Source organism: Mustela putorius, unplaced genomic scaffold (genome assembly GCF_011764305.1).
Source record: "Mustela putorius furo isolate JIRA1106 unplaced genomic scaffold, ASM1176430v1.1 tig00000228_pilon_pilon_pilon, whole genome shotgun sequence".
NCBI lineage: Eukaryota > Metazoa > Chordata > Mammalia > Carnivora > Mustelidae > Mustela > Mustela putorius.
In genome coordinates, this window is record NW_025421322.1 from 25597856 (window position 1) to 25724722 (window position 126867).

General features: G+C 37.6%; 1 protein-coding gene and 2 long non-coding RNA genes across 3 annotated transcripts; 2 read left to right on the forward strand and 1 right to left on the reverse strand.

The window, feature by feature from the left end:
- Positions 1–10933: 10933 nt before the first annotated feature.
- Positions 10934–80755, reverse strand: TMEM65 (transmembrane protein 65). The gene is made up of 7 exons (XM_004743523.3): positions 79967–80755; positions 35091–35135; positions 32185–32252; positions 27177–27231; positions 26351–26393; positions 22954–23059; positions 10934–16204 (listed from the first exon to the last, which is right to left on the reverse strand). The coding sequence occupies exons 1-7, from the start codon at positions 80259–80261 to the stop codon at positions 16103–16105; spliced, it is 714 nt and encodes a 237-aa protein (XP_004743580.2). The 5' UTR covers positions 80262–80755; the 3' UTR covers positions 10934–16102.
- A 103-nt stretch (positions 80756–80858) lies between these two features.
- On the forward strand, positions 80859–113975 carry LOC123391465. The gene is made up of 3 exons (XR_006606170.1): positions 80859–81361; positions 98872–99014; positions 112332–113975. It is a non-coding gene; the product is annotated as an uncharacterized LOC123391465 (long non-coding RNA).
- Positions 113976–114941: 966 nt separating this feature from the next.
- LOC106004935 lies at positions 114942–121545 on the forward strand. Its single transcript, XR_001178019.2, has 4 exons — positions 114942–117598; positions 118548–118741; positions 120583–120653; positions 120760–121545. It is a non-coding gene; the product is annotated as an uncharacterized LOC106004935 (long non-coding RNA).
- The last annotated feature ends 5322 nt before the right edge of the window (positions 121546–126867 follow it).

Consider the following 126867-nt stretch of genomic DNA (forward strand, 5'->3'; position numbering starts at 1 on the left):
TTTTGAGGAACCTCCATATTGTTTAGCAGAGTGGCTGCACTAGTTTCCATTCCCACCAACAGTGTAGGAGGGTTCCCCTTTCTCTGCATCCTCACCAACATCTGTCATTTCCTGACTTCTCTTTCTTCTAACACCTCCTTCTTTCCTAATGTTTCCCCGTTCCCCTCCTATCATCCAATCTTCCCTTTAAGCTCTAAATAAAAAATTTCCATTCTTCCAGATCCATCCTAACCTAGTATTCTTTCATTTATCACTGGAGATACCATTTCTGCGGCATCAGGGTGCTACCAACTTCAATATGAGCTTTGGTGTAATTTTGAGAAATAAATTGAGCACACAGAGAGATGGGCTATTTTTATTTGAAGCAAAATCCATCACTGGAACTGCTATCTGAGGTAAAGAAAAAGACTTGGAAAACAAGGCATTCAACTATTCCCATAGCAACAAGGGAATCATGCATTGCTGTGTGGTCCAATAGATGTTTATGGAAATGGCGACACCTACGAAAAGATTATAAAGTGACTGAGCATAGGAATTACAGGCCAAGATCTGGAGGACAGAGAACCACCTCTGTCATTCATTCATTATGACCTTGAAGTTCTCAGGATTCAAGTTCCTTGCCTATGAAATGGGGTAAGGAATACCTGTATCTTCAATGTTGTTGTCTTAGCCAAATGAGATAATCTGTATGAAATTTGTCAACTAGAGAGCTCTAGGTAAATTATGATCACTCCGTTGGGGAAGATAATGCTAAGGTTTAGAGGTGACAGCGACTAAGGATGGATAATCAAGTCAGGAGCACACACACACACCAGGCTTTCTGGACCATGTTCAGGGTGGGGGGAATTCAGAGATAAAAGCCATAGGAGGTATGTGAACCTGCTTCCCACTGCATTTGAACAGTATTCAAGTACCTAGGAGGGCAAAACTTCAGGCACTGGAAGAGAAACCTCAGTCTTTAGACTGTGGAGCTTTTAAGTTGCATGGCTAAGAGAATACAAACTCCTCACACGGTATGATCTACAGCTAGAGTCCAGACCTGTGGTCCCAGCCACCGTGTGGCAGAACCTTGGCACTGTCCTTATGTCATTGCCTCAGCATTCATCAGCTGAAGAAACCAAGCTATCCCAGCTACCTTGTCACCTCAGGGTTCTACCATAAGTCGGTTTGCTTGTCTTAAACTTTCAACTGTAACTGGTTTCTAGGGAGTTTTTCAGAGGCCAGACTCTGAAGGATCAGTCTGGGATAAGTTAGCCCTTACTTTTTAGTAGATTAATAAAGAATACTCTTTCTTTTTCCCCACCTGAGTCTAAACTTTCTGAGTTCAGATAAAACGTTTTGAGTTGAAGATAAAATAGCAGGCTTATGGGAATAAAGGGTTGGGTGGAAATACGGGTGAGGTATACAGTGGCAACAATGAGCTTGCTAGTTCTTCACCCTGGAATTAGGCAGAACAGCTATCAAGTCACAGGCATCTTTGATAAAACTTGGGTCTTTCTGGACAGGAACAAAATGTTTTCTAATAAAATTAACCAGCGGTCCACTTCTCTGCAGGGAAGCAGATGCCAAATTAACCAGCGGTCCACTTCTCTGCGGGGAAGCAGAAACCCAATAAGTAGTGACAAATTCTCCCCAAACCAACCATTGTAAGCAAAATATGGTAGATATATACAACCCAGAGAGGGGAGAAGTCAAGCTAGTAATTGAGAAAGGTTAAGGATCTATAATGAACTCCTCAAACTCAACACACACAAAACAGACAATCATATCAAAAAATGGGCAGAAGATACGGACAGACACTTCTCCAATGAAGACATACAAATGGCTATCAGACATATGAAAAAATGTTCATCATCACTAGCCATCAGGGAGATTCAAATTAAAACTACATTGAGATATCACCTTACACCAGTTAGAATGGCCAAAATTAGCAAGACAGGAAACAACATGTGTTGGAGAGGATGTGGAGAAAGGGGAACCCTCTTACACTGTTGGTGGGAATGCAAGTTGGTGCAGCCACTTTGGAGAACAGTATGGAGATTCCTCAAGAAATTAAAAATAGAACTTCCCTATGACCCTGCCATTGCACTCCTGGGTATTTACCCTAAAGATACAGATTTCATGAAAAGAAGGGCCATCTGTACCCCAATGTTTATAGCAGCAATGGCCACGGTCGCCAAACTGTGGAAAGAACCAAGATGCCCTTCAACGGACAAATGGATAAGGAAGATGTGGTCCATATACACTATGGAGTATTATGCCTCCATCAGAAAGGACGAATACCCAACTTTTGTAGCAACGTGGACGGGACTGGAAGAGATTATGCTGAGTGAAATCAGTCAAGCAGAGAGAGTCAATTATCATATGGTTTCACTTATTTGTGGAGCATAACAAATAGCATGGAGGACATGGGGAGATACAGAGGAGAAGGAAGTTGGGGGAAATTGGAAGGGGAGGTGAACCATGAGAGACTATGGACTCTGAAAAACAATCTGAGGGTTTTGAAGGGGTGGGGGCTGGGAGGTCGGGGTACCAGGTGGTGGGTATTATAGAGGACACGGATTGCATGGAGCACTGGGTGTGGTGCAAAAAATAATGAATACTGTTGTGCTGAAAATAAAAAATAAATTTAAAAAACTATTAAAATATATAGCTCCTAAAGAAATAAATGCCATGAGATGAAATAGCTCCTCCTACCCGGTTTTGAAGAATCCAGTGAACAGTAGTCAGTCCTATTTCACATGAGAAAGGAGGTGTGTCTGAAGTTTACCATTAAATGGAAGTCCCATTTCCACCCCCACGGATGTGTGGTATATGTAAGACAACAGCTGTCCAAATGACAAAGCCATTTTCCATGCGAAGTCTCCTTCCATCTTAAAATAAGCCTGTGAGTACTAATAATAGTGTCTAATACTCAATTTGCAGATGAGCTATATGACCAGGATCAAATAACTAGTAAACCTGGGACTTGGATTTAAACATTATTTCAGTGAAACTACAGGTGTTTCATAGGACCTTATCAGTTTTCAACAACATGCAAGAAAACTATTGGAAGGCCCCAAATCATCATACTTCGGTGCAGTTATTTTAGGGGTTGTAGTGCTGCAAACAAATTCAAAGCCATGTGTTTGATCTTTTGGTTGCTTAACTTCATCAAAGGTGTGTCTGACAGACTGAGATTTCAATACTTAAAGTCACACAATAAAGGTCTAAAGAGAGAGAAAGTGGAACGTTTTCACTCTCACATTCCTCAGCTCAAAAATATTCAAGATTTCTCTTTTAAATATATATGAGTGTGTGTGTGTGTGTGTATAAAATCTCCAATAAATTGGAGACCAGAAAGAGTTCTGAAAACTGCTATCTACACAACAACCATTTACTGAGCACCTTCTATATGCCTAGCATTTCACCAGGCATTATAGAGAGTTTTAATCCTTACAGCCCTAAAGAGAGATATCATTGTCTCAATTTTATAAATGGGAACACTCTGAGACTTCAGAGAGGCTAGTCATCTTGTGTGAGCTCCCACAGCTAGGAAATGATCAGCTTAGAACTGCTGGTTTCTGAGTGACAAATACTAATAGCAAAGCTTCAGAAAAATTAAAGACTTTTCAGCCATGAAAGTAGATCTTCCCATATGACCACTGCCAGGTCTATCAGCAGCAACCACTCCCCTCAGACGTTCAGAAAGCTTAAAAAACACACTGCAAATGGGTGAGTAGTTTAAATCCATCCATGTCTTTTTAATTAGTTTACAACTTCCTTACCAAGCCTTCAGAAGTTCAAAATTGATAGAGACCTAATAAAAACCCAGGTAGAAAGAGGGATAACCCATAATATGGTATCATGATAAATACCAAGGACCCAATAACACATCAGATACGGCCTTTGCCTCAGTGTTGAGGCATCACACAACAGATGTGAAACAATGTGATAATGGTATTCAGAGGGAGCCATGGAATCATGAAAGATTTAACTCACTGATTTAGACTGAATTAATGTCTTGCTCTTTAAGATTGCTATATTTCATTTATATTTTTTCCAAATTGGAAAGATGCAATGTTTTTATTTAGGTTACTGACGTGAAGTCTTACTGCAGAGTAAAGATGAACCAATATACTGTGTCAAGCTGACTTAGTCACCCTTTGTTGAATTATATAAAAACAAAAAAACTAAAATAAGATGCATTACAAGAACTTAACAGCATTGTTGTGACCCATGTGCGTCACTCACTTAGATTTACAGAATTCTAGAACTTGCCGAGTACCCAAGGTTGTCCATCTCCCTGACAGCAGAAGATCCTCAAAAGAAGAACTTGGATCTCATGACTCTCTTAAGCCACTTCCCTCATAATCTGGTTCATTACTGGGCACCAAAGACATAATGGTAAAAGTGAGTATGGAAGACAGTTTTTTCTGAATTGCATTTTGAATTTCTAAATTTTGCAGAGACAAAGAGAAAAGTTGAATCTTAAATTAGTAAGTGAAACTATTTATTAGCCATCTGTGTGGGAAGAATATTGCAGAAAGATATAATTATAAAACCTGAATGTAGCTGGAATCCAGCTTAGACAATTCAGCCTGTTTATAAAATATGCCAGATATCAGAAGGCATGCAAAGGGTAATGTGTTAATAGCAGATAGACGAAACACTAGCTACAATTTCCAGGAAAGACTAAAGAATTTGGACTAAGCTTTTGGCAGAACTGCTCAACAACATACTTTTTCTCTCGAAATCCAATTGCTTAGAAATAGAAAAGACTTGAAGGAAATGAGGAAAGTTTATTTTAAGCACCTTAAGCATTGTTCTTTTTAAATCTTTCATTTGCTACAGAGAAAAACACATACGAAAAGGAGGATACCAAGGATAGAATGTTTACTTAGTAAATTTAAAGCCCCTAAGTTATCCACCCCTCTCTCCGGTTGTCTAGAACAATGCAGTCCTATAAAATTTGAAGAAAAAAGAAGCCTAGAATATGGAATCAGAAGAGTTGTATTTAAATAAAGCTCCAGCTGCTTAAAGAGCTTTGCAACTGTTCTCTCTATAAAACTGGGGACTGTATTACCTTTCCTTCTTTGCCAAACAAACAACCACAAAAAAACAATGCTATGATTATTAAGATATTCTGATGACTCCTCAATGGTCACTATTGGCTTTTGCCTGGAGATTATGATTTTAAATGCTTTGCAATATATCTCTTCTACCCTACTACTGCAATGATGCATTTTCAACTTAAGCTTTTTTTTTTCCACTGACTTTTTATTTCTCCTAGCATCCAGAAAAATTCAAAACTTTTTACACAATGTGCAAAGTTCTGCAATATTTGCAAAGAAAAATACAAAGATAAGTAAGATAGGACTCCTACCTTCAAAGAACTTATGATACAACAGAAAGGATACAGGTATGAAAAACATGCCTGCGATAATAAGGCATTATCTGGAAGACTAGATCATTAAAATAATGGTCTCCGGGGCGCCTGGGTGGCTCAGTGGGTTAAGCCACTGCCTTCGGCTCAGGTCATGATCTCAGGGTCCTGGGATCGAGTCCCGCATCGGGCTCTCTGCTCAGCAGGGAGCCTGCTTCCTTCTCTCTCTCTCTCTCTGCCTGCCTCTCAGTGTACTTGTAATAAAAAAAAAAAAAAAAAAAAAAAAAAAATAATGGTCTCCGATGAATAATGCCGTCCTGTGTCCATGCCCCTTTGCAGTATGACATGGCCATTTTTCACACTAAAGGGATAGAGTCAACTTCTCCATTCCTTGAATTTGGGCTGATTTTGTAACTTGTCTTCACCAAGGGAAGGTAGCAGGAGTTGTCTGGCATAAAATCTCCATTAGGAGACCTCAATGGTTTCTACTTTTACTTTCTAGGGACCCAACTGCCATGTAAGGAAGATTTGGTTAGACCAAGAACTGGTAAGAAACTATGTGGTGAGGGAGATCATAGTCTTCCACCCATCTATGCCCAAACCATCTTAAAACCTTCAGCTTCTGCCAGTTCACCCCTGACTACAGCCACACGACTGAATCTAGGCAAGACCAGCAGAGAAATTGCCCAGCCAGCACACAGAAATATGAGAAATAGTAACTTATTGTTTCCAGCCCCCAAGTTTCAGAATAATGGATAACTGAGATCTCTGATAAGTACTATAATGGACTTAAAAAGTGATTTTGGAACAAAGAATTAGAAACTATTTCCTGTTCAGAAGATGCAGGGTGACAGTTAAAGACAACTGTATAGCAATAACTACTTTTTCCTTTTTTGGGGGGGCTACTTTAATACAACTTTATTGCAAATATTTGAAGTATAAAATTTGGTGAGTCTTGGCATGTGTCATCACCAAAATCAAGATAAAGAATGCATCCATCACCCACAAGTTTACTTTCTAAAGTGGTTACACCATTTTACTTCCCTACCGGGAATGTTATTATGTAACAGTGTCCCACCTCCTCGTCAACCCTTGATACAGTACTTTTTTCAATTTTAGCCATTCTAGGAGTGTGATTTTAATTTGTATTTTCGTGACTAATGACATTGAGCATCTTTTCATGTGCTAATATGCCATCTGTGTATCTTGTATGGGTGTTGGTTTTACTAGATTTTGTCAATTTATTTTTGCATCTATTGAGATGATCATACAAAGAAATTGGGTCTTTAAATGTTCATAGTTTTCCTTCTTCCTCCCATTCTCTATCTCCTCTCTTTGCATCTACACATTTTTAAAAGCATTTTTTGTGCCCACATGCCTCCAAAAGTTGTTACTTTCTTCTTCCTATGCTTCAGTGTGCATTGTTCCCTACCAACCTATCTTGCAGGTCACTAATTGTCTTTTGTGTGCGAATTCACTGTTTTATCCACCTAATTTGTTGTTGATTCCAGATATGGCATGCAGTTATAGAATGTTCATTTTTGATTAATCTTATAGACTAACTTTCTGATGAAAGCCTCAACCTTTTTTTCCCCTGTACCTTTTCTCAAACAAAAATAACAGAGTTATCATTAGATTGTACACTTGAAACTAAAATAAACAACACATGTTAACTATACTGAAATTAAAATTTTTAAAAGAAGAGGGGTCCCTGGGTGGTGCAGTCTAGTTAAGCATCCAGCTCTTGGTTTCAGCTCAGGTCATGATCTCAGTGTCTTGAGATCAAGCTCCACATCAGGCTATGCGCTCAGCAAGTAGTCTGCTAGAATTTCTCTCTCCCTCTCCGTCACTCCCTGCATGCATGCTCTTTCCAAAATAAATAAATCTTTTAATTTTTAAAAAAGAAAGAAAAATAAGTTATTTTAGCGTTCTTGTCAGCTAACTCCATTATCTGGATTAACTGTGGGTCTGTTTCTTGTATCTCTTTTTTCCTTGGTTTTTGGTCATGTGGTCCTATCTTTTGGAATGTCTCAGAATCTTCAATTAATTTCCAGGTGTTAAAAGTTTTCTAGGCTTCTGGTAATATCTTCCTCCAGAAAGGTTCATCCTTCCTTTTGCTAGGACAATATAGTATTCACCCTAATCCAGCTAGAAATCATGATAAATCAAGGCAGAGTTGCAAACACTGACATAAGGCTTCTTCTACCTTTGCCCTGGCCTTCAGAATCTTCAAATGATAACCTAGGCTGTTCCCCAGGTCCCCTCTTCCAGCAGGTTCTGAATGTAATCTTTGTTTCATAAGGCTCTCTGCTTAATTTTGTCTCCTATCCTAAATAGCTCTACAATCTTGCAAATTTTCTGAGAGGGAATTACATATGCTTGAGGCTTCTGATTATATCTCCACCAAAAGCTCTCCTGGTTTCTGTCCCCTAGAAGCAAGACTTAAAATACACAAAACCAAAATTATCAGCCTCCTGACAGAGCAAGAATGGACAAAAGCCCCCAAGCTAAAAGCAACTTTAGAAGTCAACTCACTTCTAAAATGTTCATTCCTCTTTGGAGTCCTGCCTAGACAGGTCTCCACTGCCTTCAACTAGATGAGCTGAGATATGGTAATGGTGGACGTAATGATTTCTAGAAACTAGTGATTGTTGTATTTTTTATTCTTTCCTTTTCTGAATAGAAGTGGTTATTGCATACTTGGTGTTTGGGGCAGATACTTTTTTCATTTATAGAATATCTGATACCAATGACCCAATTTAAAGCCTTATAGAGAGAACAATATATTCCTGGAGTTGAACGCAGTCACTGCACAGACATTATAGCCCACTCCCCTGTGGATGGGTGTTTTTTATGTAGAGAGAAAGGCGAGACATGAATATCTGGTAGCCAAAACGACAGACTGTGATACATAGCTAGTTTCTCCCCAAAATGTCCTTTCCTCCTTTGAATTTATACATTCAGCTATCTAATTTATATATTCAGAGGTATGGCTATATATTCAGCCATACAGATGGGAAGATTTACAAGCATCTCTTTCAGTTCAGTGTTTGTATGACAGAGGTCTGATACCTAAGATGTGTCAATGTGGCAACTTAAAAGTTGGTTCAAGCCCTTTTCTTTCTAGTTCCTTCCTTCTGGATAGACTGAAGATGTGATAGCCAGAGCTAAAGCAGCCATTTTAGATCGTGAAGTGACTACTGAGAACAAAAACTAATTACATGATGAAGCAGAAGGATGGAAATCTGAGCTTTGTTACTTTGTGGTACACAACCCTTATACAAGCCTTGGACAACATACTACAACAATTTTATCTGAGAGAGAAATAAAGGCCTATCTTGTTTCAGCTACTGTTATTTTGGGGTTTTGTTACTTACAGCTAAATCTAATCTAAACTAATTAGGAAAGTTCAGGATGGCAGTTCTCAAAGGATGAAAGCATAGTCTGCAGATTCCTAGGGAGTCTTTGAGGTCAAAAACAGTTTCATAATATACTAAAACCCTATTTTCAGTGTGGTGACATGTTCACTGATATGCAAAAGCTACATTAAGTAAAAGCAGCATTAGAATGAATAAAAACACTAGTATTCATCGTACTCTTCATTACCATGCATTTGTATTTGGGGGAGAGGGAGAAGAAAAGCTTTACTCCGTGTCCTTCAAAAAGCAATAAAAATTATTTATTTTAAATATTGACTGTTGAGTAAATGTCTTTTTAATATTCTGTATGAAATGGCAAATGTGCAAAGTACTTCTGGGGATACCAAAATATGATGGTTGTCTTAGAGAAAAGCAATTATGAGATTGTTTAATGAGATAAACTTGGTTATTCAGAAGTGCATACTTGGCAGACATTTTCATAAACATGAATGGTCACTTCAAGGAAAATTAATGGTACGTGTTTCCAATGACAAAATTTAAGCTTTCACATGAAAATCGGAATTTTGGGAAACATGTTATCTGTCATCTAAATTTGTAAGCTTCCCAATACTTAAGAGGTGCTTTTTAAATGAGATCACTGGTCATATTATACATGATTTTTACATTTTATGTGGGAAATGATTTAACATTGGGAAGATCTGCATGATTGGTGAATCAATAATTTCCAAATGTATGGTGTTACAAAATCATGCATGGGAAAATGTTCAGTCAAAGGGCAAGATAGACCAATAGGTTTTAATATAATCCAGTGCAAAATTTCATTGATACGGTTTTGAATTCTATAGTGCAATGAACTGTTTGGAAATTACCCCCTGTATGTTGTTAGTAGTGTCCAAGAATAAATCTAGTCATATAAAAAGATTATTAAAATATTCTTTTTTCCAATTATATATCTGTGGGAGGCAAAATTTTCTTCATATACTTCAAACAAAATAAATATCAAACAGATTGAATGCAGGAAAAAAATATGGGAATCCAGATGTCTTCTAGAAAGTCAGACATTAAAGAGATCTACAATGCTACTCCTCTCACTAAATTATACTTTCAGAAAATTATCTTCATAAAATGTGTTATCATTCATGTTAACATGAAGTTGTTTTACTACTATTTTAAAATAAATTGTAAATATTTTTGTAATTTGTCAGTTTTAATTTCTAATGCAGTAAATATTTTTATAACCTTCATAAGCAAAAGCTCTTTGAGGACCTCAGTATTTTTTTTTTCCAGAGCTGAAAGGAGTCTTGAGATCAAAAAGTTTTAAAATCTTTGGTTTGTGATACTGAAAGAATTTGAAATACAAAGCTGAACTCTGTGAAATAATGAGAAGATCAGGAAGAATACCAAGCTCAGAGTTGGGTAAATAATGCCCTACTCAGAAAAAAGAGGAGTGCCAATAGGTTCTAGATATTGTAGACTAATACACTTGATATTAATCCTCAAGGGAAAAATTAGTACAGATTAAAGAGAAAATAAAATGGTCACCATTGCCCCCCAACACAAGTTCATTAAGAATAAATCATGCCAAACCAAGTATTTGTTTCCTTGATAACCAGCAGAACAGAAGATACATACATAGTATATTTCCCATCAAGCATTTGGCTATCTGTTTGACCCATTAAACAAATCTACTGTACACCCACCATGTTTCAGGCACTATATAATGCATTACAGACAGAGAAATGAACAAGTTGGATGAAATCCCATTCTTTGTGGTACTGACATTTGAAGCACAGTCAGATCTTTTCCTTTTTATGAAATGTGAGCATGAATTAGTATGGAAGAAAGAACAGTTAAAACTGTTAACCATAAAATGAACTAAAAATTGTCTTTTTATCCTCCCAACAGCATGGGACATTATATGTATTCTAAAAACTGCATTTCCTTTAGTCCGAGGTTGGGGAAAAGAAGAGAAAATAAGGAAGAAAAATGCACTTGAGACCTATGGTAAAGAGATACAGAATAACCACTGTTGTGCAAGAATGGTAATGGTGGGGTTGACATGCAGGAGAGAAAAATTGTTATTCTAATTAAAGTACCCTCAATTTTTTTTCAACTAACTCTCTTAAACTCCATGTATATCTAGCATCTGCTAACTATTTTATAAATAGTAAAGCACTACACAAATGTATAGCTTTCATATTAGCAAATGCCAAATCTTTACTGAACTTCACAATTCTCACAAAAAATTCCTTCATCAAACAGGTTTTGAAGGTTCACCCCAGCTCTCATCAAAAGTAGTTCCTTTGAGTTTAATTCTTGAGTCGCCATTCTCACATTCTATTCCTGTAAACAAAAAGTTTGACTTGTAGTTGTGGGGAAATCATGCAATCTCTCAGGTGCTTATTCTTTTTAAATGGTGTCAATAAAAGAATTTGCTCAAATTTCTTCCATTCATAAATCCATCAATGGCATTAACATGTTTGATGTCATAAATTTTATTATGAAAACCAATATACAACACCATATGGTTCATATTGCTGTCAGCACAAGATCGGTAGACACTAAAGTCCTGAAGCTTCAAAATTAAAATGTTTTATGTCCTTGCTTTAAGTAGTACTTCATTTCTAAAAGTTAAAGAAGAGAAACCAATTTCAGTGTTACAGCTCATATACCAATAGCACTTATTGCTTTGGTAAAGACATGTGATCTGTTAGTAAGATTTCATGATGAGCACACGACAAACCCTAAATAATTTGCACATGGGTTATCCATATACAGTATGAATTCCCAGGCAGCTTCCCCAGGCATCACGGCCATTTCCATCTACTGCTGTCAATAAATATGCAGGGATTATCAATTCTAATATTTAAATATTATTTAGATTTAATCCAGAAAGTCTTAATAGTGCAAAACAAAAAAAAAATTTACAATACATTCCCAAGTGAAACATACCTCACATGTCTGAGATTTCCATAGCATGTATTGTTAATGTCCTCACTTCTTTCAGGTCTTCCCTGACCACTCTATAAAAATACTCTCATATGCACACCAGTACTTTCCATGCCCCTTACCATGTTTCATTTGTCTCTGGAACCTATCACTATCTGCAATAAAAAAATACTTAAATGTATATTTGCCCGACTGATGTTTCCCCTTCCCAGAATAAATTTAAGGAGAATAAGAATGTTCTGGTTTTTCACTCAGTTCCTTGAACAGTTCTGAGCACGTAGTATGCACAGAATTTCTTAAATGAACATTGAGATAATAAGTACCTTTGGTTTTTGGTAAGAAAACAACTAACTCCACAAACCTGAAGGTAAAAAGGAACCTAAGCAGAGAAGAGATGTTACAAAGTCCATTCAACTGATGCCCTATTGCATAGTAACACAGGCTTTAAACTTGGACGAAGTTGGATTCCAGTCCACTTAGTAGTGACCTCATGGGTCTACTACTAACTTTCCACATAAAATTTACCCAGTAGGGGCGCCTGGGTGGCTCAGTGGGTTAAAGCCTCTGCCTTAGGCTCAGGTCATGATCCCAGGGATCTGGGATGGAGCCCCGCATCGGGCTCTCTGCTCAGTGGGGAGCCTGCTTCCTCCTCTCTCTGCCTGCCTCTCTGCCTACTTGTGATCTTCTGTCTGTCAAATAAATAAATTTTTTTAAAAAATTTACCCAGTAAAAAATAGGGACAATAGTAGCACCAACTTAACGTCATTATTTAAAGTGATTAAATGTAGTGAAGTGTGTAAAGTACTGACATGACAGCAAGAAAGTGCTTAATAAAAGGAAGCTAACATTATCATCATTATCACCATCATCATCTCACTCAGGTTCCATAGCCTAATATTTCCCAAAAAATTTCTGGTAAGACTGGCTATCTAGTTGCGAAGTCCATAATGCTGAGAAGTGGCAAGTCAGAGCGAGAAGGCCATTGCCAAAAGCCCAGAGCAGTAAAAAGATGGGAGGAAAATGAAAGTTTTCCTGAGGCACTGCCTTACAGCACAATAATAATGTCCGTGGGAATGGTGCTTAGCCACTAAGAAAAAGATGACATTCCATTTAATACATTCTTTTCAGATAGGAAGAAAATAAAATTCTAAAATTAGGAAGATTTACTTCAAAATGGTTTACATAAACTTTTTGTGTTAATGATAAACTCCCATTACCTTCAAAATTTACTTCCTACAAAAAAAGAGTAAATGAGGCATTTATTTTACAGAAGGCCTGGATATCTCTGCTGTAAAGACCCATCAGTGTGATATATGCCAACCTCTCTAGAGTTATTTTTGACATCCTATTAAATATCAAATTGTCTCAATATAGGATCGTTCTTCTCCCATAATCTGTAATGAATCTCCAATATGGATTTCAGAGAGGTAGTAAATAGCTCCATCTTACTGTCTCAGTGACATTGCTACAATCCTGTAAAATATCTGCATTTATTTATTCTACTTCCTTTAGTGACAGAATAACCAGAGCCTTCTCATAGAGATCAGGAAGAAAGTCAAATTTCAAAATCAAAACCACATTCCAAATTTCTTAAAAGATATTTTTTTTTCAATTCTTTTGTAAAAACATTGGTCACCATTTAACATACAGTGGCAACAAAATGCACTCAATTCACATGCATCAACAAGTCAATAAATCATGATACACAGACAACATGAATTTTAAACAAACAGTACTAAAGTAGCTCATGTTGTATTTAACTATAGTTATGGTGCTTCCAAAAAAGAAATAGCTAATATGAGAAATAAGCTTCCAGTTTCAATCTGAAATAAGGTTATTTGTGACAAGTACCATGAAACTATGGTTTTATGAAGTCATTCTCTTACAGGGAACCATTTTTCAGAAATCACTTTGTGCAAAGCACCAATACTCATGAGAATAAGATCTTGAAAAGATGTGTACCTTAGATAAGGACAAAAGGGCTCCATTTTTTGAAAGTTAATTATCTGAATGATTCAAATATTTATTATGCTCCCAAATTAAAAGATCTTTCAACATGAAGGCTATATATACTATGTTTTGACACCTTAAATAATTATTCAGACATTCAGCTAAACTGAAAGCTTCTGTAGGACTGGATTACTTTCAAGAGCAAAAAGTGAAAACCAATAATTTTCAAAGCCCTTTCTAAACTCACAGGCAAGATTTCTGGATATGGGATTTAATAAGAAGAATTAATTAGAAGAAAATTTAATTAATAATAAGAAGAAATTAATAAGAAGAAAATTTAAGCACCACAACAAAATAGTTTTTAGAAAAAAGAAAGGACTGGCAATATACAAGTCAGGAACAAATGCACTTGGACATTAAAAAAAAGTTGTTTAGGGCGCCTGGGTGGCTCAGTGGGTTAAGCCGCTGCCTTCGGCTCAGGTCACGATCTCAGGGTCCTGGGATCGAGTCCCGCATCGGGCTCTCTGCTCAGCAGGGAGCCTGCTTCCCTCTCTCTCTCTCTGCCTGCCTCTCCATCTACTTGTGATTTCTCTCTGTCAAATAAATAAATAAAATCTTGAAAAAAAAAAAGTTGTTTAAATTAGCACTCTAACCCTATCAGTTAAAATAATTAAAAAAATTCTTTTTGGTATATATGTAGTACTATGTGGAAGATACAGACCAAGATTCTGTTTAAGAAGTCAAGTTTTGGAATTCTAATTTGATCAAATGAGACTATTCTATTATTTGTACACAGTAAGAATGTTATATATTTATTTTTATATGATAATTTATTTTCTTCTTTTCTTTCAAAAATCTATGATTAAAGGATAGCTCTAAGCTATTTTGAAGTGCACAGAGGGTAATTTATGACAAATTGCCTTGTGGGGGAAAAACAGCTCTTCTCAAAATAAGAGGTCAAAGTAAAATGTGCAAATAAATTTTAAACTAAGGTAACTGTAAATCCATCCACTTAAGAAGTTTTCCTTCTTTTGCATCTATTTAGAAATAGTTAAGGTAAGGTAAATAGTTACCTTAATTTCAGTTTTTCTCGTCCATGATGAGTTTACTCTTACAAGTAAGAGTAATTTTTTAGCATTTATATGAGACCACATGCTAACGAACTTTATGACTCATATATAGTTGTACTATATATGTCAGATATGCAAGGCTGGAAATAAGCAATTTCAACCTAGAATATTATTTAAACATCACCAAAGAAGAAAAAGGACCAAAAAAAAAAAAACTTCTCCTCATGTAACATTTGATTACTATTCATAGCCAAAAAGCAAAATATAAAATATTTAGTCTTCACCTCAAAGTAAATTATCCAGAAATAAAACTTCTATGTGATAAGATAAGACATCAGGATTATCAGTATGGAGTATTCAGATTCATTCAGATGAGAAGATGTTTTGGGGAAAAAGAAATCCATCCCAAACAATAGAATTTGTATCTCGTTAAACCTTCCAAACATGACTTCAACTTTACCACTTATACCATAAGCCTTCTCAACAGTTCCTATTTTCTTTTTCTCTAAAAAAGTTTTTTAGCCTCTTAATTTCCAAGTGTCATGTCAAACCCCTTATTTTACCCTAATTCCACAATCCCCATTTATAAAAGACCCTAAAATCATCATTTTCTTGGAGCAGAAGCTACCATGTAATGATTTAAAATTGAGAAATTAAAGATAAGAAAAATCAACTGAAAATAATACACTTACTAACATATATGGTTTTATGTAGTAAGGACATCACATAATTACTCATTCTGATTAACCTCTGGCTCTTGAGACATTGAGGTCAGAAAATTAAAGTGAATAATAGATACTTACTTACACATAGATACTTACACATACTTAAAGTGTGTGTCTACCTTTAAACGACTAAGATTTTAAAAAATGACTAAAATTATATGATTGTAAATGTTCAATGTAAAACAGTACAAAATTGATGTTGCCGAAATAGAGTAAAAAAAACCTTTAACTTATATTACACATCTTAAGTAATGTGGCAAACATCTCAAGGCTGAGTTGTAACCAGAGAACAACAGCAACAACAGAAGATCCTTTCATGCATGCACACACATGGAGTAACAAATATGCAAACCCCAACTTAGTATAGTACATCAATGACTGATACTTAAATGATATTTTGATATACGAATAAAAAGGTAAAATGTTGACTGCCATTGATGAAAAAGCATTTCAACAATTTACACAAAATGGATACTAAACATTTTTTAAAAAGATGTCCTAAGAAAACCAAGCCACAATAAGTTAGTGTTTTCCATAATACATGCTGAATTATTTGATCCCGTATCTATACACTGTTATTGTCTTAATTCCTAAATGTTGTGACAGCATATTTAGTAATTGAGGTACATTAGTTTACATCTTTTTATAGGTATTCTAATAGGGTTAATTTTTCTTTTCCAGTTTTTCATCTTCTTCACCTCCTCCAAAGAAAAGCAAAGGAAACATTCCTAGAATGCAGCCAATAGTCACCCCAACAGCTTTGCCCTAAGGAAACAAAAGAAGACATTTTTTGAAAGTTATTTTATCCCTGGAAGAAGGATCCTTGCCTAAGTAGCTATGATAAACAATTACTATGTACCATAAAACTCAACTGTAATTTCTTCTCTTTTGATCATAGTAACTTACATGTTAAAATAAGTCATATATGACAAAGGACACAAGCATATGCCAAGGAGAAAAGATAGTTTCATAAATGGTGTTGTGAAAACTAGACAGCTACATGCAAAAGAATGAAACGGACCACTTTCTTACACCATACACAATAATAAACTCAAAATGGATTAAAGATCTAAATGTAAGATCTAAAATCATAAAGATCCTAAAAGAAAATACAACCAGTAATCTCTTGGACATCAGCCTTAGCAAAATTTTTCTGGCTCTGTCTCCTTAGGTAAGAAAAAACAAAAGCAAAAATACACAATTGAAACTACTTGAAACTGAAAGCTTTCTGCAGCATAAAGGAAACCATCAACAAATGACAAAGCAATCTACTAAATGGGAGAAAATATCTACAAATGATATAACCAATAAGGGGTTAATATACAAAATATATAAAGAATTCATACAACTTAACAGCAAGAAACAATCTGATTAAAAAATGGGTAGAGGCCCGAATAGACATTTCTCAAAGAAGACATACAGATGGCCAACACATGAAAAGTTGTTCCATACTACTAGTCATCAAGGAGATGTAAATCAAAACCACAATGAGATATCACCTCACTCCTTTCAGAATGACTAAATCAAAAACACAAGAAACAAGAAGTGGAGAAAAAGGAACCCTCATGCACTATTGGTGGGAATACAAACTGGTGCAGCCACTATGGAAAACAGTACGGAGGTTCCTCAAAAAATTAAAAATAGAACTATCATATGATCCAGTAATCACACTACTGGGTATTTACCCAAAGAATACAAAAACACTAATTCAAAAGGATATACACCTCCCTATGTTTATTGCAGCATTATGTACAACAGCCAAACTATGGAAATAGCCCAAGTGTCTACTGATGGGTGAATGGATAAAAACGTGTACACACACACACACACACGAATAGTATTCAGCCATAAAAAAGAATGCAACAACATGATGGATCTAGAAGACATCATGCTAACTGAAATAAGTCAGAGAAAAGCAAATACCATATGATTTCAATCATATGTGGAATTTAAGAAAAAACAAAGGAGGTGGACCATAAGAGACTATGGACTCTGAAAAACAATCTGAGGGTTTTGACGGGGCGGGAGGATGGGAGGTTGAGGTACCAGGTGGTGGATATTAGAGAGGGCACGGATTGCATGGAGCACTGGGTGTGGTGCAAAATTAATGAATACTGTTATGCTGAAAATAAATAAAAAATAAATTTAAAAATAATAATAATAAAATAAAATGATTACTGATTTAAAAAAAGAAAAGAAAAGAAAAAAACAAAGGGGGGGAAAAAAAAGAAAAACAAACCAAAAACAGATATTTAACTATAGAGAACAAACAGATGGTCATCAGACAGGAGGTGAGTAGAACAGGTGAAGGGGGCAAAGAGTACACTTATCTAAATGAGCACTGAGTAATAAACAGAATTGTTCCATCACTGTATTATACACCCGAAGCCAATTTAACACTGTATGTTAACTAGACTGAAATTTAAAATTCAAAAAAAAAAAAAAAAGAAATAACAAATGTTGGTGAGGATATGGAAAAAAGGGAACCCTTGTGCACTGCTGGTCAGAATGTAAATTGGTACAGTCACTATCAAAAACAGAATGAAGGTTCCTAAAAAATAAAAAATAAAAATACCATATGACCCACTAATTCCACTTTTGAGTATTTACCCAAAGAAAATAAAAACACTAATTTGAAAAGATATATAAATAACCCTATATTTAGTGTAGCATTATTTACAATGGCCAAGATATGGAAGCAACCTAAGGGTCCATAAATAGATGAATAAAGATGTAGTATATGTATACATGCACACACACATGCATATACATGTGTGCAGGTATAGGTCTATGCATGTATACATATTTGTGTATGTGTGTATATGTATTATACTACATATGTATATGTATGTATACTACATATATACATTTTATGCTTGCATGTGTATATACATGTTTATGTGCACGCGCATGCGCACGCGCGCACACACACACACACACACACACAGACAATGGAGTATTACTCAGCCATAAAAGAGAATGAAATCTTGCCATCTGTGACAATGTAGATGGACCTAGAGGGTATTATGCTAAACGAAATAAGTCAGACAGAAAAAGACAAATAACACATGATTTCATTTATATGTGGAATCTATAAAACAAAACAAACAAAAAATAGATACAGACTCACAGATACAGAAAACAAAGCGGTGGATGCCAAAGAGGAGGAGATGGAGGGGGTGGGTGATACAGGTGAAGGCAATAAGAGTACAAATTTCCAATTATAAAATAAGTAAGTCATGAGAAAGAAAAGTACAGCACAGGAAATATAGTAAAAAATGTTGTACACTAACTTTGCATAGTGAAGGATGGTGACTACACTTATTGTGATATTTTGTAATATATATAATTGTTGAATCACTATGTTGTACTCCTGAAACTAAATTAATATTGTATGTCAACTACACTTTAAGTGGACATTGGGGAGGATATATCCTATGGTGAGAAAAAAATGAAAAAAAAATTAAATCTACAGTAAAAAACAAAAACAATTTAAAAATAAGCTATAAAAAGGTTCTAGAACAAGTAATATTTAAAGTTCAATGCAACTAGGAAAAACTGTTTTTTTTTTCAAATTGCCAAGAAATAACTCCACAGAAATATTCAAGTAGAAAAATACCTTTTAGAAATTGTACATACATTTTCACTTCTGAAGATAGGGGAAAAAAACCTCACCAAACACTCTTAATATATTTGGATTTGTTCCTTTTTGTATATATTCCTTTTCAATATTTATCCCCATGTATATGTAATTATATGTAGGTCTGATCATTATGTAAAATAAACATAGCTTTGTTTTCTGCCTCAATCCACCCCCCACACCACACATGTTATAATATGCTCTTTTTTTCAAACTGTTTCATAAACTTAATAGAAAAATTCTAAATTCCACTGAATTGATGGCCTATAGTATGTTTAAAGCAGTCCTTACACCACTGAAAGTCACTGCTTTTTCACCAGTATAAGTGATATTGTAATAAACATTTCTGTGTGTACTTTTTCCCAATGATTTATTTAAAAATCAAATAATATGAATATCTGTGCATATTCATAGGGTAATGAATGCTATGCTGTCTATTCTAGACAAAAAAGACTGCAAATACATATATATCAATTGAAATACAGTTGACCCTTGATCAATACAGGTTTGAACTGTGTGAGTCCACTTATATATGGGTTTTTACAGTGCAGTACTATAGATATATTTTCTTTTCCTCATGATTTTTTAGCAACATTTTCTTTTCTCTAGCTTACTTTATTGTAAGAATACTGTATATAATATGTGTAACATAAAATATGTTAATTGACTACATATGTTATTGATAAAGCCTCCAGTTAACAATAAGCTATTAGTAGTTAAGTGTTTGGGAAGTCAAAAATTATATGTGGATTTTCAATTCATGAAGGGGATGATGCCCCTAACCTCCAGTTGTTCAAGGGTCAACGTATATGTATATGTATGTGTATATGTATATGTACACATATATGATATATACATATATATGATATATACACACCAATTTTTATATAATCATACCTATGCTATGAACACTTTTAAAATTTTTATTTTTGTAAATAATTTTTTAAATTTGCATTTCTAGGGTGACCATCTAGGTTAAACATTTTCAATTAAGTTTTATTTCTTCATAATAAACATTTATTGAAAATCTACTATGTGCCAAACTCTGTGCTAAGTATACCGAGACACAGACTAATCAGATGCAGTCTATCTCTCTCTTCTAGGAACTTCCAGTTAGTTATAAAGAGAAAAGCAAATAAACAAAACAAGTTCTATCAAGTATTACTGGTGCTATGATGGCTACATGATCAATGGTCTTGAATAAAATATTTTTTCCTATACATTGTCCATTTATCTATCAGACCCTACAGGTTTTCTAATAAATTTCAAGATTAGACATTAGTGTTTCAACAACAGCTTGCATAAAAATTTTCAACTCTGTTATTTTTGGGTTTTGGCTGTGGTGGTAGAGAGGGTGGTGGCAGTATGTCTGTGCTTTATATAACAGTCATTTTCATCATGTCAAACTTTGAAAGTATCACTCTTACAGAGTTTTAATAAACAGAAGTTTTCTTCATTCCAGATGCCGAAAAAGTTTATCCTAGATCCTTATCTTGACCTTTAAGTTTGTATTCATTTATATTTATTTATATATACAGAGAGAGACTATTTTATTATGGATTCCGGACTTTCCTACATTCACGAAATGTCCGCTGCCGCGTCTGCTTCTCACCCATTCTTCTACTTCTCACCCATTATTACTACTGTCCAGGGAAACCAAGGCTTTCTTCTCTACCTTCCTACTTACTTTAGGATTTCTAGTTAATGAGTCTCAACCCAATTATCTCAACGGGTCATAAAGTCAATAGGGCAGAAAGGGAGGAAAGAAGTGGGATACCCTGATTCAGAACCTGAAACATCTTTCCACTCAAAAATCAGTTACTTATATATTATTACCAGGTCTTATGATATCCTAGGCATTATAGTTAACTAGAACTTAAGTACATTCATAATATGGTTCAGCAAGAAAATATTTTCTGAGTTTCAAATAGCCAAATTATAAATGAGCTTTTAAAATACAACCTATGTCAATAGGAACCTGCCTGTGTATTTGCATATGTTCCATTATGGGTCAATTTCAGAATTAGCTTATGTCATGAATAGACTGCTGATCACTAACTTAAATTACTTCAGGCTATTTGCTAATTGAATTTTATGTTACAGAGTAGATTTCATCTTAACATAAAAGAAGCAGAGTCAACAACTAAGAAATAATATCACTTCATATGCTGGTGGAAGATCTATCAAAATACAAACATACACACACACACTAGCTTAGTAATTGAAGTACTTGTATAATAGGAGAGGGGAATAGAACTGCTTATAATACAGAAAGAAAAACAGAATTATCAACTATGCGAGAAGAAAGCCTAGGAAAATAATCTTCTGTTGATCCTAACTGTAGTGCTAAATGTTAAGCCAAATTGCTAGAATGTTAGGATATCCTGATTCCTCAACAACTCTGGCAGATCTTAGCCAGCTAATCTCACTTCAATTTATCTACGAATTGCAGTATATGGACACCTTTGTATGATTTTTACAAAGAAATAGTTAAGTCTAATGTGGAGCCCGAGATTTGCATTTCTAACAAGTTTCCAGGTAGTGTTGGCCCTGCTGACATTTCACTTTGAGAAGCACCCATCCTGTATAATCTCATTTTCTCCCGTGGTTTTAACTATCACCTTTTCAGTGAGGCCTGCAGACCCTCCTATTTAATCCTGCAAGCTGTCTCCATAGCAGCACTCCCAACCTCTTTTACCCTACTCTGCTTTCTTTTTTTCTTTAATTCCTTTAAAATTTGTGAATTTCTAGTACATTAAGCATTTTATTTATCAGATTTTTTTATTATCTTCTCTCCACTGCTAGAATGTCAGACCCACCAGAAAAAAATATCTTGTTTGGTTAACCAATATATTCAAAACTCCTACATATGTACTACGCATACAGTAAGTAAACAATGAATTTTGTTGAATTATTAATAATACTAATCATCTCTAATTCAGACCTCTCTAACTCTTCACTTTTAATCCAAATGCCTACCAGGTATTACCATTTGAATGTCCTATAAGCATCTCAAATTCAACTTTATCGAATTGAAAACAGAACTCATAACCTTCCCTTACTAACTTGTCCTTCCTCTTTTTCTTCTTGACTTAATTGGTGGCATCGTGATCCATCTAGTTTCCTTCCTACTTAAGTCTTCGCTAGAATGCCATCACCTAAGGTATGAGGTTCAAGCTCCTTAGTAGAGCTTATACAATGTCTTTCCTGTCTGATCCATTCTTACTTCTCCAGTGCTATTTCCTACTGCTGCTTCACTCTTCAACTACTACATTTTATAGTCCAGCAATACCCTAATTTCTTGTATTTCTCTAAACATACCCCGTTTTTATCATGTCTTTCTACCTCCTAGTCAATGTACTCAGATTCTCTTGTTCACCTAGTAAACATCTCATCAATAACACAAAAATCAGCTGAGATCCAATTTTCACCAAGAAATCTTCCCACCAAAAGAAATTTCTCCCCACAACGTATTAATTCTCTTACTTGTGCTATTGCTATATCTAGTGCATAATTCTATAACTGCATATGTTACACTAAATTATAGTTTGTTTACAGATCTGGTTCTTCACCTAAATAATTCTTAAAAATAACTGTAATTTATATTCATTTTATATCCTTCAGTCTCTACTATATGACAGATAGTCCTTAACATTAACTGAATCATATAAAGAATATTCTAAAAATCAAGTATACCTACAAAAAATAGACAATAAAAAATTATTGTTCTTCTGAAAACTGCCAAAGCTTAGAAAATTTTTCTAAAAACGCCACTCAAATCAATTTAGTCTCAAATTTCTCAAAAGAATTGAATTATACATTATCTTATTCTGGCTACCTGAATACATTATCATAAACCATATACAGTACTTACAAAATGTGTACTAACACGTGTTTGCCACATGTCCACTTGCTTTGGTGTAAGATCTGGAATTGATAGGCCTAATCTGGAAGCCAAAGCTTCAACATAACCTGCAAGTCTTTAAAAAAACACAAGGACAGAATATAAGTTTTTAAAGAGACACATAAACATCCTCAGTTAATAAACAAATTGCTCCAAAAAGAAACAAGATAATTTTACACCTGTAACTGGCACTCTAGAAATTGTATAAATGCTTACTTACAATTTCCATTTTTATCGTGCATAAATACACAATTTAAAAACATTTTAATATTAATATTTTCATATATAGATAAACTAATTGACTTAAAGCAAATACTCTTATTTTATTTTATTTATTTATTTTTTTGAGAGAGAGCAAGCAAGGGGGTTGGGAGAGTGGAAGAGGGTAGAGGAAGACAGAATCTCAAGCAGGCTTTACACCCAATGCACAGCCTGACACAAGGCTCAATCTCACGACCCAGATATCACGACCTGAGCTGAAATCAAGATTCAGATGCTTGGGGCACCTGAGTGGATCAGTTGGTTAAGTGACAGAATCTCAAGCAGGCTTTACACCCAATGCACAGCCTGACACAAGGCTCAATCTCACGACCCAGATATCACGACCTGAGCTGAAATCAAGATTCAGATGCTTGGGGTACCTGGGTGGATCAGTTGGTTAAGTGTCTACCGTAGGCTCAGGTCATGATCCCAGGGTCCTGGGTCTGAGCGCTGCATGGGGCTCCCTGCTCAGCAGAGAGCCTGCTTCTCTCTTTACCTCTGTGACTCTCCCTGATTGTGAGGGCACTCTCTGTGTCAGATAAATAAATAAAATCTAAAAAAAAGATCCTTAACTGACTGAACCACCCAGGCACCCCTCTCTCTTATTTTAAAAGATCATTTCAAGGTATAAAAAAAACAAAAACAAAAACAAAAACCTTGCAATAAAATCATAGTCATGCACTCCAAATTAAAAGCAAAGCACGTTAACATATGCTACTAGATGGGTGCGCCTGGGTGGCTCAGGTCGTTAAGCATCTGCCTTTGGCTTGGGTCATAATCCCAGGGTTCTGGAATCGAGTCCCACATGGGCTCCCTACTCGTTGGGAAGTCTGCTTCTCCCTTTCCCTCTGCCCCTTTTCCTGCTCATGCTCTCTCTCGCCCACTCTCTCTCTCACACATAAATAAATAAAATCTTTTAAAAAACCAACCATGATATTAGATTGATATACTAAGAAAAACAGACTAGAACTTTCAGGGCAATCTCAAGTATTTATTTCCCATCAGTTATTGGATATAAACTCATTTTGTCAACTGTAAGAAAGATAAAAATATGGATCCCAATATCAGATATATTAACTTCTAAAAAATCTGCATACCTAAGAGTCAAGAAAACATATTTGTTATTTAATGATATTTTTTAAAGGCAGAGGAGAAATAGTTTTTAAATATAAAGACTCCCAACACAATCTTATCTCTAATCAAAAATAACTAATTAATGATATAATATAAAATTAAATGGCCTTAAAATCTATCAGACCGGAGATGTGGTATATATACACAATGGAATACTATGCAGCCATCAAAAGAAATGAAATCTTGCCATTTGCGACAACATGGATGGAACCAGAGCGTATCATGCTTAGCGAAATAAGTCAGGCGGAGAAAGACAACTATCATATGATCTCCCTGATATGAGGAAGTGGTGTTGCAACATGGGGGCTTAAGTGGGTACGAGAAGAATAAATGAAGGAAGATGGGATTGGGAGGGAGACAAACCATAAGTGACTCTTAATCTCACAAAACAAACTGAGGGTTGCTGGGGGGAGGGGGTTTGGGAGAAGGGGGTGGGATTATGGACATTGGGGAGGGTATGTGCTTTGGTGAGTGCTGTGAAGTGTGTAAACCTGGTGATTCACAGACCTGTACCACTGGGGATAAAAATACATGTTTATAAAAAATAAAAAATTATATTAAAAAAAAAAATCTATCAGACCGGGTGCCTGGGTGGCTCAGTGGGTTAAGCCGCTGCCTTCGGCTCAGATCATGATCTCAGAGTCCTGAGATCGAGTCCCACATCGGGCTCCCTGCTCAGCGGGGAGCCTGCTTCCCTCTCTCTCTCTCTCTGCCTGCCTCTCCATCTACTTGTGATTTCTCTCTGTCAAATAAATAAATAAAATCTTTAAAAAAAAATAAAAATAAAAAATAAAAAAAAATCTATCAGACCACTTAGTTCTATTATATATAAAAAGCTATCATAGTAGCTGTGACATTACATTAACATTAATGTTGAAAATGGGGAAATAGAATGTGTACGGGGTGATATCATTATAGATTTATGTCAGGAATTGGAGAAATATAAAATTTATGCCCTGGTCCAAAAACAAGAAACTCTGTGTTTTAACAGTAGCTTTGGCCCCAAACTCCAGTACAGAAGTCTAATCACAGGGTCAGATCACTTATGAAGCCACCTTTTCCTAGATTATAAGGCTAAATTTCTGGTAGGCCCAAATCCAAATCTCAAAACTTACTACTCTCATGAATCATGGAAGGAAAAAACAGAGCCAAAGACTGAGCAAAAAAGAGTACGTTTATTACAATAATTAATGCCAAGTTGGTCTAACTTATACTTCCCAGGCTTCCTCAAGCTCAGGAGGCAGCCCAGGCCATGTGTTGCTTGGAAGAGAGAATGTAAAATGAGAAAGAGAGAAAGCTGGCCTTTTCTAAGTAGACATTCTCACTTTATTTCATCATTCCAGCCACATAGAATAAAGAGAGCAAAAACTGGCCAAACCCATGTATGCTCTGGCATTATTCCTTCTGAAAGCTCCTCTCTCCAGAAAACATGCCCAGTCAGTATTCCTCATATTTGAACCATATCTCTTATCTTTGAGCTTAATGGGAGAAGAGTGGGGTGAAATAATGATGGGGTTCTTGGTTTTAATTTTTTTTATTTTAATTTATTTTATTAATTTTAATTTAACTTTATTTGGTTTCAATTCTTTAATTTTAATTCTTGGTTTTAATTCTGTCTCACTTTGGAAATGTCTATCAAAAATACATATGAATACTTCAGTAATGCTTACATTACAGTTGTTTTAGAAAAACTTTTAGCATGTATCAATCTCTTGAGAAGATTTTTAAACACAAATTCCGGGTCCCTAAACCTAGAGACACAAGTTCCAAGGCATAAACCAGGCATTTGTATTTGATGCACACCAAAGATTTAGTACTACTGATTTAGAAATGTTAAGTTTAAAACTTTAGTTTGAAAACACACACACAAAAAATGTCCCATATTTTTTATCTTTCTCAATTAAAACACGGGGAAGAGAAAGAGGGCAAGGTCAGAATACACATGCACAAATGAATAAGTGAATGGACCTACCCAAGTCCAGCTAAATCTGACACAAGATTTCCTAAAGCAGCAGCTAAAAAAGTGAGAAGTGGATAAGTGAATTGTTACATGGAAGTCAGAAAAATCATTATAATACATCACTATATCATCAATGAAGCACTCATCTGGACGAGTAATCACAAGTTTCTGAAACTACAACAGCTATGTATCCAAAGTTACTCATTGCAAAGCTCTGAACTTCAAGATTTCAAAATAGAACACAAGTCTTTTGGGATATAATGTTCTCCTTCCATCAAGTAGTAGGCTTTTTCTGTTGTGGCAGCCATTTGGAAACCATTTTGGTTTCAATACCTATACAGTATTTTGTGTACCCTTCATTATATTTAAGGAGATTTGGATATTTGGAAGTTAAAGTAAACCTTTATGCATAGCTCTGAAATTTGAGAAAATCACAGAGAAGAAACGAAGTTTCACCATCATGAAAAACAGAGTGGTAACTAGGGGAAAGAAAGTAATAGAGCCAATCTTATATTTCCTTCTTTGATGTTCCTAAACAATTTGAAAATAAATTAGTAGAAACAAGAGCACAAAGGTTTTGGGGTAACACTGAATTAAGAGAAAAATTTATTTAATATAGTCAGTATAGCATTGTTACTCATTAACATTAAGCACCTAAAATTTCTCAGGAAAAAAGTGCTACATATACAACATTAAGAATCTGAAGAACAGGATTAGGTAGACAAATAGACATTTCAATGAGTAAACTTATTTAAATAAATCATCCTCTTCTAAGTCCAACCTGCTAAAATATTTTATAAATATATGGGCAATGGAATAATAATGACTTATTAAATACCTGCCATAGTTGAGATTCCCAAAATAATTCCAATAGACATCTCAATATGGGTTCCCTGAAAAATGATTACAAAGAAATTAATTTAAAAATTAATGCTGAAGTGACTGTAAAAAAGAGCAAAGTCTTAATGAAAACAGATAAACTGCTTAAGCCAACAGGTTACTACAGCAAAATTATATATATAAAATATGCCAAAATATTCATATAATACAGTAATGCATTTAACTATTAAATATATGCATTCATGCAAAACATCATCAGTATCATTTGATTTATTAAAATCAGGCTTTTATAAAAAATAAAAATAGCAACAAACAATTATAATAAAAACAGCAATATAATTCATTGTTAAAAATCTAGAATTTGTATTTTCCAACAACAAAGATAGATTCTTTAAACTTCTTGGAACACAAAAACCAACTCCCCTAATTTTAAATCTTAATTTAAGCTATTATTTAAGCTACCAAAAGAGTAAAAAAAAAGACTAAACTAATTTCTAGGGCCCCAAGAGATCACAGACTTCAAAAATTCTCTTGTAACACTGAGTACACTTTAACTATTACATAGTGAGACTATATGATACATTTATGAGCAACAACAGTAATTTGTACAATAGCTAGCACCTCAGTAAAAAACAAGGTCCTGAGTTTACTGAGAGAGTTTCAAAATTTCCACACCCATCCCATTCCCTATAGACAAGAGGCACTCGTATTTTTACTTCCATTTTAAAGAGAAGGAACCAGGGGTGCCTGGGTGGCTCAGTGGGTTAAAGCCTCTGCCTTTGGCTCAGGTCATGATCCCAGAGTCCTAGGATCGAGCCCCGCATCAGGCTCTCTGCTTAGCAAAGAGCCTTTCTTCCCCCCCACTCTGCCTGCCTCTCTGCCTGCTTGTGATCTCTGTCTGTCAAATAAATAAATAAATAAATAAATAATCTTAAAAAAAAATAAAGAGAAGGAACTGAAATGAAGAAGATTAAACTAGTCTAATGGGTTACTACACAGAATAAAGGAGAAATCCTATGATCTATTGTGCTGAGCTCTAATACTTAGCCAATGCTGCCATCAGTAGACTTAATTTTCCTCCTGAATACTGATGCTTGAAAATTTCTAAATAAATTTTAAAATCACAATGGTACTTATGGAGGATAAAAGGGAATGTCCTATCCAGTATATAAAAATATTGCATTACTCAATTATTTATAAAACTGAAGAGAAGCTGAGTTAAGTTTCCTCATTTTCCCCTCACCTAGCTCTTTTGGTTCCATCTCTTTAAAACACAATTCTTGGGGTGCCTGGGTGGCTCAATCAGTTAAGCGGCTGCCTTAACTGGAGTCGTGATTCCAGGGCCCTGGGATTGAGTCCCACGTTGGGCCCTCTGTTCAGTGGGGAGCCTGGTTCTCCCTCTCCCTCTGCCTGCTGCTCTACCTGCTTGTGTGTGTGCTCTCTCTCTCAAAATAAATAAATAAAATCTTTTAAAAAATGAAATAAAATTCTTGCTGGATACGGAGAGAACAGCCTGATGCATAAAAGTCCCAGGTATTTAAAATCACAAGGAAGGTTGTGAAGGAACCACATCCCCAAGAAAAGAAGAACAAAACATGCGTAAGGAATAAAGATGTGTATCTTTATATATAGATGGGGGGAAAAAAAACCCACACAAAACACTCCAAAAAAAACTGGAGCACTTATATAGAACGATGGAGCGATGTACCTAACATGTACAGTATATAAAAAATAAATATACCATCTTTAGCAGCAATGAATCACTATCACTAGGAGTGCCCCAGCAAAAATCTGCTTGCTATACATGTGCTTAAAAAGTACTTAGGTGATTAAGCATTTAGTTGAATTTAAGAAACCTGAAGGACCTTCTAATAACATAAAAGCTTCAAATAAAATCAAAGACAGTTTGAGGACAACAAACTACCAGTCTTTACTTTTTCCCACAGTTACATCAAGTTTTATTTTGTACATCTAATACTAGTTATCTTAAATTTACATCTGGTTCATCACCTGAGTACAATTAAATTACTCTAGAATTCTAATAAATCCTATTCTAATTAAATTTTAAGAAACATAATCCAAAAAAAACACTAAAATGTCATAAAAAGCAATCCTAGTAATATAAAAATATAATAAACTATGAAACCAAAGGCTGAGTATGAACAGCAGCCAACAATAAAGGTCAGTCTATTACAGGAAGCTACACAGGAATTTGTTTTGATGACTACAACTAGGATAGCAACCAAGAGAGTACAACAGGGAAGAGGAAAACATCAAATGTCAATGACATAATAGAAAAGAAGAATCAAATATTTCCTTAACTTACTATCTTAAAACAGTCATAGCTATCTCATAATGTTAGGAGGAAATCAGTGTTTTCAAATAATTAAAAGGTGAAAGACATTCTTAAGATAATGATCACTACTTATTTTCCTATGTATAGATTCTAGAGTTGTATTACTTATGTATTTTAGTTTTAGCAGTCTATTTATTATAAAACCTCTTTGGGAAATTTCACTGTCCCTGAACTGGTTTGCAATTATCACTGAATAACAATTTTGCCACACAACTGCTCTTATTCGGGTATTGAAGTCAGTGATTTAAACATTTATTTCAAAAGTAAAAATTGGGGCGCCTGGGTGGCTCAGTGGGTTAAGCCGCTGCCTTCGGCTCAGGTCATGATCTCAGGGTCCTGGGATCGAGTCCTGCATTGGGCTCTCTGCTCAGCAAGGAGCCTGCTTCCTTCTCTCTCTCTCTCTCTGCCTGCCTCTCAGTGTACTTGTAATTTCTCTCTGTCAAATAAATAAATAAAATCTTTAAAAAAAAAAAAAAGCAAAAATTGGTATTATGTCCCTGCAACTGGATTTCAATGTAAACGTCAAGAACAAGTTAATAACTTGTAACAAGTCAATAACAAGTTATTAACTCGGAGTCAACCATCTCAGACCTGGAAAAATAGTTCACTCTTGGTTATACTATAAGACACAGGCCTGAGTAACAGAAAACAGTCAACCACTTTACAATAATTTGACTCTAGAGTGTGTGTGTTTCACTTTGTTCATAGCTGTATTTAGATGCAGATTTTCTGTTACTTCAGATATTTATTTCAAATAAATAATAACACACTGTGAAATGCAGGATCTATGAAGTTACCCAGTTTCCCTATTCTGATCTCTCTTCAAAATCTCTATTCACCCTTCTTTATGCAAAATATATCACCTCAGTACTTCCTTGTAGCAAGGATAGTTTTTTTAGTATTTGACTAAGGTCTGTCTTATTGAGATGGAAAAAAACAAATGAATATGAAGGTGGTAGGTATGGATACCAGCTGTCAATTAAGACAAACTGAAATACTGAATTGTATAAAACTGAAAGAAATACTTGTCACAGAGAAACTTCAACCAATCTATTTAAGAACACATCAAGTCTTACCTACAGCTTATAAATCCATCATAATGGGGTTTCCATTATAATTAGATATGTTTTATTATTTAATAACTATTTAAATAATCTCACCAACTCAAATTTTAGTAATTTCATTGAAAGCGGTGTGGTTCTAAGTTGCTTAATATTCACAGATATATTCTCATATTCACAGATACATAAATTGGCCAATTCTTATATATATATTAGAAAAAATTTCATGATCAGTCAAAAAAACTAGCATTCTGATATTATATTTTAGAGGCGCTTGCCAGGCTACTTTGCTAAAGAACTACACAATGGGTGCTTCCACATTCAAGCTGTGTGCATGCTAGAGTACCTGCTGTGAATATTTAGGCAGCAAGATACCTTCCTATTATATGAACACAGGTGAGCAGCCAGACTTTCTGGATAGCCTGGCACTGTTAATCTGGATATAAGATGAGACTATATAATAGCAAAAAAAAAAAAAAAAATCTTTTCAGATATTCTTTTAAGAATTTTAGATATTCTTTAAAGAAATTTTATAATCATCAGAGACTATGGACTCTGAAAAACAATCTGAGGGGATTGAAGTGGCGGGGGTGTGGGAGGTTGGGGTACCAGGTGGTGGGTATTATAGAGAGCACGGATTGCATGGAGCACTGGGTGTGGTGAAAAAATAATGAATACTGTTTTTCTGAAAATAAATAAATTGAAAAAAATTTTTAAAAAAAGAAATTTTATAATCTACACAATGTAAATTTTACTTTTAGTATAATTTTGTTTTAAAATCGAATGTTCTATTTACATCCATCTGTAGTACATATGACCTCCAAGACCTAAAGAAAACCAAAAAAACCCCCTTGCTCTCATATGTATTTTTCTCACAATGATCCCCAAATCATTTTTTTTTTTTAAGCAGTCTCCTGCACAACAACTACCATTTACATCATTTTTTTCAAGTTAGAGTCAATGAAGAGAGTGGATAGACCACTGGGCAGTTTTAGAAGACTTGCATTTTAATCCACAGATTCATCTCTGACTTTCGAAATTGGACCAATATTGGTATTCATTAACAAAATGTATCACTCAGTGGTAGGAAAGGTAAAGAAGCCTTCTCAGGGACTAAACACTCTTAAGGAACACAATTACATTAAAATAACCACAGAGAAGGGGAACTTTTTTTAACACTACAATGGAACAAAGACACCCTTTAAGACAATTCTCCATGGGAAAACTAAACAAGGAACTAACCAAATAACATATATGTGATGAGAACTGTCAATAAAATTAAAGAACGTCAGAAAATTTTATATACTTTTTCCTTGAATAAGAATGTTTAAACTAGAACAGAATAATATTGACCTAATAACTATGTGTTTATTATGGTCAATGGTTTGCCAAAAGTCTTAATGATTAATACATGTAATGCCTTAAAACTGAACGATAGTCTTATTAACATGAAATATAGTAAAAAGTAGCCTTGTTCATTATGATGTTAATTAAAATCTTATAGCCAGGATATATAAATTATTAGGAAAATTTCGACTACACTAATTGCTTTATTAACTCAAAATAGAAGGGTAAAAGAAAGAACTTACTGCAACAATCATTATTGCATTATCCAAAAAGCCAAACCCTATGAAAGGTATCGCATTGTGGATGAATACTGAAAAACATCAAAAACAGAAAATATATTTTAGGATTTCTATAATTTTAAATGAGAACACAGACCATATGATTAAAGTCTCCTAAACAGATTTGACAACCTTTGAAATTTGCTTTTAATTCCCCATAGCCAAAAGATTCTACTTCTGCTATAAGCTTAATTACTTCCTAAAAGCTACACTAGTGAAACAAAACAAAATTAAAAAATACGTAACATGTAAAAATAACTATGTTAAGATTTCTGGGTTGTTTTCTTACTAGCTACATGTACAAAGAACTACAGTTAACAGCAGAACAAATAAGTAAATACATATTACAAGTACCATGTTTTACCTGTTTAATTGCTATTGATATCAATCTGTTTCTTATACCTAAAAACTGATATCATAAAATTAATATCCATGTTAGAAATAATAAAAAATACCTTGAATCAAATTTCAGGGAAGCTAAATGGTCAATTTTACTCACTAAACAATTTTTTAACAAATGTGAGAAAAATGTGATCATCTCATCTATATTCACCATCTATATGCAGTCTTTTCCCCCCTCACAATATTGGTATCCCTGGAGGCTTTCACAAACTATTTGATTTAAATCAAAATGTAATTTGGCCTTATCCTAACAGATAAGATAAGATAGATAAGAAAAATCTGATCTATCTAATACAGAATCTGAATGAGCTGACATAATAGAAGTGTAACAAGGAAGAACTAGTATCTACATATTAAACATTCAGCCTCACTTTTTTCATATTTGCATCTTCAGCACATTGCAGTATGCATAGTGCATTGCAGACACTTAATGAACATTAGTTAATTAAGTTGAGGACCACTAACCTGGAAAGGAAGAGAATTCCATATTAAGAGAATTGAAGGCAGACTGTGAAACAGATTAAAAGCTGGGAGAGTTAAAAGACTTTATTCTGATTCATCTATAAAATTGCCAAGACATAGCCAACATCAATTCAACTGATGACTTTTTTAGATAAATATCAAACTTGTGAGTTTTATAACATATCCAGCAAATACTTCCTTAAGTGAATTGGTTGTGTGTGTTCAGTGACTTTAGAATGTTTTTCTTTTTAATGCAGTTAAGTCCAAGTGTTAATTAAAATATAATCCAGAAGTTATTAAAGTTTGACATTACTCTAGCAAGTTCTGGGCCAACCCAGGAAAGGCTAATAAGCAGTTAACAAAACAAAACAAAAAAACACTCTACCCAAAACCACTACTGAAGACGAAGGTCACAGGAAAAGGGTATATGTATCCTAGGTCATTTCAGATTTCTTCTTATTATCAAATAAGAATGTTCAAGATAAAAAGTAGCATCTTTTTAATTATAAAGAAAATTATTTTTAAAAGGTATTATTTTAAAAGCTATTAAAGATGGTAAGAATCAAATAGCTGATTAATGAAATGGGATTTTTCAATTGAAGAGTCTAGTCTTGGGGCACCTGGGTGGCTCAGTGGGTAAAGCCTCTGCCTTCAGCTCAGGTCTTGGTCTTGGGGTCCTGGGATTGAGCCCCTCATAGGGCTCTCTGCTCAGTGGGGAGTCTGCTTCCCGCTCTCTCTGCCTGCCTCTCTTGTCTACTTGTGATCTCTCTCTCTCTCTGTCATATAAATAAACAAATAAAATCTTAAAAAAAATAAAGAGTTTAGTCTGAGTTCTTTGATTTTGTCCAAGTCTAGTTGCTTAACTATTAGACATTCAAACTTTTATAATAAGCAACTTTAAAGAATAAAATATATCATGCGTTTATGCTTAGACCTAAATAAATGTGTCCTATAAGTAAAAAATTTATTATCAACACAAAGAAAAAAATGCAATTTTCAAATTGTTAAATAAACATATACCAGACATTCCATCTGGCATTAGTTATAAAAATATGTAAGACTTGGTTACCAACCCTCAAGAAGTTTGGGTATGATAACATACCATATGAACAGTTAACTTTGATCAATAGAACCAAAAAACTGATAATAGCACTATCCATTGTTATGAACATGAATTTGCATGAACCTAGGCTAGTAGGATCAGGAAAAGCTACCAGAAGAAGAAAAGTCTTAAAGAATTCTTAAATGTACTTGGGAAAAGTTATTATTTCTAATATAAATTATACTCTACCTCTTGGAGAAAAAAGAACTGGGTAGTTAATTAAGTTTTTAAAAATCTTGTAAATTTGCTCTCCAGTATCTAATGATCTCCTATTAATTTGTGATTTCTTCAATTTCCTTTGGGAAATACTACTCTCTAACAGAAAATCACTTGAATTCACTGTACTGTTAAAATACTCTCTTCTTTTGTTGTCTTTATAATAAGACCCCACACTGTTTTACATTATGCCCGTGTTAGCCTTGCCTATTTATTCCCATCTTAACAGAGTAAAGAAAGTACACCAGCACCATTATAAGCTTCTTCTTCGTGATGGTCTTAAATGAACTTAACTTTCTTCATCATCACAAATAGCAAGCTGTAAGTATTTTCTCCACCAGAGAACAGTTCTACCTAGCTCAGACTTTCTAGTTATGAAATTATCCAACTTAAATCCAAACTAAAGTAAATATATTCTTTTTTCTGGGAATTAAGAAAACCTATTCAAAAGTATACTTTTAGTTCTAGATGGTGACAACAGTTTAACAATGTTAGATACTATTAACAATATTAGAAATTCCATAATATTGTAATATGTTATAAACTTTTTGTTTCAGCATGATAAATAAGATAACCCACTCTACCTGGAAAAATTAAATTTACTCACTCTTCTATATTAATAGAAATGATACCTTTTTTATGTCTAAAAGACAGATGTACAAATATTTGACAATTATAGAACTATTACCATATCTCAGCTGTCCTGGGGTGGGTGGTGCAGCTTCCAACTTTTCTAAAGGGGAAAGATAGGGTTTAGATCAAGAATTAGTTACTATATCATGATTTCTTTTTTATTACAAAAAAAAATACCAGCAGATTTATAATGTAAAAGAATATCAAAGTTTATTTATAAATTTTTGTACGTTAATGGACCAAAGTTATCCACACAGAAAATAATACTTGGTATGGATTAAATTACAAGGCTAGAAAACAAAACTGAACTTTAGTTACAGGTCTACCATGGAAACTATGACCCTGGGTAATCATTAATTTTTCATTTTTGTGGTAAGTCCTTGCATCTATATAATAAGCCTGTTTACATTAATTACAAAAAAAGTCCTCTGAAATATAGCTATCCTTCTTTAAGATACAGTGATAGATGACTTAGGTGTTATATATACAAACAAACATTGATAGCAGAAAAAAGAATATTCAAATAAATCTAGATATCCTTTAAAAAACAGAAAATAACATTTTCAAAGCAATATATTACAACAATGACTTCACTGGATTGTGTTCTGTTCCTTAATCTCCCTTGATAATGTACTGAATATTTTGAGTTTTGAAATCTATATACTATTGGATAATGCAGAATATTCTACACAATAAAATGACCCAAAAAAGTAGAGTGTTATTCAAAATCATAAGTAACAATAAACAATGTATAATATATAGCATAATAAACAAACTCTTCCCAAGTATAAATCAAAGTATCTTTAAGTACCATCACTAAATCTAAAAATTAACATTATAAAGAAGCAATGTATCCAATCTCATAACAATATAACTCTCTCACCATTTGTATAAGTACAAGAGCAAGCTATGGTAAAATGGCAGAGAACATACTTTCTTTATCCTCATCCAGTCCAAAAGAATTAACTGACAGTCTATGGAGAAGAACCTACACCACAGATCACCCTGTTCTAAAGATTTAGTATAACCATACTGTCTAAAGAAATACATTACAAACTGGATAAATATTTTCTAAAATATTTATTTATAATCTACAACAACATAAGAACTAAAGAATTTAGTTTTAGAAAAGTAAAAAGCAAGTCTTCACTGATAAACTATATAAAAAAAGAAGTATTGTCCATATTACGAATGGTATTTTACTTAATACACATAGAGTACCATAATGGTTTTGCAATAAGAAGTACACTAAAACCTTGAGTTTAATCAATTATCATATTATTCAGAAAGTTCTAAGAATGCAAGTTTACATTTTGTTTTCCCTTTATTTAAATGAGTTATGAAAAGAAGATATACTAATCTTTGCAAAATTTCACATCTGATTAAAATATTCTCTATTTATTGACTAACACCATTACCTCAAAATCGATTTTGAAAGCATGCAAATGGTTTTCCAAATGTTAACAAGGAATATAGGATACCACTGTACTCCACAGAGATTTCTGCTGAAGTAAACATGCAAAAGTGGTTACATACCAGAACTATTTGCTAGTTGTATTACTCTCATCATCACTACAGTTCTGACACTGTGAGGAGAAGTTCTTGTCAGTTGACTGGAACATCTTGAAATACCTAAAAGTTCAACAAGCAGGACCTTCCCAATAGAATGAGAATATACAGAGTCCTTGCTTTTACTTCTTCAAATTCCCTACATATTCATATTGAGCAAAATACTGAAAATATTTACAAGTCCTAAGAAGAAAGGATAAGAGGTAGGCAAATGCATAAGGTGCAGCAAAGAGAAAACAACAAAATAATATAATCGATATTCCTAAACTTCCCTTCCTATTACCCGTAAGGGTTAAAAAATTAAAAGTAATGAAAAGATAAATTTTTTTAAAGACTGAGAAAGAGAAATAAAGGAGATAGAGCAAGGTGGAAAACCATTGGCACAGAGATTAAAGTAAAACCAAAACAGAGGTTCTGCCTCCTGCTTCACAAAGAGCCTATTCAGTAGCAAGAGGAAACATGAAAGAAACATTTCCTAGAAAGTGGAAATCATACTGGAAATTATCCACCAAAAATTTTTAAATCATAAATTGACGTTTTGAGGACGCTGACACTGTAAGTTACCTTCTTAACTGAATCAAAACTATATATGTCAGAAGTGAAAAACTTTGGATGTACAATATACAACAGAACTCCATCTTGGAAACAAGCATCTATAGGTTTTAAAAATCTATACAAAATTTTCTTTTGACATATGCTAAACTATTTGTCCTTATATCAGAAATACATTCTAATCTAATGTTTCATTAAGAAGACTTTGGAATTAGAAAAACTAGTTCTTTCAATTTGTGTGTGTGTGTGTGTGTGTGTAGGTGTTGTGTGTGATATACATCATGCTTTCTTCTTTTTCTGAATATCTTCAAAAAAAAAAAACCATTAAGATTGTACTTCACCATACCATATTTTCCAATTATTTTAGCTTAAAAAAATCTAGTTCTACTTCTACTACTGGCTTAGTAACCTCCTACAATACCAATTCTTCTACATAAATAACTACACACAAACATATAATAACTACTTAAACGTGCTAGAAAATGACCAAAACCAGATTGATTCTGGAAAGGAATTAACACTTAGAAAAAGGAATAGAACTAAGTGAGTTACCTGCTTATAGTAGCTTTTGGCCTGAGGGCAGACCTCAACCCACAATATGTAAGGCAACTAAAAGTCAAACAAAAAATCTTCAGTCTTTCAGGCCTGAAGAAGCAGTGGACAGAGTGCAACATAACCAAAATGCCTGGAAAGTGAAAGGGGAGTCCTGGAAAGGATAGAGTCAGGAAGGAGCCCTAAATCTGTATATACCGCCAATTCTAATATATGGTTGACCTGTGAACTGCACATTTGCAGAGGAAATAAAAAAGGTTAGGTAAGAGTAAAATAACCGAAGATCTGAGCTACAAACAAAAACACAGAGTTTGCAGTTTGAGCCTAACCATCAACTGCCTAAAATAGTAAAAAAAAAAAAAAAAAAAAAAAAAACCAAAACTGGTATTTTTTAGAAGAATAACACAACCCAGAGTATCCACAACATGGTAATTGCAGAATTATATTAAGATATAATCCAAAATTATTGCACAAACCAAAAAACAGGAAAACATGACCCATTTTCAGGAGAAAATACAATAGACAGAATCAATTCTGAACTGATTCAAATGTTACAAGTAGCAGACAGGGGCTTTAAAGCAGCAATCAAAATTATATTCAAAGATATAAATGAAAATATAGTCAAATAGAAACTATAAAGAGGAACCAAACTCAAGTCCTAGAATGAAAAATATATTAACTGAAATTTTTAAATTAATTGGATAGGCTTGAAAGCAAAATGGAGATTACAAAACAAAGAATGAACATGATAGATCAATAAAAATAACCCAATCTGAAGAACGGAAAATAAAAGTATTGAGAAATAATAAATCAGTCTCAGAGACTTGTGGCTAAATACCAAAAAGTCAATACACATATAACTAGAGTTCCAAAAGTTAAAAGAAAGAACAGAACCAAAAAATATTTAAATAAATTATGCCTAATAATTTCCCAAATTTGGTGGAAGACAAAATTTCAAAAGAGTCAAGAAAGTTCAGGGAACCTCTGGTAGAGCAAGAATGAAGAAAATCAGTGATAAAGAAAAAGGAATCTTGAAAACAGTCACAAAAAAATGACACATTAAATAAAGCAAAACAATGATTTCTATATACTTCAAGAAGAAAAAAATAAAGCTGTCCAGTATTCTATATCCAGAAAGATTATATCCTTCAAAAATGAAGGCAAACTGTATCTGAGATAAACTAAAACTATGAGAACCAGCCAACCTACAATATAGAAAAACATGAAAACAAGTTCTTTAGACTGAACAGGAATACCAGTTGGGCAGAAGAATCTTCAGGAAAGAATGAAGAGTATCAGAAATGGTAAATACTGGGTAAATATAAAAAACTACTTTTCCCTAGTAATTTAAAGGTTATTTATTTATTTATTTGACAGACAGAGATCACAAGTAGGCAGAGAGGCAGGCAGAGAGAAGAGAAAGCAGGCTCTCCATGGAGCAGAGAGCCTGATGCGGGGCTCGATCCCAGGACCCTGAGATCATGACCTGAGCCCAAGGCAGAGGCTTTAACACACTGAGCCACCCAGGCGCCCCATCCCTAGTAATTTAATTAGTTAGACCCATCTAAAAATGAAAAAAATTATAACTCTGTCTTATGGAGTTTATAACATATGTAGATGTAATTCATATAACACCAAACCGTAAAGGATGAAGGAGGTTACAAATGGACCAATTTGGTAATTTGGTTGTTATATTTCTACAATGTCTATTACATGATACAATATTAGCTCTAAATAGTCTATGAAGAAGTAAGAATGCATATTTGTAATGCCTGGAGTGATCACACATACAGACAAAATGCAACGAGGTTAATTAAAAAGCTAGTAAATAATTTGAAGAGAATCTTTTAAAAAAGATTTTATTTATTTATTTGACAGACAGAGACCACAAGTAGGCAGAGGCAGGCAGAGAGAGAGAGGAGGAAGCAGGCTCCCTGCTGAGCAGAGAGCCCGATGTGGGCTTGATCCCAGGACCCTGGGATCATGACCTGAGCCGAAGGCAGAGGCTTAACCCACTGAGCCACCCAGGTGCCCCTGAAGAGAATTTTTTTAAAATATTAAGTTAAGGCAAAACAATGCAGGAAATGTGAACAGAGAGACAAACAGCAAATAGTAAAATAGCAAACCTATAACCTACCACAACAATAATTACATTCGATGTTAATGGACTAAACACTCCAAAAAAAAAAAAAAAAGCAGAGATTGCCAAAACAGATAAAATAGCAAGACCCAACTGTAAGATATCCACAAGAATTATACTTTGATAGGTTGAAAATAAATGGATGGTAAAAGATACACTATATAAACACTAAGCTTATAAAAGCTGGAGTAGCTATATTATCATATAAAGTAGACTTAAAGAATATGGCCAGAACCAGGAACATTTCAGAATAATAAAAAGAATTAATTCATCAAAAGGCATAACAATTTGATTATGCCAGTAACACAGCTTCAAAATGCATGATGCAAAATCTGACAGAATTAAAGGGCAAAATAAACAATTCTACAATCATACTTAGAGATATAAAAGCCTCTTTCTCAGCAATTGACAGGAAACTAGGCAAAAATACCATTAAGATAGTTTATTTGAACAATACTACCAATCATCCTGATCTAATTAATACTTAAATGATACCCAACATCTCCTACCCACTTAAGTAGTGGGTAGGAGAAGAATAAATGAAACAAGATGGGATTGGGAGGGAGACAAACCATAAGTGACTCTTAATCTCACAAAACAAACTGAGGGTTGCTGGGGGGAGGGGGTTTGGGAGAAGGGGGTGGGATTATGGACATTGGGGAGGGTATGTGCTTTGGTGAGTGCTGTGAAGTGTGTAAACCTGGTGATTCACAGACCTGTACCCCTGGGGATAAAAATATATGTTTATAAAAAATAAAAAATTAAAAAAAAATGATACCCAACATCTATAGAATAAATATTCTTTTCAAGTGGAGATGGTACATTTATCAAGATAGACCATAAGCTGACCCATAAAACATGTCAATAAATTTTTGATTAAAATAATAAAGAATGTGTTCTCTGATCAAAATGGAATCAATAACAATAAGATACCTAGAAAAAAATTTGGAAAATTAAATAACATCTTCTAAATACAGGGGTCAAAGAAGAAATAAAAAAGGGAAATTAGAAAATACTTCAAACTGAATATGAGTGAAAATACAACATATCAAAATTTATGGTATGCAGCTTAATGAATGCTTGAAGGGAAGTTTGAACTACTTACATTAAAAAGTAGAAAGATCTAAGATAAATGGCCTATGGTTCTATCTTAAGAAGGTATGGAAAAAAGAGCAAGTTAAATCAAGAGTTAAGTAAATAAAAAGAAGGCAATAACAAAAGAAAAGAGCTGGAATTAACTAATAGAAAAACAATAAAAGAAATAGGCAAAGGCAAAAGGTGGTTCTTTGAAAAGATCAACAAAACTAATAAACCTCTAGGTACATGATCAAGAAAAAGAGTGAAAACTCAAATTACTAATACCAGGAATGAAGGAGGGGACATCACTACAGATCAACAGGAACCAGAGTGTTCTGAAGAACTTTATGTCAACAAATTCAACAACTTTGATGAAATGTACATATTTTGAAAAATACAATTTACCAAAACTTATGTGAAATAAAAGAAAAAAACTGAATATCTCTATCCATTAATAAAATTGAATTTGTCACCAAATACTTTTGCATAACATAAACACATAAAGAGCCTCCAGGCCCAGATGGCTTCATTGCTGAAATTTATCAAATTCTTAAAAAAAAAAAAAAAAACACTAATCTTAACAAAAATGCATAAACTCTTTCAAAAAATAGAAGATAAAGAAATACTTCCCAACTTGTTTTATGAGGCCAGAATAATCCTAAAAATAAAAACCCAACCATGAAATGACAAGAAAAAATGTAACACCAATATCCCTCATGAACATGAACAAGAAAATCCTTAACAGAATAATAACTGTTCTATCTTCCCAAAGTGTAAGTGTTTATCCATAACAGTGGCAAAAAATAACAACCAGACTTCCTCACATTTTCCCCTTTCTTAAATATTTCTCATTGTTTGAGGGAAAAGTTGCTCTTAACAGAGTCCTATGTCTAGAAGTACACAGGTTAGGGGCATCTGGGTGGCTCAATCAAAAATCTTTTTATTTCAACTCAAGTCATGATCTTAGGGTTGTGAGATCAAGTTCTGCCTTTGGGACTTGAGACTGTCTTTCTGCCTTTCCCTCTGCTCCTCCCCTCCCTTAAAAAAAGAAAACAACAACAACAAAAAGAAACACAGGAAACAGGAAAATTACCAGCAAGCATTTATGAGAGAATATTTACTTATAGTATTTTTTTCCTTTTGATTCACATTTAAAAGTTTGCCTGAGGGAGGGTAAATAAGAGAAGACAGTTGTTTGCAAATCACTAATTTATACTGTATCAAATTAAAATGAAAATTATTTGAACTGGAACTATCTCTTCCTCCAATCCATCCTTGAGAATTTAAATACATTCACTTATGACAATACATAAATAAATCTTTTTCTAACACAAAAAATCCTATATATTCATTATGAATCTAGAAAAACCTAAGAAAAATACCTTGTATGTTTAAATATAAGATTTTTCAACACTTTCAACATTTTGTTTTGCTTCAGTAACCCAGGAAGATTCCAGAAAACAATTTAAAACATATAAAGAAATTTTACTTTTTTAAAATTAAATGAAACTGTAACTTTTTAGACTGTACAAAGCATGAGGTATTCAATTACTTTTCTAATTAACTGAAGTAACCAGAGACCTGTTGTAGCTTGTAAAATACTGTTACTACCTAAGCAATACTAAAATTTTTTAAATAGGAATTTTTTTGATGAATTAGAATATTAAAATGCATCACAATCATCACTTTAATGCCCAATTATTATCTATTTAGGAAGTAGAAAAATGAGGATGCTGTCACATAAATAAAGAAATCACAAGCAAGTCAAAAGAAAACACAATTAAGGATTTTTTTCCTCCTATTTCAAGAAGAATTTAATCTAGCTGCTTTTTATATTTTGTTACATAAATATAAATATTTAAGTTGTATTTACTTAAAGAAAGAGGAATGTTAGATTAGGAAGAGAACAGCAAAGGGAGAAATGAGAGATTTCAAATGCAGAGGTATTTTTAAAAAGAGAGGGAGGGAGAGAGATTAGTTTAAAGGGAGCCTCAGAGAAGGGCACACAAGGAGATTCCCTAGATCTGGGCAAATGAGTTGCTAGGACATGGGTTTTTTCAGTCCCTCTACTGTGATTCTTTGTTGATCAGCCATCTAATGGTCTAGACTTGGTATCTTTAGATCAGACTCCATTGTGCACACAGATACTCCTAATATACAGCACAATGCTAAACTAAGAACTATGGGAAAAAGAGATGAATAGAAAGCATCTCAGCTGTGCCAGAGGTTCTCAGGTTTTCCTATAAGACATAAGTCTAAAGGTTTCTGTATCCTGCCTCAGTCATGTTCTCAAAATTTGTTTCAAAATAAATTCCTGACCACTTATCATTGCCTTTTTTTTAACCTAAATTGAATCTAGTAGATAAAATTGGCTTATTGTAGGCTCTAACAAACTCATTTCCAGTTAATTTTTTTTTCTTTTTCCTGTATTGGAAGGTAATCAATATTTTCTTATTGGTTAAGATTTGGAAGAACTTCTTCCTAGGACATATATTTGGAACAGTAATCCTACAATCAAGTCTATATTAGTGCAATGATATGACCTCTAACCATAGAAGAACTACTATTACCATTTTAAGACTCACATTTGCTTTACTCCTGGAAAATTCTTACTGGTTTTAACAAAATATCTTAGAATACTTCATAATTAAAAGGTAACTTATGTATTCAAATATTTTTATCAGTGCCATAAGTATACTAAAATTTACGTTTTATATTAATGCTTAGAACAAAGTAGAAAATTCTTTTAAATTGGGCTTTCAGGAATATCAACATGCAAGTTTTAGAACAGAACCTCTGGAAAAAGAACAACCGTCTGCAACCTAGCCATATAATACTTTGTGCCTCTGATTGTGCTTTTCAGTCAAAACTGATTGCTTTAATCAGAATTTACTGTAAACAACTTAAATTAAACAAGCCATATTTATATACACATACAGATGCCTTATGTATACGTATCCATAATTTACACACAAATATTTATTCACATTTATATATATTAAAAACATGAGGATATTGAGTTTGGTTTTTTAGCTTAAGAATTTTTAAGCAAAATGAGAAAATAACATTTAAAATACTAAATTCCTTTGGCTTATCTAAAGGAAGAAGTTACATTTTTCAACTATGAAGACCATACATGTTTACTGTGGAAAGTTAAAGAGATTCAGAAGAACAAAAAAAGAAATTTAAACTACCCATAACTTATCAGAAATAAACATTTTGATGTATTATCCTTCAATCCTGTTTCTAGAGATGTATACATACAATGGTATTCTGCCATTTTAATATAGCATTATTATCTGGTGAATATTTTCCCTCATCTTCAGAATTTTTAATGTAATGATGTTATTGGTGGCATTTTTTCATCATATGATGTATAATAGTTTAACTAATCCCCTATTACTAGATAGATACTTATTCTTTATTCTTTTTCACTTTCACAAAGAATACTAATATAAACTTGTACCTAAATCTTTCTATGTTTCTCTGAAAGTTCCATAGGATAGATTCCTAAGCGGCAATACTAGGTGGAAAAGGAGGAAAGAAGGAAGGGAGGAAGGGAGAGAATAAGGGAAAAGGGGATTTAAGGATTTTTAAAATTTTGCAAAATTTCTCTCAAAAAGAAAATTTCAGATTATCCCCAACTTGCTGCATTTTTATTTTTTCAATGTTACATTCTACTAAAAATATTTTCATGTTTTCATAATATAGGTTAAGTGTCATTAAAACAAATCCTTGAAAGAAAGTTCTAAGCCCTAATCAATTGTCAAGTTATTTTAATTGATAAAATAGTCTAATAAAACAATTAGGAAGGAAATTAGGAAGGATAGGTCTGAGAAGTTTACAATATGATTTTACAAATATATCTCTAGTTAATTATATTTCCCTTTAAAAATAACTTTTATTTTAAAAAACCTTCTTTTTTTTAAAATTTTTATTTATTCATGGACAGAGAGAGATCACAAGTAGGCAGAGAAGCAGGCGGGGAGAGGGGGGAAGCAGGCTCCCTGCTGAGCAGAAAGCCCGATGCGGGACTTGATCCCCGGACCCTGAGATCATGACCTGAGCTGAAGGCAGAGGCTTAACACACTGAGCCACCCAAGCGTCCCAAAAAACCTTCTAATATTAAGAAGCATTTCTAGAATACTGTTTAGGATAAGGTATGCCTGGTGTAATTTTTTTTATTGTTTATTTATTTTAAAGATGTCTTAATTTATTTTAGAGAGAGAGAAAGGGCAAAAAGGAGAGGGAGAGAGAGAATCCTCAAGCAGACTCCCTGCTGAGTGTGGAGCCCAACATGGGGCTCGATCCCAGGACCCTGAGATCATACACTGAGTAGAAACCAAGAGTCAACTGCCTAATTGACAGAGCCACCCAGGTGCCCCATATTTCTTTTTTAAATAAGTTACTCTACTTAGAGATACATCTTAAACTGAAAATCAAAACATTTTGGTTGAAGAAATATAAGTAGAACACCCATAGTTTCTACATTTTCGTCTCTATTATAAAATTATAACATTTGCAATGGTGATTGATGCTGGAAAACAAAACTAGGCCCCTTGACATATAGAAAGAGTTTTAATAGAAACCATAATTTGTCATGCTCATAAACATTCCAACATTAAAGTTAACCATATTTTACGAAGTATAAATTCACACTTGGAAAAAAAAAAAAAGAAAATCTGAAAAACAAAAAGAGAAGTCTCGTTCTCTATTACACTTTCAAGGCAATGATAATTCTAAATGTGGTAACTTATTTTAGTCTGTTATCATGGACATAAACATCAATATAAGATCACAAATCAAGGGAACAATTTAAATCATTTATAATGTACTTAATAAGAGAAGTACCAAAGCAACTGTACTCTGAAATGACATAAAAGGAACAATTTAGTGCATATATTATGTTTTAATTAAAAATAATACTTTAAGTGTCCAATTATCCAGTTTCTGATGTTTTTGACTACCTACAATTTGCTCTAGGCCTCACCCAGCATTTTCTGCAGGAAGTACAGAAAGTAGACTTGGTAACACAAATCACATTTTGACCTAATCAGAGATTTATGATAAGAAAAGAGATGAAAGCACTGGTGTAAGCAACAATTTGGAGATTACAGGTCTTAACCAATTTATGAACATTATGAATAAGCCTTTAGACTTTTAATAAAATCAAAAGTTCTAAAGGGTAAGGTGAAATTTATAATAAATATATAACACAGTAAAGAATACAAACTTAAAATGCAAACTACGTCATATACAAAATAAATCAAACAAATCACATTAAATTTTTAAAAAGCACCAAACAGGAAAAAGCTTTAAAAATGTTGTTTTTAAAAAGCTACAAAGCAATATTTTTAAAAGAAACAAGTTAACATGACTACATAATATATTTATAAAAAATCAATTTTGAAAAGTGAAAATACTCTTTAGAAATAGAAAGGAACTTAAATATTTAACTTGCTAAATTCCAATTAAGTCTTTTAGACTAAAGACTGTAATTGTAAAAGTCATTTTTAATAATTTTTAAAAATAAATGCCTTAAAAAAAATGTATGCCTTAGCTAAGCACAAACACCACCCCCAAATGAAAAAAGAAAGCATTTGAGTCTGATTTTGTAATTTTATTTAGCATTTAAAAGTGTACTGCAACATGCACCTCGTGTAGAAAAGAAACTTCTACCTGGATTATATAATACTATTATCTCTCAACCTCTGGGGAACAGAATACTGGACCTGGGGCTTCAATGCAACCTAGACTGGTATCTAGTCAACTTCAGGGCAACTAATTCATTCCTGGGTTGAGGTAGGTCAGTCACACAATGGCTAAGGACAGGAGTTGGCATAAGGACATTAACAGTACCCAATTAATCATCACATTTCCTAACCTAATTAATGTTGTAACTTGTTAATTGTTTAACTCTGGCTTAAAAAATAATAAATACAGAAGTACAATTATTTCTTTCTCTCTTATCTGTCACTTCATAGAGGTTTCTTTTATTTTATTTTATTTTATTTTATTTTTTAAGTTGAATTAGCCAGGGTGCCTGGGTGGCTCAGCTGATTAAACAACTGCCTTTTGGTTCAGGTCATGATCCTGGGACTTCAGGACTGAGTCCCACATCGGGTTCTGAGTTTGCTTCTCCCTCTGACCCTCCCTCATCTTGTGCTCTCTCATTCTCTCTCTCTCAAATAAATAAAATCTTAAAAAAAAAAATTGAGTTAGCTAACACATAGTACATCATTAGTTTCAGACATAATGTTTAATTATTTATTATTAGCATATTAACACCTAGTGCTCATCACATCATGTGCCCTCCTTAATGCCCATCTCCCAATTACCCCAACCCCCCACCTCCCCTCCAGCAGCCCTGTTTGTTGTTGCCTATAGTTAAAAGTCTCTCATGGGTTTTCTCCCTCTCTGATGACTTCCCATCCTCTGCACTCTTTCTTACATTCCACATATGAGTGAAACGGTACGATAATTGTATTTGTTTGACCTGTTTCACTCAGCATAATACCCTCCAGTTCAGTCCACATTGATGTAAACAGTAAGTATTCATCTTTTCTGATGGCTGAGTAATATTCTATTGTATATATACACCATATCTTCTTTATCCATTTATCTGTTGATGAACATCTCAGCTCTCCACAGTTTGGCTACTGTGAACATTGGTACTATGAACACTGGGGTGCAGGTGCTCCTTTGGATCACTACATGTGTATCTTTGGGTAAATACGAAGTAGTGCAATTGCTGGATTGTAGGATAGCTCTATTTTTAACTTCTTCAGGAAACTCCACACGTTTTCCAGAATGGATGTACCAGCTTGCACTCCCACCAACAGTGTAAGAGGGTTCCTCTTTCTCTGCATCCTCGCCAACATCTGGTGTTTCCCGTCTTGTTAATTGTAGCCATTCTAACTGGTGTAAGGTGCTGTGTCTCTTTGTGGTTTTGATTTGTACTTCCCTGATGCTAAGGGATCTAGTATTCTTTCATGTGTCTGTTGGCCCTCTGTATATCTTATTTGGAGAAATGTCTGTTCATGTCTTCTGCCCATTTCTTGACTGGACCCTTTGCTTTTGGGTGTTGAGTTTGGTAAGTTCATCATAGAACTTGGATACTAGCCCTTTATCTGATATGTCATTTGCAAATATCTTTTCCCATTCCATATGTTGCCTTTTAGTTTTGCTGACTGTTTCCTTTGCTGTGCAGAAGGTTTTTATCTGGCAAAGTCCCAATAGTTCATTTTTGCTTTTGTTTCCCTTGCCTTGGAGATGTGTCTAGCAAGAAGTCGCTGCAGCTGAGGTCGAAGAGGTTGCTGTCTGTATTCTCCTCTAGGATTTTGTTGGATTCCTGCCTCACATTTAGGTCTTTCATTCATTTTGACTTTATTTTAGTGTATGATGTAAGAAAATGGTCCAGTTACATTCTTCAATGTGTAGCTGTCCAATTTTCCCAACACCATTTATTGAAGAAACTGTATTTTTTCATTGGGTATTCTTTCTTCCCTTGTCGAAGATTTAGTTTACCAAGGAGTTAAGGTCCATTTCCGGGTTCTCTATTCTGTTCCATTGATCTGTGTGTCTGTTTTTGTGTCAGTACCCTACTGTCTTGATGATTACAGCTTTGTAATATAGCTTGAAGTCTAGCATTGTGATGTCACCAGCTTTGGTTTTCATTTTCAACATTCCCCTGGCTATTTGGAGTCTTTTCTGGTTCCATACAAATGTTAGGATTGCTTGTTTCTGCTCTGTGAAAAAATTCACTGGTATTTTGTTAGGGATTGCATTGAATATGTAGATTTCTCTGGGTAGCACAGACATTTTAACAATATTTATTCTTCCAATCCATGTACATGGAATGTTTTTTTCACTTCTTTGTGTCTTCCTCAATTTCTTTCATAAGTGTTCTGTAGTGTTTAGGGTACAGATCCTTTACCCCTTTGGTTAGGTTTACTCCTAGGTCCCTTATGGGTTTTGGTCCAATTGTAAGTGGAATCAATTCCTTAATTTCTCTTTCTTCTGTCTCACTGTTAGTGTATAGAAATGCAACTTATTTCTGTGCTTATATCCTGCCACTTTGTTGAATTGCTGTATGAATTCTAGCAGTTTTGGAGTGCAGTCTTTTGGGTTTTCAGCATATAGTATCATGTCATCTGTGAAAAGAGAGTTTCACTTCTTCTTTGCCAATTTGAATGCCTTTATTTCTTTCTGTCACCTGATTGTTGAGGGTAGGGCCTATAGTACTATGTTGAACAACAGTGTTGAGAGTGAGCATCTGTGTTGTGTTCCTGACCTTAGGGGAAAAACTAAGAGTTTTTCCCCTACTAAGAATGATATTCGCTGTGAGCTTTTCATAGATGGCTTTATAATATTGAAGTATGTTTCCTCTATCCCTACACTGTGGAGAATTATAATCAAGAAAGGATGCTAAAGTTTGTCAAATGCTTTTTCTGCATCTACTGAGAGGATCGCATGGTTCTTGTCCTTTCTTTTATTAATGTGATGTCACACTGACTGATTTACAAATGTTGAGCCATCCTTGCAGCCCAGGAATAAATCCCATTTTGTCGTAGTGGATAATCTTTATTTATTTATTTTTTTAAGATTTTATTTATTTGACAGACAGAGATCACAAGTAGAGAGAGAGGCAGGCAGAGAGAGAAGGGAGAGCAGGCTCCCCACTGAGCAGAGAGCCTGAAGCAGGGCTCAATCCCAGGACCCTGAGCTCATGACCTGGGCCGAAGGCAGGGGCTTTAACCCACTGAGCCACCCAGGCATCCCAGTGGATAACCTTTTTAACATATTTTTGGGTCCTTTTGGCTAGTATCTTGGTGAGTGTTTTGGCATTCACTTTCATCAAGGCTATTAATCTATAATTGTCCTTTTTGATGATGTCTTCATCTGGTTTGGGGATCAAAATAATGCTGGCCTCACTGAATAAGTTTGGAACTTTTCCTTCCAATTCTATTTTTTGAAACAGCTTCAGTAGAATAGGTATTATTTCTTCTCTAAATGTTGTGTAAAATTCCCCTGGGAAGCCATTTGGCCCTGAACTCTTGTCTTGGGGGAAGTTTTTGATTACTGCTTCAATTTCCTTGCTGATTATGGATTTGGTCAGATTTTCTATTTCTTCCTGTTTCAGGTTTGGTAGTTTATAAATTTTCAGGAATGCATCCATTTCTTCCAGACTGCTTAATTTGTTGGCATATATATAGTTGTTCATAATATGTTCCTAAAATTATTCATATTTCCTTGGTGTTGACCATGATCTCTCCTCTTTCATTCATGATTTTATTAATTTGGGTCCTTTCTCTTTTCTTTTGGTAAGTCCAGCTAGTGGCTTATCAATCTTACTAATTTTTTCAAAAAACCAGTTTCTGGTTCTTTTGATCTATTCTACTATTCTTCTGGTTTCTATTCCATTGATTTATGTTCTGATCTTCATTCTTTCTCTTCTCCTGGCTGGTTTAGGTTTAATTTTCTATTCTTTCTCCAGCTCCTCTAAGTGTAAGGTGAGCTTGTGTATTTGAGATTTTTCTAATTTTTTTAAGAGGCTTGTGTTGCAATGTACTTCCCTCTTAAGACCACCTTTGCTGCATTCCAAAGGTTTTGGACAGTTGTGTTTTTATTTTCACTAGTTTCCGTGGTTTTTAAAAATCCTTTGTTAATTTCCTGGTTGACCTATTCATTCCTTAGTAGAATGCTCTTTAACCTCCAAGTGTTTGAGTTCCTTCCAAATTTCCTCCTGTGACTGAGTTCAAGTTTCAGAGCACTGTGGTCTGAAAATATGCAGGGAACAATCCAATATTTTGGTACCAGGTGAGACCTGAATTGTGACCCAGTATGTGATCTATGCTGGATGAAGTTCCATGAGCACTCAAGAAGAATGTGTATTCTGTTGCTTTAGGATGGAATGCCCTGTACATACCTGTGAAGTCCATCTGGTCTAGTGTGTCATTCAAAGCCCTTGTTTCCTTGTTGATCTTCTGCTTAGATGATCTGTCCATTGCTGTGAATGGGGTGTTGAAGTCCCCTACTATTATTGTATTATTATCAACATGTTTCTTTAATTTGGTTATTAGTTGGTTGATATATTTGGCTGCTCCCAAATTAGAAGCATAAATATTTATAACTGTAAAATCTTCGTGTTGAGTGACCCCTTTAAGTATGATATAGTGCTCCTCTTCATCTCTAACTACAGTCTTTGGTTTAAAATAATTTCTCTGAGGACTGCTACCCCAACTTTCTTTTGAGGTCCATAAGCATAATAAATGGTTCTCTACCTCCTCACTTTCGGTCTGGAAGTGTCTTTAGGTCTAAAATGAGTCACCTGTCATATTGATGGGTCTTGCTTTTTTACCCAATCTGATATCCCGTGTCTTTTGATTGGAGCATTTAGCCCATTTACAATCAGAGTAACCACTAAAAGATATGAATTTAATCTCCTTGTATTACCTGTAAAGTCTCTGTTTCTGAAGACTGTGTTTCTTTCTGGTCTATATTATTCTTGGGCTCTCTCTTCGCTTACAGCCCCATACTGGCTTGATGGTCACATATTCCTTCAATTTCTGTCTTTCCTGGACGCTCTTTATCTCTCTTTCCATTCTGAATGACAGCCTTGCTGGATAAAGTTTTCTTGGTTGTATGTTTTTCTTTTAGAAACTGGAATATATCATGACCTGCCAGGTCTCTGTGGAAAGGTCTGGTGCCAGTCTAATGTTTCTACTCCTGTATGTTAGGAACCTCTTGTCTTGAACTGCATTCAGGATTTTCTCTTTATCTCTGAAATTTGCAAGCTTCACTATTATATGTCAGGGTGTTGATCTATTTTTTATTGATTTGGGGAGGGGTCCTCTCTATCTCTTGGATTTGAATGCCTGGTTCCTTCCCCATATTAGGGAAGTACTCAGCTATGATTTACTCAAATATACCTTCTGGCCCTCTCCCTCTTACTTCTCCCTAGGCACCCCAGTAATTCTTCTGTTTTTTGTTTCATGGCATCACTGATTTCTCAACGCCTCCCCTCATAGTCCATTAGTTGTTTTTCTCTTTTCCTCAGCTTCCTTCCTTTCCATCAACTAGTCTTCCATGTCACTTACTCTCTTGTCTGCCTCATTTACCCCAGCTGTTAGAGCATTCAACTTAAACAGCATCTCAATCAGAGCATTTTTAATTTGGCCTGATTAGATCTCATTCTGCACAAAGAGATTCTCTAGAGTCTTTTATGCTTTTTTTCAAGCCCAGTTAGTAACTTTATAATTATTATCCTGAATTCCATCTCTAACATTTTACTTATGTCCATATTCATTAGATCTGTGGCAAAGAGTATTATCTCTGGTTCTTTGTTGTGAATTCCTCCTTCTAGTCATCTTGCTCAGAGAACAATGATGAACAAGTGAGTACTATCAAAAATATTAACCACAACCCAAATGAAATACACACTAGAAAAATCAGAAGAGGTCAGAAACCAGAAAAAGAAGAAGAAAAAGAAAACAAAGAAGAAAGGGAAAAAAACATGGAGGGGAGGAGAGAATACAATCTCACAGGGTGGACAAAACAGGGTGCTCTACTTGGTCCTGGTGTATCTTGGTCTGTGTGTTAAAAGAGACTAAATCCCAAAACTGTAAAGAAAGCAAAACTTACATATATACAAAAATACAATTGAATAGAGTGAGAGGAAGTAAAAAATGAAGAATAAATCTATAAAATGGAAATGCAAAAAATGAACATTAAAAAAAGTTGATAAAATAAGAAACTAGTTGAGAAGGGAAAAAAGAAAAAAAGAAATGGAAGATATTAAACTGAAAGGCAAATGAATCATAAGAAAAAAACTCGAATTCTATATACTATTTTCTCCTAGCACTGGAGTTTCACAGTTCTGTGTGGTTCATAAACTTGATATTCACCTGTTCTTCCAATTGGTCTTCTGGGGGAGAGGCCTGCTGCAATGACTCTCAGGTGTCTTTGCCTGGGCAGAGTTTCATGGCCCCTGGGGGCTGGGCTCAGTATAAGCTGTTTTTGGTTGCTCTGTATGGCTTTTGCTCCTTGAAGACTTTCCACACCTCTTTAGAGGATCAAAATAAAAATTGGTGCCCCATATCTCCAGTCCCAGGGCCAAAAGATCACAGTCCCCTCTCTTCAGTAAACCCTCAGGGATACGCAGTCTTCATGGTGTGCACCTACAATGATCTTCCTAGGGGAAGTCAGAAGGTTGCTACATTTCTGCACTTTGCAGGGCCCTGGCATAGAGAACGGTCACCTGTTCATATACGCATCCACTCCACCCTTCCTGGGGGAAAGCAGAAGGTTGCACATTAGTGTTCTTTACAAGGCCATCACCCCCCACCCCCTGTACTGAGGGCTGTTGCCCTGTCGTGCACACACAGGCTCGGCCCCTCCTGGAGGGGCCTTAAGATTCACTTTGCACCTCCTACCTTGCAAAAAGTGGTTGCTTTTCTACTTGTAGAGTTCCAGAAATTCTTTTCTTACACCTCAGGTTGAATTCATGGGTGTTCAGAATAATTTGATAGTTATCTAGCTAAATTCAAGGGACCAGATGAAACAAGGTCTTCTACTCTTCCACCATCTTGCCTCTTCCATTTCATAGAGTATTTTTAAGATAATCAAACATATTATTGATTTGTGGTTACTTTTACATGTCTAACTTGTGTACTTAAATATTCTACATACCACTTAACACAGAGACTATATTCTTTCCTTTCCTTCATGCCAAAGACAGAAAAAGGAAATAATTACTATATATAATGAGATTCCTTTTTTTAAAAGGTTAAGATAAAAACAACAGTACAAATTTTTTTTTTTTTTTAAGATTTTATTTATTTGACAGCAATAGAGAGGGCACGAGCACAAGCAGGGAGAGCAGCAGAGGGATAGGGAGAAGCAAGGAGCCTGAGATGGGATTCGATCCCAGGATCCTGAGATCATGACCCAAACCAAAGGCAGACACTTAACTGACTGAGCCACCCAGGTGCCCCCACAGTATAACTTTTTAAAAATAATCACATCTTCCTACTTATACTTATTACATAGAGACAATACTATATAACTTTAAGAGACCTTAGAAAAATCATATAAATAGGTATATTATACATATATATTATATTATAGATGGAAAGCTTAAAGAGAGCTAGAAAAATACAATAATTCATCTTGACACAATAAATGGTTCATATACTGTGGGTATAGTTACACAGATCCCCAGATGACATTCATTTTAAAATAAAATTGCTTAATACTAGGAAGAAGCAGAGATTTTTCGGTCAATGCATTACCTCTTTCCTTTCCAGTAATTTCTAAGTAAGAATTCTTTCACGGAATGTTAGAGCTGAAAGCATCCTTAGAAACCATCTGCCAGTAGTTTTCAACATAGAGTATACCTTAATCCTTGCTTGGAAATGCAGGGTTGCTTTTGGATGTGATAGTGACTGGGAAATGTTACTGGCATTAGGGAAGCTAAACACCCTGTAATGCACTAGAGAGTCCTTCTTAATAAAGAATTATCCAGTCCAAATGACAGTAGTATACCTACTGAGAAACACTGACTTAATGTTCCACTCTGAAGATGCAGCCTCTTAGGCTCATAGATGTTAAGTCACTTACTCAAGGCTACACAGCTGGATCTAGAACCCAGGTTCTCATTCTCTTGTTCTACTTCTCTTTCAATGAATAAAATGTCAAAAGGAAAACACAGAAAACCAAGAATCAATTATATATTAATACATAATACATATTAATACATAAAACACTGCCAAAACATTGGTCATACATTAATATCTGAAATTGAAGTAAAACTGCAATTAACTAAAGTATTAATATCATTTTCTAATGCTTTTTTCCCCATCCTAAGAAATAATTTCCTTTCAGATAAATCATTTTTCAAAAATCCAACACAGTTAAAAGAGGAGGAAATCAACTGACTTATGCTTACCAAATTAAACATTTTTTGAATGGGAAAATACATGGCTTCCGATTGTTTCAGAACAACTTAATACCCTATAGTCAACCACTAATCTTCTAACCATGAAGAAATTTATCACAACAAAAAGAATGTTGTACTAAAAACCCAAAGGACTCGACACTAATCGTCACTCTGATGTACATGTAACTAGCTGCCAAATCTTGAACATGTCACAAACCTCTAGATCTATTCCATGTTACATAAAATGAGTTTAGGTAGTATAATCCTTTCTAGATCTAAGATTCTTATTCTATATTTCTTCCTTATTGCATAAGAAATAGAGTCTTAAAAAAATATATAGTGCTATAAACTAAATACTCAAAAAAAGCACCCTACAGGGATACAACTAAAGACTGAGTCTCAAAAGGTAATCACTGACAGGTTAAGTTCTACTCTTAATATAGTTACTGTTCAGCAGCACTTTACCTCCTGCTGCTATCTGTGATCATCTATAGAATCATTATCGTTCCTTTTTCCCTATGTTATCCTAAAAATGAAGGCTAAGTAAACAATCTTCAGAATAATTCAAAATTAAAACTTTATTCTTAAAAAGACATTTGCTTTGGGGTGTCTAGAAGGCTCAGTTAGTTAAGCATCCAACTCTTGATTTCAGCTCAGGTCATGATCTCAGGGTCATGAGATTGAGCCCTTTATTGGACTCCACGCTAGGCATGAAGTCTCCTTAAGATTCTCTCTCTCCCTTTCCCTCTGGCCCTCCCACACCCACACTCTCTCAAGTTCTCTATCATCAACAACAAAAAAGACATTAGCATTAAACATTCAACTTCTACATATACACAGACACGAAAACTTTTTAATTTTAAAATTACATCAGAATTGGTCAAATAGAATATACTGCAGGATTTTTTTAAGGAAATGTACTAATCTGTTAATGTATGTATGTATGTATCTATATTGCTCTTAAGTTTTACAGACTGATCTTTGTTCTTGACAATATACATACATTCTAAGAAAACTGAGTTGCATTTAACCTTTATTTTTCCAAAATTTCAATTGTTCCATAAAATATTTTTACATCTTTTCATACATATGTTATACTTCTTAGACAACATATCTATATTAAATAGTCATCAAAATAAATAAAATAAGGACAGAGAGATAGTTATTTTTATTTCTCCTTCCCTTCCCTTATCTTTCTCTCTCTTATACCCACACACATGCACACGCACACAACATAATTCCTCCAACAAGCACATGCAGCACAAGTTAGATACCAAGCTGTATGAAAACTGAGTCTAAAAAAAATTCATGAATGACTTTAAAATAAAATAAGGCTATGAAATATTCAAAAATATATTTTAAAAATGTATTTCCCAGGGCGTCTGGGTGGCTCAGTGGGTTAAAGCCTCTGTTTTTGGCTCGGGTCATGATCCCAGGGTCTTGGGATGGAGCACTGCATTGGGCTCTCTGCTCATCAGGAAGCCTGCTTCCTCCTCTCTCTCTCTCTCTCTCTCTCTCCCTGCCTCTCTTTCTACTTGTGATCTCTGTCAAATAAATAAATAAATAAAAATCTTACCAAAAAAAAAAAAAGAAAAAGAAAAAAAAAAACCATGTATCTCCCTGAAGTTCAGTTACAGTTTCTCCTTACAATATTTTGAAGATTTTCCTGTTTGTGGTCGTTTTTTCCCTACTCATTCATCCTAAAGTAATTCATAATTTTTGTTGCTTCTTATGTCTCACTCTCTTGGTTATTTCAATTTTTTTTTTTTTTTTTGAGAGAGAGAGAGAGAGAGAGACTGAGCACACAAGAGTGAGGGGGGAGGAGCAGAGGGTGAGGGAGAAAATCTTAAGAAAGCTCCATAACCAGCATGGTGCCTGGCACAGGGCTTGATCTCAGGACTCTGAGATCATGACCTGAAACGAAATCAAGAGTCGGATGTTTAACTGACTGAGCCAACCAGGTGGCCCATTTCAATAATTTTTTAAATATGTCATTTATATACAATTATATACAAATGGTTTTGTGTCTTGTTAAGGTTATAAATTTAATCCTTCAGTTAATTAAACATGCAATTATTATTCCATCCACAAAGCCTAGGATTAGATAATAAAAATAAATACTCTACAGATAGTCTAAAACACAGGTGCGAAAAACAAAGATTATTATTATAACCAAAAGATTCCATTTCAGACAGGCAAGAAGTTCTGTCAAGTAGGTGCTTTGTTATTTGCAATAACATCTGACAATGAATCAATATTGTTAAGATTGTACTATACCAAAACTATCAGGGGTCTCTGCTGATGATACCTTCTTTGCTTGCTTCACAATGGCAGTTTCAGGTTTGGGATATCTGCATGCTAAAAATATTATAAAATCAAAATGTACTTAAGTGATAAAGTAAAAAAATATGTATAAATAAAAATTATATATGAAATTTTGAAGTAAAGGATGAATACCCAACTTTTGTAGCAACATGGATGGGACTGGAAGAGATTATGCTGAGTGAAATCAGTCAAGCAGAGAGAGTCAATTATCACATGGTTTCACTTATTTGTGGAGCATAACAAATAGCATCGAGGACAAGGGGTGTTAGAGAGGAGAAGGGAGTTCGGGGAAATTGGAAGGGGAGGTGAACCATGAGAGACTATGGATTCTGAAAAACAACCTGAAGGTCTTGAAGGGGCGGGGGGTGGGAGGTTGGGGGAAGAAGGTGGTGGGTATTAGGGAGGGCACGGATTGCATGGAGCACTGGGTGTGGTGCAAAAACAATGAATACTGTTATGCTGAAAAGAAATTTTTTTAAAAAAATGACAATGCAAGATGAAACCATAAAGCTTTAATACCAATGGGGAAAATTATAATTGTTCTGTGGCCTTTAAATTTTTTTTCAGAACAATAAAAATTCTCTTGCCAGCAGTTCTGAACACAAAGGGAAATTTAAAATAGTAAAACTAATGTATGATCACTTTTCATTTCTTTGCTGTACTTTCATCTTTTTTGGTCAATTCTCTTTTGATTACCCATTTTTTCAAAACATCTCATGGGTTTATCATTAAGAGAAAAGAAGGCAATGCAAACTACCCATCTTGTTTTCTATGTGTGAACTGAACAACAGATTAAGTAGTGACTAGTCACAGAGAGACTGAAAGAGTGATATGATTGGTCATGATCATGATGCACATCTGTTGTTACACAGTGCTTTGTAGATGGCAAAGTTTGCATTTTATACAATTACTCACAGTTAACATACTCTAGTAAATAAAATTTGAACTGTGTTGTTCAAAACTGCTATTATGTAACTAAAACATAGTCACTGAAATTGGTGCATTTGGGGACTATGCAAAGCAAGAAATGCTTGTAATAATAAAAAACTGGATTATTTAATGAAATGGGCATAAATCCAGGGAAAAAACAGGGCATTAGAATTTCATATGTATTAGTTTTTCTATATATATCAGTTAATGGAAAATAAAAGAGAACAGGATTCTCTTCCTTAAAAGTTAAATGTTTTCCACTTAAATCACTTAATTTACTATCATTCAACTATCTGTGAAAGAATAAATAACTAAAGCAAAGTTCAGTGATTGAATCTTATGTTTAATAGAAGTAAAATAATTTTATCATAAATCAGCTGGCAAAACTTTTTAAAATGTGCATTCACTGCTGAAAAAAAAGTTATTAAAAACTACCAAAAAGCAAACAAAAACAATGAAAAACAAAAAAGAAAATAGTCCCTAATCTCAAGGATATATAAACATATATGAGATGATTAGAGGGAAAAAAAAAACCATGTAAGTTCCAAATGGGAAATGTGTAGCCTTAAGAAATGGGAGACAGCCCCCAGGAAGAAGTTTTGAATCTGGCCTTAAAGTACTGCAAAGATTTAAATAAGTGAGGGGAGGGATGTTTCCCTTTTCCTTCCCATACAATTCAGTCTAAAAGCCATAAAGTGGGAATCAATGAGGTAGGCAACTGTGTGGGAGGCAGGACAGGGTCTCAGAGAAAGAAGCTCAAGGGTGAAGGAGGAAGTGTTCACACAGCCAGCGGTCAGTCTGGCACAATCTGTCAGAACCCAAATTAGGTGAGAAAGGCTTCCCTATGGTAAAAGAGAGGGGATGTGGCTCAGGGTGTCAGTGCTATAGCTAGGGTGAGAAGGGCATCTATATAGGAGTATGTTGGCAGTGGTGGTGATGGGATATTGGTGACATGTAGGAAGAGTGATATAATTAATAAGTATATTAAAGATAACAGGAGTCAGGTATTTTTTCATCATAGAATAGAGTTAGAAATACAGGAAGAGAGAAAACTGGGATGTATGCTGTGGAGCTAGGTCAGAATTAAAGAAACTGCTATGAACTCTCATTTTATAATATAGAGAAATAGAAATGATACTATGTATCATAAACACATATGTTTATATATTCACTAGCCCTGTCCACAGTAGGGGTGGAAATAGCAACACCCCAGTAGCTATGAGCACATCTAATGGCCAGATCTTGGTTTGTTTGTTTGTTTTTAAGATTTTTATTTATTTATTTGACAGATCACAAGCAAGCAGAGAGGCAGGCAGAGAGAGAGGAGGAAGCAGGCTCCCTGCTGAGCAGAGAGCCCGACATGGGGCTCCATCCCAGAACCCTGAAATCATGACCTGAGCTAAAGGTAGAGGCTTTAACCCACTGAACCACCCAGGCGCCCCAGATCTTGGTTTCTAAATACCATTCTACACTAAAGAAACCAGGGCTCCTTGTAACAATGGCTGATTCCAGGGCTAGAGCAGAAAAAGTCCAAGAGGAACTTGGAATATCTTATGGTGCCAGAACATAAGGAAAAAGAAAATGTTCAAAGAGTAACACGGATATGTCAAAAAGAGAAAGAAGCCAGTTTGAAGGGGTTTTCCCATTAGTGATATACAGAATAATTAGAGGATCAAATATGAGAGTAATAAATTATAAACCATTAAATAGAAAAAGAATCCATGACTATATCAATTAATTAATTAATATAAATTAATAATTGAATTGATGAGGAATGGAATATTACATAGACTCAAAGTAACTGCACAAAATATTTATTAATTACCAAAAGAAAAATAATAACTTTATAGTAGATAAGTCAGACAGATAGCATTTTCGTTAACTATTTGGAGAAAATGGTCAACCTGGAAATGGTTAACATGACCAGGAACAAATTAAAATCATGGGCAACTGACAGGATGAAAAAGAACATAACACCACTTCTATGACATTCCTGTCAAAGATGCAAAACTGGAATCTATTCCTGAGGAAAGAGACAAAGCTAAATTGAAGTACATGCTACAAAATAACTGGTCTGTAATCTCAAAAGTGCCAAGGTCATGAAAACCAAGTCTAAGAGGGAGGAACTGTTTCAGACTGAAGGAAATTAAAGATACGGAACAACTAAATGCAACATGTGACTTTGTGTTGGATTTTTCTGTTATAAAGGAACATTATTGGGAGAACTGATGAAAGTGAACTACTTCAGAATTCTTAGATGGTAGTACATATTACATTGTGCTATATAAAGCAATGTTCTCATTTGTAGGAAACACAAGCCAAAGTATTCCAGCTGTAGTACACACTGCAATACATAGTCAATCCTTAACTGCTTGAAGTCCTCCTGCCAAGAGACAGCTCTCAGTGGTCAGACATCATAGGAGATGGCCTCAGCCGAAGAATGTTGCCTCACCCAAGGCTCTGTACCCTGTCCATATCCAACAGCTCGCTTTTACAGAGGCAGAGGTCCTGACCACTCACCCAGCTGAGAACAAAAGGGAAGGGTCTTCCCATCTATAGAACTCTCCACAAGGTAAACTGAGGCTTCCACTGAAACTGCATCACTTTACTTGTACCTCTCTGCTCAAACCTACTTCCTTCCCTTCCCTTTCAAAGGTGAGGTTTTCAACAGCATTCCTCAATAAACTTCCAGCATGCTAATCAGTTTCAGAAACTGCTTCCCACAGAACTCAACCTATGACAGAGATGATACGGCATCATGTCAGCAACTTATTCTCAAGTGACTCAGGGGAATGAAAAAGTGGGGGCACCTGGGTGGCTTAATGGGTTAAGCCTCTGTCTTCAGCTCGGGTCATGATCCCAGAGTCCTGGAATCCCTGCATCAGGCTCTCTGCTCAGCAGGGAGCCTGCTTCCTCCTCTCTCTCTCTCTTCCTGCCTCTCTGTGTACTTGTGATCTTTGTCAAATAAGTAAATAAAGAAATCTTAAAAAAAAAAAAAAAAAAGCTTATTGTACCATCCTTGAAACTCTGAGATTTGTTATATAAACATATGGAGATAAATCTGAGATTGTTTCAAAATGTTATTTTTGTTTTTAAAGATTTATTTCTTTGAGAGAGAGACAGCACACGGGCAGGGGAGGGGCAGAGGGAGAAGGAGAAAAGTGGACTTCCACTGTACATGGAGCCCAACGTGGGGCTTGACCTCATGACCCTAAGATCGTGACCTGAGCAGAAATCAAGAGTCAGACGCTCTAATGACTGAGACATTGTGACCCAGGCACCCCATGTTTCACAATTTTAAAAGCAATACAAAATTAAGTAGAGAAAACACAGGAAAAAGAACAGAATGAAGAAAATCAAAAGAAAAAATTAACACTAGGGGCATGGTACACTGAAGAAATGAAACTAACCAATGGACACTATATTCAAAGTATTCATGGAAAATGAAATAAATGAACAAAAAAGAATGCACCATTACAGCATTTATAATCCAAAAGTGATTGTTGTACACTATAAAATCAGTGCTAATGATTTACATTTTTGTTAATGTCTTTAAGAAGCCCCTTTAAGCAGAAAAAAAAAAAGCTAGAATAATTTTTTTTAACTGTAAGATCTTAGTCACAACAAATACAAAAATTCTGCCAGCTCACAAAATGTGCCGCATCTTACATTATGACTCTCACGTTTGCCTGTTTTCTTTCATAATTCAAACATCCACATGACCTCAACTCTTTCCAACCTTAAAAACAAAAACACAAACACCTTCCATAACCTTGCATTCAATGGACCTGTAGCATTGAGATCCCTGGAAACTTGTTAGAAATGCAGACTTTTGGTCCCACTTCAAATCTACTGAAACAGAACCTACATTTCAATAAGAATTCCAGATGATTTTGTATGTACATAAAGTTTTGTGAAGCAGGGCTCTATTTTCCACTGTGGGATACTGAAAGCTACAAAGAGGTTTGCTCTCACCATTAGGGTGAAACAAAGTCACACTAAATTCAAATGCATGACTTATTTTGAACCTATCAGAGAACTCAAGTCTCAGGGCAAATAAGAGACAGGTACCTAAAAGGACAGAGGGGGCATTAGCACTTGCTTAGTTGCGCAGATGCAACCAGATACCATAAGAACACAGCGAGAACAGTAAGGGAACAGGTGATGACAGAGTAAGGGCTGGAAGGACAGTGTGAAGGTACAAGGGTATGCATAAACTGGAAGAATCTGCATGTTCTTGCAGGTTCTTTGACCAGAAATCCCACCAGATGAAAAAAATATTAGAGAGAGCCCTAATAAAGTGTTCATTGTGGTGCAGACCTAGAGGAGGGGAAAAACAGTTGTGTAGGAGAAACAATGAAACTCTATCTAGATCCTTTTTCAATCTATACTATGAGCCAAAAGCCTTAGGGCAAAAACACTATTACCCTTGGGGCAGGTAGGGCGACCAACTGTCCAGGTCGCCAAAGCAACTGTCCAGTTCTCTTAGCACTGAAATTCCACATCCCGGGGAAAAGTGTTCCTCCTATCTCTTGGGCATTTTAATTTGAAAAATAGTTTTCAATCATCTCTTTGATTTCTATGAAAATTTTAATGGAACTGCAGAAAAAATAAAACAAAGATTGTTGATAACATAAAAATCTGTTAACTTGTAAGAATGGGAATTTCTGAAAAAAATGAAATAGCTAAAGCTTTATGTAAATATAATAAAACACAGAATTTCAATTAAGATATATTACAGCTGAAAAATTTTATAATGGTAAAAGCTGGTATCTTGCAGGTACTGGTTCTAAGAAAATACAGATAATATAAAAATTAAATCTATAAAAAAAGTTTCCATTAATAAAGTTTAAACAGGTTTTTTTTTTTTTTTTAAGATTTTATTTATTTGACACACAGAGAGAGATCACAAGTAGGCAGAGAGGCAGGCAGAGAGAGAGAGGAAGGGGGAAGCAGGCGCCCTGCTGAGCCGAGAGCCCGACATGGGGCTCGATCCCAGGGCCCCAAGATCATGACCTGAGCCGAAGGCAGAATCTTAACCCACTGAGCCACCCAGGTGCCCCCCATTAGTTTAAAGGCATAATATACAACACAATTTTAAAACAACTGCTTATTTTTTAAATAACATTTTATTTATTTATTTGAGAGAGGGAGAACATAGAGGGAGAGTGAGGAAAAGCAGACTCCCTGCTGAGCAGAGAGCCCAACGTGGGACTCCATCCCAGGATCCTGGTATCATGACCTGAGCCAAAGGCAGACACTTAACCAACTGAGCCCTCAGGCACCTCAACTGCTTATTAATTTAATCTTATCTTCATATATGTGAGTCATTTTTTTTTGGTATCATCTGAAATTGGCTTTTGGAAATTTGAATTCATATAGCATGAGAATAATGTCCCTGATGGACTAGAATTCTATAGGACTGTCTGTAAGAAATGAGTATACTAGTAACAAATACTTAAATTAAGTTCAGACTTCTGACCTATAAGAGATAATCTCAGATAAACGTAAGCTACTACCCAACATGTCCTGCCCTCCATATCCAAAATTCCCTTTGAGAATTAAATCCTTCCTGGGGCACCTGGGTTGCACAGTCAGTTAAAGTGTCCAACTCTCAGTTTCAGCTCAAGTCTCATCTCAAGAGTCGAGGGATTAACCTGCATGGGCCTCTGCACTTAGCACAGAGTCTGCCTGAGTTTCTCTCTCCCTCTCCCTCTGTCTCCTCCCCCCCAATCCCTCCTTCTCTCAAATAAATAAATCTTAAAAAAAAAAAAAAAAAATGAGGCTGACTCCTTCCTTACTGATTCTCCTTCTTCAACCAACTAAAATCTGGAATCTCCCCACAGAGTTCTTATAAGACTGCTTCTGACAAAGACCTCAGTCTTTTTTATGATTTCAAATCCAACAGACCTCTTCTTTTTCCCAACAGTCTTCCTCTTACTTGACCCATCTAAAGTATCAAATTATTCCCTCTTTTTTGAAATATTCTTTTCGCTTTTCTTCTGGGATACACTTTTTTTTTTTTTTTTTAATTTTTCCTGTCTTTGTGAACATTCCTTCTTGGTCTATTCCTAGTCCTGGTTCTTCTTCCTCTTCCTCTCCAATAAATGTTGGTCATAGTTCTCTCCTGGATCTTCTCTTCACTCTATTTAATCTCCCTGGCCTTAGCTGCTAACTACATGGGTAGGATTTCCAAATTTGCATCTTATCCTGGAGCTCCAGGGTTCACACAGCCAGTTAAATATTGGATATCTTTATATATGGTTATCTCACAAATACCCAATACCAAAGAAGCTAAAAATGAATGCATCTTCTCCACTCCAAAATCTGCTTGGGACCCTGCATAGTCCATTCTATTGTAAATAATATCATTATCTTGTCAATGGTTCAAACCAGAAATCTGAGGATCATCTTTGGTTCACCTTTTTATTTCATATCCCTGTCAGCGAACACATATTCTATTGTCCAGTTAAATGTTTTAATATTTAACTCCTAAATAAACTCTCTTGAATATGTTTACCTCTTTCTCACCTTATTTCCGCTAGCCTAGTTCAGGTCTCCATCACCTTTCTTTGATTTCTACAAAGTTCGCCTAATTAATTTCCTTGCTTCTGTCTCTAGTCTAATCCTTCTACTATCCCTGTGTTGTGCTATATGCACAGTGATCTTCCCCAAATTGCAAACATGATGGCATTATTCATGATAGTTCACCTCCACAATTCTATGCACACACGCCTGATCCACCTACCTCCTACTGAGTTCTAGGTTTCAATTTGAATGTTACTTTCTATAAGGTAACATCATCCCTCTGCATTTCTCCACTCCCTAGTTATCACTCCCTAGTTATCCCTCCAATACTTCAATGCATTCTAAACCCTATTACAACACTTAACACACTGCATTATAATTTCAAACTAAAATATCTCTACCCCCTCTAAAACATAAACTTCATAATTTTAAGAACCCTAACAAGTGCCTCAATAATGTCAGGCAAGTATACAGTAGGACTTCAAATTGTTAAATAAAAAAAAATTAATAAAATGTCAAGCACTAAAATGTCAAAAATTGGCATGAATTTCTCTAAAATTTTACCTGGAGGTTTTGTAACTAGTACTAGTTTCCCAATCAAAAATAACATAAATGATTGTAATGTTGTATAATTAGGTTCCACTGGAAGTTAGAAAGCAAGTGGAAGACACCTCTCTAGCAGTTGAGTTACACTCCTTTCATTGGATTTTTTTTTTTTTTTTTAAAGAGGAGACTTAGTATATGTTTTAAAGTGCACTACAGAGCTGGGAGACATATTAGATAGAGACCATATCATTAAACCCTTGTTATAGTTATGAGAGAACAAGCCTAAAAAAAAATAAGACTTTTGTAAGTAAGGTGTTCCTTCCATTATGGATAATGGACTAGTAGAATTGAGATATATACAAAATATAGTGTAGTGAAGCAAAAATTTCCTGTCCCCTTCTAAGTCCTTTTAGCTAGATTGAGAATCAAATTGACATGAGACATATTAACAGAAGAAAATAAAATACAACTTAATTATGTAGGGGGAATCCACACAGATGTGGTGATTCAGTTGATTAAGCATCTGTCTTTGGCTCAGGTCATGATCCCAAAGTCCTAGGACAGAAACCCATGGTGGGGTACATGCTTAGCAGGGAGTCTACTTCTCCCTCTCCCTCTGCCTGCCACTTCCCCTCCCTTTGCCTGCCACTCACCCTGCTTTTGCTCAGGCACTCTCTCTCTCTCTCTCTCTCTCTCTGTGAAATAAATAAATAAAATCTTTACAATTAAAAAAAAATTCCAAAAATTCCAATGATGTATACATGTCATTCTGAACTAAGAAAAAAAGGGTAGGGGTCTTCAAAGGGAAGGAATGCAATTTACAAAAGATAACAAAGAGTAAACGTTTGGTAAACAAATATTTGCTGGGCCACTCAGAAACAACGGGACAGAGAAGACAGAGCAAACAAGCCTTGCCATGTTCCTCCCTGTCTACCATACCTAGCTTATATCATAGTTCTCTGTAGTGAGAGCTTTCTTCCTGGAGCAGGTCCTCTATCTGAAATATTTTAGGCAGTTGTACGGGAAGTAAAGAGCCTTCCCTGAATCTGCTGGGTTTTATTTGCTTTTAACTCAAAAATAATCTTCATGCCAAAGTGGCCCATCATGGGGCAGTCTGCCCTTGGCCCCTATCACACACACACACACACACACACACACACTCTTCATGTTACTAAAACAATTCCTTTCCTTTATACTACATACTTGTAATTAATGTCCAAAATTTTTAATAAATAAATTACAAATAACTGTAGGGGTCAGTAAGCTAAGGCCTTCAAGCCAAATCCAGCCATCTTTTTTTTAATATAGTCAGTGAGCTAAAAATTATTTTACATTTTAAATAATTGGAAGAACAGCCCTTAACCACTATTATCAAACAATGAATGGTTATGGAAATTACCTGTGGCCATGATAATATTTAAGAAATTCAACCCAAAACAGCACTTACATGTGAAATATTAAACAGTAGTCATTGGAAGACAACTAATATTTGATTCACAAGGAATGTTAAGCTGCTTTATATACTTCCCTTACTGTTAAAAGTTAGGAGGCAAGATCTTTATTTCCACAGAAATACGTAGCTGTTTTATTTTCCTAGCTCAAACCACAATTCCAGCAGCACTCTTCAAACCTCAATGCAAGATCTGTATTTCAAAATCCATTTAACTGTGCAGTTGAGGAGCTTTTACCTACCACAAATTGGAAAGGATTAATCTACAATGTAATGTGTGAAAAGACAAATATCAAGAGAAGAATCTAATAGAATTCCATGCCTTCTAAGCAATCAATACATTCATTTAAAATCATAGGCTTACAGACTTATGCCAATATTTGGAGGTACCCAACAATGTGAAAAAGACATTTTCAAAGATGAAATACATAAAATTTCATTATAGATTGGCATTAACATGTAATATCTGCAAATAATTTTGACAATAAAGAACACTAATATTGAACCCCAATTAAGCTAAATGTTATCCTCCAAAAATAATTCCATCCTCCTCATTAGAAGACCTATATTTAAAAAACTTGTACTCAAGTTATTTATTATATTTTAAATTTGCCAATTAAAAACATCTGTGGAAGGATCTGTACTGAAGGAACTATAGAAGTTTTATGAAAGAAATTGAAGAAAACACAAAAAGATGAAAAACCATTCTGTGCTCATGGATAGGAGAATAAACATTGTTAAAATGTCCATACTGCCTAGAGCAATCTATACTTTCAGTGCTATCCTGATCAAAATTCCACCGGCATTTTTCAAAGAGCTGGAACAAACAATCCTAAAATTTGCATGGAACCAGAAGAGACCCTGCATTGTTGAGGAAATATTGAAAAAGAAAAACAAAACTCGGGGCATCACGTTGCCTCATTTCAAGCTTTACTACAAAGCTGTGATCACCAAGACAGCATGATACTGGCACAAAAATAGATATATAGACCAGTGGAACAGAGTAGAGAGCCCAGATATGGACCCTCAACTCTATGGTCTAATAATCTTCGACAAAGCAGGAAAAAATATACAGTGGAAAAAAGACAGTCTCCAATAAATAGTGCTGGGAAAATTGGACAGCTACATGTAGGAGAATGGAACTCAACCATCCTCTAACACCATACACAAAGATAAACTCGAAATGGATAAAAGGCCTCCATGTGAGGCAGGAATCTATCAAAATCCTAGAGGAGAATATAGGCAATAATCTCTTTGACATAGGCCACAGCAACTTCTTTCAAGATATGTCTCCAAAGGCAAAGGGAACAAAAGTGAAAATGAACTTTTGGGACTTCATCAAGATAAAAAGTTTCTGCACAGCAAAGGAAACAGTCAACAAAACAAAGAGGCAACCCACAAAATGGGAGAAGATATTTCCAACTGACACTACAAAGGGCTGATATTCAAGATCTGTAAAGAACTCCTCAAACTCAACACACACAAAACAGATAATCACGTCAAAAAAATGGGCAGAAGGCATGAACAGCCACTTCTCCAAAGAAAACATACAACCGGCTAACAGACACATGAAAAAATGTTCATTGTCATTAGCCATCAGGGAGATTCAAATCAAAACCACATTGAGATACCACCTTACACCAGTTAGAATGGCCAAAATCAACAAGACAGTAAACAACATGTGTTGAAGAGGATGTGGAGAAAGGGAGCCCTCTTACACTGTTGGTGGGAATGCAAGTTGGTACAGCCACTTTGGAAAAAAGTGTGGAGATTCCTTAAGAAATTAAAAATAGACCTTCCCTATGACGCTGCAATTGCACTACTGGGTATTTACCCCAAAGATACTAATGTAGTGAAAAGAAGGGCCATCTATACCCCAGCATTTCGAGCAGCAATGGCTACAGTCACCAAACTGTGGAAAGAACCAAGATGCCCTTCAAGGGACAAATGGATAAAGAAGATATGGTCCATAGATACTATGGAGTATTATGTCTCCATCAGAAAGGATGAATACCCAACTTTTGTATCAACATGGACAGGACTGGAGGAGATTATGCTGAGTGAAATAAGTCAAGCAGAGAGAGTCAGGTATCAATGATTTCACTTACTTATGGAGCATAAGGAATAACATGGAGGACTTGGGGAGATGGAGAGAAGAAGTAAATTGGGGGAAGCTCAAGGGGGAGATAAACCATGAGAGACTATGGACTCTGAGAAACAAACTGAGGGGTTTGGAGGAGAGGGGGGGTTGGGTGAGCCTGGTAGTGAGTACTACGGAGGACATGTACTGCATGGAGCACTGGGTATAGTGCATAAACAATAAATGTTGAACACTGAAAATAAATAAAATAAAATAAAATGGGGAAAAAATAAAGAACAACAGCAACAAAAATCTATGGAAATTTGTTTTCTCTCTTACATAAATACTACATTAATATCCTCAATTTTGCCTTTTGGTCTACAGTGCCTAAAATATTTACAACCAGCCCTTTAGAAAAAGTTTGCCAACATTGCTTCTGTAAAGAAAGTAAACATTTTTTAATTTCTAAAAGACTAATACTGAAATTAAGACTAAGCAGTGTTTTTAGTAATTCTCTGTTCAACCTATTCAAATATGTCCCCCTACCAAAGAGATATTTCCAGGATCACCAGGGTCACACTTCCTTGTAAACAAATTCTATCTTAATAGCCCTCTCAGCACCATACATCATAGCAGATCATTTCCACATTCTTTACTTCAAAACTCTTTGCTTTTCCTAATTTCACTGGATACCCTTCTTCACAATCTTCTTTGCTGGCTCCTACTCTTCTGACTTTGAAATTCTGGAGCTTCAGTCTCAATCATGGGCTTTTTCCTCTTCTCTATCTAAAGATGGGCAAACAGTTTCTGTAAAGGGATTCTAAATATTTTGGGCTTTAGGGGGCCATTATGGTCTCTATCACGACTACTGAACTCTGCCATTATAGCACAAAAGCAGCCACAGGCAATATATAAATGAATGAGTGTGTCTCTACTGCAATAAACTTTATTTACAAGCAGAAGTGGCAAGCTAGATATGCCTGTGGACCGTAGTTTTCCCACCCCTTATCTAGACTCTCACCTTGGGCGCCCTCTCCCCTATGATAAGTAGCATTTACACAAAACTGTTGATACCCACACTTACATTTGCAGCCTCAATTTCCCATATGAATTCCAGATTTAGCTGAACACACACACACACACACACACCCCTAATCTATTTTTCCCCAGTCTTCTCTCCAGCAGTTAATAGCACCACCTTTCACTCAATTACTATAGGCAGAAACCCGAATCATCACTTACTATGTCCTTTCCCTTAATTACCTGTCCCTTTCTAACTCATCAGCAGTCCTATCAACTCACTCTCAAATATACATCTTGAATCCATCCCCTTCTCTTCATCTCTGTGGCTGCCTAGTCTAAGCCCTCAACATCGCTAGCTCAAAATACTGCAACAGTTTTCTAAGCAGTCTCCTAGCTTATGCATTTGTACCCTCCAGTTTGTTCTCTAAAAGCAGTCAAGTGCTTTTTAAATTCCATTACTTCACTCTGTTTCAACTCAGGAATGGCCTTCATACAGTTTATCTAGAAAGGCCCTGACTAATCTTGCTTTCTGCGGACCTGCCTATCTCATCTCATTCCACGCTCTCCTTTGTTCTTTAAATTGTACTCATGTTTGCCTTCTGTCAATTTCGACATTGTTCCAAGTCTCTTCCTATCTCAGGGTCTTGGTATTTGCTATTCCTCCTTCTCAGAATGCTCTTCCTCTTCCTGTCTGAATGACTGGTTTCTCATCAATCCTTTCTTTTCAGCTTAAATATCACCTACAAAAAGGCCTTCCCAGATCACCTTATCTAAAGAAAGTGTCATTCTGTTATCTAATAGCACACACTATCAATTATCTTGCTTATTTACTTTATTGTTTGTATCCTCCCTTTCTCAAAATGGTAAACTTTATGAAAGTATTTTGCCAAATTAATTCTCTGATATACCCCAGCTAGCACAACGGGTCTATTATAGGTAGGTACAGTAACAAATATTTGCCAAATAAATAAATTTTCAAAGCTGGAAAGCTTTCCTATGAATAGTGTGTTATATATTTTTAAAAAATCCAACAATTCCCTAAGAAAATTTAAGGAAATTAAAATTTATTGGGGGGAGCTGGGGGGGCTCAGTTGGTTGGGCATCTGCCTTCAGCTCAGGTAGTGATCCCAGGGTCCTGGAACTGAGCTCCACATTCAACTCCCTACTCAGTGGGGAGCCTGCTTCTCCCTCTTCCTCTGCTGCTTTCCCTGCTTGTGCTCTCACACTCTCTTTCACTCTGTCAAATAAATAAATAAAATCTTAAAAAAAAAAATAGAAACTTATGTCAGCAGTCTCAAATACTAGTTTTCAGACTCTTCCAAAACTCTCACATATAAACTTTTTATATACAAACTTTTTAAGAGGTTTATAAACTTTTTTTGCATATTGATTTTTACTTTGACTTCCCTTATTTTCAAAGTAACAAAGTAACAAAGTACCATATTCATTTTTCTATTGAATGTTGTATATTGTAAAATATACAGAAGATAGACTAAGGGATGTTAACCAGCACATGAGACTTTTATTGAGCATTTGAGGTGCTATTTTTTCCCCCAATGTGTGTAAAAATCCCAAGTCTGAGTATCCAGAAAGGTGTAATAAAAAACTAAATTAAAAACTACTCTGCCACACAGGTTGTAGGATCTTGGAAACTCTGAGCCTCGGTTTCTAAGTCTATAGAAAAAAAAAAAAATTCTTTCTCTCTCTGATATAAATAAACAAAATAATTACCTGAAAATTCACTAGCTCAGTATGTCTGGCACATAGCAAATACTCCATAAGTGCTAACTAACAGTAGTAAAGATGACATTAGCAACAGCAATAGTGGCAGTAACAGGATGTCTTCTATAAAACATAAGAACCATTATACAACCGAAATTGTGTTACAAAATACTAGACTTTTTTAGACTGTTTTTAAAGTTACAAATGTTTCTAATAACACAGTATATTAAATAAACTACCCTAAAACTCAGAAGACAGAAAATGTAAACCAAGTAAGGGTACATTCTAATTTAAATTTCCCTGAAACTTTAAAAACAGTTAATTTCTCAGTTAACTACCTTTTATGTGCTTAAAACAATAATCCTTCAAACAATCATATCCAAATGTTAGCAAAAAATACAAGATCTTCAGTGTAAGATCTGAGAAGTCAAAAGATCAATAACAACATAATAAATACAATTGGTTAGCAAGAGAGCAGTGGTCTAATGACCTTCAAGTATCTATCAGGAGTAAATCCTATTAGCAAACATAGGGGGATGAAAAAAAGAAAAGAATGAAAGAGAAGGAAAAAAAAAACAAAAAACACTATGGGAGAGTGACAAAGAGTACACATTAGAAACAGTAACAGAGATAGCAAGAAGCAGACCTCCTTTACATAGAAGCAGACCTCCTTTACAACCACAAGGGATGAATGAAAACAGAATTGTCTGAGGGCACCTGAGAGTGGGAGGAGGGGTTTATTAGCCCCACACATTCACTACCACTATGACAGATTCTAAAAAACATGCCAACTGAAAAGGCACAGTGTTCTGGAGGCATTTGGTGTGATGACTAGTATGCCTACAAATAGAAGTAGCCCCAAAGAAAAATATTAAAATATAGTATATAAAGACATTGGCATCTGGTAGAAGCTAAATTGTGCTCATTATACTCTTACTAAGGTAGAAAAAAATGCAATACGTTCAAATATGCCACTACCAAAAGCCATCAAAGTAGAGCTTAAGGGAAATGATGTCTTGTTACCTGTAATGTCCTTTGCCTAGAAGAATCTCTCATTTACCAGATGATTTGGGATAACTAAGTTATTGTATTTTAACATACAACTACTTGTTCTTATGTGGTTGTTAATTAACTTAAAACAGACAAACCTATGAGTCAAAGACAAGGCCAGAGTTCTATAAATCTACATACTAATTAATTCAGCTGAATTGAGCAAGATGCTAATAAAATCTGCATTCAGGGATTTAGTCTCTATTGTTCCAGTTAGCTTTACACAGTGACATGCCAAAGAAAACCAGACAAGTGTGTGGTTATACAAACTCACCACTATTATTTTTTAAAAGATTTTATTTATTTACTTGACAGAGAGATCACAAGTAGGCAGAGAAGCAGGCAGGGAGAGAGGGGGAAGCAGGCTCCCTGCCAAGCAGAGAGCCTGATGCAGCACTCAATCCCAGGACCCTGGGATCATGACCTGAGCCGAAGGCAGAGACTTAACCCACTGAGCCACCCAGGCACCCCCAAATTCACCACTATTTTTAGAAAATCCGAAACAGGGATGCCTAGGTGGCCCAGTGGGTTAAGTGTCTGCCTTTGGCTCAGGTCCTGAGCCTGGGGTCCTGGGACTGAGTCCCTCATCAGCCTCCTTGTATGGCTGGGAGTGTGCTTCTCCCTCTGCCTGCCACTCTCCCTACTTGTGCATGCACTTGCTCACTTTTTTTCTCTCTCTCTCTCTCTGATAAAAAAATAAATGAAAAAAATCTTAAAAAAAAAAAAAGAAAACCTGAAACAATCTTCACTAATAACGGTTCAATATTAGTTATGCCAACGCACAAGATCATCCATTATCTTTAGTTCTACCTAACTTTCTGAATAAGCTTATAAATTGCAGACCTATTATTTTAATTTTCCTATACACAGATTTGTTTATTAAAATCTGCTGCTCATAACTGCTATAAAAAGTAAATAAGTGACTAGTGAGGTGGACAACACCAAATTAATTGCTGGTGAATTAAACTGAAACAGTGTTGAACTTTTCCAAAGCCATATTTTCTAAGCATCTAATATTTAGAATTTCATCAAGAACTTAGGAGTGAAGAAGTAACACAATCAAGGAAAACAGTTATCATAGCACTCATTTATTTGACAGAGAAGTGAGGAGTCTGATAGGGAGGTAATGAGTTACTTCTCTGTCTTTACCAGAGACAAATAAATGTAAAATAAAGCAATAAGCCTGAAGCACAGAGAATACGCAGATGATAGCAAGTATCAATGGATGAGAGAAGAGGAAAGATAAGGCGGAGGACGCAATGGCTCTCCACCAGGGCAACTTTGCTATACTCCTCCCCTTACCCCCAACCCAGACACATGACTGGTTGCACCCCGGGGGGATAGAGGACAGGGATGTTACTAAATATCCCATGTGGAGGACTGCCCTGGCAACCAAGAATTATCCAGCCCGAAGTGTCAATACTGCCAAGGTTGAGAAATCTTGATCCAGAAAAAGAAGTCCTATACATCTCAAATATAAAAGGAATCACTGTACTAGCACTCAGTACAAGAATGAATGTTCAAAAGTCTTGTATGCTAATGGTATCCATTAATAAAGACAAGAGATTCCAACAGAAATGGTTGATTTTTTTAACATACTGATATAAAGGAACAAACTACAATTATTAGGTATGGTTATCTACATGGAATGCTCCTAATTTCCCTTCCTTGAATCTATGCTGGTCTTAGTGATTTGCTTAACCAACAGCATGCAGCAGAAATGACATTCTGGGACTTCAAAGACTAGGTCGTAACAAGTCTATGGTAGGCTAAAGAATGGCCCCCACTTATGTCCACATCCTAATCCTCTAACCTGTGAATACTTTATTTTACATGGCAGAAGAGATTTTGCAGGTGTACTAAACTAAGGATTTTGAAAGATTATCCAGGGTTATCTAGGTGGATCCTAAAAGTAACCAAGTGAGTCCTATAAGGTGGAAGCAAAAAGGTAAATGAAGGAGAGGATGATGTGACAACAAAGGCGGAAATCAGAACGATGTGGCCAGGAACCAAGGACTGCAGCAAGCTGGAAGAGACAAGGAACAGATTCTCCCCAGAGCCTCCAGAAGGACTGAGTGTTGCTGACACTTTTATTTTGGCCCCCTTAAGTCTCATTTTGGACTTCAGATCTCCAGAACTCTAAGAGAATAAACCTTTGTTGTTTTAAGCCACCAGATTTGTAGTAACTTGTTATAGCAGCAACAGAAAACTAATATAAAATCTTACAGCTTCTGGGGCGCCTGGGTGGCTCAGTCATTAAGTGTCTGCGTTCAGCTCGGGTCATGATCCCAGCAACTTGGGATCACGCCCCACATTGGGCTCCCTGCTCTGCGGGAGGCCTGCTTCTCCCATTCCCACCGCCCACCCCCAGCTTCGGTTCCTTCTCTCCTTGGCTCTGTCAAATAAATAAATAAAATCTTTAAAAACAAAAACAAAAAAAACCTTACAGCTTCTGTGTAGCCCTCTTGGAACTTTTTCTCTTTGAGTCCTGACCACTCAATTATCTAAGAACTAGAGTCATCTCAAGAATGTTGTGCTAGTGAGTGAGATCATGTGCATTTACTCTGGTCAACCACTCCAGAGGAGCCCAGCTTCTAGCCACGTCCACCAAAGTATCAGACATATGAGTAAAACCATCCTGAACCCAGTGACCAGCACATCTGCCAGCTATAATTTATGAAGTGACCTCCACAGATACCACATGAAACACAAAGAATCATCCAGCCAAGCCCTGCCTATGTTGCTGATCTCACAAAATCATGAAATGTAATAGTACAGTTGTTTTAAGTCGCACATAACTCTGAACATCAAGGTATATGTGAGTGATGATTAGAAACTGTCAAGTAGCACATATCCATTTTATAATGGAAGGGAAAAAATCCTATTTGTGTTAGCTATTTTCTGCTGGCAGTAATCCCTAGAATTAAAACTACTCCACTATGCCAGTAACTCTAAAATATTCAGAATTTAGTTTGTTGGAATATACTGCTATAATTAGGTTCTTTCCATATTGGTAAAATAACTGATTGTAGCAAAGCTTCATTTAACTTATCTGGGCCCATGACACAGAAGCTCTCAGTTTAAAAAAAAAAAAAAGCGCTCAGCTTATTAGAGATAGTTCATTCTTTCTGAGTCAATTCATATTTCATATCCTTATCCTGATTCTTCCTCTCTTGCTGGGTCTATGGTGAGTTACACCTTATTCCTCTTTTACCATTTCAACCAAGCCCTGAAGTGTTCGCATATTATTCACATATCTTAATTTGGAATATGAAATGTTTTTCATGCTCTCTTTTTATTCTCTTTGAGCAAAAGCCATGATTTTCTCTAATTCGTCCCAGAAACCAATAGCTTAACTGAGCTGCTACTTTCTCACATTACCGTGGGCTGAGAAAAATGAGGATACTCTTGTTAAAGAGTCCAAGATCCCCAGTGAATCAGAACTCAATGAAAAATCTTGTTTTTAAGTGTTCTAAGTATCTACTTTAACATCAGAGTTTAATCTTCCAGCCTTTTATTTTGCCATAGACCTCTTGTTGTATATGGGAAGTTCTCAAAATTAAACATTCTACCTTAATAATCACAAAAGGTGAGAATTAAAAGATTAAGTTTAGAATTACATGGTGCATCTATATAGATGTAGATAAATGGCTTTTAAAAAGCAAATTTAAAACGTACACAATTACCACTTACACAGAAACATAAAAAAACGCAAGCTGATTAAGATCTAACATAACAGAAAAAACTGCTCTAATCACCTCCATATATTTCTTACCTACATATGTAAAAGAAATCTCATTTTAAAAATACCTGGAGTATATGGACATGGCGGTGGGGGGGATGTGCTATGGTGAGTGCTGTGAAACCTGTAAGCCTGCTGATACACAGACCTGTACCCCTGGGGCAAATAATACATCATATGTTAACAAAAATAATTTTTAAAAATACCTGGAGTACACATTTAACAAAAATATTCCCTAAGAACCTCCTTTTTTCAAATCGTATCTTTCACTGTGCCTCCTCCAATGCCAGCTATTATCTCTCTGTGTAATTCTCCAAAAAACATTAATTTTAACACCTTTAAGTAAGTGTGGAAGGCAGCCTCCAAGACGGCCCTCAATGATTTTACCTCCTGGTATCTGCACCCTCTTGCTATGTACCAGGACAAAAAACATGGACTGTCTCTACTAAGATTGGGTTATAAAAGGTTGTGGCTTCCAGCTTAGGCTCCCCCTCTCTCCTATCACTCATTCTGGGAAGACAGCTACCATATTGAGAACACTTAAGCCATGTAGAGAGGCCCACATGGCAAGAAATGAGACTTCCCACCAACAGCCACGTGAGTGAGCCTTTTTGAAAATGGACCCTCCAGCCCCAGGCAAGACTTCAGCTGATACAGCCCCAGCCAACAGTTTGATTCAAACAACTTTGTGCTATACCCTGAGTCAGACGTCCTACTGAGCCTAAACAAGATTCCTGATCCTCAGAAACTGTGAGATAGAACACGTTTGTTTTAAGCTACCATGTTTTAGGATAGTTTGTCATATAGCAATGTGTAACTAATATAATGAGCGTTGCTTATTCTTCAAAATCGAAACTTGTATGTCTCAAAAGTTAAAAAAAAATTATAAATAGAAATAGTAATTGCAAAAATTGGGAGAAAATTTTGTTTTTAAAATCTTTCTAAAATTGAAAAACCACTGTAATGTCAGTTTGCCAGTCCTACTTATAAAAACAATGAACCAACAAAGTACTATCAGGAAACTATGGACTGTTTCTGGAAAAACAAAGATCAGGTTGAGGAGGTACATTCGGAAGGCAGCAGCAGCATCAACTTTTTTAAAAATGAGAAGGAAATCATTTTGTAATTTAAAAATCACAATATCCTATTTAACTTCGATAAGACATCCCACAAAGCTTGCCTTTATCTCTTTAGAATCATGTAAAGCTTTATCTTGTCACAGACCATATCAAATGCCTACTGATAACACATAAGAAAGATAAGCACAAATGTACCAAATCTCAACAACAGATTTCACAGGCATATCAAAGCATAGATGATTTTTTCCTGTAATGTTTCCACACCAAATCCAAAACACTGCTTTCATTCATACAAGCACACTCTCCGAGAATACATAAGATTTCCTATAATACAAAAGTCATTTTAACATAATTTATTTAATTACTTAATTAGAAAATGCATTTAGTACACATACATTAAGTACACGAGTCGAATCAGGTATTTAAAAACATCTAAAAAGTAACAATAAAAGAAAAACGTGGGAGTTTTTCATTTGACTGGGGGGAAAAATGATTTCAGTGATCCCCGCAGGAACTCTACGTATTGATATTGAAGACGATAAGGAACACGAAGACTGTACTAAAATTAAAGCAGCAGCATCAACAAGTATCAGTTGAGTCAACAAGCAATAATTTAGTTATCAATACCGGCAAAAACAGTTTATTTAAACTTCGAAGTTCTTTAGCTTATGAATAGGAGATAAGCATTTAACTACGACATTGGTTTCCTCTATTTTTGCCAGCTTATCTTGAACAAAGAAGACAAATTACTAACTTCACCCTCATATAACTTACATACTTAATAAGTTTATGGATGCTAATTGATCTCCACTGACTGAAGTTTATAGGCCTTTAAAACAATGTCAAATTTAAAATTCTCTTCATTGGAAAATGCAGCAATACTACTGCCTGTGCTAAAACAATAAGGTATGAGGTAAAATTTATCCAACTGTATCACAGGATGTGCTTTTCAAGAACTGTCATAAAATTTTATCATTTGGGCCCTGCAAACTTGTAACGATGTTAATGCAGAAGAATTCCCAAGAAATTAGTTAGATAAGGCCAAATGTATGTTCAAATAGCGTTGTCCATGGAGAAAACGTTTCTAAAATCAATGTTACAGCATATATGACTGGTTATATTGTTTTCCCAGGAGCATATTTTCAGAGCTCAGTTTTTTAAAACCACACAGTGAGTACACACATACCTTACAAATATGTTAGTATTCAATTACTGCTTCATATAATGGCATGATTACACCCTTAAACACTGAACTGATCATGATGTTACATTTTTCCCTTAAAGCATTGTGCACAGACAATATCTGGAATATCCCGTACTGTAAATTGGTCCACAATTCCCTGAACGTAGGAAAAAAAAAAAAAAAAAAAACAGTTCAAAGGCATAACTAAGAAAAAGTTTCCGAAGAAGCAGTATAGTCGGTAAGTCATGCTTATGTGACCTTCCTTCACTCCTGTACATCCGCCAAAGAAACACTTTCAAGTGCGCCTGACAAATAAATGCCATGTTCCTTCCAGTCAATGTTCTCTAAACTTAGGAATGTATGGGATGTTTATGTACCTATCAACTTTGGGGAGGGAGGTAAACTTTTCTTAAAAATGTCAAATACATCAGAATGTGACATACAGCAGCCATGTATTTTGTCTGTATTATGGATTTCGCCTGTACTGCTGTATTTAAACTGCAAAAATATTTGAAGGTGGCCTACTCCTTTCATTCCTTTTGATTTTCCAAATTCTTAGCTTTTTTCACCTGCACTCAAATTCAGACCTACAGCATTCTGCACTGGTTTTAAAAATACCCTATTTTAACATGTTAGCTTAAAAATAGCCTTGCTGTCTCCCTTCCACATTACTTTAAAGCAGAAGTCCGATTCCCAGAAAAACACCTTCTTATTTACTTCATTCTTTCAACCTCTGGGGAAACAACAAAAACCGGAGTTTAACTTGTGCAGCGCCGAACCTACAGGGGCTTGCAAATTATGTATCTGCAGTTGCTGGTCTGATCCATTCTTTCCATTTCCCAGGAAAATGTTTCCTTCGGCTGCTTAGTTTCATACAACTAGCCGTGTGTGCAAACACACAGCTGAGAGCATCTCGGCCTGAGCAGCAATACCCCTTCTTCTGACACCCATACACCTCGGTTTGATAACCTTTCAAGAAAGTTTCTTCCTGCCCTCGGGTTTGCAGCCCTTCTCAAGCAGGCACGGCATGCCACCTGCGTGGCTGCACGTGCACAAGCAAGCAGCAAGGGCCTGGCCTGGGGGACAGGAGGGCTGGGGAGGGGAGGCACACACCAAATCAAAGCACAACCAACACAGTATCGGTGCACGATCTGGGCTGAAGCTCGTCTTCTGAGACTGGGAAGGAACCAGCCAAGCGTCGGTCGCGGCTGCCAGGCACGCCCCGCGCCTGTCCTACCTGCCCTAGGGGCACACAGGAGACGGGAAGTCTCCCCCCCGCCCCACCAACTCCCGCCCCCAGGCCCGGACATCCCAGGCTCAAGGCCAGGTGGGCGATGGGAGCTGGGGGCAGGGGTCCCGGGCCGAGGGGCCGAGGACTCCCAGGGCGCCGACGGGGGGTGGGGACGCCAGGCCCCCAGGCTCGCCCCTCACTCGACCCCCTTACCTTGCGCGATGGCAATGGACTCGAAGCGGTGCAACTCCTTGAGCAGGCAGCTCCTCTCCGTGGAGTGCAGGCTGTAGATGAAGTCGCGCGCGCCCTGCGCCGTGTTCAGCGCCTCTATGGGCTCCTTCTTGGGGTGGGTGCCCAGCCCTCGGGAGCCTCCGGGGGCCGCGAGCGCCAGCAGCCCCCGCCCGCAGCAGCACCAGGACGGCGGGCGGGGCGCGGCGGCGGCGGCGGCCGGGCCCGGCCTCAGGCTGCGTGCGGTCCGGCTCCTCAGCAGCGGCAGCAGCCGGGACATGGCGGGCTGAGGAGCGGGGACCCCCGCGGCAGTCCGGGAGGGCGATTTCTGGCCAGGCGCGGGGAAGAAGGAGCTAGGCTCGGCCGGACCCCGCCCCGATGTCCTCCTGACTGGCAGCCGAGGCGCCGGGCACCATGCACTCCCCGGGCCCGCGCGGCGATCGCCTCCTTTTCGATCCCCCTTCCCTTCCGAAAGGCCCGCGGCGGCGTCGGTCCCTCGGACGAGAAAAACTTTCTGTGAGGCGGCCGGGCCGGGAGAGGGCGGGTAGGCGGTGCGGGCGGGCGCCTCCCGGTTGAGGAGGGGCGGCGCGGGCGGGCGGGCTTGGCTAGGGTTTGTCTCTGTCAGTTTGATCTTCCAGAGGGATGAGTCAGCCACGCGCCGCCCTCCTTCGGCGCCGCCCTCCCCTCCTGCCGGCTTTCCCACCCTCCTGCCTGCCCTCGTCGGCACTCGGTAGGGCTCCCGCGCCCTCAAAGCCGCCGCGCTCCCAGGCCGCAGCCGCCGCCGCTACCCCTAGCGGCTGCACAAGGGCTAACAGGGCGGGGCGAAGGGACGGGGCGGGGCCGCGCAAGCGCAGTCCCCGAGGTCCCGGGCGGCCCTCCCACGGGAGTTAGGAGGGTGCGCAGGAGTCCCCACCCCTCCCCGGCGTGATGGTGGAGGAACAGAGAGCGCGCATCCCCTCTAAGTGCTGGCGCCACCTTTAAGTCCGACACGGGGAACGGGGAAAAACAGCTCTGGACTTCTTGCTTGGTCGTGGTCCGCTCCGCCCTAGCACCAGGACTAAGCCTGGGGAGTGTTCCAAACAGTGTCCCAGCGGGAGGCCCCGCCTCGCCTGGCACGGGCCTCGTGGCCGCTCGGAATCTCCCTGAGGGCAGCGTCCTGCTCGGACTTTTGGGGACTGAAGCGCCTACCGTGGCCTCGGCCAGGCACTCGGGTCTTTGAGGCAGCCGCTCTGGGAGTTCCAGAGCGAGGGCGAGGCCAGGAGTTTGAGACTGAGGCCTTGACCCGGAAAACACCCTTCCTCGTCCTGATGCCAGCAGCTTGCAGCCCGTTAATGCTGGAGCGGGAGGCAAGAATGTCGCCTTCTCCCGGTGTTTGCCCAGGTTTGTTTTCGTTTGTTTTTTGTTTCTTGTTTTTTCTCTTTGCCAGGGCGAAAAGAATTTTGTGATTCTACACTTCCCACGTGTCCGGGTCCCAAACCTTTTTCAGGGCCACGCTCGAACGGTCTCCCGCTCCATCCTTTCCTTTATCTCCGCCTAAGAAAGGAGATCGCCCCTTTATCTGAATCTAATGACACTTAGGCTTCCTGCCTTAGAGAGCAGATCCACTTAGTAAATCTGCTCAAGTGCAATCAAGATCTAAATCTTACCTTTATCTTATCCGCCGCCGCACTAGCCCAAGACCTCGTATGTAGTAAAAGTGCTATAATTATGTAAGGGCAATGTATAAATGTGAGTCGGGGGAGGAGTGTAACCACGAAATCATTCTGTTGCTCTAACTCAGCGGTTCTCAGAGTGTGGTTCGTGGCAGCAGAGCTCGTTAAGCATGCAAATTGGCGTACTCTGCTCTGGACCCCTTGAATCAGAAACGGGTTTGGGCCCAGTCATCTGTGGTTTGTTTGTTTGTTTTAATTTTTATTTATTTATTTTTAAAGATTTTATTTATTTATTTGACAGAGAGAGAGCACAAGTAGGCAGAGAGAGAAGGAGAAGCAGGCTCTCCACTGAGCAGGGAGCCGGATGGGGGGCTCGATCTCAGGACTCTGGGATCATGACCTGAGCGGAGGGCAGCCGCTTAACCAGTTGAGCCACCCAGGGGCCCCCATCTGTGTTTTAACAAGTCCTCCAGTTAATACAGATGCACACAAAAGTTTGTGAACCACTGTTCTAACTTAAACATAAAAAGCATTTAAAAAAATTTCAAGGCAGCCTCTCTAGTGTAATAATGACAGTTAAGAATGTACTCTGTGAGGGGTGACTGGCTGGCTCAGTTGAGAGGAACATGTGACTCCTGATCTTGGGGTGGTGAGTTGGAGTCCCACCTTGGGTGTAGAGATGACTTCAAAAAATTAAAAAAAGAAAAGAAAAAATGTGCTTGGTGGAAAATGAAGTTGGGTGTAAAGACGTGTGTCTTGTTTTTGAAACCCTCTGCATTCCCAGTGTGTGTTGGAATCCTCTGTAGGTTATTTCAGTCTCAAATTCTTGGGATTACTACCAACTTCCTCCTGTATCTCTTACCCACAAGGGATTCTGACTTACTGGTCTTGGGGCAGGGCCTGGAAAGTGAGGTTTGGAAAAGCTACTCAGTAAGAACCCATTCCTGACAGTCTTTAGGACACCAGTTTTGTGGGTGGGCTCCAGAAACAGATGGCTGAAAGTTTGACAACTGACTCAACTATCTTCCAAGTGTATTAGTGGTAGATTATTAGAACAGTGGTCCCAATGAATCACGGCTTATGGTATCCAGTCCTTTGTGTAGACCTGTCCCATGTTGACTGTGGACTTGGCCATGTGACCTCCTTTAGCAGGTAAGTGGAACATCACAAACCTAATCTAAGTTCTTGCTCATTGGGACTTGTTGTAATGTGTTTGCTGGGTGATTTATTATTATTCAAGTCTGCTGTAGAAAATAAGAGTCTAAAATGTAGACATAATTTGCTTATGAGACATTACACCTAGGATAAATGGATACATGTTGATCAGAGATAAAAAGAATGGAACAAATGAAATTGCTACTTTAGATACAAAGAAAGAGATAGACCAGGAACTTTAAACATTAATAAGGTAGAGATTATACTACCTCCACACTGACAACTTTGTCATCCCTACATTGGCCACCTACAAGTGACACGCATTTTAGTACCATTGTGACCTCATGTAATCTGTGTAAGAAAAGCAGATAAACCCCTAGCTACTCAGCTAGTGAATGGCCAGTTACAGTTATGCAGACATACTTCTCCTTCATCTCTCTGGCAGAACAGATCTATGTTGGTTTCATGCCCTCCTCTCTTAACTTTCCTCTGTGGTCCTTAGAACCACACCACCTACAGGGAAGACTGGCACAGCAGGGAGGTTAAGACATATGAACACTGGGTAGAACAAAATTCAGATACTGTGGTCTTCCACCTTGCTATACTAAGTATCTCTCCATCTCTTTCCCCTTGCTAGGCAGCTCTTTGTTAGAGTCTAAGATGTCAATCAGATTTCAACTAACTGCAACTGCTGGCTGGTTGCCCAGGATGGCACATTCATGTGGCTGAGGACTGATGCTGGCTATTGGCTGGCTGCATGCTCAGCTGGGACTGTGAACCATTGTACCTTCATTCAGCCCCTCCAGCAAGACAGAACTTCTCCCATGGTAGCTGGCTTCCCTCAAAGTGCATGTCTGAAAAGAACCAGGCCCGTGGCCTTTTCTGACGTATCCTAAGAAGTCATGCAGAGGGACACTTGGATGGTGTAGTCAGTTAAGCATCCATCTCTTTGTTTCAGCTCAGGTCTGATCTCAGGGTAGTGAGATCAGGCCCTGCAGCAGGCTCCACACTTGGTGGGGAGTCTGCTTGAGTGTCTCTCTCCCTCTGCCCTGCCCCCCTTTTCTCTCTCTCTCTCTCTCTCTCAAATAGATAAATCTTAAAAAAAAAAAAAAAAGTCATGTAGCATCACTTCAACCTTACTAGCTACCAGCAAGCTACTAGGGCCAGCCAAGATTCAAGAGAAGTCAGTGGAAGCAATGCCAGAGAATTTGGGAACATGTTCTAAAGCTGCCACATAAATGATGTGATTCAGGTGTGTTCATTTGGTTTATAAGCCCATCTGTCCTGTGATCTATGGTACAGTCTGTGTGGTGGTGAACTTGGAGCCTGCCATTGCATCAAGGTAATTCTCCACATGACATTTGCCCTTTGGAATTCAGCTGCCATACATAGAACTCTGGAGTATCCTGCTGGAAAGATCACATGAAAGAGGAGACAACAGCCAATAACCCCAGCTGACTACCAGGCACATGTAACGGGGCCATCTTGGACCATCCAGTCCCAATCAAGATCCAGACGACAGCCTTGCAAAGAGGTTAAGTCATTAGCTCTGGAGCCAGACATCCAGGGTTTGGGTCCTCACTCCGCCATTTACTAGCTCTATAACCTTGAGCTAATAATGCAACCTTTCATGGACACTCATCTGATGGGATAAAGGCATGTTGTTAAATTTGCTCATCTGTTCAATGGAGATAAAATATCTGCTTTATAGGGCTATATTGAGACTAACTGAGTTAATACATGTAAAGCATTTCAAACAATACCTGGAACATGGTGAGTACTCAATAAATACTAGCTCTCATTATCCAAATTCCTGTGAACCTCTCAGACCTCTAGGATTATGTCTTTGGACCCTAACTGGAGTACTATCTACCTAGCTATCTGGTGCTTAATACACATTTAATGTGTACTAATTGGGCCCCCTATCCATTCCCTTTCTCTGAACATTTGAGTATCCTAAATCTGAGTAAAGAGGGGAGGGTGCGGCATCTGTCTGTGGAGCTATGGAGAAATACAGGGTAAGGCAGGTGCATGTGTGTGGCACGAGGAAGGTCCTGAGGAAATTGTGAGGGTGCCGATGTGGTAGTGCCAGCAGGTTGGAGAAGGTTACAGAGGAGGAAGAGCAGGAGGGCCTGGACTCAGCCTAGCCCGCCCTTTCTTTTAAAGATGACAGACCTCTTGCCTCAGTTAACAATCACTGTCTCCTCCTCGTGAAAAGTTGCTGCTGAATCAACAGTCCACAGTACCTTGCATCATGCAAATACCTTCCAGGGTTGCGGGCATCTGTGTTGCTGGCAGGGTACAAGGCTGTTTGCTGCTTGCGTGTTCTGATACGTTCTTCACCCACTTATTCTGTCCATTTTTAAATTCCCGAGTTGTTGCTTACTTAGTGGGACCTTTAATCATTTATTCTTTTTTTCTTTGACATTTTTTAAATTAATTAATTTATTTTCAGAAAAACAGTATTCATTATTTTTTCACCACACCCATTGCTCCATGCAATCTGTGCCCTCTATAATACCCACCACCTGGTACCCCAACTTCCCACCTCCCCGCCACTTCAAACCCCTCAGATTATTTTTCAGAGTCCATAGTCTCTCATGATTCACCTCCCCTTCCAATTTACCCCAACCACCTTCTCCTCTCTAACACCCCTTGTCCTCCATGATATTTGTTATGCTCCACAAATAAGTGAAACCATATGATAATTGACTCTCTCTGCTTGACTTATTTCACTCAGCATAATCTCTTCCAGTCCCATCCATGTGGATACAAAAGTTGGGTATTCATCCTTCCTGATGGAGGCATAATACTCCATAGTGTATATGGACCACATCTTCCTTATCCATTCGTCCGTTGAAGGGCATCTTGGTTCTTTCCATAGTTTGGCGACCGTGGCCATTGCTGCTATAAACATGGGGGTACAGATGGCCCTTTTCATGACATCTGTATCTTTGGGGTAAATACCCAGGAGTGCAATGGCAGGGTCATAGGGAAGTTCTATTTTTAATTTCTTGAGGAATCTCCACACTGTTTTCCAAAGAGGCTGCACCAACTTGCATTCCCACCAACAGTGTAAGAGGGTTCCCCTTTCTCCACATCCTCTCCAACACATGTTTTTTCCTGTTTTGTTAATTTTGGCCATTCTAACTGGTGTAAGGTGATATCTCAATGTGGTTTTAATCTGAATCTCCCTGAGGGCTAGTGATGATGTACATTTTTTCATGTGTCTGCTAGCCATTGGTATGTCTTCATTGGAGAAGTGTCTGTTCATGTCTTCTGCCCATTTTTTTGATATGATTGTCTGTTTTGTGTGTGTTGAGTTTGAGGAGTTCATTATAGATCCTGGATATCAACCTTTTGTCTGTACTGTCATTTGCAAATATCTTCTCCCATTCCGTGGGTTGCTTCTTTGTTTTCTTGACTGTTTCCTTTGCTGTGCAGAAGCTTTTGATTTTGATGAAGTCCCAAAAGTTTATTTTCGCTTTTGTTTCCTTTGCCTTTGGAGACATATCTTGAAAGAAGTTGCTGTGGCTGATATAGAAGAGATTACTGCCTATGCTCTCCTCTAGGATTCTGATGGATTCATTTATTCTGCCCACAGTTTTATAGTTCCCTTTTGGCACGTCTCATCCCTCGGGTTTCTGCCTTAGGATCCTGACCCCTGGAACTCCCCAGCACCATCAGAGCTGTGGTACATGGATTGCTGCTTCCCAATGAAAAGCACAAAAGCTGGTTAGGAAAATTAAAGAAGACTTAAATAAATGGAGAGAAATACCAGTTTAAGTTTGGAAAACGCAATAGTATACAATGTCTCCCAGAATTAATCTATAAATTCAGTGCAATGCAAATCACAATCCCAGCTGGGTTTGTGTCCCTGTATGTGTGTGTATGAAATTGTCAAACTGATAGAGTAAAATTTACATTGAAATGCAAATGGAGGCCATAAAGCATACAGAAATAGCATGGGTCCCCCAAGTTCATATCCTAACTCTTAATACCTACTAACTATATCAATTGGACAAGTTGTTTATCTTTCTAAGCCTTGGTTATGAGTTTCTTGTTATTTCTTAAAATCTACTCTAAGAATCATGAGGTTGGAAAGAGGTAATATATGTAAAACACAGGGCATAATATCTAATATGTAGTAGGTGCTCAACAAATGATAGGTAGTATTAAAAGGCAGTAAGATTAAAAAACTAGTGTTATCAATAAATAGTATATCTAGAAGTATCAGAGGCCCATATAACTTTAGAGCTAAAAGAAGGAGAATCCAACTAGATCTCTACTTGGATTTTCTCAACATGCCCACATCAGTGGTTCTTTCCTTGCAGTCTAGCTGTGCAGTTACCAAAGAACAAAGCTGGAGATATAAATGTGGGAATGGTCAGCATCCAGGTATCATTTAAAGCTATAGAACTGGCCAGGTTCCCACTGGGGTAAAGGTGGAGATGAGGAGAGGGTCTGCGGCTTCCCTGGGATCTTCACCCCTGAGAGACTGGAAGAGGCAGAGGAACCAGCAAGGCAGGAGGAAAACCAGAGGGTGGTGGTGGTCAGATCATTAAAGACCTGGTGTGATATTGGTCATTACTATTCTTGGGCTATTGAATTTTTTTTTTTAACTCTCTCCTTTGCACTTGTACCTGTTACTTGAATTGTTTATGGTAAATGTATGTAATTTGTTTTAAAAAACAAAGCTTTTATTTAAAGAACTACAAAACACCTGAGAAATGCAAAATAAACCTTGAAGGGACAATCTCTCTTTTGGATCCTTTGCATTCCTCTACACCAGTCATTTAATACTACCTCTCATCTAAGGATTTCATCTGCATATTAGAAAGTGCCCATCAGAGGTCAAGAAATAGTACCTCATGGAAGCAAGATAGAAAATATAAGAGAGTGGCTATCAATTGGAGCCCAAAACTCCTATAGTCAATTTCACACTCCATGAAGCTCATATTTATCTGTCCTTAAGCATACTGACGGCCAACAAGACTGACTGTCCCATGCTTACCATGAAAAGTACACCTGCACACCAGATGCTCACACACACGCATGCCACACACACCTAACTGAGTTCCTGAGGGCAATATTTTGTAACATGTTTTTCCTTCCCAGTTTCCCCATCATGTTTGAGGTTGGGGAATAATATTGATCAAAGCAAATATAAACAGTATGGCTATGAAATGCCTTCTTTGCAAACTTTAAACTCGAGTTCTTAGGGAGGCTTCAAATATTTAGATGCTGCAAGTACTATTTTTGAAAATGACTCTATCTGTGAGCCCAGCAGGGAGGTCAGTGGAGGGATTGTGGATGTTTCTGTTTGTTTTAGAAAGAAAACAAGGCATTGATTGAGACTCTTCTTGAACATCTTTTCAAAGAGACTTACCAGATCATCCCCAAACTCTATCTGAATGTCATATATATTGACAACTTCTCCGTAGCAGCCACCAAGTTAGGCAGTAGAAGGATGAAAATAAAAAGGCACTTTGTTTAAAGCCAGATTTTCTATTTACAATTTAATATTTTCAATGCTATAAATAAATTACTGCGGTTCAACAGTATCCAATTCTCAGGGCCAGAGAGGATTATTCTTTCCTGCACCCTTGAAACTAGGGGTAACGGTGTGACTTGCTTTGGCCAGTGATTGGAAACCTGACGTACTTCACCTCCAAATACAGGTACTTCATTGCCTGTGCTCAGCCATTCTCCCCTCTCCTAAGGCGGTGAGAGTCACAACATGTGCTGAAATGGAAGTTCTATAAAACTGATGACACTGGGAGAAGTGAATCAGTATAGGAGAATAGCTGCCCAGGAGAGCTGCCCCAATCCATAGCAGATTCTGCATGACGCAGATAGAAACCTCTGTGTTCGGTCAGTGCGATCAAGGGATTCCTCTTTATTGCCGCAAAAGCTCCAGTATCATGAGTAATCCAGCTCTTGTTTGGCTCTTTCTCTTACCTTTATAAAGTTGAATGCCTTCTTTCACTCCTGCTATTTTTCTAAAGGGAGGACCTTTTGGCTCCAGTGTGTTTGTATTTTCTGGGTAGCATATAGGGAGACAGGGTCCTCTTTTCCTCTTGTTTCTGAGTTTTATGTGAATCTAGCACCCCAGGTAGTTTTGGGAGTCAACAGCATTAAGGACATGGGTTAAACCCATGTAGGCGGGTAAAGTTGTCTATAGCAAACATGTGAATGAAAACATAAGAGGACAGAGACACAGGGAACAACATCCGTTAAGGGATAAGCAGTGGAAGAAGAAATAACCAAGGAAAGTAGGTGAGATGATGTGACAAAAGAAAAAAAAAATCTGGCCACAGAAACCAAAGGATGATAAAGTTTCTAGAATAAGTGGTCTAGAGTATCAAATGCAGCAGCAACATAAAGACAAGACAAGGAAGTACTTATTAGAAATGGTGAGTTGAGCACATAATTATGACCCCTTTATAATAAAAGTGTTATAAAATGAATATAAATGAGTCTTCTTAAAAAGGCATACCCTTGTAAGCATGGAGTTAATGGGAGAAGAGGAAGAGCTGACAGCATTACAGAAATACAACATGGAGAGCAGATGGAGGAGTGTTAATTAACCTGGTGGACCAGAGAAAGGTGCGAACTAAGCCAAAATGGAGCAACCCACCAGGAGGTTAATTTGAGCAACAGTCTCAAGAAAGTACCGAAATTGGAGTCACCAGATACCACTGAAGGTTGAGATTTAACTGAGCTAAAATCAAAATGAATATTTTTAAAGGGATGCTTATGAAGCCATCTCCCCTTCTACATCCTGTAGAGCTGGAAAGGTGCCGCTTCCTGACTCCGGCAGGAATCCAGTTTACTAGCCAAGAGACCCTGGGCTTAAGGGCACTAGAAACACCTGAGGGCAGGGCACCTGGGTGGCTCAGTGGGGTAAAGCCTTTGCCTTTGGCTCAGGCCCTGGTCTCAGGGTCCTGGGATCGAGCCCCACATCAGACTCTCTGCTTAGCAGGGAGCCTGCTTCCCCTCTCTCTCTGCCTGCCTCTCTGCCTACTTGTGATCTCTGTCTGTCAAATAAATAAATAAAATATTTTTTTTAAAAAAGGAAAGAAAGACCTGAGGTCAAGGGAGGTACAACTCAAGAGATTAAGTGAGTATTACATTCTGACTCCTGGGTCTCCTGGGTCCCTTGTCACTCCTCTGCTCCGCTTCAAGGAGAGTATGGTAGCCTTACTACTGGAGGGGTCCTCTTTGAGCACCCAATAAAACAGCTCAGCCAGACCACCCAACAGTGAATCCACCAATTAACCAGCTCTGCCAATTACAGTTTCTAAACAGCTTTTCATTGTCTCTCTCTTAAATACAAAATATTAGCCAAGAATTTAAAATCACAAGTTAGTTGAAGAAAGCCTTCAGGACAGAACAAAACTAGCTAACGTTTAAAAAAAAAAAATGTGTCTGGGGCACGGGTGGCTCAGTTGGTTAAGTATCTGCTTTCAGTTCCGGTCATTATCCCAGGGTCCTGGGATCAAGCCCCACTTTGGACTCTCAGCTCAGCAGGGAGCCTGCTTCCCCCACCTCTCTCTGCCTGCCTGTCTGCCTACTTGTGATCTTTCTCTGTGTGTCAAATAAATAAATAAATAAATAAATAAAATCTTTAAAAAGAAAAAAAGAAAAGACAAAGGTGCCAAGAATACACAATGGAAGAAAGTAAAATCTCTTCAATATGTGGTGTTGGGAAAACTAGATAGCCACATGCAAGAGAATGAACTTGAACCCTTACAACATACACAAAAATCAATTCAAAGCAGATTAAAGACTTAAATGTAAGACATGAAACCATAAAACTCCTAGAAGAAAAGATAAGGGTAAGCTTCTTGACACTGGTCATATAACACCAAAGTACAGGCAACAAAAGCAAAAATAAACAAGTGGGAATACATTAAACTTAAAAGCTTCTGCACAGCAAAGGAAACAATCAACAAAATGAAAGGGCTATCTACAGAGTAAGAGAAAATATTTGCAAACTATATATCTGATAAGGGGTTAATATCCAAAGTATATAGGGAACTCTATAACACAATCACAAAAACAAAAATAATTTGAGAGACTCTGGGGAATCAACTTAACTTATCATCAACTTAATATAGACTGCTAAATGCGTAAGATGTTATGTACAAACCTAAAGGTAGCCACAAATAAAAAACCAGTACAGATATGCAAAAAATAAAGAAAAAGGAATCCAATATATCACTAAAAAACACAACAAAACAAAACAAAAAACCTGAAAACCATGAGAAAAGAGAGCAAGAGAAGAAAGGAGCAGAGAAGAAATACAAAAACAGCTATAACACAAGCTTAAAAATAGCAATAAGTACATAACCTATCAGGAGTTATTTTGGGGGGTAGATTTATGGACATTGGGGAGGGTATGTGCTATGGTGAGTGCTATGAAGTGTGTAAGCCTGGCAATTCACAGACCTGTACCCCTGGGGATAAAAATACATTAAATGTTTATAAAAAATTTATAAAAATGTTATTTAGAATGTAAATGGACTCAGCACTTCAATGAAAAGACATAAGATGATAGAATGGATAAAAAAAGAAAGACCTATCAGGGCGCCTGGATGGTGTAGTCAGTTAAGCATTCAACTCTTGGTTTTAGCTCTGATGGTGATCTTAGGGTCTTGGGATCAAGCCCTAAGATCACATATATGGTTAAGCTCCATGCTCAGCACAGAATGTGCTTGAGATTTTTCTCTCCCTCTGCCCCTGCTTCTCATGCTTTCTCTCTCTTTAAAATAAATAAATAAATCTTTTTTTTTTTTTTTTGAAGACCCCTCTATATACTGCCTACAAAAAAACTCAGACTTAAAGATACAGCATGCAGATTGAAAATGAAGAGATGGAAAAGCATTTATCATACAAATGGAGGTGAAAATAAATCTGGGGTAGCAATGTTTATGTTGGACAAAATAGATTTTAAAACAAGAAACAAAGAAAGATACTATATAATCATAAAGGGAATGATCCAACAAGAAGATATAATAAGTGTAAATATTTACGTTCCCAACCCAGGAGTACCCAAATACATAAAGCAGCCAATAAGAAACATAAAAGAAGTAATCAATAGTAATAAAATAATAGTAGACTTTAACACCCCACCTACATCAGGGGGTAGATCATTCAAACAGAAAATCAGCAGAAAAGAAGACATCCTGATGGCCAACAGACACACGAAAAAGTACTCCACATCACTTGGCATCAGAGAAATACGAATCAAAACCACAATGAGATATCACCTCACACCAGTCAGAATGGCTAAAATTAACAAGTCAGAAAATGACAGATGCTGGTGAGGATGCAGAGAAAGGGGAACCCTCCTACACTGTTGGTGGGAATGCAAGCTCATGCAACCACTCTGGAAAACAGCATGGAGGTTCCTCAAAAAGTTGCAAATAGAGCTACCCTATGACCCAGCAATTGCACTACTGGTTATTTACCCTAAAGATACAAACGTAGTGATCCGAAGGGGCACATGCACCCAAATGTTTATAGCAGCAATGTCTACAATAGCTAAACTATGGAAAGAACCTAGATGTCTTTCAACAGATGAATGGATAAAGATGTGGTATATATACACAATGGAATACTATGCAGCCATCAAAAGAAATGAAATCTTGCCATTTGCGACGGCATGGATGGAACTAGAGGGTATCAGGTTTAGTGAAATAAGTAAATCGGAGAAACTATCATATGATCTCCCTAATATGAGGAAGTGGAGATGCAATGTGGGGGGTTTGGGGGGTAGTAAAAGAATAAATGAAAGAAGATGGGATTGGGAGGGAGACAAACCATAAGTGACTCTTATCTCACAAAACAAACTGAGGGTTTCTGGGGGGTGGGGTTATGGACATCAGGGAGGGTATGTACTATGGTGAGTGCTGTGAAGTGTGTAAACCTGGTGATTCACAGACCTGTACCCCTGGGGATAAAAATACATTATATGTTTATAAAAAAATTTAAAAATTAAAAAAAAAAAAGAAAATCAGCAGAGACAGTAGCTCTGAATGACACATTGGACCAGATGGATCTAATATATATATTCATAATATTCCACCTAAAACAGCAGAATATACATTCTTTTCAAGTGCACATGCAACATTCTCCAGAATACATCATATATTAGGCCACAAAACAAGTCTCAATGAATTCAAAAAGATTGAAGACATATAATGCATCTTTTCTGACCACAACACCATGTAACTAGAAACCAAGCACAAGAGAAAGTCTGGAAAGAGCCCAAAACATGGAGGTTAAATAACGTGCTATTAAACAATGAATGGATCAACCACGGAAACCCAAAGAGGAAATCCAAAAATACACGTAGATAAACGAAAATGAAAACACAATGATCCAAAATCTTTGGGATGCAGAAAAAGCTGTTCTAAGTGGGAAGTTTATAGCAATACAGGTCTACTCAAGAAGTAAGAAAAGTCTCAAATAACCTAACTTTACGCCTAAGAGAGCAGGAAAAAGAAGAATAAACAAAATCTAAAACCAGTAGAAGGAAATAAATAATAAAGATTAAAGCAGAAATAAACAATATAGAAACTAAAAAACAATAGAAGGGCTCAATGAAACCAGGAACTGGTTCTTTTTATCCCCCTTTTAAAAAAATTAACATAAAATGTATTATTTGTTTCAGGGGTACAGGTCAGTGAATCATCAGTCTTACACAACTCACAGCACAGCACTTACCATAACACATACCCTCCCAAATGTCCATCACCCAGGCACCCTATACATCCTACACCCCTCCCTTCCAGCAACCCTCAGTTTGTTTCCTGAGGTTAAGAGTCTCTTATGGTTTGTCTCCCTCCCCCGTCCCATTTTGTTTCATTTTTCCCTCTTTTCCCCCCACAATCCCCTGCCCTACCTCTCAAATTCCTCAGATCAGAGAGATCATGTAACAACTGTCTTTCTCTACTTGACTTATTTCGCTTAGCATAATACCCTCTAGCTCCAACCACATCATTTTTAATGGCTGCATAGTATTCCATTATATATATATAGATAGATAGATAGATAGATAGATATAGATATATCTATATGTATATGCACCCATATATAGATAGATAGATAGATAGATAGATAGATCTCATGTCTTCTTTATCCATTCATCTGTTGATGGACATCATCCTGGCACTTTCCATAGTTTGGCTATTGTGGACATTGCTGCTATAAACATTGGGATGCACACATCCTTTTAGATCACTACACTTGTATCTTTAGGGTAAATACCCAGTAGCACAATTGTTGGGTTGTAGGGTAGCTTTATTTTCAACTTTTTGAGGAACCTCCATACTGTTTCAGGAGCTCATTCTTTGAAAAGATCAACTAAAGTGATAAAACTTTAAGCCAGCCTCATAAAAAGAATGGGTTGTGGGGGAGATGACTCAAATAAACAACATCAGAAGTGAAAAAGAAGGAATAATAACCAACACCACAGAAATAGAGGATTATAAGAGAATATCATGAAAAACTATATGCCAACAAATTGGAAAACCTAGAAGAAATGGATAAATTTGTAGAAACATATAATTTTCCAAAGCTGAATCCAAGAAGAAATAGACAATTTGAACAGACCTATTACCAGCAATGAAATTGAATCAGTAATCAAAAAACTCCCAACAAACAAAAGTCCAGGATCAGACAGTTTCAAAGGTGAATTCCACCAAACATTAAAGAAGAGTTAATACCTATTCTCTCAAACTTTTCCACAGAGTAGAAGAGGAAGGAAAGGGTCCAAATTTATGAGGCCAGCATCACCCTGATAACAGCCACATAAAGACACTACATAAGAGAACAGCAAGCCAATATCTTTGATGAATATAGATGCAAAAATCCTCAACAAAATGTTAGCAAGTCAAATCCAACAATACATTAAAAAAATTATTCACCATGATCAAGTGGAATTTATTCCTGGTATACAAGGGTGGTTCAATGTTTATAAATAATTATTGTGATACAATGCATCAACAAGAGAAAGGAGAAAAAAACTCTACGATTATTTCAATAGATGCAGAAAAACTATTTGACAAATTATGACATCCATTCTTGATTAAAAGCCCTCAACAAAGTTGGAGGAACTTTGGCAGGAACATAGCTCAATGTAATAAAGGCCTTAGGTGAAACAACCACAGCTTACATCAAACTCAGTGGTGAAAAACAGTGTTTTTCTACTAAGGTCAGGAACAAGACAAGTATGTCCACTCTCACTACTACTTTTATTCAACATGGTACTGGAAGTCCTAGCTGTACAGTCAAACAAACAAACAAACAAACAAAGAAATAAAAGGTATCCAAATTCATAAGGAAGAAGTAAAACTTTCACTATTTGAATATAACATGAATATATATATAGAATATCCTAAATACTACACACACACACACACACACAATTAGAACTGATACATGAATTCAGTGAGGTTGCAGGTTACAAAATCAATATACAGAAATCCATTGCATTTCTATACATTAATAATGAAGTAGCAGAAAGAGAAATTAAGAAAAGCCATCAAAGAAATCCCATCTACAATTACATGAAAAATAATAAAATGCCTAGGAATAAACATAACCAAGAAGTGAAAGTCCTATACTCTGAAAACTATAAGACATGTTGAAAAAAACTGAAGATGACACAAGCAAATGGCAAGCTATTCCATAATCATGGGTTGGAAGAACAAATGCTGTTAAAATGTCCATACTACCCAAAGCAATCTACATACTTAATGCAATTCCTATGAAGATACCAATAGCATTTTTCACAGACCTATAACAAACAATCCTAAAATTTATGTGGAGCCACAAAAGACCTCAAATAGACAAAGAACTCTTGAAAGAGAATGAAACTGGAGGTATCAGAATCCCAGATTTCAAGATATACTGTGAAGCTGTAGTAATCAAAATACTATGGCACTAGCACAAAAACGACACATAGATCAATGTAACATAATGTGGAGTCCACATCTTCTTTATCCATTCGTCTGTTGAAGGGCATCTCAGCCCTTTCCACAGTTTGACAACTGTGAGCATTGCTGCTATGAACATTAGGGTACATATGGCCCTTCTTTTCACTACATCTGTATCTTTGGGGTAAATATCCAGTAGTGCAATTGCAGGGTCATAGGGTAGCTCTATTTTTAATTTTTTGAGGAATCTCCACAATGTTTTCCAAAGTGGCTGCACCAACTTTCCTTCCCACCAACAGTGTAAGAGTGCTCCCCTTTCTCCACATCCTTTCCAACATTTGTTGTTTCCTACCTTGTTAATCTTTGCCATTCTAACTGGTGTAAGGTGGTATCTCAATGTGATTTTGATTTGAATCTCCCTGATGGCTAATGATGATGAACATTTTTTCATGTGTCTGTTAGCCATTTGTATGTCTTCATTGGAGAAGTGTCTGATCATGTCTTTTGCCCATTTTTTCACATGGTTGTCTGTTTTTTGGGTGTGGAGTTTGAGAAGTTCTTTATAGATGAATACCCAACTTTTGCATCAACATGGATGGGACTGGAGGAGATTATGCTGAGTGAAATAAGTCAAGCAGAGAAAGTCAATTATCGTATGGTTTCACTTACTTGTGGAACATAAGGAATAGTATGGAGGACATTAAGAGAAGGAAAAGAAAAGTGAATTGGGGGGAATTGGAGGGTGAGATGAACTAAGAGAGACTGTGAACTCTGAGAAACAAACTGAGGGTTTTAGAAGGGAGGGAAGTGAGGGGATGGGTGAGCTTGGTGGTGGGTATTAAGGAAGGCACGTATTGCATGGAGCACTGGGTGTCGTACATAAACAATGAATCTTGGAACACTGCACCAAAAACTAATGATGTGTTAAATACAGTTTTCTTTTCATGATTAGTGGTTGTATTTTTCTAATTGTTCTATGTATACTTTAGAAAGTATTACACTGTTCAAATAATAGATATAAAACTCATGTTTGTTCAATATGGTGTGTGGCATCATTTATAGAGTTTGGGCATGGGCTTTTATTAGGGACTCTATGGTAAAATTGTGTCTACAGAAAAATCAGAATAAATTTCCAACATTGCAAAAAAAAAAAAAAACCTAATGATATATTTTACGGTGACTAACACAACACAATTTAAAAAAAAGAAAAGAATACAGAGCCCAGAAAGATTAATGCAACAGAATTGAGAGCCCAGAAATAAATCCATGGTTATATGGTCAATTAATCTTCAATGAAGGAGGCAAGATTATGCAATAGAAAAAAAAAAACAGTCTCTTCAACAAATGGTGTTGGGAAAACTGGACAGCTGCATGCAAGAGGATGAAATTGGATCACTTTCTTACACCATATACAAAAATAAACTCAAAATGGATTAAGGACCTAAATGTGAGGCCTGAAATCAGGAAAACCCTTAAAGACAGCCCAGGTAGTAATTTCTCTGACATTGGCCATAGGAACATTTTTCTAGATATGTCTTCTATGGCAAGCGAAACAAAAGCAAAAATAAGCCATTATGACTATATTAATATAAAACTTGCACAGCGAAGGAAACAATCAATAAAATTAAAGGAAGAGGTACTGAATGGGAGAAGATATTTGCAAATGACATATCTGACATATCTGATAAAGGATTAGTATCCAAAATTTATGAAGAACATATACAACTCAACAGCAAAAACAAAAACAAATACAAAAATCAGATTTTTTTAATGGGCAAAAGACATGAACAGATATTTCCCCTGAAAGTACATACAAATGGCCACCAGGCATATGAGAAGTTGTTCAGTTGTTCAACATCACCAGTCACCAGGAAAATGTAAATCAAAACCACAATGAACTCTCACTTCACACCTGTTAAGATGGCAAGTATCAAAAGATAAGAGATAACAAGTGTTGGAGAGGGTGTGGAGAAAAGGGAACTCTTATATGATGCTGATGGGAACTGATACAACTATTGTGGAAAAAGTATGTGGGTTCCTCAAAAAATTAAAAATAAAACTGCCATATGATCAAGCAATTTCCCTTCTGGGTGTGTATCTAAATGAAGTGAAGTCATTGTCTTCAAGAAAATCTGCACTCCATGTTCATTGTAGCACAATAGCCAAGATATGGAAACAACCTAGGTGTCTGTCAACAGATGAACAGACAAAGGAAATGTGGTATATTGTTAAAATAAGATGGAGATCTCTGAGACAGACAAAACCATGGAAGTCACATAAGCAAAACTTAAGCTACCTTATTTCATGACTGTAAACAATACTTAACGTAAGTTATTTCATGTGTATGCCTCTGACCATCCTAAGTGAAACTTAAATCGTCTTCCTAAAATGGTGTAAGATAGTATAAGTTAATCACTTTTAACTAATATCCTGCTGTATGGAAAATCCCACTGTAGTAACCACTTACTGTAAAGGTTAAACAATTTCTTCATTTTCACCTTAGAAGCCATACTGTAATGTCATGCTTATGAATGTATATGAGTTTGGGGTCTGAAGTTTCCCTGTTTGCAGTTTGTTTCTTGCTCAGTCAAACTTTCGCATCAAGTTCTCAGAATTTTCTTTTGGCAATATATGTAGAAATATTATTCATCCATAAAAAAGAAGGAAATCCTGCCGTTTGCAACAACATTGATGAACTTGGAGGATATTATGCTAAGTGAATAAGCCAGATGCAGAAAGACAAATGCTTTTTTAAAAAATCATGCTGGACAACCTAAATATATACAATTTTTTTTTTTTAATTTGACACAGAGAGATCACAAGTAAGAAGAGAGGCAGGCAGAGAGAGAGGGGGGAAGCAGGCTCTTCGCTGAGCAAAGAGCCTGATATGGGGCTTGATCCCAGGACCCTGAGATCATGACCTGAGCTGAAGGCAGAGGCTTAACCCTCTGAGCCACCCAGGTGCCCCTACAATTTTTATTTCTAAATCACACTTCAATAAAGCTTAGGGGGAAAATGGTGAAAGGCTTATTTGGTGAAAGACTCGTGACTCTTTGACCTGCAAGTGCAAAGCAGTCCTAGAACAGAAAGTGGCTAAATGAAGTTGTGCTTACTACGATCTTTATCACCTTTTCAGATCCAATCAGGACTTCAATTTCCTGGAACTGTTTCCTGGACAGTCTCTGCTCCACCATTTGAAAAGAACTTCAAAGGACTAATATTAACCCATACTGGGTTCAGGAGAGGGATAACTCTACTTTCTACCTCCTCACTTCCCAGGTACTATAAAATTAGATTAGGTCTGCTGATCAGTTTCATTGTAATAGCAACCACTTTGTAGTATCACCACATGGAAGCTAATGCTTAGTATGCTAAGTAATTTGCATACTTCATCTCATTTAATCCTCTTGGCTTTACAAAGTAGCTCTTTCTAAATCTCCAGCTTAAAGATCATAATAACATGAAGATTACAGTTTACCATCATTAAGTACTTACTGTGTTCCTGGTACTGTTCTGAACTTTTAGTATAGATTACCTCTCTTTATCTTCATTAATAAACCCATTAGGTAGAACTATTTTTAGTCCTTATTTTTTAGAACTGAAACTAGAGGTAAAGACAGGTTAAGGAACTTGTTCAAGGTCACGTAGCTAATAAATAATGGATGGCATTTAAACCTGTGGTCTCTGTGAATCCAGAGTTCAAGCTTTTTCCCCCCTCCAAAGACCCAGCCAAGTTCAGACACAACATGTTGACCTTAGAGCCAAGCCACCACAGCTTTCTCTTTGTATGAGTTTCAAGGTGTTTCAAAATCATAAGTCTATTCCTCCTCTTGATAGCTCCAGTGGCAACTTCTCTTAGTAAATTATCTTTTGCCTGATTAGCTTCACCTTTATCATTACCCTTTTAACTGACCCAAATTATTTTTTTAATGTAATGTTGTCCCGGAAACACTGGAAAACATATCATTTGAGTAAAAATTATATAAGATAATATACACAAATAAAGACAATACACTAATATATACAATGGAATACTATGCAGTCATCAAAAGAAATGAAATCTTGCCATTTGTGACGACGTGGGTGGAACTAGAGGGTATCATGCGTAGTGAAATAAGTCAATCAGAGAAAGACAACTCTCATATGATCTCCCTGATATGAGGAAGTGGAGATGCATCGTGGGGGTTAGGGGGGTAGGAGAAGAATAAATTAAACAAGATGGGATCGGGAGGGAGACAAACCATAAGCGACTCTTAATCTCACAAAACAAACTGAGGGTTGCTGGGGTGAGGGGGGTCAGGAAAGGGGGTGGGGTTATGGACATTGGGGAGGGTATGTGCTATGGTGAGTGCTGTGAAGTGTGTAAACCTGGCGATTCACAGACCTGTACCCGTGTGGATAAAAATACATTATATGTTTATTTTAAAAAAAGATAATACACTAAATACAGGGTTCATCAACATAAACCAAAATACTATAAATGTTAGAAGATTCATATATTTCAGTCTTCTTCCTTTGCAACTGTTTATTAACAACCTTCTCTCTGCAGCACTGTCCTGGACACCCTAGGCTCTTGGGTTTCATGACCTCCTCTTTCTCCAGGGATCCTTTGCTTGTCTGCTTTTCAGCCACTTACTCTAGTGGTTATACCTGGCCTTGTCACCACAAATAAGTCAACACCCTAAAATTCAATGACAGCACTTCTTCCCTCGGTCATCACTCTCTACCCTTCAGATCACTGCAGCAGTTTGATCCTATCACAACCTCGACCACAACCTCGATCACTGACTCCACCACTTTCTCATTATTCATCCATCCTCTGGTGCTCTCCTTTCCTTTTGAATCCAGTTTAAATCCCTTCACATTATAATCACTCCTTTGGAAACACTATGAACTTGCTTGCCCCCTATCTCTCTATTCTTCTTGTTTGGCAGACTAACTCCGGCTAAACTCAAATATTGGTCAGATACCCACACCAGCTCCTGGGAAGCAACATATATTTGGAAAACATCACAGCCTTCTTCACCTGTCCCCACTACTGGGGCTTCTCTCCCTTTACAACAGATGGAGTGTTCCTGCTCTTTCTTTTTCTTTTTCTTTTTCTTTTTTTTTTATTTAAGTATAATTGACACACAATGTTACATTAGTTTCATGTGTACAACATAATGATTCAACAACTCCATGCATTATGCTGTGCTCACCACAAGTGTAGCTACCCTCTGTTACCATGCAACACTATTCACTACCACTGGTATATTCCCCATGCTGTACCTTCTTATTCCTGTGACTTATTCATTCCATAACTGGAAGCTTTTATCTCCCATTGTCCATCTGCCATCTGGAAACCATCAGTTCTTTGAATTCATAGGTCTGATTCTGTTTTCTGTTTGTTTATTCATTTGTTTTTTAGATTCCACATATAAGTGAAATATTATGGTATTTTTCTTTCTTTGTTGTATTTCACTTAGCATTATATGCTCCAGGTCCAACCATGTTGCTGTAAATGGCAAAATCACATAGTTTTTTAAGTGATGCATGATATTTCATTGTCTGTGAATATATTAATAAATATATATTATATGTACATAAATACACACACACACACGTATATACCACACACTTATCCCTTCATCTATCAATGGATACTTGGGCTGCTTCCCATATTTTGACTATTGTAAATAATGCTACAATAGTTTCCTGTTCATATCAGGCATATTTTGTGGATATTGCCTGCTCAGGAAGACCATTTCTAAAATTAACATCTTTAATTAACTAAATTTTTCTTGCATCTTTAAGTTCTTTCTCGGGATACTTAGCCCAAGCATAAATCATCTTTTATTATGTTTCACCTCTAAAACAGAACAAATTCTCACTTGAACACATTCATCTACAGCTACAGCCCATTTTTCTGTCTCACGTCAGGGCAGAACTTCTGGAAGAGGTATTCATGGTTTTCATCTCCACATCCTCATTTCCCATTTACTCTTTAATGCACTCAGTTAGTCCTTCATCCCTGCCCCCACTCTGCTGAAATTGCTCTTATCTGATGAATAATAGGATCTATGTTGCTAAACCCAATGTTTATTTAAATGTTCCAATTTTCTTCTAAATTTCAAAGTTATGTGAAATAGCAAACGACACCCTCAATTCTATAAGTGCTGTCTTTTTAAAAATCTTGGAAAACACTGAATTTGCTGTTTTTCTTACCCACTTACTGGCTTCCTTCTTTTGAGTCTTCCCTAAAGTTTCTTCTGCATTACCTCCCTGTGTTCCAGGCACTACTTCTAGCCGTCCTCTTTCTCATTTCAGTCTACTGTTCTCAGTCAGTCCCACAACTATAAATGCTGTGAGTATGTCTCTGACACCCAGATCTCCATATCCAGACTAACACGTCCAAATTCATGCATCTAGCTGCTCACTTGACATTTCCACTTGGATATACAATACACATCTCAAATGTGACATAAGCAAAGGACATGTGATTTTACCATTTATTCTTGATGAGACCCTAGATAAGCAGCACCAGCATGTACCCAAATCCTTGGGTCAAAATCCTAGAAGTGAAATGTGTATCACAGGTAAATCTGTAGAGGCGGAAAATAGACTAGTAGTGATTATCCATGTGTACTAGGTTGAATGATGGCCTCAGGAGTTTATAAATGTAACATTATTTGGAAAGAGGGTCTTTGCAGTTGTTATTAAATAAAGTATCTTGAAATGAGATCATCCCTGACTTCCCAAGTGGACCCTAAATCCCATGACAAGTGTCCTTATATCAGAAAGGAAGAGAGGACATGGGAGAGAGTGGACAGCATGTGAGGATAAAGACCAAGATTAGAATGAAGCAGCCACACGTCATGGAACACCTAGAGCTGCCAGAAGCCAAAAGAGGCAAAGAAATATTTTCCTCTGGAGCCTTTGGAACTCACACAGTCCTGCCAATAACTTGATTTTAGACTTCTGGCCTCCAAAACGGAGAAGGAATAAATTTTTGTTGTTATAAACTACCAAGCGCTTGGTGATTTGTTCCATGAGCCTAGGAGCCTATTTCAGTGGGGCTGGGGAGAGAGGGGAATCGACTGCCAATTGGTGTGAGGTCTGTTTTTGGAGTGATAAAAATGGTCTAAAATTATGTTGTGGTGAAGGTTGCACAACTCTGTAGTTATACTAAAAACCATGGAATTGAAGGCTTTAAATGGATGGACTTTTATTGACGTATGGCTTATATCTAAATAAGATTAAAAATAAAACCCTTTGGAGTGATCTTTTAATCTTCTCTCTTTTATTCTCACATCTAAATCCACCAGCCAATCTTTGGGCTCTCTCCCAAAATGGGTCTCAAATCCGACCACTTCTCATCATCTCCATGGCCACCATCTTAGTGCATGCCCATCATTTCTGGTCTATATAACCACAACAGCATAAATAATTTCCCTATTTCTACTTGAGCTTCATCCAAATCCATACTCCTTAAAGCAAACAAAATGGTTATCTTAGAACACAAATGTAACTCTCTTGCTTAATCTCTTCTCTGCCTGCTCCTGTGGCTTTCTTCTCCACTTAGAATAGAATCTAAACTCCTCACCAAGATCTACTGGTCCTTATATGACCTATCTGGTGTGCGTTTATATCTGAAACCTCATCTCCTTACATGCTGCTCTTTGTTCTACACTTTAGCCACACAAACATCCTTTATGATCCTGGGACAGACCAATATTGTCCCTGTCTCAAGGCTTTTGCCCCTCTGTTCCTTCTGCAAATGCAACTTTCCATGACTGTCTTTTTCCTGTAAAAACCTTTTCTGACCATCTTATATAGTATTGTCTTTCTCTCATTTACTCTCAATTATATTACTTTATTGTTTAGCAATTTTTGTTTTCTGAAATAACCTTGTTCATTTAATTGTGTATTTATTTACAGTGTATTTCACCCTGGTAAAGATAAGCTCTGTGGGAATAGGAACTTTGTTAACCTTGCTCACTGCTGTGTCCGCCCTCCTATCACAGTGCCTGACAACAGAGATGTCAGAAATACTCAAAATAATGAATTACTCCCTTATTCTAGAAATGCTGTCTTTTTTGAAATCTTGGAAAACACTGGATTTGCAGTTTTTCCTACGCTCTCATTGGCTCTAATATTCAAAATAGAATAGTCTTCACCCAGAACAAGTCTGATGACCATCCCACAGTGAGAAATTGCTGGGGAACATGTCTTCCCCAAGCCCACACTGGTTAAGCAGCTGGAATGACTGAAGGGATAGTGAGGCCCATGAGTGATACAGGAGCTCATGACCTTTCATGACCTTTGATGACCTCTCCTTGGATGCAAAAACAGGTTCAGAGAGCTCTGGCCTCTTTGGGCAGCATCCCTGAACCAATTCCCATCTCTTCACATTACATCTTCCTTGTTCTTGTTCTTTTTGGTTTCCAGATTCCAGTCTCTGACTGCAAGTTTGGTGCATGCCTACCACCCAACAGTCTTGACCTTCGTAGTGTGTTGAACCATTCCTCTCACTGAGCCCAGTGCTCTGCACAATCCTCAGGGTCCTCTGAATCCCAGAGTAAGAAATTCCCTCCCCAGCTCTGGTCTCCCAGATGCCCCTGCCCCTTGCTTTCTCTGAAATCCCCCTTCTCCACCACAGAGAAATTCAGGCAATGGATATCAAGTTAACCAAGAGATAGGACAGCAGAAGCAGAAGGACAGCAGGGATTGGTGTCAGTCATAGCCCTACCATTTACTCTTTGTGTGACCTTGAGCAAATTAATGTTTCTGCGTTTTTCTTTCCTCCCTTTCAAAACTTCCAAAGCAATATATACCTTACAAGGTAGTTGAGATGATAAAGAAAGGTCTCTTTTTTTTCTGTCCAGAAGTGTTAAATCACTATATTAATATGCCTGAAACTAGTATTACTCTATATGTTAACTGGAATTTAAATTCTAATTTTTTAAAAATTAAAATATTAAAAAAAAGAAAAAGCATCTGTTGACACCTTTTTCTCTCATCCTCTTTCAGTGTTTTCTGACTCATTGAATAGTCTTATTACCATCGACCCAGTCTTATTACCATTATCAAGCCAACAACCTGGACAATCTTGTTTACAATTTCTCCAGATCTGTTTCCTGTTGTCCCAAAGCCAAGCAACTCTCATTCAAGCCCACTTCTGTCCATTGCACTGGCATTGCTCTGGTCTAGACGGTCGTCTCCTACCCTGCATACAACAGTCTCCTAACCAGTCTCCTAATACCAGATCCATTCAGCAGCCATAGCCCTTCATAAAACACAAATTTAAGTATGCATTTACTTCCTTAAAACTCATCACTGGCTTCCTATTACTATCAGAATAAGGTACTGAATTAATGAAAAATAAAATTAAGTCTAAGTGTATATTGTAAACTATAAGTGTACTATAAAAATAGCAAATTTTATTTTCTAATTTCAGCCATGTAGTTAGTACATTAGGAATCTATTTTGAGCTTATAGCAACCAACACGGTGGCTCACATCTTTGGCATGTTTGGGTTCCTGGCTATTTGATGCAAATCCAAATGGTTATGCAAATACTTACATTCCCCTTATCTTTATCCTATAGGTTTCTTTAACTGGTAAACTCAGTGGAAAAGAGCACAGGCTCCTCGATGGCAGGGACATTCTCTGTCTCCTTCACCCTGCATCTCTTAGGCTTAGGCTGTAGGCACATACTGCACACTCATTTTCCTAATGGACAAATTAGCCAGGTCTAATAAGAGCTCAGATGAAGCACTCCTACTACCCCCAGCAAATATCCTGAGCATCTCCAATGCAGATTTGTAATATTGACAATATTTAAGTAAATAGACAGTCTTTTATAAAAAAAAAAAAAAAAGAAACCATCAGTGTGGCAGTCATCAGGGAGGAACAAATGCAAGTAAATCAATTATCTTGTTGTTTAAAAGATTAGGCTAAGTGAACCAAAAGGTCGCTTTCATTACAAAATTCCAATTCCAGGCACCTGGGTGGCTCAGTCTGGTTAAGCGCCCAACTCTTGATTTCAGCTCAAGGTCTGATCTCAGGGTCGTGAGATGAAGCCCCAGGTGAGCTCTGGGCTGGGCATGGAGCCTGCTTAAGCTTCTCTCTTTCCCTCTCCCTCTGCCCCCTCCAAAACCACTGATGAGCACTCATGTGTGCTCTCTCTCTCTCTCTCAAATAAAATAAATAAATAAAGTTCCAAGATTATATGTTAAGCATTTAGAATAGCAGGTCTGCAAGCTTACTAAGAAGTAATTGTGGTAGACATAAAAATGACTCCCCGAGATGTCCACATGTGAATCCCTAGGATATTACCTCACGTGGCAGAAAGAACTGAGCCAGTGTGATTAAGGATCCACGAATAGTCAGATTAACCTGGATTACCAAGGTAGGCCCAATCTAATCACAAACATCCCACAAAGGGAAAAAAGGAGTCAAGGGAGACAGAGAAAAGGAGATGTGATTCTAGAATCAATGATGTGATTGCTGGCTGGTGTCACAAGCCCACAATTGTGCACAGCATCTAGAAGCTGAAAAAGATAAGGAAGCAGATTCTCCCCTAGAGCCTCCAGAAGGCCTGAGGCCCTGTCAACACCTTGATTTTAATGCCAGAAGACCTGTTTTGGATTTCTGACCTCCAGGCCTGTAAGATAATAAATTTGTGTTGTTTTAAGCTGTTGTTTAGAGTAATTTGTTACAGCAACAATAGGAAACTATTGCAACATTTTACTCTCAATTATCATAACTGGTTTCCTTGGTAATTTCCCCTGCAGTCTATTTTATGCATTTAAAAATTTTTTTCTGTTCTGCCACTTACTAGCTATTATGACCTACAGCAAATTATTGCCACTCTGCTTCTTCATCTACAAAATGAGAATATGAAATCCACACCCCAGGGCGGTTGTGAGAATTAAATAAGATAATTTATGTAAAGATTACAGAACACCAGGCTCATAGTAGAACCAACAAAATGTTCTTTCCATTGCCCGTCTCTCCAAGCCCTTATGATTACAGATTTCCTAATGAATTTCAAGATGATAATCAGTGTGTGACATCAGGACACTTTCCAGACCCAACCAGTGCTGTTAAATCTTAATTGGAACTGCTGCTAAAAATATCTAACACCAGTTACTTAATCTGACTTTGACCTTGAACTATTTAAGTACTGACAGTGTGTTTGGACGCCTAGTTCCAGTTTTGACTAGTATTTTCTGAATAGCTTTGGCTAGATAATTTACTGTTTCTATTTGCAACATTGCTCCCTTCCTCTTGAGTAACCTTCATTTAGACACATAAGTTCAAACATGATTTATAATTGATACAGTGATTAAGATAAAAATTAAGTGATAAGGTATTTTCCTAGAAAGGATACACAATAAATGTTATCATCTTAATGATTAAATTGTGCTTACTGAACCCCATATTCTGCCAGCATCTTAAATGGTCCCTTGTTGTTAATTAGGTACCTTTGAAATCATTATCCTTTGGGTTTCCATTTGATATCAAGGAAGTGTGACATATTAAGTAGCTGGGCTATCCAGGTGTCAAAGGTTAGTGCGTTATAAATCAATAAGTATTTATCAAATTCTTACTTTTCTATAAAATCCTTGAGGGCAGGGATCATGTGTTTTTCATTCCTCCCATTTGTGGATTTCAAATTATCTGGAACATATAAAGTTCAGTGACATGTAATCAAAACTTTAAAAGCAGGATAAGAAACCCCCAAATTACAAACAGATTATATTACAAAGGTTTCCCTTTTCTTAACATAGTTTTCTATAGAAATATGTATGGGTTTCTTTAGAAATAACTATGTAAAAAGAAATGTAACAGAAATATGTTAATAATCATGACATATTACAATGTATCCTTATAAGTAGCTATCATGTTACATATATGTGAAGTTTCCAAGCTGGTGCATAAACTCCAGTTGATCCCATAATAAATAAAGTAACCAGGCTGCTACTTTATTTTAAATATCATTAAATATATTTTAATATATGATAAGACTCTTAAGGATTGTCACTAGGCCAGGTTTCCCTACAAAGCAAAACTCTGATTCATACCACTGCTAATTCCCCAAGCAAGATCCTGAAGCTGGATTGGGACATAGCAGAGAGAGAGAAGGCATAGGGCATTCTTATGGGTAGTATTCTGATGGCAGGAAAGGGGACTAAGAGACTTTAGTTTGCATTGTTCTGGCTCCCAGAAAATAATACTAATAATAGTCTCTGCCACAGTTAGTCTTTCTGATTTATAATGAATTTTCATGTGCAGTAGGCATTTATAACCTAGGGTCTGTGGGATGTCTAGTGGATCTGTGGAAGGAGTTCTGAAGTTCAGGAGTGACTCCTCTGAATGGTAGGCTAAGTCTAGACTATCTGCACAATTTTTTATTATTATCATTATGTTCAGTTAGCCTCTGAACACTTTTTTTTAAAGAAGATGATTCTCAAAGGGCTCTGTGACTCAAACAAATTAATAGCCCAAGAGACAAGGTCTCAGTTGTACCCATAACCACTTGGTGGGGGAAATAATATAAGCACTATTATCCCATTCAGAAGCCATTGGTAACAGATAGTGGCCCCACAAAGTCCACCGGACCAGGTGAGTGAGGGTCAAAGTGCAAAGGAGTGAGAGCAGGACAGGTGGCTGGTGAGGAAAGAACTGGAAGGAATAAAAAAGGTAGGTAGAGGGAATTCCCACAGGAAAATCTTGTGAGAAAATGGAAAGAAGAAAGGGGAGATGGAGTGTACTTGAAGGAATGAGAAAAGCCTGAAAAATAGTAAGGCTATATTTTTATCTAAGGGACACAAAAAATACCTGTAAAAGGCACTGTCACTAGCTTAAGGAGCTCATACCCTTGATGGGGCATGGAGAACTTGGGACAAACACATAGACATAACACTACAAGTTGACTAAAAATGAGTACTATTTTATGGATCCCACAGTAATGATGTCAGTGTACATAGCAGGGACCCAGTAAACATTTTTTTTAATTTTTTATTTTTTTATGAACATGTATTTTTTATCCCCAGGGGTACAGGTCTGTGAATCGCTAGGTTTACACACTTCACAGCACTCACCAAAGCACATACCCAGTAAATATTTTGTACATTTTGTACAACATTTTCATATTGATATCATGTTGTATATCATGTTGATGGTAGATACCATGAGAATAAAAATAGAATTAGTGATCAATGTGTGGTACTGTTCACTGCCATACATGGTTAGATAAAGCATGGATTAACAGAGGGAAAGCCAGAGAGCCAAGACCACTTTGGCTGTACCAGAAAAGATGGGTAATATTTTATGAGACAAAGATGCAGTCAAGGGAATGTTTAGACAAATGTTGGGGAATATAGTGATATTTTTCTGATTAAAACTCAGGGAGTGAAAGCAGGAATGGGGTCCTATGAATCAAAATTCCTCATGTGACAGGGGAGGTGCTATGCCCATTACAAGTCCAGGGCTATAGTCAGCTCTCTTGACTCCTGGACTTAGAATTTCTCCACTACTCCATGCTTCCATGTTTTAAAGTATTGAGAAATAAAGCTAGGTAGATAGGGTGGGGCCTGATTAGCAGGGCATTGTATCTGGAAATAGAGGTTTGGGTATTGAAAATCCAAGGTATGAATAGAGGAGCATCATAGAGGAGACTCTGGCCAGTGAAGGAAAACTAATCCTGGGTTTACACAATGAAGAAAGAATTAGTTCCATTCTACAATCAGTAAATACCTGATGGCTTGGCAAGCACCTAGCATCAGAATGAGAAATTTGGCATCTGGAGATTTAACGTAAACACTAAAGATAACCAGGGCACACAGCAGTGTGGCCCAGACCTTGGACAGCAGCCACTCGAGCCTAAAGGATGATGGGTGTTAGCCAAACATTCATGAGTATCAAAGACATTTCCTAGTCACAGCACAGAAAGCACGGATAGACTGGATGTCTGTGGAGTACAGAGCAATTTCACATGCTTGACACATGAGTGGAAAATGGCCCTTTAAGAAAGTCTTATTAATCATTATTTTAAACTATGTGACTCACGATTTGTTTCCCCAAGCCCTGTAAGATGCCTTGTGCCTGAGATGCCAGCTTCACAATATAGCCTTCCATAGTCGTAGAAAACATGTTTCCCACAGATAAGATTCATGTGATGGCAAATCCATCACTTTACTCATTTTTAACCATCCCTCGACATGGTTTAGAATGGTTGCAAGCTTTTCCTTGACAACAGTTACCGTGACTGAATCACGGACTTCCGTAACACATTGAAGGAAAAGGCAAAAGATCCTCAGGTCATCCTTATATTTCTGTTTTAAAGGCAGAGTCATCAGGATTCAAGGCGTTTTTTCAGGAAAGATTTACATACAGTGAAAAGCACTGTACCTCAGTGTAAGTTCAGGGAGATTCCGTGAAGGCATGCCACCCAACCTACCCATGCCCCTGTAAACTACAGAACATTTCAATCACCTCAGGAAGTTTCCTCACACCCACTCCTAACCAAATTCTACCCCACGCCAGGCAATTGGTGTTCAGACTTCTATCAGCATAAATCAGGTCTGCCTGTTCTAGTGCCTCATAAGCAGAATCGTGAATGGATACTGTTATTTGTCTGGCATTTTCAGTCAGCATACTGTTCTTCAGTATTTGTCCATGTTGCTGTATGTGCGTCAGTAGTTCTTTTTGTTTTGGGGCAGTATGTCATTGTATAAATATACCACAGTTTGTTTATCCATTCTATTGTTGATGGACATTTGGATGGTTTCCAGATTTTGGAATTATAAATAAAGTAGCTATGAACAATCTCGTACTAAGTTTTTGTGGAAATGTGATTTAATTTCTCTTGAATAAACACATAAAAGTGGTTGTATTAAGCATAGGATAGATACCTGTTTAACTTTATAAGAAGCTGCCAGTTTTCCAGAGAGATTATACCATTTTACATTTGCACCAACAACGTATGAGGATTTTGTTTCATATCCTTGTTAATGTTTGGCATTGTCGGTATTTTTCATTTAGCTATATAGTAGGTGTGTATTGGTGTCTCATTGTGATTTCAATTTGCATTTGCATGTTGAAAGTTATACTGAGGGGCACCTGGGTGGCTCGGTGGGTTAAGCTGCTGCCTTCGGCTCAGGTCATGATCTCAGGGTCCTGGGATCGAGTCCCACATGGGGCTCTCTGCTCAGCAGGGAGCCTGCTTCCCTCTCTCTCTCTCTCTCTCTGCCTGCCTCTCTGTCTACTGTGATCTCTCTCTGTCAAATAAATAAATAAAATATTAAAAAAAAGAAAAAGAAAGTTATACTGAGCACTTTTATATGTGTTTATTGCCATTTAAACATCTTTGTATATGTGTGTGATATGTCTCTTTATGTGTGTGCCAGTTTTCTGAGTGGTAGGGCATTTTGTCTTTTTATTTTTGATTTGCTAGAGAACTTTATGTGGCATTGTGAATATTTTCTTCCCATCTGGTTTTTTTTTTTTTTTGATAAGCAGAAAATTTTTATTTTGGGTGTCTAATTTACCAGGTCTCTTCTTTTTTTTTTCTTTTAAAAATTATTATTTTTTTAATATTATGTTCAGTTAGCCAATAGGTTTTTTCTTCTATGGTTAGTGTTTTCTGTGTTCCAAGAAATCTTTGTCTATGCCAAGTTACAAAGATAATTGTTATGCTTTCTTCTAGAAAATTCATAACTTTAGCTTTTATGTTTAGATTGATGATCCATTTTAAGTAATTTTTTTCTGTATACATGAGGTAGAGATCAGGGTTCATTTATTTCCCACATGATCGTCCAGTTGTTGAAGCATTGCTTATTGAAAAGTCTTTCCGCTGCCCACTGAACATCCTTGGTGACTTTATCAAAAAATCAGCTAGCTTTATATGTGCCTATATATTTCTGGACTAATTTCTGGACTCTTAATTCAGTCTCATAATCCTTTTCCCCATCCTTATATCAATTTCAAACTGTCTTTATTCTGTAGCACTACAGTAAGTGTCCAATCAAGTCCAATATTGCCTTGGCTATTCTAAGTACTCTGCATTTACGTATGAATTTTAGGACCAATCTGTCAATTTTGACCAAAGAGCCCACTGGGATTTTGACTGGGATTACACAGAACCTAAAGAAAAAGTTGGGAAGAACTGGCATTTTAGCAATATTGCACCTTCTAATTCATGAGCATCTCCCAATATTTCTAGGTCTTTAATTTCTCTCAGCAATGTCTTATAGTTTTCATTGTGTAGTTCTTATACATTTTCCAGTATATTGATCCCTTAAGTATTTTGTTTCTGATGCAGTTAGAAATTATTTTAAATTCATATTCCATTTAGGTCCCTTTGCCTTCCCATCTTAATATAACTGTCTTAAGTATTTCCTCTACATACACTGAACACTCTGTATCAGATGGCAAAATCACCCAATTTTGTTTAAGTCACCCAATGTGATTGAAGAAACTCAGGAAGAAAAAACAGTTTATGAGAAATAAGTGAGCAATCTGGTGGGTGGAGCATGTAAGGAAGCATCCTGAAGGTGGCAGACTCAGCACTGCGGCCTTTGACTTTCTCCCTTTCTTCTTCCTACAGCGGGGCTCAGTGCTCACAGATGCAGCAGACGTTTTGAAGAGCGTGAGAATGAAGACAAATGAGAAAGCCAGAAGGATCTCTGGTCCCTGAAGGCATCGTGAAGCTGCTATTCCACCCTACTCTACCTACCTCCAGATTTCTTGCTATGAGGAAAGATAAAAGCTATTTAGTTGAACTAGTATGGGGGAGAGGTGCCCTCCTGACCTAAGTTTCTGATTCTACAGCTTGGGGCAGGGCCCTGAAGCCTGCATCTTTAGGACTGGCTTCAAGTGATTCTCATGCTGGTAACCCAAGAATCATCCTCAAGGAACTCTTCTTTGGCATGTGTAAATAGGAGATTTCCTGATAACTGGACTGCAAGGGTAGCAATTGAAGTAATAAGTTACTAGGAGTATATAGATGCTTACAAATGACAGGGCGCCTAGGTGGTTCAGTTGGTTAAGCGCCTGACTCTTGATTTTGGCTCAGGTCATGGTCTCAGGGTCGTGGACTTGAGCCCTGTCTCCAGCTCCATACTCAGCCTGGAAACTGGTTGTCCCTCTCCCTCTGCTCCCCAAACTCTTGCTCTGCAATCCACACGTTCCCGAGCACTAGGTCAATGCACCCCCCCATACGAAGGTACACAAAATAACAGTTGAGTAAATGCACAAATGAATAAGTGAGCAGTGTTGAAGATAGTCTTTATTTCACAGAAGATTGTAGGTATTTGTTTCCTAGGACTGTCAGAACAAATTGTCACAAACTTGGTGACTTAAAACAATAGAGATATATTTTGTCATAGTTCCGGAGGCTGGCGGTCTAAATCAAGCTGGGCCACGCTCCCCTGGAAGGCTGTAAGGAAGAATCCTTCCTCTTCTCCTAGCTTCTGATGGCTCCAGCAAACCCTGGTGTTCCTTGGGCTATAGCCCCTTCCCTCCAGTCTTTCACTCCATCATCACATGACCTTCCCCTCTGTGTGTGTCTTGTGTCCTCTTCTCTTCTTAGAAGGAACACCAGTCATTGGATTGAGCACCCACCTTGGTCCGCTATAACCTAACCTTTAACTAATTACACCTGCTAAGACTTTATTCCCAAATGAGGTTACCTTCAGGTAAATGTGAATCTGAGGGAGGACACTATTCAGACCACTACATTTTGTTTGCAGGACATTCTTCGGAATGCCTGAAAAAAAAAAGTTTGTTTGTTTGTTTGTTTGTTTTTTGCCAATACATCTTTAACAGTTCATAGGATTTGTAACTTAATTGTATTTGCCAAAACATAACCCGGAGAACTAAAAGAAATTTGGGTGTGGTCATATAACCAATATCAATTATGGTTGAAGTATCCTGGAATACGAAGGGCAGCCAAAAAAACAGGAATAGGAAAATGCCCAAATTTTTATAAAAAAAATAAAGACAAATCCAGGAACTGATGTTTCATGCCAACTCTGTGCGTTTGTAAATGGTTGGGACCTGGTTGGTTAGTTTCCTGTATAGCCTCCTGTTCCCAAGGAACGACAAGATAGTTAGAATGCCCTTGGGTTCAGCAGTTTGCATAAATTGTTTATTAAGGGTTAGGAACACTATTACTTTGCTTATGTTAAGTAGATAAGGATCTGAGAGAGGCTTCTTGAGGGTTTTAATTAAAATAAACTGCTGACATTTAGTGGTTTCTTGCTGAACGTTCATTGTTCCATTAAATGTTCAAATACCACAGAAGCATGAGGGTTTAGCCCCACCCACTTTATTGGGGTATTAAAATTGACAAAACTGTAATTTATTTTAAGTTAACAATGTAATGCTTTGATATACATATATACGGGGAAAATTTGTTTTGAGAGAGAGAAAGCAGAAGCAGGGAAGAGGGGCAGAGAGAGAAGGAGAGAGAATCTTAAAACAGACTCCATGCCCAGCACGGAACCTGACATGGGGCTCGATCTCACAACCCCAGAATCAAGACCTGAGCCAAAAACCATGAGTCAGACACTTAACCAACTGAGCCAGCCAGACACCCAGGGCAATGTTCACCACAGTCAAGTTGACTAACACACCCATCACGTCACATAGTTACTTTTTCTTTTGGTGAAAATGCTTAAGATCTACTCTGCTATTTTTAAGTGTATAAAACAGTATATTAACTCTGGTCACCATACTGTACACTAGATTCTCAGAGCCTGTTTATCCTGTAACTGAAAGTTGATGCCGTCTAACCCACATCTCCTTCAGCCCCCGGCCCTCATCAGCCATCTTTCTTTTCTCCATTTCTATGAGTTCAGACTTTTTGTTTGCTTGCTTAGATTCCACCTGGGAGATCACAGAATATTTGACTTTATCTGACTTACTTCCCTGAGCAAAATGCCCTCTAGTTTCATTCACGTGGTTGCAAGTAGCAGGATTTTCTTTTTTATGGCTGAATAATGGACTATAATATATAGTCAAATATATTTATATATATTTATATATATTATATTTATATTATATATATCAAATATATTTATATATATTTGACTATATATATTTATGAAAATGTATTCATGTAATACGGATATCATAGAAATATATATATTTGACTATATATATACAATATAATATATAAGAATATTATATGTCATATATTTCTATGATATCCGTATTACATAAATACATTTTTCATAACCATTCAATTATCAATGGACACTTAGATTGCTTCCATATCTTGGCTATTGTGAATAATGCTACAATGAATATGGAGTACAGATAATCTCTCCCAGATAGCAAGTTCATTTCCTTAGGATACATACCCGGAAGTGAGTGGCTGGACCATACAGTAGTTCTATTTTTAATGAATGGGAGGTCAGAGTGTCTAACCTCCCACACCGTTTTCCATAGCAGCCGCACAAATTTACATTCCCACCAACAGTGCCCAAGGGTTCTCCTTTCTCCACGCCCTCTCCAACACTTGCTGTCTCTTGTCTTTATGATAACAGACATTTGACAGATGTGAGGGGATAGCTGATTTGCATTTCCCTGATAGGAGCGATGTTGAGCATCTTTTCACAGAATTGTTGATCACTTGCGTGTCTTCTTTGGAAATATGATTCTTTAGATCCTTGCCCATTTTTTAATCAGGTTATTAGGGTTTTGTTTTGGTTTTGCTATTGAGTTAAGTGTCCCTTATATATTAACCCTTTATTGGATATACAGTTAGCAAATATTTTCTCCCATTCTATAGGTTGCCTTTCCATTTTGTTTCCTTTGCTGTCCAGAAGCACTTTAGTTTGTTGTAGTCTGCCTCGTTTATCTTTGCTTTTGTTGTCTGTGCTTTTGGTATCACTTCCCAAAAAAAGTCATTAACAAGACCAATGTAAAGGAGCTTTTTCCTTATGTTTTCTTCTAGGGGTTTTAAAGTTTCAGGTCTTACACTTAAGTCTTTAATCCATTTTGCGTTCATTTTTGTGTGTGGATAAGCATCCAATTTCATTCCTTTCCATGTGGTTATTCAGTTTTTCCAACACCATTTATTGAAAAGACTATCCTTTCCCCCTTGTGTATTTCTGGTGCCTTCCTTGAAAATTAGTTGACCATATGTGTGTGGATTTAAAGTTTTGTCAATTCTTTTCCTGTTAAAGAAAGAAGAAAATGTTGGTTAAGTTTAAAGCTTGTTTAATAGTAAAATGGAGCCTGTAGACCTTCTCCTGCTCTGCAGGTACTGAGTTAGGTCCCTTGGTTTCTCCTGCCTCTAACATAAGTAGTAGAGATGGAGAGGATTTCCACTTGAAGTTTTGAGCTATCAAAGAGAGCACTGCTCTGGGCAACCATGCTGTCCTGGGCCACTTCTTGGCACCTTTCCTACTGTGTACCTAAGCTGACTCAAAACACCTGTATACTCTCCTCCAGGTGCAGGTACCAGACCTTGCAGCCATTACCAAAACTTGTGGATTAATTGGTAAGGAGCTTGTGATTCTCTTCGTCTCCCTCAAGACTCATTCGCCTGAGTAGCGCTGTAAAGTGAAACCCCTTTGCTACTCCAGCATTGCCAATACCCCGTTTTATCTAGAATGCACCTGTCTAACCTTGATGGATTCTTTAGGAAGTATTATAAGATAAAACTCTGGTGTTTTCAGGTTGTGTCCTTGGATTCCTTCTGAGTGTCCCTTCTCATGGGTTGAGTCTCCTACTGGGCCACTCTACCACCAGCATACACCATTTAACCGAGCAAAGCAGATTTCTGTCCAGGACCTGTCTAGGACAGTGGGAGGTTAGCATGAGAGAACACCATTTATTTCATCTTTCACTCACTTATACGTTCCTTAATCATATAGTCACTCATTCAAGAAGCATTAATTGAATATTTACTATGCACTAGTTATTTTGCTGCCATGACCAGTGAGGTACAGTGATGAACACGACAGCAGAGTCTCTGACCTGCGTGAAAAAGCTGGAGAGACACATTATATAAGTGATGAATAAATTAAGAAGGTCACAAGTTGTGGGGACACGCTGAAGAAATCAGCAAGATCTTGAAGAAAAGCAACCTGGAAGAGGACACTTCAGACAAGGTGGTCCAGGAATGCTCTGAATCAATTAGTAACGTCTGAGCTGAGACGTAAAGATGAAGAGAGGGAGCCGTATGAAGACCTGAGGAAGAGCATCTCCTAGAAAGGAAGTTGATGGAAATGCTGACAGACGGCAAAGAACCTGGAACACTCTGTGGGACTGGGCAGGCCAGACCATCCTCAGCTTTGTGGCATGTGTAAGTGAAATTTTATCCCAAGAACAGTGGGAAGACATCGAATGGTTTGGAGCTGCAGGAGAGACAGGATCAGATGTATGTACTAAAAAGAGAGCTCTGGCTCCTGTATAGAGAACAAATTCTAGGTACACCTGGGGATTCCAGTTTAAAGCTAGAGTCATCTGGACAGGAGATAACGGTGAAGGCAATGACAGTGGAGAGCTGGGGGCATGCCCAAGGACGTTTTTGGACCTAGAATGGACAGCACTTGCTGAAGGGCTGGTTATTGAAGAGCGAGAAAGGAAGAATGCCCGATTGACTCCTGCGACCTGTTCTTGAAAGGCCGGGCAGGCAGCAAGGCCAGTTTCTGGATGGAGCGAACTGAAGGAGGCTGTCCCCGGGGTCTCTGCCGGGCGCCCTGTGGGCTGACGGAGTGCAGATGGGAATGTGGGTCTGCAAGTGTGCTCCCGTCGCTTTGGTGATGGGAAACGCCAGTGGCCAACTTGGCCTCGTCCTCTCCTGCAAGTCTCCTAATGACTCCATGAGGGGGTCCTATCATACCCTGAGACAGAAAGCAGGTAAGAAAGTGAGCAACACCAACAAGGTCCCAGCATGGGTCTGCTCCTTCCTCTTCCTCTTCCTCTTCCTCTTCCTCTTCCTCTTCCTCTCCTTCTCCTTCTTCTCCTTCTTCTTTTTTTTCCCATGAAAGATAATTCGCTTCTTTATGCAATGCATGAAAACACACCTCCGAACACCTCCCACGACGAGGCATTGTTCTGGAGTGATGGTGACGACAACCATGACGATGACGGTCATGATCATGAAGCAACAGCCAGAAAGTTTTAAACCCTCCTATGTGCCAGGCAGTCTGTTGAGGACTTCACATACATAAAATTCTGGAACTCTCCAGCAGTTCTGTGAGAGGTACAGTTCTTGTCACCGTGTAAAGATAAACTGAAGCTCAGAGAGCTGAAGTGACTTGCCGTAGGTAGCAGAGTAGAGAGGATGAAGCCAGGGGTGGAAATCTCCCCGGAAGAACTCCTGAAAAACCTAAATCTGTGTCTGTCCTTCTAAGCTCTGTCCCCTCCTCATCTCTCATGGTGCCGGTCGGTAGAACAGAGATGCTCCACGTTGAGCACCTGGAATGTGCTTTTTAAACCTGCTCCCCCAGATCATTCAGATGGGGTGTGTGTGTGTGTGTGTGTGTGTGTGTTGGGGGGCCCCTGAGGGGTCACTGTGAGAGAAGCCACTCTGGTGGCTGGAATTTAAAAGGCGGTTTGGAGCCACAGAACGTCTGGACGAGATGGAGCCTTCGAAGCCACCCAACTGGCCATCGGCAATTTTCTTGTGAGGAAACTGGGGTGCAGAGAATTCAGCTCCACATTGTGAAGTTACTGCTGTAGAAACTGAGGTCCTGATAATTTCAGTGAAACATGCCTCAGGTGGCACAGTTGTTATCCGAGCTGCTGCGTCCACAGGCCCAGCTCTGCCTCTCCCTGACACCTCCACACTGTCTCTCCCTGACAGATCTGCCCTGGCTTCCACGGCGACGCCGCACGCGCCTGCCCTCAGGATGCGGTGCACCCGAGGACTGCTTCACCCAGGCTCATGGGTCTAGTGTCACCCTGCACCGGTTAGTGTCTCTCTGGGACGCAGCTTTGTTGTAGAGCAGGCGGAAGCCAGGACTCACAGGTCCGTCGTGCAGGTGATGTGAAATTTAGGTAAGTAAGACTTTCACAGGACAAGGCCTGGCAGACATACTCAGAACAACTAATTCACAATAAATAGATGCGTTAGACCATATCTTAAAGTTTTCCTTTCCAAGCTTTGTCTTTTCTCAGGTACCCCCTTTTTCCCTCTGTTCCCACTCACATTTACAAGGCTTAGGGCTTGTGACCTCGGGAGGGAGGTAACAGGAGAGAGCAGGACTAGCCTGTCTGGCTTCCCGAAGTTCTTCCTCAAAGGCCAGTCCCCAGGATCAGGGACGAATCCCGGGTAAATGCTAACAGTCTGGGCAAGAAGCCTGGGGATAGAACGAAAAGGGAGATTTGGCAAAAATGCAGGAGCAGGGGTGAGGGAGAAGTGGGGAGCCTGGGTGGTAGATCCTGGCTCTGCGGGGCCTGGGACGTAGCAATCTGTGGCCATCTCTAAGGGTCAAAAAGGATAAACGACCAGTTCGAAGATAAACAAGTCAGACGGACATAATGACAGCATGAGGACTACGGCTGATATCACTGCGTTGCATATCTGTTCCTGAGAGGGTAGATCTGAAATTTCTCATCTCAAGAGAAAAGCAATCCGTAACTCTGTGTGGTGATGGTTGTCACTAGACTCTTATGGTGATCATCCCGCACTATATGCAAATATGGAATCATTATGTTGTGTGTCTGAAACTGGTATAATGTTATATGTCCACGGTACCTCAAAAAATGCGAAAAAAGAATATAAAATTACAAATATTAAAATAGGAACAAAAGCAAATATGTATCTAGGATAAGAAAAGAAATCCCACATATGGTTAATTAAAAAAAAAAAAAAAGAAAACCTCACACATATCACGAACATTACAAAACAGAAAAATAGCAATATTATTTAATACACCTATTTAAGACCGTTTCTTCATGCTTAGCTGCATATCCTTGGATCCCCTCTACATGTGACAATTTTATAGTATCCTTTCCTACATGGAACATAGGAATATGATTCAGCCTCTCCTCTAACATGTTAGAGGATTTCTTGACATTGGTTTTTATGATCAGGGCTTGGAATGTAGAACTTCATAGAACTCTTACTGGTCTTAATATCGCTATTGGTTTGTGGCCTACAAGCATAAGAATTCTGATAAACTCAAATCTGTGTGTTGCCATCTAGTTTTTTTTTTAAGATCTTACTTATTTCTTAGAGAGAAAGCTTGAGTGGGAGTGGGGACGGGCAGAGGGGGAGGGAGAAACACGCTCCACACTGAGCAGGGAACCCGACGCAGGGCTCAATTCTGGACTCTGAGATCATGACCTGAACTGAAGGCAGACGCATAAGCATCTGAGCCACTCAGGCACCCTGCCATTTAATTTTTTAATTTAAAAAGTATACATAACAGCAACAAAACAGGATTTTAATTTTTTCATCTATGGGACATTAAGGGCAAAGACCAAATTACTGTCTCCCTTGGTTTTATGCGGAAGAACTGAAGTTGCATTGCTCTCTTTAAAAAAAAAAAAAAAGGTTTTTATGTGAAAAGTGTGTTTAACTGTAAAGTTTTGGAAGATCCTCAACCAGTTGGTTTTAAAATTTCTTGATCAAAAAGTCAAAACAGGGACTTCTGGGTGGCTCAGTTGGTTAAACAGCTGCCTTCAGCTCAGGTCATGATCCCAGCGTCCTGGGATCGAGTCCCCCACATTGGGCTCCTTGCTCGGCGGGGAGCCTGCTTCTCCCTCTGCCTCTGCTGCCACTCAGCCTGCCTGTGCTCGCTCTCTCTCTCTCTCTCTGGAAAATAAATAAATAAAATCTTTTTTAAAAAATCGAAACATGTTGTCAGAGAAATTACCTGTTTGTCATTTTTAAGATTAATGAGTCGAGTGACAGGAGAGTCTTTTGGAAACTCCCAGGAGGGCCAAAGTGAGACACAAGCATCAGGTAAGACCTTGCCTACTTGTCAGGTACCCACCTTGCCGCCGACTTTGGAGAACCAGGCTGTCCTTCTTTTCCTTCTTACTCTTGGTTCTGTGTTCTTGTCCTACAGAAAGTTCCCCCTTGCTGGAGATGCACCTGCTGCATATTTTTTAGCTCTGTTCCGCCAAAAAGAGACTTAACCCAGAAAAGCTGAGTACTGCTGAGGTTGAATGATGAACGGTGTAGGGACTAAGACTGGAGGCTAGAACACAGGCCTGCAGCAAGATTCTTGCTCTGAAAGTCCATGGAAACAGCTTAATGAGTTCTGTGTGTTTTTGCATGGGAAGCAGGTGTCTCTGTGAGTTGAACTTGTGTTGAATATGATGTTTCACTAAATGTCTCTAAACTCTCTAATGTCTAAATGTCATTAAACTCTCAGGATTCCTGGCTAGCTCTGCCGTAGAACATGTGACTCTTGATCTCTGGGTCAAGTTCAAGTTCCATGTTGGGTGTAAAGATTACTTTAAAAATTAAAAAAATATATATATGTATATATATAATGATTTCCATCCCACTCCTTAGCTCTTTTCTAATGTATGGCACATTTATAATGAATGTGCTGTGTTATCTAGTATATTCTGAACCGAATGTTAATCAGATGAGAACTGAAGCCTCCATTTAAAAGTATACATGCCTGAAGGTTAAAAGTAGCTTTCTGCACACTAGCTATGGATGCCCTACTTTAGGAACTTGGTTTCTCCTCCATGCCTCTCATCCTTCCACTGCCCAGCATCAGAGAACATGCCTGCATCACCATGGGACACCTGGTCCTATACTTCCCCGTCAAGAGGCTGGAGGAGGGGCATTTGGGTGCCTCAGTCGTTAAGCCTCTGCCTTCTGCTCAGGTCATGATCCCAGGTCCTGGGATCAAGCCCCATATCCAGCTCCCTGCTCAGCAGGAAACCTGTTTCTCCCTCTCCCACTCCCCCTGCTTGTATTCCCTCTCTCACTGTATCTTTCTCCAAATAAATAAATAATATCTTAAAAAAAAAAAAAAACACAAGAGCCCAGGAGAATCCAGTGGCTAGTCATACAATTATCTCTATAATTCCTAAACCTGAACGTCTGGCAAGAACGTAACCACACACGGAAGAGAATGCGATCACCTAAATGTATCCCACCTAATCAGACTAAATGTATTCCATCTTAACCTCACCTACCGCCTCCCCAAAATGTCCACATCCACACCCTACCAGAGGGGAAGGGGGCATAGGGTGACACAGCAATTTTAACCATTTGTGGGTAAGTCATCTTACTTTTGCAAATTTTACAAAAACACATGACCTTGTGAAACTGCTGTGAAAGGTGTCACCCAGGGTCTTCAAAAGGAACCTATGCACCTGACAGGACCTGAAGCTTAAACTTCGTCACCATCACAGTAGATCCACTTCTCAGAACAGGAAAGTAACTCACAAGCCAATGCTGTCCAAAGGTGAATTTTTGTGTGAATGGAGCCACCATGCCTTAATTCGGCTGGGTGAGATGGGTCACGTTTAGTCCCCAGAGAGCAGAACAGCCTGACCCTGGAAAGTCATCTCTGGACCCATAGTTACTTACTGTGCGCCTCCTCGCCCAGGCACTGTGCTGAGCATCAGGCCAGACAGAAGGAAACATGGTCCCCTTCTCTCAAGGGGGTCACCTTCGGCGAAGTGGATCTCTGTACCCTGTGGCATGTGCTACGTGTGAGAAGGGAACAGATGTTAATGGCACACCAACAGAGGCATGAATTCCTTCAGATGGGGGGAGATAGTGGGGGAAGGAGGAGAGGTTGATGCCTGAGCTGAGTTTAGGGGTAAAGTATTTAGGTAGGTAGAGATGAGAGATAAGAATTCTCTTCCGCCTTCTCTCTGGGCTGGGATAGGTCATCTTCTGCAGTGATTTCCTAAAGCCTAAAGATGGGTAGAGCAGCCAGGTGGATAAAGTCATCCAGTGTGCAAAAGGAAGATGGGAAGTGTGTTCAGAGAGTGCTAACTGCAGCCGTACAAAGGAAGTGATGAAATCCCTAAGCCCTCCCTTTGGGAAAGTTAAGGTCTCCTTGCCCATGAAAGCACCCCCTGGTGGAGACATCTAGTAATACAAATATGCTCGTACAGCTTCTCTGAAAAGCCCCACTACTCACCTGCACCTCTCTAACCCTGAGAGCTCTAAACTATGCATTTGTGTATTTTACCTATAAATCCTGGAAAAGAGTTACAGTGCTAATATACTATGTACTTCATTATGTATATACAGATAGAGAGATTAAAGATACAGGACACAAAAAATGAATTGCAGGAAGGAAAAATTACAGTGGTAATATACTATGTACTTCATTATGTATATACAGACAGAGAAATTAAAGATACAGAACACAAAAAATGAATTGCAAGAAAAAATTTAATAAAAATTTAATATTAATATGCATGGGACCATCATGCATACTCATGGGGTATGTGGCATCATTTTGGAGACCTCCAAAAACTGGCATGTCAATTTTGCTGGTCAGTAGCATGGGGCAGGGGGTTAACATGGAGACTCAGGGGTCAGCTGGTCTGGATGTGAACCCTGGCTGCTCCACTTCCTAGACCGTGACAGTGGTCATATCCTTTCTTTAAAAACATGAATGATAATTGTAAAGATCTCACAGAGTTCTTGAAAAAGTTCCTTAATAGAAACCATTGAAATTAGTGCCTTGCACATGGTAAGCACTTTATAAATGTTACCTATTATTTTCCTAAGTGCCACTATAAAATAATTTTAAATCTGGGGCGCCTGGCTGGCTCAGTGTGTGGAGCGTGGGACGCTTGATCTCAAGAGTCGTGAGATCGAGCCCCACATGGGACTTGGAGCCTACTTTAAAAATACTCTCCTAAATATTTTTTTAAAAAACATTGTCCCTTAAAAGGTCTTAAAAACCCAGGTGGGAGGAAAAGGAAAGAGGAGAAGTCCAGAAGGACTTCCTGAAAAAATGATGCCTAGTTGAATTTGAATTTCAGAATTTGCCGAGCAAACGTGAAGGCAACTAGAGTCAGCTCAGTCCTTTCTTAGCTAAACTATGTTAGTAGAACTTCTTCATACAAGTTAGTCCTTGCTCTTATGCCCCCTTCCTGTCTTTCATCCAAACTCCTCTCCGGAGCCTCTTTGTTGTTTCCAGGGGCTTTTTCACTTACTACCTAGAGGAATGTCACTTAACTGCTGATGTTTGCACACTCTCTCTTCTGTCTCCTCGATTTAGCCCCATAATCAAAGAGTAAAGCCAGTCCACCCCCCAGATTCCCCAGCAGGCAGAGGTGGCTTTGGGACCCCTTTCTGTCCCAGAGGGGTTGGCAGAAGTCCAAGAGGCAGATGCTTCTTTCTCTTTGCTCTACACTTTGCCCTATTCTTCCTGCCTCCTCTTGCTCACAGAGCCTGGAATCGTGTCCATATTGAAGTCTCAAGGATAAAAGGGTCACACTAAGACTGAGAAGGAGCCTGATTTACTGGGAAGTTCCCTGAACCTCTACACAGGCTACAAAGCCCTGAATGGCTTTATAAGCCATTCAGGTCTTTGCTATATATATATATATAGAGAGAGAGAGAGAGAGATCTACTTCTCTACCCGCTGTTGCACTGCTGTTGGATGGCCATTTTATTACTTGCTGCCAAACACATTCATGGCTCTGGATTGGCCATGTCAGTAAGGGATGTCTAATAGAGAGGAATGGAGAAAGGTCCGTGGGGAACAGCAGGTCCCCTGAGGAGGCCTGGACATCCAAACCATTAGAAACCCAAGAACCTGGGGCGCCTGGGTGGTTCGCCGTGTTGGGCGTCTGGTTCTCGGTCTCCGCTCAGGTCGTGATCTCCCAGGTCCCAGGATCAAGCCCAGCAGCATGGGCATCTGGCTCCGCGCTCAGCGGGGATTCTGCTTGAGAATTCTGTCCCTCTGCCCTTCCCCCCACTCCCGCTCGCTCTCTTGCTCTCTTTTTAAAATAAATAAATAAACCTTTAAAATAAAAAAGAAAACAAAAGAAACCCAAGAACGTCACTCAGAAGCTGCAACTACTTTGGTACTGGTTGCTGCTGCCATCTAGTGGCAACAACTTGGAACGAAAACGCTCCCTTGGGCCATAAACTTTTTCCTCTAGATCTTTCTTCTTCCATCATTCATTCACTCACTCACCGATTCACTCACGTGTTCATTCTACAAATATCTTATGAGAATGTATTATATGTGGCAGGTCCTCACAAATGCAATACGGAAATACAGTAGTGGGAGGAAATCCAGCTCCTTATGCCCCTCGAAACTTACATTCTTGTGGGAAGATAGCCATTAATCAAATTTAAAAATGAAATGAATACGACTGGAAAGGGTTCTAAGAGAAGAACATGGTGCTAGGAGACTCACTGGTAGGGATTTTCCTTACTGGGGAGATGGATAGGAGGTCAGAGAAGGCTTTCCTGAGGATGTTCTGATTGGTTTCAGGAAGGGAATTATCTGGGCAGTGAGACTAGTCACGAAAATGACGGGCAGCAAAGGGAGGGAGTGTGCTGAGTGCACAGGAGCAGGAGAAGACAACGTGTCTAGATTAGCACTTAATACTAGGCATTCTAGGTTTGTTTTTTTTTTTTTAAGATTTATCTATTTTACAGAGAGAGAGAGATCGATCACAAGTAAGCAGAGAGGCGGACAGAGAGAGAGGAAGGGAAGCAGACTCCCCGCTGAGCAGAGAGCCTGATGCGGGGCTCAATCCCAGGACCCTGAGACCATGACCTGAGCTGAAGGCAGAGGCTTAACCCACTGAGCCACCCAGGCGCCCCAGCGTTCTAGTTTTTGTATTAAGACTGCGGTTGTTAATTATAATGGCCATAAAATTATTCTACCTGATAATAAGCTAAAAATATATAGACTAACAGAAAGCTACAGAACAATCCACACCAACAGCAGAACACACATGCTTCTCCAGGGCACATGGAATATTCTCCAGGATAGACCATATGCTAGGTTATAAAATAAAGCCTCGATAAACCTAAAAGGATTGAAAGTGTATGTAGTATGTTCTCCGGCCACAATGCAACGAAATTACTAATGGATTAAAGTGAGAGTTTTTTAGATAAAAATTTTATTAAATCTTGTTGTTTTTCAGTTTTTATAACTTAAATATTACAAAGTCTCAAGCTCTGAGAATTTTAATATGAATTATTCAAGGCCCATGTACAATAATGGAACATTCAATTATGGCATAATATACTTTGTAATATGACAATGTAGCTTTTTATATAATAAAAAAAACTTATGAAAAAATTCTTCACCATTTTGGTTTTTACTTCAAATACTCTGACATAAAATAATAAAGAGAGTCAAATAACACTATGTTACTATGTGAAGTAAACAGAGGTGGGCAATCCACTGAGGAAACTAAATGACCCGGTCTAGGGCACTGTCACTGGTGCAGAGAGAAGGGGGTTCTCTGGGGAAATACGCAGCAGGTAAAGTCCATTCAAAATGGAGGTGGTTCTTTTATCAGCATTGAGGGCAAGGGAGGGACATAAGTAAAAGAAAAGTCCCAGGTTTGTGACATGAGCAACTAGGAGACTGGCAGGGACATTTCATGAGATACAGAGGAGTGGGAAGAACACGAGCTGAGTTCAGTTTTGGAAGTGTTGAGTGTGACCTGTCTGGGAAACATCAAATGTAGCGGGGATCAGGAGTGGTGAAGGAGGTAGACAGGGACGCCCACAAGAAGAAGCATTCAGTGAGGTAAGAGGAAAAGCCACAGAATGTGTTCTTCAAAGTGCAAGAGATGGATGGTTTAATTTCTCCTCCCTGCTCACGAAGCACTTGGAATGGCAACCCCACTCACATTTCACTCTAGGCATCAGAAGTATTCACAAGCACATCTACAACTCAGAATAGAGTGCCTTGAAGGGAAGTTAACAAATGAAGAGGCAGCTAGGGGAAGGGAACAGCATTTCAGGTGCAGCAAGCGGAGGGAAGAACAGAAGGAAGGGATGACTAGGAAACTGAAAGCAGTGATTCCTCTTTATTTCTAGGCTCCAAGATCTCTCAAGCCATGGAGGCAAGCCCTCGTGTTTACAGCCAGCCCAACACCGTTCAGAACATCCTTCCTACGTGAAAGCTGCTGGCGGGTAAAGCACTGAATGCCGCCTCTCACAAGAGAGGAGAGTGAATGGATCCTTGGTTTGGCATCTCATCAAGAAG

Bases quoted from the DNA above. Each gene is read 5' to 3' on its own strand.
- TMEM65 (XM_004743523.3), bottom strand. From the start codon at position 80,261: ATGTCCCGGCTGCTGCCGCTGCTGAGGAGCCGGACCGCACGCAGCCTG. The intron at 26,394-27,176 runs GTATTTAATAAG...TCACTTTTTTAG, and splicing joins GGGAATCTCAACTATGGCAG to CTGCTGCTTTAGGAAATCTT. The intron at 16,205-22,953 runs GTAAGTACTGTA...TTGTTTCCTTAG, and splicing joins CACGTGTTAGTACACATTTT to GGCAAAGCTGTTGGGGTGAC.